This window comes from Tachyglossus aculeatus, chromosome 17 (genome assembly GCF_015852505.1).
Source record: "Tachyglossus aculeatus isolate mTacAcu1 chromosome 17, mTacAcu1.pri, whole genome shotgun sequence".
NCBI lineage: Eukaryota > Metazoa > Chordata > Mammalia > Monotremata > Tachyglossidae > Tachyglossus > Tachyglossus aculeatus.
In genome coordinates this window covers 9456313-9600491 of record NC_052082.1, presented here as the reverse complement: position 1 = coordinate 9600491, position 144179 = coordinate 9456313, and the positions used below count along the sequence as shown (strand labels likewise).

Here is a 144179-nt window from a genome sequence, read left to right as displayed (position 1 = left end):
AGTACAGAGATCTGCGCACAATAATCGCTCAATAAATATGATTGAATGAATCAATGGTGTACACTACCAAGCATTTAGTACGGTGCTCTGCACACAGTAAGTTCTCAACAAATCCATTTGACTGACTGAATTAGAACCCGGGTCCTTCTGACTGTCAGCCCCATGCTCTATCCACTAGGCTTCTCACCACGCCCTTCGTTCAGGACGCTGTTGGAGAATTAGGGAACTTTTGTTCAATAGCCCAAGGCGGTGCTACATTACTGAAAGAAGAGGCTTGTGGCCACGTCCTTCACTTGGTGAATTTTCCTTTCCGTGAGGTTTTCCCGGAACACAGCCCTCAGGTAGGAGCTCAGAGTGTGTAGACGTCCACACACTTGTAACCGTCCACACGCTTCAAAGTAAATAGGTTTGACCTCAGGTTCAGAGAAGTAAGAGATGAGTTAGGGTGAGAAGAACAGAGGTGTGTTAACTCCAAGGAACGGCCATCTGTAAACTGGCCTCTTGCTTAAAGAGGAAATCCTCTCTGCCACATAAACCACTTCCGCCTGCTTGATCTCTTGATGACTCAAAGTGCTGCTTCCACAGGTTATGAAATTAATGGCACGGGGTGAGGACCGGAGAAGAGGGAGAGAGAGATGCACGCAAACTGACTTGAAATTTTTAAAATAGTAATCGCCATAAGAGAAATCTGATGGTCAATAGACGGTCGGGGTTTATTGAGCACCCAGTGAGTACAAAGCATTGTGTGAAGCATTATGCATAGGGCGACGGAAGCAAACACATGCTCCCTGCCTTCAAGAAGCTTGCACTCTTAAGGAAGTTAACTGTCCTAAGGGGTAAAAGGTCTGACTGGCTAGAAGATGACCAAGGAATAGCTTCGATTCCACGGGGGGGGCTCACAATCTGAGATGAGGGGGACAAATATCTAATCCTGATCTTATAGATGAGGAAACTGAGAACCAGAGGACATGAGTGACTCGTGACTACCAGTCACCTGTTCTTTCCATTCATTCACTCATTCATTCAATCAGTTGTATTTATTGAGCACTTACTGTGTGCAGAGCACTGTACTAAGTGCTTGGGAAGTACAAGTTGGCAACATATAGAGACGGTCCCTACCCAACAACAGGCTCACAGTCTAGAAGGGGGAGACAGACAACAAAACAAAACATGTGGACAGGTGTCAAATCAGGCCACACTGTCTGCTGTGTGGCCTTGGGCAAGTCACTTCACTTCTCTGGGCCTCTGTTACCTCATCTGTAAGATGAGGATTGAGACTGTGAGCCCATATGGGACAGGGACTGTGTCCAACCTGATTTGCTTGTATACACCCCAAAGTGCCTGGAACGTAGTAAGTGTGTAACAAATACCACAGTTCTTATTACCATTATCATTACTGCTTCCAGATTATTGGGGTTACTAAGAATACCAGGAATTGCCTTAGCATTTTGTGCTGACCTCAGCCTTAGGTCATCCTTTTAGACTTTTGGTTTTGTAAACTCTGACAGCCACTTCCCTTTGCCCAACTCATTTCCAAGTGGTGTCACCCAGCCAGAGTGGCGGACTGGGAGGGGCAATAATGAAGACTAGGGCAGAGAAGCAAGTTCCCCTTCCTGCACTTCAGGGTGACTAAATCAGAGTGGTTTCTCTGGGCCTAAACTTAGTGGTGGCAAGACTTCCTAAACTAGGGAAAGTTTGGGATGTCTGATCGGGATCCAATTAGCATCCTACGGCCACAAGAGGAACATAATTAATGGTAATAATAATAATAATGATGGTATTTGTTAAGTGCTTACTATTCATTCATTCATTCAATCATATTTAGTGAGCGCTTACTGTGTGCAGAGCACTATACTAAGCGCTTGGGAAGTACAAGTTGGCAACATATAGAGACGGTCCCTACCCAACAGTGGGCTCACAGTCTAGAAATTTACTATAGTATAGTACATATACTATAGAGACTTACTCTTACTATAGTACAAGCACTGTACTAAGCACTGGGGTGGGTACAAGCAAATCAGGTTGGACGCAGTCCCTGTCTCACGTCGGGCTCACAGTCTCAATCCCCATTTTATAGATGAGGGAACTGAGGCCCAGAGAAGTGAAGTGACTTGTGGGGCTCACAGTTTCAATCCCCATTTTATAGATGAGGGAACTGAGGCCCAGAGAAGTGAAGTGACTTGCCCAAGGTCACACAGCAGACAAGAGAAGCAGCTTGGCTCAGTGGAAAGAGCCCGGGTTTTGGAGTCTAAGGTCATGGGTTCTAATCCCGGCTCCGCCACTTGTCAGCTGTGTATAGAGACGGTCCCGACCCGACAATGGGCTCACAGTCTCTAGAAGGGAGAGAAATCAAATGGTTTCACTTTTGTGACTCAGAGCTTGAGTACCTCTGTGCTAACCTCCCATCAGGGCCAACTGGGGGAACTTTGTCCTGATGAGATTTCTGCTCTGTTCACAAGATGCCCCAGGTTCATATCTGTAATTTTATTCATTTCTTTTAGTGTCCATCTCCCCTCTAGACTGTAAACTCACTGTGGGCAGGGAATATGCCTGCTTATTGTCACACTGTACTCTCCCAAAGGCTTAGTACGGGACCCTGCACACAATAATCCCGGCTATTCTAATCCTAGCTCCGCCACTTGTCAGCTGTGTGACTTTGGGCCAGTCGCTTAACTTCTCTGTGCCTCAGTTCCTTCATCTGTAAAAATGGGAACGAAGCCTGTGAGCCCTACGTGGGACACCCTGATCACCTTGTATCCCCCCCCAACGCTTAGAACAGTGCTTTGCACATAGTAAGTGCTTAACAAATGCTATTATTATTATTACTATTATTATTATAAGTGGAGGATCTGGGATTAGAAGTCATGGCCTTTTGGCTTCTAGGTCCATGCGCTACCCACTATGCCATGCTGTCTACCCAAGGTGTAAAGATGATGATAATGACATTTTTTATTAAGCACTTAATAAAGTACAGTCCCAGGCCTGTGCTCTTTCCACTAGGCCATGCTGCTTCCCATTTTATTTTATTTTTTGTGGTATTTGTTAAGCTCTTACTATGTGCCAGGCACCGAACTAAGCGCTGGGGGAGATACAAGACAATCAGCTGGACACAGCCCATGTCCCATGTGGGGCTCACAGCTCTAATACCTGTTTTACAGATGAAGTAACTAAGGCCCAGAGAAGTTAAGTGACTTGCCCAAGATCACCCAGAAGACAAGTGGCAGAGCCAGGATTAGAACGCAGGTCCTCTGACACCCAGACCCCTGCTCTTTCCAGGCAGTGTACTAAACGCGCAGTGTCTGGCTCAGAGTAAGTGTTTTCAAAATCAAAATTATTATTACCAGCAGGGCTCACCAATCTCTTTAGTTCCGAGGGTCAGGAGCAGGGCTAGGCAGTGGCCGCAGGGGCTTTTGGTTAGTCTGGAGAAGGGAGAGAGGGAAAAGAGGACAGAGGTTTGAGGGAGACAAAAGAAAGGTAAAAGGGGAGAATAATAATAATAATTGTGGTATCTGTTCAGCATTTACTATGTGCCAGGAACTGTACTAAGCGCTGGGGTGGAAACAAGCAAATCAGGCTGGACACAGTCCCTGTCCCCTGTGGGGCTCACAGTCTCAATCCCCATTTTCCAGATGTGTGGCCTTTCCCAAGTTTACATATAATAATAATGATAATAATAATAATGGTATTTGTTAAGCACTTACTATGTGCAAAGCACTGTTCTAAGAGCTAGGGGGATACAAGGTGATCAGGTTGTCCCACCCGGGGCTCACAGTCTTCATCCCCATTTTACAGATGAGGGAGCTGAGGCCCAGAGAAATTAAGTGACTTGCCCAAAGTCACACAGCTGACAATTGGCGGAGCCGGGATTTGAACCCATGACCTCTGACTCCCAAGCCCGGGCTCTTTCCACTGAGCCACGCTGCCCAAAGTCACATAGAAGACAAGTGGTGGAGCTGGGATGGGAACTCATGACTTTCTGAGCCCCAGGCCTTTGCTCTGTCCACTATGCAATATAAGAAAATAAAGGAAAAGTCCAGCTGATGGACACAAGCACTTGGGAGAGTACATTATAACAATACACAGACACATTCCCTGCCCACAAGGAGCTTGCAGTCTAGAGGGGGAGATATACATTAATATAAATAAACAAATTACAGATACGCACATAAATGCTGAGGGGCGGGGGGGAATAAAGGAAGCAAGTCAGGGAGATGCAGAAGGGAGTTGGAGAAGAGGAAAGGAGGGCTTAGAGAAGGTCTCTTGGAGGAGATATGTCTAAAATGAGGCTTTGAAGTGGGAGAGAGTCATTGTATGCAGGGTATAAGGAGGGAGGGCGTTCGAGGTCAAAGGAAGGACATGGGTGAGAGGTCAGAAGTGAGGTAGAAGAACTTGAGGTACAGTGAATAATAATGATGATAATAATAATAATGGCATTTATTAAGCGCTTACTATGTGCAAAGCACTGTTCTAAGCGCTGGGGAGGTAACAAGGTAATCAGGTTGTCCCACGGGGGTCTCACAGGCTTCATCCCCATTTTACAGGTGAGGTAACTGAGGCACAGAGAAGTTAAGTGACTTGCCCAAAGTCACACAGCTGACAATTGTCAGAGCCGGGATTTGAACCCACGACCTCTGGCTCCAAAGCCCAGGCTCTTTCCACTGTGCCACACTGCTTCTAATAAGTGAATAGTGAATAGGTTGGCACTAGAAAAGTACCCACGGTTGGGTAGGGACTGTCTCTATAGGTTGCCAACTTGTACTTCCCAAGCGCTTAGTACAGTGCTCTGCACACAGTAAGCGCTCAATAAATACGATTGATGATGATGATGATAGAAAAGTACAGTGTGTGGGCTGGATTGTAGTAGGAAAGTAGCAAGGTGAGGTAGGAGGGGGCAAGATAATTAAGTGTTTTGAAGCCAATGTGTGACGAGTTTTTGTTTGATGTGGAAGTAGATGGGCAACCACTGGAGTTTCTTGAGGAGTGGGGTAACATGTCCTGAATGTTTTCATACAAAAATGATCTGGTGGGCGGTTGTAATTCATGTTTCTACGCCTCTCTCTCTCTCTGACTCAGTTCTTTTTCTCTCCGTCTCCTTGCCTTTCTTTGGCTCCGCCACACTCGCAGTGAAGTCAGAAGTTGCTACTGAACAAATTACATTTGTATAGCTTCTCTTTGAGTCTGATCCCTTTCAAACCCCTACCTATCTTCTCCTCCCGAAGTGGTTGTTTCCGTTCTTCTCTCTGACCTACGCGAGCAGCGGGTTAGTAGCTCCCTCTTGCCTGGATTGTAAAAGCAGGTCTGGAAGGGTGTCAGGATGATCTCACTGAAGAAAGCTTCCAAGCCTCATCCTTGTTTACTTTCATTCCCTGCTAGTCGCGTGGGAACACTGGAAATTCCCAAGGATTTTTTTTTCCCCTGCAAACCCCTTTCCTTGGGCTCTCAGCAACTGGCCACCTGGGGAATAGAACAATAAGCCATTGTGGGACAAATTGTGTCAAAGAGATGGCACCTGCACTGTAAATGCCTTTGGATCACCTCCATTTTGGAGGATGCACCTACAGACACAGAAACAGGGAAAAAACAGGGACTTTTCTAACAGAAGCCCAGGGTCGAGGGGTCAGATTGTGTCTGCTTGATGCCAAACCCATTCTTGTATTGAAAAAATTCGTTTGGCAAGGTTCCCTAAGCGTGCAAATGCGTCCTTCTCTCTTTCCATTTCAGTTAGAAGGGGTCAGGGAAACAGTAAAATGTGCTGTAAGTTCGGATGGTTTCAGAGCTGTTCGTTGCTGAATGTAAACTAACTGTGGGCAGGGAATGTGTCTGTTTATTGTTATAGTGTATTCTCCCAAGCAGTTAGTACAGCCCTCTGCACACAGTAAGTGCTCAATAAGTAAAATTGAATGAATAAATGAATGTTTGAGTCCAGGTAGCCATGGCTGCCCATGAGTTCCTCTTAATTGGTCCAAGAGTCTGTCTGATTGACAGCTGGGGCCTGGGAGTTTTGTGGAGGGTGAATTGATCCCCTCACCCTGCTACCAACCTAGCTGGACATGGGAGATGACTCCTATTCAATCATTCCCTCAATTTAATCGTATTTATTGAGCGCTTACTGTGTGCAGAACACTGTACTAAGCTCTTGGAAGTACAATTCAGGAGGAAATAGAGAAAATCCCTGCCCACAACAGGCTGACAATCTATCCTCCCCAGCCCCTCCCACCCCTCTCCACCTCACCCCCGCCCCCCAACTCTGACTCCTCATCACCACCAGGTGCAAACAGGGAGAGGAGACAGGGAATGGTGGGGAAATTGGAACCCAGGTCCTCGGATTTCCAGACCCGTACTCTTTTCACTAATCATGCCGCTTTGGCCCCGTTTTCAGGATCTGGGCCATCTAGGCTGTGATCAACCTAAGAACTTAGTACAGTGCTCTGCACACAGTAAGTGCTCAATAAATATGATTGAATGAATGAATCAACCCAAAGACGTCACCTCAGTGCCACCTTCTCTGACAGGGAAACTTTTCCTGAAATTCCCTTGTATCTGTGAGTGGCCGGCAGCCATTTTCCCTTTCAAGAGTCTCTCTCTCAGAGATACTCAGCAGGGCCAGAGTCACCTTTCCCTTCAAAGCCCTACTGAGAGCTCACCTCTTCCAGGAGGCCTTCTCAGACTGAGTCCCCTTTTTCCTCTCCTCCTCCCCTTTCCCCCCACCCTACCTCCTTCCCCTCCCCACAGCACCTGTATATATATATTTGTACAGATTTATTACTCTATTTATTTTACTTGTACATATTTACTGTTCTATGTATTGTGTTAATGATGTGCTTCTAGCTTTATTTCTATTTATTCTGATGACTTGACACCTGTCCACATGTTTTGTTTTGTTGTCTGTCTCCCCCCCTAGACTGTAAGCCCATTGTTGGGTAGGGACCGTATCTATATGTTGCCAATGTGTACTTCCCAAACACTTAGTGCAGTGCTCTGCACACAGTAAGTGCTCAATAAATACGATTAACTGAATGAATGAATGAATGAAAGCACAGGCAGTCTCTGATGAGCTGGTCTCCTTTCTCCTGGGGCAGGTTCTGGGGTCTGACTCTTCCCCCCTCACACCACATGTCCAGCAACGACATTAGTCCAGCTCCCAGCTCCGGTCTTCTTCTTTCCTTTTCACTTCCTCCCTCCCATTTCCCACCCTCCCAGCTCCACAGACCCAGGACCTTTCTCTGAAGGGAAACTACAGTGGGAAAACAAGGCGGCCTGGGTATTAGATGAGGCCCAAATTTCCCAAAGCCCCTAAAAGCCCTGAGTTCTGGGCTCTGTGTTTTGTTTTGCTAATCCTTTTAGAGCTGGAGGGCCAGAGTTTTGGTCTATTTGCTTGTATTGTGCTCTTCCAAGTGCTTATTCATTCATTCATTCAGTCAGTCAATCAGTCATATTTCTTGAGTGCTTACTGTGTGCAGAGCACTGTATTAATCCCTTGGGAGAGTATGCTACAACAATAAACAGACACTTTTCCTGCCCCCAACGAACTTACCGTCTAGAGGTGGGGAGATAGACATCAATAAAAATAAGTAAAATTACAGATATGTACAGATATGTACCGATACTCATTGTGCGGCTTGGAGGGGGGAAGAACAAAGGGAGCAAGTTGGGGCAATGCAGAAGGGAGTGGGGGATGAGGAAAGGTGGGACTTAGTCTGGGAAGGCCTCTTGGAGGAGATGGGCCTTCAATAAGGCTTTGGAGTGGGGGAGAGTCATTGTCAGATTTGAGGAGGGAGGGTGTTCCATTCATTCATTCAATTGTATTTATTGAGCACTTACTGTGTGCAAAGCACTGTACACTGTACTGATCCAGGCCAGAAGCAGGATGTGGGCTAGGGGTTGGTGGCAAGAAGGTGAGATGAAGGCACAGTGAGAAGGTTAGTACTAGAGGAGTGAAATGTGAGGGCTGGATTGTAAAGGGAGAGAAGCAAGGTGAGGTAGGAGGTGAGGTAGGCGAAGTGGTGGACTGCTTTAAAGCCAATGTTGAGGAGCTTTTGTCTGATGAGGAGATGGATGGGGAACCCCTGGAATTTTTTGAGGGGTGGGGTGACGTGTCCTGAGCATTTTTGTAGAAAAATGACCCAGGCAATGGAGTGAAGTATAGACTGGACTGGGGAGAGACAGGAGGCTGGGAGGTCAGCAAAGAGGCTGATGCAGTAACCCAGGTGGGATAGGATGAGTGATTTTAATAATAATAATAATAATTGGCATTTGTTAAGCGCTTACTATGTGCAAAGCAGTGCTTTGCATGTAGTAAATGCTTAATAAATGCTATCATTATTATAGTAGTTTGTACAGAGTAAGGACTGAATAAAAACCACTGACTTTGATGATGGCAATATAGGAGAAAATGAGGACTGAAGCCAAACCAGTGGTCTCCGAAGCATTTAGGAGCAATAATAGTAATAATGATAGAGTAATAATAATGGCTTTTTATCAAGGGCCTGCAGTGCTAAGTACTGAGGTAGAGGCAAGATTACCAACTCTTATGCAGTCCATGGGGCTCCAGTCTGGACTGTAAACTCACTGAAGGCAGGAAATGTGTCTGTTGTATTCTCCCAAGCTCTTAGAACAGGGGTTATCAGAGAGACAGGTGAGATCGAGGTTGGCATTAGAGGAACGACGTTTATCGGCAGGGATGAGGTAGGAGATTGGCAGGACTGGAATAGTTACAAGCAGCTGTCTTTCAGCATCAGAATGTGCCTCACCCTGTGGAAGGCACAGAAAAGAGTTGGAGGCAATGCTGAAAAGAATAAAATAAGATACAACACAATCCCTTATTATAGAACACACCTGGAGAGAGATGCTTTTAGATTAAGGAATGCCAACTTGGAACTTAAAATTCAAATGAACTGCAGATGGTTGGAGTCGATTCGGGGCTCTGCACATAATAAGCACTCCAGTAAGTAGCGCTGATTAATCAATTGGGAAGAAGGGGAAGAGGATGGGAGGAATTTAGTTTACTCTCTTCCACGAAACTGGAGCACCCAGGAAAATTCCGTTGTAGTGGAAGGGTGTGTTAATGGAGATCCCCTTTCTTTGAAGAGAAAGAGTTGGAAAAGACAAAGGAGTGAAGTGGGAGTCTGAATTCCCAACAGAGATATTGTTTCTCGATAATTGCTTTGTGGACTCACATTGCTTCTGCAGAAACGATGTTCAGCAAAAACAAAACAAAGCAAAACAAAAAACAATGTGTTTATTATGGATCTTAGCGATGGATCTGTTTATTATGCATTAAAATGTCCATTTTTTATTTCTCCAAGAAAACTGACAATCCAGGGCGTGCTCGGATGCCCATGTGTTCTATTACCCTGGGATTTTACCGGTCAACATTTTGAGAGCTAGGGATGTCAGCACTAAAGAACACGAGTCACATGCATTCAACCTAATAATCTTGTAACTATCCTAGTGCTTGACAAATAGTGCACACAACCAATACCACAATTATCATTAGTAAAGTTGTTATTTTTATTATTATTTTCTATAAGTCCTAAGTTACCACATTGTCAATCAATTATTGGTATTTATTGAGCACTTTCTGGATGCGGAGCACTGTACTAAGTGCTTTGGAGACTACAATACAACAGATATGTCAGTTATGAGAAATTCTTTGTCCCACATGGGACTCAGAAGTTTTGTTATCCCCATTTTAGAGCTGAGGAAATTGAGGCCCAAAGAGGTTAGGTGACTTCCCTCATGGAGGGGGTCACTATCTAAGAGGTAGGAAGAGCAAGCTTCTTTTCCCCTCTTTACAGATGGGGAACTGTAAGCTCTTTGTGACTAGGGAATGTGTCTACCAACTCTGTTAAATTGTAATAATAATGATGGTATTTGTTCATTCATTCATTCATTCATTCTATCGTATTTATTGAGCGCTGTGTGCAGAGCACTGTACTAAGCGTTTGGGAAGTGCAAGTTGGCAACATATAGAGACGGTCCCTACCCAACAGTGAGCTCACAGTTAAGTGCTTATTATGCACAAAGCACTGTTGTCAGTGCTGGGGGATACAGGGTGATCAGGTTGTCCCCCGTGGGGCTCACAGTCTTCATCCCCATTTTACAGATGAGGGAACTGAGACACAGAGAAGTTAAGTGACTTGCCCAAAGTCCTACAGCTGACAATTGGCGGAGGTGGGATTTGAACCCACGACCTCTGACTCCAAAGCCTGTGCTCTTTCCACTGAGCCACGCTGCTTCTCTTGTCTCCAAGACAAGACGCTGCTTGTCAGAAGCAGCGTGGCTCAGTGGAAAGAGCCCAGGCTTTGGAGTCAGAGGTCATGGGTTCAAATCGCGGCTCTGCCACTTTTCAGCTGTGTGACTTTGGGCAAGTCACTTCACTTCTCCGTGCCTCAGTTCCCTCATCTGTAAAATGGGGATTGACTGTGAGCCCCCCGTGGGACAACCTGATCACCTTGTGAACTCCCCAGTGCTTAGAACAGTGCTTTGCACATAGTAAGCACTTAATAAATGCCATTATTATTATTATTCTCTACATTGTACTCTCCCAGGCACTTAGTACAGTCTCCTGCACACAACCGCTGCTCAATAAATACCATGGATTTATTGACTGATTGAGAGAGAATTGTCCTTTGTACTCACAGATGCCCACTGAATACGTGTAGACACACAGAAAACACACACACCAATGTGTTTACAAAGACTGCACACCTGCTGTGAGGAGTAAAACAGAAAGCCAGGCGACAATACCACTGTCCTACTTGGTAAAAGCAGTGACCTACTTTGGAGGCCCCTTTTGGGAAAAGAAACCGAGGCTGAGATAGGCCAAAGAATAGCTCATCTCACAACAGGGTTGTGAGGCTGGAACTCCGGGGCTTGAAAATGCTGACCTTCCTCAGTCTCGACCTGATTCCCGGCTTAGCTCACTCTCAGCTAGCAAAACCCTGACACCATGTCTACCCCAGAGAAGCCGTGTGGGTGAGTGAAAGAAAACATCAGATGAAGGAGATTCCATCTGCCGCTCACCCTGCTCCTCCGCATGTCTGCTGTGTCACCTTGGGCCAGTCACTTAACTTCTCTGTGTCTCAGTAAAATGGAGATTGAGTGTAAACCCCATATGGACCTTGTAGAGACTCAGCACTTGGAATAATGCTGGGCACACAGTAAACGCTTAACAAATACCGTAGTTATTATTATTGAGCCTGTTGGCCTTGAGAAATATGGGTGGGATTTGCGGAGACAAGGGAAGCTAGTCCGTGTAGTCATCATCATCATCAATCGTATTTATTGAGCGCTTACTATGTGCAGAGCACTGTACTAAGCGCTTGGGAAGTACAAATTGGCAACATATAGAGACAGTCCCTACCCAACAGTGGGCTCACAGTCTAAAAGGCAGTCCTTGGGCAGACTCCAAATTCGCCTGGACGTATGTGCTATTATTATTATTTAGTATTTCATTCATTCAATCGTATTTATTGAGCCCTTGCTGTGTGCAGAGCACTGTACCAAGCGCTTGGGAAGTACAAGTACAAGTCAGCAATAGATAGAGATGGTCACTGTGAGCCCGTTGTTGGGTAGGGATTGCCTCTACCTGTTGCCGAATTGTAATAATAATAATGATGATGGCATTTATTGAGTGCTTACTATGTGCAAAGCATTGTTCTAAGCACTTGGGTGGTTACAAGGTGATCAGGTTGTCCCACAGGGGGCTCACAGTATTAATCCCCATTTTACAGTTGAGGTAACTGAGGCATAGAGAAATGAAGTGACTTGCCTAAAGTCACACAGCTGACAATTGGTGGCGTCAGGATTTGAACCCATGATCTCTGACTCCAAAGTCCGGGCTCTTTCCACTGAGCCACGCTGCTTCTCTCCGAGCGCTCTGCACATAGTAAGCGCTCAATAAATACGAAAGAATGAATGAATGGAGCACTGTTTTTAAGCTCTGGGGTAGATACAAGCTAATCATGTCAGACATAATCCCTGTCTCTCATGGGGCTCAAAGTCAAAGTAGGAGAGCAAACAGGAGAACTGAGGTCCAGATGTCATTTGTTTAGCACTTACTATGTGTCAAGCACTGTTCTAAGCATTTGGATAGATACAAGTTAATCAGATTGGACACAGTCCCTGCCCCTCATGGGGCTCCCAGTATAAATATTGACAGCTGAACCCTGGGGCTTGCCTTTTCGCTCCCACCCTGCCCTGCCCTGATCCTGAGGGTTACTCTGTGGTCTCCTTAGTAACAAATAATAACAACAATTGTGGTATTTTTTTAAGTGCAATATGCAACAAACACCACACAAAGCACTTAGGAGAAGCAGCGCGGCTCAGTGGAAAAAACACGGGCTTTGGAGTCAGAGGTCATGGGTTCGAATCCCGGCTCCGTCACCCATCTGCTGTGTGACCTTGGGCAAGTCACTTAACGTCTTTGGGCCTCAGTGACCTCATCTGGAAAATGGGGATGAAGACTGTGAGCCCCACGTGGGACAATCTGATCACCTTGTATCCCCCCCCAGCGCTTAGAACAGTGCTTGGCACATAGTAAGCGCTTAGCAAATACCAACATTATTATTATTATTATCATTATTATTAGGAGGTACCGTACAGAAAGATCAGGGAATATGTCTGGTTATTGTTATATTGTACTCTCCCAAGTGCTTAGTAATCAATCAATCAATCAATCAATCAATCGTATTTATTGAGCGCTTACTATGTGCAGAGCACTGTACTAAGCGCTTGGGAAGTACAAATTGGCATCACATAGAGACAGTCCCTACCCAACAGTGGGCTCACAGTCTAAAAGGGGGAGACAGAGAACAGAACCAAACATACCAACAAAATAAAATAAGTAGGATAGAAATGTACAAGTAAAATAAATAAATAAATAAATAAATAAATAGAGTAATAAATATGTACAACCATATATACATATATACAGGTGCTGTGGGGAAGGGAAGGAGGTAAGACGGGGGGATGGAGAGGGGGATGAGGGGGAGAGGAAAGAAGGGGCTCAGTCTGGGAAGGCCTCCTGGAGGAGGTGAGCTCTCAGCAGGGCCTTGAAGGGAGGAAGAGAGCTAGCTTGGCGGATGGGCAGAGGGAGGGCATTCCAGGCCCGGGGGATGACGTGGGCCGGGGGTCGATGGCGGGACAGGCGAGAGCGAGGTACGGTGAGGAGATTAGCGGTGGAGGAGCGGAGGGTGCGGGCTGGGCAGTAGAAGGAGAGAAGGGAGGTGAGGTAGGAGGGGGCGAGGTGATGGACAGCCTTGAAGCCCAGGGTGAGGAGTTTCTGCCTGATGCGCAGATTGATCGGTACAGTGCTATCCACACAGTTAATGCTCAATAAATGTGATGGGCTGGAATTAGATATCGTCTCTGACCCACAAGGGGCTCTCAGTCTAAGGGGAAGGGAGAACAGGAAGCAGTATGGCTCAGTGGAAAGAGCCCAGGCTTGGGAGTCAGAGGTCATGGGTTCGAATCCCAGTTCCACCACTTGTCTTCTGTGTGATTTTGGGCAAGTCAGTTAACTTTTCTGTGCCTCAGAAACCTCATCTGTAAAATGAGGATTAAGACTGTGAGCCCCACGTGGGACAACCCTGATTACCTTGTATCCCCCCAAGTGCTTAGAACAGTGCTTGGTACATAGTAAGCTCTTAACAAATGCCAACATTATAATAATAATAATAATAATAATTATTATTATTATTATTATTACTATTATTATTAGTGGCCCAGTGGATAGATCACAGCCCTAGCAGTCAGAAGGACCTAGTTTCTAATCCTGACTCTGCCACTTGCCTGCTGTGTGTCTTTGGGCAAGTCACTTCACTTCTCTGGACCTCAGTTCCCTCATCTGTTAAATGGGGTTAGAGACTGTGAGCCCCAAGAGGGACATGGATTGTGTCCAACTTGATTAGCTTGAATCTACGCCAGTGCTTAGTTCAGGGCCTGGCATAGAGTAAGCACTTAACAAATACCATTAAAAAAATTCACATATGAAGAAACTGAGGAACTAATAAGTTAAGTGAAGCGGAGACAGGGATGGAAGACAGCCAAACTTGAATCGTTCTATACAATCAGTCAATCCATCGATTGTATTTATTGAGTGCTTACTGTGGCAGAGCACTGTACTAAGCGCCTGGCACGGTAATTGACTCTATACTCCAGAGTTCCTGAGATAGGCTCTGTGGGTGGGCTGTTCCTGTTTGTCTCCCCCAAACCACTCAGCCATGACCTACCTCATGGGCACTTTGTGGGTTTAGGATGCCCTGAGGGGAATCATGGCCAAATCAGATAAGTCTTTTGAAAAATCCATTCAGGAAAAACCTGTTCACTCACAATGAGGGACGAACCTGAATCTGCCCACGTCGCCATCTCTTCATTTTTGCCAAGTGGAGTTGAGAAAGTGAGTAATCTTGCCCCTAAGGAGGGGGAAATTCCTAATTTGACAGGGGGTATTGTGCCACTGGCCATGGCTGGCCCCACGCTGGGTTCCGTCGTCATGTTTTCAGCCAGCCTCACCCTCTCTCGTGACTTTCTTTACCTCCAGTGGGGCTCTGCCCTCAGATTGAGACTCCCGTCTACATTTCTCAGGAAAACTAGTTTCCTTTCCCACCTCAGGAAGCCCTATTTGAGTAGTTCGATCCCAAAGGGATTTGTACTTTTACGCCTAGATGCCCCCTCCTCCTTTCCCTATGGCTAGCCGTCGGCTTCAGATTCATTACCTCGGGACTTCATTGATTTATAGCGTCTGTTTAAGACTTCTGGCTGGAGGAAGTTCTTGGAACTTTTGACCTGTGAGGTTAATCGATCAGTCAGTCCTTCTGTCAGTGGTGTTTCTTGTGAGCCTCCTGAGTGTAGGAGCTAGAGAAGAAACAAAAGATGCAAGGCTTGCATCACGTTTCCGGCCTTCAAGGAGCTGATATTCTAATGGAGGGAGACAAAAATGATTTACAATTAGCTCTCATCTCCCCTACTCCTTTTCCCGTCTGCATCCCTATGCTTTTGGCTGGGTATCCCCTAAGCACTGTGATAGTCACCCCATCCCCATCGCAGACATGTACATATCTTTATACCCTACTATTTCCCTAGTCTTTCCTTATCCTCTATTAACATATTTCAAAGTTGCTCTCTCCCCTTGTAGATACTATAACTGCCTCTTCGGCAGGGACCACGTCTACCAACTATTATTCTGCACTCTCTCAGATGCATAATACAGTGCTCTGCATGCAGTAAACACCCAATAAATACCACTGACTGATCGAAATGATCAGTGGGTTTAAGAAGGGATTGTAAATCTGTGGATGAGTTAGCTTATGCTGGTTCACCAGAGGGAAAGTTAGGGAGGAAGTTCAGAGTGAAAATTCGGAGTGTTAGACAGCCCATCTCTAATAACAGGGGATTGAACCTCCCAAGCACTTAGTACAGTGCTCTGCACACAGTAGGTGCTCAATAAATCCGATTGAATGAATGAATGGCTGCTGGCTCGTGGGTGGGGGGCGACTGCACACAGTTCTTTCGATCAATTAATAAATGGCATTTATTGAGCACTTACTACGTGCAGGGGACTGTACTAAATGTTTGGGGGAGTGCAATATAATAAAGCTGGCAGACAGGGTCCCTGCCCACAAGGATCTCTCATATATCCTGGTGTTGTTGTTTGGAAGCAGATCCTCCTCTAGAGTATAAGCTTGCTGTGGGCAGGGAATGTCACCGTTTATTGTTGTATTGTACTTTCCCAAATACTTAGTACGGTGCTCTGAACACAAAAAGCTCTCAGTAAATATGATTGAATGAACGAATGAAGAGACTTATGGGCAGGGAACAGGCCTGTTTATTGCTATATTGAACTCTCCCAAGCGCTTAGTAATAATAATAATGACATTTGTTAAGCGTTTACTACATACAAAGCACTGTTCTAAGCACTGGGGAGGTTACAAGGTGATCAGGTTGTCCCACGGGGGGCTCCCAGTCTTAATCCCCATTTTACAGATGAGGTAACTGAGGCTCAGAGAAGTTAAGTGACATGCCCAAGGTCACACAGCAGACATGCGGCAGAGCTGGGATTCAAATCCGTGACCTCTGATTCCAAAGCCCGGGCTCTTGCCACTGAGCCACGCTCTGCATACAGTAAGTACTCAATAAATGATTGATTGATTGATTAACTGGATGCATCAAAGTCTAATGCAGAAACTTCACTGCAGGTGTTCTTCCATTTGTCTCACTTTTAGCAATGCATTTTTCTTTCAAATTTCCCCTCAGCACTTTTCTCTGCACGTGCTCATGTCCATAACTTTATATGCTCTTGCTTCCCCCTGTCTGAAAATTATTTTAATGTCTCTTTCCCCCACTGGAGCTTCTTGAGGATGGGGATCAAGTCTACCTACTGTATCGCACTCTCTCGAGTACTTAGTACAGTGCTCCGCACACAGTAAGCACTCAATAAGTATCACGAACCACTGATCAAATTTGAACTTCCTTCAAGGCTTGCCATGAGAAACTGCTGGTGTCAATGGATTGGAATTTCGAGCTTCAGGGATGAGAAGATCCAGCTCTCAAAGAGACAACCAGGCTCCCTTAAGGAGAAGGATAAGAGGTGGTGGGATCACTGATCCTGGAAAACTGCCCCAAGGTTGAGGTTTGGCTTGCTTGGTCTCTCCCACCTTCAGCTGGAAATAATTACAGATTTCATCAAACCAACAAAGGAACCACGCAGGGATTGAGGGAAGGGGGTAAAAAAAAAAAAGAGAATCAATCACTCAGTCACTCCATGTTATTTATTAAGCACCTACTATGTGCAGAAGACTGTACTAAGTCCTTGGGAGAGTATAGGACAACCTGGATGGGGGACAGGATTCCTCCCCACAAGGAGTTTATAGTCTGGAGGAGGGGTCTTTGTCTCACTTGGGTTGAAATGAACGATAATCCAGTTTCCTGATGCCTCTCTGGGGGCCTCCCAGGATAATTCATTGAATTGTATTTATTGAGTGCTTACTGTGTGCAGAGCACTGTACTAAGCTCTTGTGGTGCCTCAGTCTCCATACCAAGTAATACAAATATTAATAATAATAATAATAATAATAATAATAATAATAATGGCATTTATTAAGCACTTACTATGTGCAAAGCACTGTTCTAAGCGCTGGGGAGGTTACAAGGTGATCAGGTTGTCCCACAGGAGGCTCACAGTCTTAATTCCCATTTTAAAGATAAGGTAACTGAGGCACAGAGAAGTAAAGTGACTTGCCCAAAGTCACACAGCTGACAGTTGGCAGAGCCGGGATTTGAACCCATGACTTCTGACTCCAAAGCCCGGGCTCTTTTCACTGACCTACACTGCTTCTCTCTAGACTGTAAGCTCCTTGTGGGTAGGGATCATGTTTATAATAATAATGGCATTTGTGAAGCACTTACTATGTGCCAAGCTCTGTTCTAAGCACTGCAGGGGGATACAAGGTAATCAGGTTGTCCCACATTGGCTGACAGTCTTAATCCCCATGTGCAGTCTATTGTATTTATGTAATCTATTGTATTGTACTCTTCCAAGCACTCACACAGTGCTCTGCACACGGTAAGCTCTCAATACATACCGCTGATTGATTGATTAATTGAATGAAGAGGAGTATTTCTACCTGCTACAATCTCCCTAGGGCTAATTTTTTCGATCTGAAATAAAATTAGACTTCTCAGAAGACAGATAATAGCAATAATAATTGTGGAATTTGTTAAGCACTTACTGTGTGCCAAGCACTGTACTTAGGGCTGGGGTGGACACAGCTCCTGTCCCACATGGGACTCAAAGACTTACTCCCCATTTTACAGATGAGGTAACCGAGGCACAGAGTAGAGTGACCCACCCAGGGTCACGCAGCAGGCAAGTGGCAGATCTGGGATTAGCACCCTGGTCCTTCTGACGCCCAAGCCCGGGCCAGCTATTACTCGGTTCCCAAAAAGCGGAGAAAATTTCACCACGCTAGCTGGAGGACATGACGTGACAGTAGCTGAAGTCTAACAGGAAGTTGCCAGTGAGGGGGTTATGAGACTTAGGGGCGTCTGCATCATCAAGATACAGCGTTCTGGTCGGAGCGATGACTGATTTGTTGTCCGGGGTCAAGGCGAGGAAAGCCGTTTTGAGACGGTGAAGGTTAGGTCGGTGCCACTGTCCTGAAGCCCGTTCAAAAATAGTAATAATAATGGCATTTATTAAACGCTTACTATGTGCAAAGCACTGTTCAGGTTACAAGGTGATCAGGTTGTCCTACGTGGGGCTCACAATCTTAATCCCCACTTTACAGATGAGGTAACTGAGGCCCAGAGAAGTGAAGTAACTCGCCCAAAGTCACACAGCTGACAAGTAGCGGAGCCAGGATTTGAACCCATGACCTCTGACTCCAAAGCCTGGGCTCTTTCCACTGAGCCACGCTGCTTCTCTAGTAGTAGTAGTAGTAGTTATAGTTGTAGTAGTTAGAGAGGTTAGTTAGAGAAGCAGCGTGGTTCAGTGGAAAGAGCCCGGGCTTTGGAGTCAGAGGTCGTGGGTTCGAATCCCGGCTCTGCCACACGTCTGCTGTGTGACCTTGGGCAAGTCACTTCACTTCTCGGAGCCTCAGTTCCCTCATCTGTAAAATGGGGATGATAACTGTGAGCCCCACGCGGGACAACCTGATCACCTTGTATCCCCCCAGCGCTTAGAACAGTGCTTTGCACATAGTAAGCGCTTAACAAATACTACCACTATTATTAGTAGTAGTAGTTGTTGTAATAGTAATCATAGAGAAGCAGCGTGGCTCAATGGAAAGAGCCCGGACTTTGGAGTCAGAGGTCATGGGTTCAAATCCCAGCTCCGCCAATTGTCAGCTGTGTGACCTTGGGCAAACCATTTCACCTCTCTGAGCCTCAGTTCCCTCATCTGTAAAATGGGGATTAAGACTGTGAGCCCCCTGTGGGACAACCTGATCAACTTGTAACCTCCCCAGCGCTTAAAACAGCACATAGAAAGCACTTAAATGCCATCATTATTAGTAGTAGTAGTTAGAGTAATAGTAGTAGTAGTATTAATAATAGTAGTACTAATGGTTGTATAGAAGGTATAGTCCTTCCCCTCCCCACAGCACCTGTATATATGTTTGTATGTATTTATTACTCTATTCATTTCATTTGTACATATTTATTCTATTTATTTTATTTTGTTTATATGTTTTGTTTTGTTCTCTGTCTCCCCCTTCTAGACTGTGAGCCCACTGTTGGGTAGGGACCGTCTCTATATGTTGCCAACTTGGACTTCCCAAGCCCTTAGTACAGTGCTCTGCACACAGTAAGCACTCAATAAATACAATTGAATCAATGAATGAATGTAATATTTGTTGAGAATCTTCTGATTGCAAAGCACTATACTAGGAGTTTGGTAAGGGCAAAACAGAGAAGCAGAATGGCCTAGTGGTTGGAGCACAGTCCTGGAAGTCAGATGGACCTGGGTTCTAATCCTAGCTCTGCACTTTTTTTTTTTATAATGGTATTTGTTAAGTACTTACTATGTGCCGAACACTGTTCTAAGCGCTGGAGTAGATACAAGGTAATCAGGTTGTCCCAAGTGGGGCTCACAGTCTTAATCCCCATTTTGCAGATGAGGTAACTGAGGCACTGAAAAGTCAAGTGGCTTGCCCAAGGTCACACAGTAGACAAGTGGTGGAGTAGGGATTAGAACTCACAGCCTCTGACTCCCAAGACCATGCTCTTTCACTAAGCCACACTGCTTCTCATGGTATTTGTTAAGTGCTTACTAAATGCCAAGGACTATGTTATCAATTTGTACTTCCCAAGCGCTTAGTACAGTGCTCTGCACACAGTAATCGCTCAGTAAATACAATTGAATGAATGAATGAATTTTCTAAACGCTGGCGTAGAGACAGGGTAATCAGGTTGTCCCACGTGGGGCTCACACTTTTAGTCCTCATTTCCCAGATGAGGTAACTGAGGCACAAGAAGTTAAGTGACGTGCCCAAGGTCACACATCAGATAAGTGGCGGAGTAAGGATTAGAACCCACGTCCTCTGACTCTCAAGCCCATGCCTTCCCACTAAGCCACGCTGCTTCTTGTCTGCTGTGTGATTTTAAAGTCACTTAACTTCTCTGTGCCACAGTTACCTCATCTATAAAATGGGGATTAAGACTGTAAGCCCCATGTGGGATATAATAATAATAATAATGTCATTTGTTAAGCACTTACTTTGTGCAAAGCACTGTTCTAAGCGCTGGGAGGTTTCAAGGTGATCAGGTTGCCCCATGGTGGGCTCACAGTCTTAATCCCCATTTTACAGATGAGGTAACTGAGGCTCAGAGAAGTGAAATGACTTGCCCAAGGTCACACAGCAGACGTGGCAGAGCGGGGATTAGCACCCATGACCTCTGACTCCCAAGCCCGGGCTCTTTCCACTGAGCCAGGCTGCTTCTCTGTGTCCAATCTGATTGGCTCGTATCTATCCAAGCACTTAGTACAGTGCCTGGCATACATAGGTGCTTAACAAATACCACACAAATAAACCCAACAAAAGAAAACAAAAAACCGAGAAGTGACACATTTCCTGCCAAAGGAGCAGGAACTTCATCATGGGTGATAGACATAAAAATATTTCCAATTAGAATAATCAGCTGGGAAGCCACAGCACTATCAATCTTGCTGGCATAGATTCTTTATTTGGGTGGGAGCAGGGGAGAAAATATCTCTGACCCTCTAAATTTATAAGCCCCATATGGGGGAGGGATTCATTTATTCATTCAATCGAATTTATTGAGTGCTTACTGTGTGCAGAGCACTGTACTAAGCGCTTGATTATCCTGAGTGGGCCTCAATGCTTAGCACTGTGCTTGGCACTACTAAGTACTTAGTTAATATTCAGTCAGTCTGTCAGTTAATTATATTTACTGAGCGCTTACTGTATGCAGAGCACTGTACTAAGTAAATGAGAGTGCACACTACAACAGGAAACAGACGCATTCCCTGCCCACAATGAACTTAAAGTCTGGAGGGAGAAATACAATTAGTAATAGCGATTGCAATGGGTTGTCTACTACACCCTTTCGGGGGAGGAGGGCTAATCCACTTCTCCTTTCCTCAGCTTAACCCCAGGGTCCTGCTACCTCAACTCAGGACTCGGGCTGTTTCTTTAAAATCATCACCTGGCCCAGATTTGGCGGAGAGGCAAGGTGAAGTTGGGAGGTGCAGAAAAAGGAAACAGGAGCCTGACAAAGCCCAAATGAGTCTCCAGACTGGTATTAATACGTGCACCAGAAGTTGCGCGAGGAAACGGGCATAAAAAAGTGGCATCTGTCGGGCAGACGGGTGTCCCGATGTCAGGGATCCGGGGGTGAGCTCTGGGGAGAGGAGCCCGGGGTAGATTCCCCCATCCATCCTACCCTAACAGGAGTTTAACTCTAAAAGGATAATTTCCCAATTCTAGTCAACAGTCAATGTGTCCACGGGACGAGTCTTCTCCTGGATGTCCTGCCCATCTGCAGACTGGGCCTCTGTTATGATCCAGAATCCAGTTCAAGCCAAGAGCATGTGGAAGCCCAGTCCAGCAAGAGCCAGGAAGATACGTTTTACAGAATGACCTGTTTTCCCCAGAGACCTGGTTCATTCATTCATTCATTCATTCCATCAGTCAGTCAGTCAGTCATATTTATTGAGCCCTTACTGCACGCACAGCGCTGTACTAAAGTGCTTGGAAAGTAAAATTCAGCAACAGAGACAATCCCTACCCAACAACGGGCTCACGGATTCAATCAATCAATCAATCAATGGTACTTATTGAGCACTTACTGTACTAAGCACTTGGGGAGTGCAATAACAGAGCTGGTAATTCTATTTGTTCTGATGATTTTGACACCTGTCTACATGTTTTGTTTTGTTGTTTGTCTCCCCCTTCTAGACTGTGAGCCCGTTGTTGGGTAGGGACTGTCTCTATATGTTGCTGATTTGGACTTCCCAAGCACGTAGTCCAGTGCTCTGCACACAAGTAAGCGCTGAATAAATACGATTGAATGAATAAATGAATGGTAGACAAGTTCCCTGCCCACATTGAGCTTACGGTCTAGAGGGGGAGAGAGACATTAATATAAATAAAGAATTGGTATTATATAATTTACAGATATGTACCTAAGTGCTTTGGGGCTGAGAGTGGGGTGAATTCCGAATGTCCTAGGGTCAAAAATCTAAAAGCAATGGACGGTTGGGATGAGAGCGGGTGATATTTTCAGTCCTTGTGCGCTGTTCATTTGTAAGCCTCTGGGACATCTCCCTCCTCTATATCTTCCCCTCCTCCCTCTATTAGGCCCCTGGCCAACTGGAATCTTGGAGATCTCCGGTTTCTTCCCTGGCTTTTTCGGGAACTGGTAAAACCCAAAACTTTCACATGCTCTATTTCCAGTTTTCCAGTGAGGAGAAAAATACAGGGGAAGAAAAAAAGGAAGTGCAGATGAGAAGGCACGCCCTGATAGCATTGGCTAAAGAAAATCTGCCGGGAGGAAACTGGCCCAAGTGAAAAGGAGGAGGCCAACTCTGGTGAACCTGAAAGTTGCTTGATAGAACCATGCCTACCAACTGTTTTGTACTGTCCTCTCCCAAGCACTTTGTACAGTTCTCAGCACACAGCAAGTGCTCAACAAATGCCAGTGATTAATTACCCTTTGAAAAGGCCATATTCATTCATTCATTCATCGAGCGATTGTATTTATTGAGCGCTTACTGCGTGTAAAGCACTGTTCTAAGCACTTGGGAGAGTACAAGGTAACAATAAACAATCACATTCCCTGCTCACAAAGAGCATAATTTAGTGTTCCTTGGCTGTGAACAGGAACAAACATATGATCAATTAATCAATCAATCAATCATCGCACCTAGTCAGCCCACCTATGCTATTTGGCTGTTCACTCCTCTCCCCAGGCATCTCCGCTCCCATGACCGCCCTTAACAGTTCCGCCCTACTCCAGAACTGCCCTCCATGGGACTCCATCCTCCACCACCTCAGAGCCATTTTTACCAAGAGCCCCTGGACGCTCCTTGCCATTAACCTCTTTGCTCTGAGTTGAGGGACCTATGGGCAATTCATCCTTCTGCTTTGAGCATCATATGCCTATTTTATGGTCGCTTCTGCATGTTCATTGTTAACTGCTCTCTGTGATGTCATCATCTGCTTATTTTAGTATTCCCATCGAATGTTAATTGTTAACATCTCTCAACGATATCACTGCCTGGTTCCATCCTCTCCTGGTTCTCCTCTTATCTCTCTGGCCATTCATTCTCAGTCTCCTTTGCGGGTTCCTCCTCCCACTCCCATCCCCTTACTGTAGAGTTCCTCAAGGGTCAGTTCTTGGTCCCCTTCTGTTCTCTAGCTACACTCACTCCCTTGGTGAACTCATTTGCTCCCACGGCTTCAACTATCATCTCTACGCTGATGACACCCAAATCTACATCTCTGCCCCTGTTCTCTCTCCCTCCCTCCCTTCAGGCTTGTGTCTCCTCCTGCTTTCAGGACATCTCCATCTGGATGTCTGCCCACCATCTAAAACTCAACATGTCCAAGACTGAACACCTTATCTTCCCTCCCAAACCTTGCCCTCTCCCTGACTTTCCTGTCACTGTAGACGACACTACCATCCTTCCTGTATCACAAGCCCGCAACCGTGGTGTCATCCTCGACTCCGCTCTCTTGTTCACCCCTCATATCTGATCCATCACCAAAACCTGCCGGTCTCACCTCTGCAACATCACCAAGATCCACCCTTTCCTCTCCATCCAAACTGCTACCTTGCTGGTTCAATCTCTCATCCTATCCCGACTGGATTACTGCATGAGCCTCCTCTCTGATCTCCCATCCTCCTGTCTCTCTCCACTTCATTCTATACTTCACGCTGCTGCCCAGATCATCTTTATGCAGAAACACTCTGGGCATGTTACTCCCTTCCTCAAAAATCTCCAGTGGCTGCCAGTCAACCTATGCATCAAGCAAAAACTCCTCACTTTCGTCTTCAAGGCTGTCCATCCCCTCGCTCTCTCCTACCTCACCTCCCTTCTGTCCTTCTCCAGCCCAGCCCGCACCCTCCGCTCTTCTGCCACCACTAACCTCCTCACTGTTCCTCATTCTCACCCATCCCACCATCGACCCCTGGCCCACGTCCTCCCCCTGGCCTGGAATGCCCTCCCTCCGCATATCCACCAAGCTAGCCCTCTTCCTCCCTACTGAAGCCCTACCGAAAGCTCACCTCCTCCAGGAGGCCTTCCCAGACTGAGCCCCCTTTTTCCTCTCCTCCTCCCCATCCCCCCTGCCCTACCTCCTTCCCCTCCCCACAGCACCTGTATATATGTTTGTACAGATTTATTACTCTATTTATTTTACTTGTACATATTTACTATTCTATTTATTTTGTTAATGATGTGCATCTAGCCTTACTTCTATTTATTCTGATGACTTGACACCTGACCACATGTTTTGTTTTGTTGTCTGTCTCCCCCTTCTAGACTGTGAGCCCGTTGTTGGGTAGGGACCATCTCTATATGTTGCCAACTTGTCCTTCCCAAGCGCTTAGTCCAATGCTCTGCACACAATAAGTGCTCAATAAATATGATTAAATGAATGAATTTAATGAGTGCTTACTATGTGTAGAGCACTGTACTAAGCGTTTGGGTGAGTACAGTATAGCAGAGTTAATCGATACATTCCCTGCCCAAAACGAGCTTACAGTCTACCATGACTTAATGAGTTGTTTGTTGTCAGATATAGGCCTGGAGGCCAGACACAGGGAGAAGGGTTACTCTCCTGGAGTAAAGGTTTTGGGAAGATCCAAAATCCCAAGACAGCAGAAATGAAAACAGAGACAGGCCCAATACTGAACAGCAGATCTGAGTTCTAATCCTGCTTCTACCACTTGTCTGTTGTATGACCTTGGGCAGGTGACTTCACTTTTCCGTGTCCCAATTTCATCTGTAAAATGGGGATTAAATATTTTTCTTTTATGGTATTCATTAAGCACTTACTTTGTGCCAGACACTGTACTACATGCTGGGGTAGATATAAGCTAATCAGGTTGGACACGGCCTTAATCCTCATTTTACAGATGAGGTAACTGAGGCATAGAGAATAATATTAATAACTGTGGTATTTGTTAGGTGCTTACTATGTGCCTAGCACTGGGGTAGATACAAGGTAATCAGGTTGGATGCAGTCCCTGTCCCACATGGGGCTCACGCTCTTCACCCCCATTTTACAGATGAGGTAACTGAGGCACAGAGAAGTTAAATGACTTGCCCAAGGTCACATAGCAGAGTGGCTCTGGAGAAAGAGCACAGGATTTGGAGTCAGAGGTCGTGGGTTCAAATTCCATCTCCGCCAATTGTCAGCTGTGTGACTTTGGGCAAGTCACTTAACTTCTCTGTGCCTCTGTGACCTCATCTGTAAAATGGGGATGAAGACTATGAGCCCCCCGTGGGACAACTTGATCACCTTGTAACCTCCCCAGTGCTTAGAACAGTGCTTTGCACATGGTAAGCGCTTAATAAATGCCATCATTATTATTATTATTATGTGGCAGAGTCGGGATAAGAATCCACATCCTCTGACTCTGAGGCCCGTGTTCTTTCCCACTAGGCCACACTGCTTCCCTGGAGACATGCCTTTTCTCTGCCTTATTTAGACTTGGAAATCAATGTGGAGCAGGGGCTGTCTGCCTTCATTCTGCCATATCTATCCCAGCATTTAGTACAGCGTTTAGGACATAATGAGTGCATTACAAATACCGTAAGTATTAATGGAACTGATGTAACAGGGAACGCCGATCCCTCACTGATGTTTTCAGTCACACCCACTCGAATGTCAGCAGTGACATCTGGAAGATGAAGAACAGTCAGATAAATGTCAGTTAAAGCCGAGTGCTGACTTAGCTTACTTTATGGTTTTCATTTGTTTAGGTTCTCTGGTTAGTATAACAGCAAGTTCTCCCTCACTTGCCAAGTAAATTCAGCTGTTGTTGGCTGGCAGAAAATATTGTATTAAATCTCTGTTCTATGGCTAGTTGGCAAATGTTATCATCTATGAATTATTACCTCACCTTCCTCTGGTCCCCATATGTTGCTATCAACTACCTGAGGAAAACCCCTGAAACCATTCTAACTTCCTATTTAAAAAATGTTTTTTTCTACTTTTGTTGGTAATTGTTAAGCACTTATTATGTGTTAAACACTGGGGTAGATTGGTTGGACAAAGTTCTTGTCCCACAAGGGGCTCACAGTCTAAGCAAGAGGGAGAAGGATTTAATCCCCATTTTACAGATAGGACAACTGAGGCACAGAGAAGTGAAGTGACTTATCGAAGGACCTGCAGCACACGTGTGGTAGAGCTGGGATTAGAACCAAGGTCCTCTGGATAATAGCAATAATAATGACATTTATTAAGCTCTTACTATGTGCAAAGCACTGTTCTAAGCGCTGGGGGGATACAAGATGATCAGGTTGTCCCACGTGGGGCTCACAGTCTTCATCCCCGTTTTACAGATGAGGGAACTGAGGCCCAGAGAAGTGAAGTGACTTTCCCAAAGTCACCCAGCTGACAAGTGGCAGAGTCGGAATTAGAACTCATGACTTCTGACTCCCAAGCCCGGGCTCCTTCCACTGAGCCACGCTGCTCCTCAATCAATCTGTCTCACAGTACGAAACAAACTGATAATTGTGGTATTGGTTCAGCGTTTACTGTGTGCTACGCACTGTGCTAAGGGCTCGGATTCAGACTCCCTTCACCCCTGCGGCCCGATGGCAGCGATGCCGGCATCAGCAGCTCCCAGAGGAGCCGTGCGCAGGGGTCGGGCACCAGGTTACCAGTGGAAAGAGCCCGGGCTTGGGAGTCAGCTGTCATGGGTTCGAATCCCAGCTCCGCCACTTGTCAGCTGTGGGACTTTGGGCAAGTCACTTCACTTCTCTGAGCCTCAGTGACCTCATCTGTAAAATGGGATGAAGACTGTGAGCCCCATGTAGGACAACCTGATCACCTTGTAGCCCCCCCAGCGCTTAGGACAGTGCTTCGCACATAATGAGTGCTTAACAAATGCCATCATTATTATCATTATTATCTATGACTGGCCTGGAGAGGTGGAGCCGTGTTGGATCGTAGTTCAACCCGTTCACCTCGGTTTCGGTAGAATTGATACGCTGGCCTGACGACTTTGTAAGATGACCAAACACCTCTTAGGCAAATCACACCCCTGTCGCTAACCTGTGTCAGAGTGTGAAAGTGGAGGGAGGTAGAGGTGGTGCTTAAATAAGGAAGAATCTTCCCCAGTGTTTAGCCCAATGCTTAAAACATGGTTGGCATTCAATTAATACCACCACCAACCTCATCACTCATCCCTCTAGTCGGTAAGCTTATTGTGGACAGAGCATGTGTCTGTTTATACGCATGTTTAGATTACTATTATTATTATGGTATTTGTTACACACATGCCATATTATGATGGTATTTGTTACACCCTTACTATGTGCCGAGCATGTGTCTGTTTATGCACATGTTTAGATTATTATTACTATTATGGTATTTGTTACACACACGCCATATTGTGATGGTATTTGTTACACCCTTACTATGTGCCAAGCACTTTTCTAAGCGCTGGGATAGATACAAAGTAATCAGTTTGTCTCACGTGGGCTCACAGTCTTAATCCCCATTTGACAGATGAGGTAACTGAGGCCCAGAGAAGTTAAGTGATTGCCCAAGGTCACAAAGCAGATGAGTGGTGGAGCCTGGATTAGAACCTGTGTCCTCTGACTCCCAAGCCCGGGCTCTTTCCACTGAGCCATGCTGCTTGTGCTTAGTACAGTGCTCTGTACCCAGTAAGTGCTCAATAAATATGATCGAATGAACCATCATCACTGTTCTTCCTCCTGCTTTCACTCTCTGTAAATAATTTTTTCTGTCTCCTCCATTTAACCGTCAGCCTTTTGAAGGTAGGAATGAATATCTATAGAGTGCCAAAGCCTCCCCAGCACTTAGCACAGTGCCTAGTACTAAGTAGGACCTTAATAAATACTACTTGTTGATTGACTGATTGATAGAATTTAACATTTAAAGGCCAGCCTAATACGAACAGCACAGGAAGCAGGAGAGATTTAGGAGTGAATAGATCTTTAAGAATCCGTCTTCAGAGGAGCAGGGCAATATCGACAGGGAAACTATTTAGTGAAGTTTTGAAGGAAATATTTAATGTTTTCCAGTCTAACCAGCGCTTGATTCTACTGGTTCAGGAGCAAAGGAGGAAGGGTCAGAAGATGCCTTTCTTATAGCGGGAGGAAGCAGGAAGTCAGGATAATCCATCAATGGTATTTTTTTTCATGGTTTTGTTAGGTCTTTACTATGTGCCAGGCACTATTCTAAGCACTGGGGTAGCCATAAGGTAATCAGGTTGGACACTGTCCATGTCCCACATGGGGCTCACAGTCTTACCATTTTACGGATGAGGTAACTGAGGCCTAGGGAATTGTTATTTGTCCAAGTTCATGCACCAGGCTAGGGGCAGAGCTGGGACTGGAATCTAGGTCCTTCAGACTCCCAGGCCCAAGCTCTATCCACTAATAATAATAATGACAGCATTTATTAAGCGCTTACTATGTGCAAAACACTGTTCTAAGCACTAGGGAGACATGCCTGTTCTCTGCCCTGTTTAGATTTGGAAATCAATGTGGAGCAGGGGCTGCCTGCCTTCATTCTGTCATATCTATCCCAGCATTTAGTACAGCGTTTAGGACATAACAAGTGCATTAGAAATACCATAATTATTAATAGAACCGACGTGACAGGGAACACCGATCCCTCACTGATGTTTTCAGTCACACCCACTCGAATGTCAGCAGTGACATCTGGAAGATGAAGAACGGTCAGATCAATGTTAGTTAAAGCTGAGTGCTGACATGGCTTACTTTATGGTTTTCATCATCATCAATCATATTTATTGAGCGCTTACTATGTGCAGAGCACTGTACTAAGTGCTTGGGAAGTACAAATTGGCAACATATAGAGACAGTCCCTACCCAACAGTTTTCATTTGTTTAGGTTCTCTGGTAAGTATAATAGCAAGTTCTCCCTCACTTGCCAAGTAAATTCAGCTGTTGTTGGCTGGCGGCAAACATTGTATCAAATCTCTGTTCTTTGGCTAGTTGGCAAATGTCATCATCTGTGAATTATTACCTCCCCTTCCTCTGGTCCCCATCTGTTGTCTCCCCCTTCTAGACTGTGAGCCCATTGTTGTGTAGAGACCGTCTATATAGAGTTGCCGACTTGTACTTCCCAAGCGCTTAGTAAAGTGCTCCGCACACAGTAAGCGCTCAATAAATACGATTGAAAGAATGAATGAATGAATGTTGTCATCAACTACCTGAGGAAAACTCCCAGAACCGCTCTAACTGCCTATTTAAAAAACGTTTTTTTCTATTTTTGTTGGTAATTGTTAAGCACTTATTAAGACAAGTGGCAGAACTGGGATTAGACCCCATGACCTTCGGACTCCCAAGCCCAGGCTCCATTCACTACTCCTCAGGTGTTGGGAGAATCAGAACGTAAAGGTTACTGGGTTGCTGCTACTGAGACATGATTTTCCAGGGCTGGATAAGGGATGGATCGTGATGGACTGACCAGTGGCTGGTGACCATCAGCCTCCCTAGAAGGGCAGAGTAAATGAAGAGTGAAGGGGGTGTCCTGTCCCTCTAGATTTCTGCCACCCAGAGAGGAAGCACCATGGCTTAGCAGAAAGAGTACAGTCCAGGGAATCAAGGAACCTGGCTTTTAATCCCTGCTCAGCCGCTTACCTATTATGTGACCTTGGGCAAATCACTTAACCTCGCTGGGCCTCGGTTTCCTCAAACGTAAAATGGCGATTCGATACCTGTTCCCCTTCTTACTTAGATTGTGATCCCCACTTGGGACAGGGACTCTGTCTGACCCGATTAACTCGTATCTACCCCCAGTGCATAACAGAACGACTTTATGACAGAGGATGATATGTTCTGAAGAGGATGCGTCCATAGAGTCACTGTGGGTTGGAAACGGCATTTGAAGAAGACCCTAGCACTCAGAATAACACTTGACACATAGCGCTTAACCAATACCATAAAAGTAAATAAATATGAAAAGGTCCCAATTTACCCCTTCCTGTCGCCATGCCAATCGTCCTCTTTTCTCCTCCTCATCCTGGGGGAGTAAATTAATCTGCAGTGAGAAAAATCACGTGCGAATGTGCAAAGGCCCATGTGCTCTGATGAATTCTGGAGCATCATTTATGCAATGTTTTCCTTTATCTGTTCGATCCGCCACGTGCGTTACCCCAGGGCCCTGGAGCGGGGCTGAATGGATCCAGGTCAGCACATGTGTGTGAGAGAGAGAGAGAGAGAAAGAGAGAGAGAAACCACAGCCTAAGGTTAGGGGAGAAAAAAGCTCTGGGATTTTCAGGCTGATTCCGAGTCTTCCCTGCTCGTTCCCTGTTTTCCCCGGGGATGCTGCCAAAGCCAAACTCATCCTTCCTTGAGCATCCACTGAGATCCTCTACTCATGACTCCATCCCCTCACTTCCAGCCAATCAAGGAGTGCCAGTCCCCCCATCCTCCCCACCTCACCCCACCTTCCGCAGGAAGTGGCTATCATTCATTGGCAGCTTCTCAGATAACAGATGGGTGTCTCTTAAGTAACGTGCAAGTTGAGAAATACGTTTCCACTTGATCTAGATTTCCACCGCACTTTGGAACAGGCCAGTTTGCAGAGGAAATTGACTAATTGCTATCTGGCTTGTAAACAACCAAAACCTCGTTAAAGTGGTTATTGTTCATTCATTCATTCATTCATTCATTCAATCGTAGTTATTGAGAGCCCTTGGAAAGTACAACTGAGCAATATAGAGAGACAATACCTGCCCACAATGGGTTTGCAGTCTAGAAGGGGGGAGACAGAGATCAAAACAAGTGAACAGGCGTCAGTAGCATCAATGTAAATAAATAGAATTATAGATATGTATGCACATCAAAACAAGTAAGGAGGCATTAATGTAAATAGATAGAATTATGGAGATGTACATATAGACACAAGTGCTGTGAGGCAGGGAGGGGAGGTAGAGCCAACGGAGCAAATCGGGGCGATGGAGTTTGACCGGTTGGAAATTGGGCCTTCTTCCTACCTGTCTCCAACCTGTTTTGTTTTGTGGGGCGGGGGTAGTTCTTGAGGCAAGACTCTAGCCTTCCTTTTCTTGCAAATGTCCTTGAGGATATGCTGCTCTATCCAGGTATCACTCTGGACTGCAATCCCCACCTCCTAGACTGTAAACTCCTTGTGGGCAGGGAATGTGTCTGTTAATTGTTGTATCGTACTATCACAAGTGTTTAGTACAGTGCTCTGCATACAGTTGGCGCTCAAGAAATAGATTGACTGACTGACCTTAGGCAGTGAGCCATTCCATTGGACTCAGAGAGGAGCAAGTGAAGTGCAATCAGTGGTATTTATTGAGCACTTACTGTGTGCAGAGCAATGGACAATGTCTTTGGGAGAGTATAAATGCAACGTCTACTGGTCCAGTCTATCAATCCATGATTTTTCTAGACTGTGAGCCCGTTGTTCGGTAGGGATTGTCTCTGTTCGCTGCTGAATTGTACTTTCCAGGCACTTAGTACAGTGCTCTGCACACAGTAAGCGCTCGATGAATATGATTGAATGAACTTATTGAGCACTTATTCAATCAATGGTATACACTGAGTAATTACTATAACAATAATAATGGTCTTTGTTAAGCACTTACTATATGTCAAGGACTGTTCTAAGTGCCGGGTTAGATGCAAGGTAATCAGGTTGTCCCACGTGGGGCTCAAAGTCTTCATCCCCATTTTGTAGATGAGGTAACTGGGGGGCAAGAGAAGTGAAGTGGCTTGCCTGAGGTCACACAGCAGACAAGTGGCAGAGCCGGGATTAGAGCCCACGCCCTTTGCTTCCTTAGCAGACACATTCCTTGCCCATAGAGGAGCAGCATGGCTCAGTGGAAAGAGCCCGGGCTTTGGAGTCAGAGGTCATGGGTTCAAATCCCAGCTCCGCCAATTGTCAGCTGTGTGACCTAGGGCAAGTCACTTAACTTCTCTGGGCCTCAGTTACCTCATCTGTAAAATGGGGATGAAGACTGTGAGCCCCCCGTGGGACAACCTGATCACCTTGTAACCTCCCCAGCACTTAGAACAGTGCTTTGCACATAGTAAGCACTTAACAAATGCCATCATTAATTAATTGATTAATAAAAAGTTTACAGTCTAGAGGGACAAGCTTACTGTGTGCAGGGCACTGGACAAATCTCACCACCTGGTCCAACTATTAGAGAAACAGTGTAGCCTAGAGAAGCAGTGGTGCCTAATGGATAGAGCACAGGCCCGAGAGTCAGGAGGACCTGGTTTCTAATCCTGGCTCTGCCACTTGCCGCTGTGTGACCTTGGGCAATTCACTTCACTCTGCCTCAGTTACCTCATCTGTAAAATGGGGATTAGGACTGTGAGCCCCATATGGGATAGGGACTGTACTCAACCTGATTAGCTTGTGTCTATCCCAGTGCTTAGCACAGTGCTTGGCACATATAAGTGGTTAACAAGTACCATAAAAAATCCATCAGTGATATTTATTGAGCATTCACTCTGTGCCCTCACTATGTGAAATGCTTGGGAGAATACAAAATCTACTGGTCCAGCCAATCAGTTGATGGCATTTATTGAGTGCTTACTATGTGCAGAGCCCTGTTCTAAGATCTTGGTGTAGTATAAGAGAAGTGTGGAGTACATGAGAAGCAGCATGGCTCAGTGGAAAGAGCTCGGGCTTTGGAGTCAGAGGTCATGGGTTCAAATCCCAGCTCTGCCAATCGTCAGCTGTATGACTTTGGGAAAGCCACTTAACTTCTCTGTGCCTCAGTTACCTCACCTGTAAAATGGGGATTAAGATTGTGAGCCCCCCGCCCCCCCCCGTGGGACAACCTGATCACCTTGTAACCTCCCCAGTGCTTAGAACAGTGCTTTGCACATAGTAAGCACTTAATAAATGCCATCATTAGCCAGCGCTTACAACAGTTCTTTGCATATAGTAAGTGCTTAACAAATACCATCATTATTATTATTATTATTGTTATTATACAACAAAGTGAATAGACATGTTCCCTAGCCACACAAATTTGCAGCCTAGAAGGGGACAGAGATGTTCATATAAATAAGCAATTTATAGATATGTACATAAGTGCTGTAGGGATGAGGGTGGGGCAGATACCAAATGCCCAGAGTGTATGGATGTGCCAACTTGTACTTCCCAAGTGCTTAGTACAGTGCTCTGCACACAGTAAGCGCTCAATAAATACGATTGATTGATTGATTAGAAACTCCCAGTTCTCCCAGGATGTCCTTGCCACCCACCAAGCCCAATGCTCCTTGGGTACCTGACCCCCTCAGTGATGCTCAATGGGCCAGTAGACAACTAGAGGAGGAAGATGTCTTGGAGGGACAGGGTTTTGACTCGAAAAATCGCTATTCTTCCTTTATTAGAGGGTAGAAAGGTGGAGTGTTTTCATTCCCAAGCTGGAACCTTGTCCCGTTTGTGTTAGGGAAGACCACGTGCTCTATTTATTTTACTTGTACACATTTACTGTTCTATTTATTTTGTTAATAATGTGCATCTAGCTTTACTTCTATTTATTCTGATGACTTGACACTTGTCTAAATGTTTTGTTTTGTTGTCTGTCTCCCCCTTCTAGACTGTGAGCCCGTTGTTGGGTAGGGACCATCTCTATATCTTGCCAACTTGTACTTTCCAAGCGCTTAGTACAGTGCTCTGCACACAGTAAGTGCTCAATAAATATTAGTACTACTGAATGAATGAATGGTGTTTGGGCTAGGCCTTCCTCCTATTCATTCAGGGATAAGAGCGATAATAATTGTGATATTTGTTCAGTGTTTATTATTTGTCAAGCACCATATGCCGGGGCAGATTCAAGATAATCAGGTCACACCCCGTTCCTGTCCCACATGGGGCTCACACTCTAAGTAGGAGGGAGAACAGGTATTTATTCCCATTGCATGGAGAAGGAAACTGAGGCACAGAGAAGTTAAATGATTCGTCCAAGCTTTCACAGTTGGTAAATGGAGGAACCGGGATTAGAACCCCGGCTCTCCGTCTCCCAGGCCCGTGCTCTTCCCAAGAGGCCGCACTGCTTTCCAAGAACAACACTAAAGATAATACCTCACCTGGGAAGGGGTGGGGTGGGGAGTTGAGGAGTGTCAGCCCTAGGAGGGGGTGAAAGGGAGTGGAGACACAAAGGATAAAGAGCCCCTTTATTCTTGAGCTTTACATGTGCATCCAGGGTTCATCTCACTCCTCATGTGGAGAATGGGCTTCCAGAACCACTTGACGCGGTTTCACGTCAAAGCTGGATTCTCATTGCATTCATTAGCATTGAATCGATGTGACTCACAGTCTTGGCTCTCAGCATTGGACGGAAGTGTCAAGAACGATCCTTGTCGGCCTCGTGAGTTTAACCTAGAGACTCCTAAACTTCCGGACCAAAGTCCCTTCTGTTGAGGCTTCTGCTTGAACGGCCTTCCCCAAGAGCCACTTGCTCACCGGCTGTAGTTTCGGTGACCCTGTGACCCATCTGGGGGCCAAGGAAGGTCTGGGCTCTTTCAAGGCCCCAGTTGGATATTGCAGGCCGCAGCCCCAGAAGGAGGGTTTCATGAGCCAGACGCTTTCGGGAAATCACCAGAATCGTAGCACTCGAAAATCTGGATCTCAGTGTTTCAGGCTGGGTCAGTCAGATAGTCAGCCACTAGTATTTATTGAGCCCTGACTGTGTGCAGAACTCTGTACTAAGCACTTGGGAAAATGCACTATAATAATAAAAAGGCTCATTCTCTGCCCAAGAGGTTACAGTCTGGAGTGGGAGGACATTTCCCTGTTCCTCTTCCAACGATTCCCCTCCAGTTACAGCCCACAATCAGAGAGGGCACTGGAAACCCTCCCAGCTTCCCAGATTCACCCCTGAAAACTCTTTCCGTCTCTCCCCGTCAGATAGCTCCATGCCTGAGAATGAGATCGCTTGATGACGGGCACAGATCTTCGCTTTGCAGTCCGTAAATTCAGTCACTCCTCAGTCATAACCACACCCAAATACAATCACACCAGGGGGGCCACCTGAATAACTTGATGCCTCATCCGATGCTTATGCCTGACTGACCCTAATTTACTGACCCTTCCCCAACCTGGACTGAGATTTAAGCAATCCACAAAGGAATGGATTCTAGCAGAAGCTCTGCCCTCACTTTGTTTCAGGTTGACAAAGAGAACCATTGAGCAGGAAGTTGTCGAGGCAGGGAGGCAACCTCATTTGGGAGTCAGAGGACCTGGGTTCTAATTCCTGCCCCGCCATTTGCCTGCTGTGTGACCTTGGTCAAATCACTTCTTTGTGCCTCAGTTTCTTCTTTTTTAAAAAGGGAGCTCAATGCCTCTTTTATGATGTCTTGCTTTGAATTAGTTTACTGATGATTAAACAATGGTTTACTGACATTTATCAGTATGGTATACTTGGATATGTAACCTTTAGACCTTTGATATTCCCCCCACTTTAATCCCACAGCACTGAAGTACATATTAATAGGTGACTCATTATAAATTATTTCTATTAATGTCTATCTCTCCCTCTAGACTGTAAACTCACAATGGGCAGGAAGCATGTCTATCAACTCTGTTGTATTATACTGTCCCAAGTGCTTAGAACAGTGCTCTGCTCACAGTAATCACTCAGTAAATACCATTGACTGATTGATCATATATAACACGTAAATGAATTTCATACTATTTTCCCAGAGGTTCGGGAGCAGAACCTGATTTGTAACATGTAAATCTCCGGGAAAACCTGTCTCATGATGCCACCACATTTCCAAGGAATGTAGGGTGTGCCTTTCTTTCTTCACTTTCTCCTGGTTCTGCCTTCAGGGGCTACATTGGCCTACTAGGTTTTTTTTAATGAAGCCAAGATGGATATCAGTGAAGCAACGAGAGGTGAGGATGCCAAGGACATTCTCATTCCCTGAGGAGTCAGAAAACCATTCTTCATTTGCATAAGCCCAACACATACTTTCCAAGTGCTTAGTACAATGCATTGCACCCAGTAAGCGCTCAATAAATACGATTGAATGAAATGAACGAATAATGAGGATGCTTTAAGACATTAAGCTCTGTCACTGGGTTCTTTTCTACTTTCTGATTTGAATCTTGCTACCTGACTCATTGGCAGGAGCAGCAATTGAGGCAGAAATGCAAATTCCAGGAAAGAGCAAACCCAACCTTTGTCCGGAAGGGGTTCTGCTACACTGGAAGCAGCTGGGTACAACAACCAAGCCTTCAGAGCTGCTTCCTCAACCAGATTTCTTTTCAGTGACCTGCCCAGTTACTGAAATTCAGCCCATCAGTCAATCGTATTTATTGAGCGCTTACTGTATGCAGAGCATTGTATGGAATGCTAGACTGTAAACTCGTTGTGGACAGGTTATGTGTCGGTTTATTGTTAAACTGTTCTCTCCCAAGCACTTGGTACATTGCTGTGCACACAGTAACTGCTCAATAAATACGATTGAAAGAATGAATGAATACAATACAACAATATAACAGAGTTGGTAGACACATTACCTGTCCACAGTGAGCTTACCGTCTAGAGGGGAAGACAGACATTACTATAAATAAATAAATTATGGCTAGTTACAGAAGGGCCGTGGAACTGAGATGCTGAAAGCCCGACTTTTCCTCATCTCACACTCCTTTCTGCATCATCTTGACTTGCTCCCTTTGGTCTTCCCCCCTTTCCAACCCCGCAGCACTGAATTTTATGTATTTATATTGATGTCTATTTGTATTGATGTCTGTCTCCCCCCATCTAGACCGTGAACTCATTGTGGGCAGGGATTGTCACTCTTTATTGCTGTAGTGTACTTTCCCAAGCGTTTAGTACAGTGCTCTGCACACGGCAAGGGCTTAATAAATACGACTGAATGAATGAATAAAACAGGAGTTCAATCCCAGTTGATAGCGAAAAGGAGAAGTCCTGAGAGTGATGAGGAAAACTCCCTCTTGCTGACTGCAAAACTTGCACGTGAGACACCTCTGAAAATGGCGACAAGGCTGGTAATGACACAAACACTCCATTCCATTCTCCACTTTGCTTCCTCTTCCTTGTATCTTGCAGTAAATCAATGTTATTTATTGAGCGCTTACTGTTACCTGCGAGCACACAATTAGCAAGAGGAAGAAAGCACACCCGGTTGTTGTTAAGTTTCAGATTGTTCAGTCAGAGATGAACACGCTGCCCGGTGCTATTACTTGGCAACCTCTCAAGACGCCCAACATAAACTAAACCAAGAAACCTCTGCCTGACCCCATCCCAGACGAACACCCGGGATATTAATTCTGTGGTGGCGTTGGGAAATCACGGTCTGAGCCGAGAGCTGAGCCAACGAGGCACTGTCCTGGTTCAGAAAAGAAAACGGGCTGGGATGGCTTGTTTTCAGAAATGGGACAAGTGCTTGTAGGATTGATGTAAGAGGTGGGGGAGGAGAGTGAAATGATCCAGTCTTCCTCTGCTCAGTGGCATCACCTCGGGACTCTCCTGAGGCCTGGAATTTCCTCACAGCTGTAACTGGGAGCCTTAGGATGCGGGAGGATTTACGATCACAGTGCCACCTTTAATCTGTGGAGGTCTCTGAAACTTTCCCCAAAGCGCTTTCATATGCTATATAAATATATGTTTGTACATATTTATTACTCCATTTATTTATTTTACTTGTACATATCTATTCTATTTATTTTATTCTGTTAGTATGTTTGGTTTTGTTCTCTATCTTCCCCTTTTAGACTGTGAGCCCACTGTTGGGTAGGGACCATCTCTATATGTTGCCAACTTGTACTTCTCAATCGCTTAGTACAGTGCTCTGCACACAGTAAGAGCTCAATAAATACGATTGATTGATTGATATGCCCTAGACTGTAAGCTTTTTATGAGCAGGGAACTTGGCTACTAACTCTGTTATATTGTACTCTCCTGAGCACTTTGTATGGTGCTCTGCATACAGTTAGTGCTCAATAAATATGATTGATTGATATCACTTATCCTCTCAGCATCTTCTGGATGTAGGGAGACGTAGGAGTCCCTGTTCCCGTTTTATATATGAGTACACTGGATTAGCTTGATGTAGTGGAAAGAACAGGAGTCTGGGTATCAAGAGGACCTGGTTTCTAATCCTGTCTGTGCCAGTTGCCTGCTGGGTGACCTTGGGCGAGTCACTTAACTTTTCTGTAAAATAAGGATTCAATGCCTGTTCTCCTCCCTAGTTAGATTTTGCACACCTTGAGGACAGGGACTTTGACTTGATTAACTTAAATCTACCTCAGCTCCTAGAACACTGCTTTTACAAATAGTGTGTACTTAACAAATATGATAATGATAATAATAATTATAATATGAGTCATAATAATCACAGCGAGGATAATAATAACAATGGCATTTATTAAGCACTTACTATGTGCAAAGCACTGTTCTAAGCATTGGGGAGGTTACAAGGTGTTCACGTTGTCCCACGGGGGGCTCACAGTCTTCATCCCCATTTTATAGATGAGGTAACTAAGGCACAGAGAAGTGAAGTGACTTGCCCAAGGTCACACAGCTGGTAATTGTCCGAGCTGGGATTCGAACCCATGACCTTTGACTCCAAAGCCTGGACTCTTTCCACTGAGCCACGCTGCTTCTCTAGACAACTTGCCCAAGATCACATGGCAGGCCATTGGTACAGCTGGACTAAACCCAGGGCCGCTGACCATTCTAATAATAATAATGGCATTTATTAAGCACTTATTATGTGCAAAGCACTGCTGTAAGAGCTGGGGAGGTTACAAGGTGATCAGGTTGTCCCACGTGGGGCTCCCAGTCTTCATCCCCATTTTACAGATGAGGTAACTGAGGCCCAGACAAGTTAAGTGAGAAGTTAAGTGACCCTAGACCACAAACATGTCCTCTAGACTATAAGCTCATTGTACTACTACTACTACTACTACTACTACTACTACTACTGCTACTACTACTACTACTAATCTTATTATTATTATAATAATCCCCCCATCTTACCTCCTTCCCTTCCCCGCAGCACCTGTATATATGTATATATGTTTGTACATATTTATTACTCTATTTATTTATTTATTTATTTTGCTTGTACATATCTATTCTATTTATTTTATTTTGTTAGTATGTTTGGTTTTGTTCTCTGTCTCCCCCTTTTAGACTGTGAGCCCACTGCTGGGTAGGGACTGTCTCTATATGTTATCAACTTGTACTTCCCAAGCGCTTAGTACAGTGCTCTGCACACAGTAAGCGCTCAATAAATACAATTGATGATGATGATAATGACGATAATAACGGTGGTATTTGTTCAGTGCTTACTACGTGCCAGGCACTATACTTAGCCCTAGGGTAGATATATGTTAATCGGGTGAGACACAGTCCCTGGCCCACATGGAGCTTACCGTCTTAATCATTATTTTACAGTTGAGGTAACTGAGACATGGAGAAGCAAAGTGACTTGCCCAAGGTCACACAGCAGACAAGTGGCAGAGCCAGGATTAGGAGCCTTGTCCTTCTGACTCCTAGGGCCGGGTCTACCCATTAAGCTTCCTGCTCCCTTTGATTGAGATTCCTATGATGTGCCTATAAGTACCCAAGCTCATTGATGTCTCTTCCTTAGTCTGGGATGTCTCTTAGTCTTGCTTAATCTAGAAGGAGAGACTGATATTAATATACAATGAATAAATTACAGATATGCACATGTGAGGCTGAGAGTGGGATGAATAAGGGGAGTAAGTCAGGGTGATGCATTCACCCCAGAGGCTTTGGTTGAGTTTTGCGGGTTCCCTTTGCATCTCTCAAATTCAGGTCATGAGACAAATTAATCTCTAGAAAAATCTGCTCCCCAAATGATAATAATAATAATAATAATAATAGTATTTGTTAAGTGCTTACTATGTGCAAAGCACTGTTCTAAGCCCTGGGGGATACAAGGTAATCAGGTTGTCCCACATGAGGCTCCCAATCTCAATTCCCATTTCATAGATGAGGTAACTGAGGCCCAGAGAAGTTAAGTTACTTGCCTAAAGTCACACAGCTGACAAGTGGTGGAGCCGGGATTAGAACCCATGACCTCCCCTGGCTCCATGAAGGTAAGGACAGAGAAGCAGAGAAGCAGTGTGGCTCAGTGGAAAGAGCGTGGGCTTTGGAGTCAGAGGTCATGGGTTCAAGTCCCGGCTCTGCCAATTGTCAGGTGTGTGGCTTTGGGCAAGTCACTTCACTTCTCTGGGCCTCAGTTCCCTTATCTGTAAAATGAGCCCACTGTGGGACAACCTGGTCACCTTGTAACCTTCTCAGCACTTAGAACAGTGCTCTGCACTTAGTAAGTGCTTAATAAATGCTATTATTATTATTATTATCATTATTATTATTATTATTATTATTATTAGTGGATAGAGCATGTGCCTGAGAGTCAGAAGGATCTGGGTTCTAATTCCGACTCCACCACATGTCTGCTGTGTGAACTTGGGTGAGTCACTTCATTTCCCTGGGCCTCAGTTACCTCTCCTGTAAAATAGGGATTAAGAATGTGATCCCTATGTGGGATGTGGGACAGGGACTGTGTCCAACTTGATTACCTTGTATCTACCTCAGTGCTTAGAACAGGGCTTGGCACATAGTAAGTTCTTAAAAGGTACCATAATCATCAGCAGAACCCCAGTAGCGGCTCTTTTGAGGTTGGTTTACACACTTAAATTCAAACTTCTCCCATGCCGAGCTTGGCGAAAAATTCCCAAAAGAAGATGCTTGCCAAGAAACATCCTTCTCCAGTTTACTTCAAAATTCAAATTCAAAAGGCCCTATGGGTGAATGAAAGGCAAATCCATTCATTGTATATTTGCATTTGTATATGTGTTTGTACAGATTTATTACTCTATTTATTTTACTTGTACATATTTACTATTCTATTTATTTTGTTAATGATGTGCATATAGCTTTACTTCTATTTATTCTGATGACTTGACACCTGTCCACATGTTTTGTTTTGTTGTCTGTCTCCCCCTTCTAGACTGTGAACCCGTTGTTGGGTAGGGACCGTCTCTATATGTTGCCAACTTGTACTTCCCAAGCGCTTAGTACAGTGCTCTGCACACAGTATGTACTCAGTAAACACGATTGAGTGAATGAATGAATGAATGAAATCCTGGCTCTGCCACTTGCCTGCTGTGTGGCCTTGGACAAGTCACCTAACTTCTCTATGCCTCAGGTTCCTCATCTGTAAAATGGGGATTCAATACCTGTTCTCCCTCCTATTTAGATTGTGAGCCCCATGTGGGACAGGGACTGTGTTCAAATTTGGTTATCTTGTATATTCCCCAGCGCTTAATACAGTGGTTGGCACAAAGCAGTTGATAGAACAGATTTTTTTTTAATGATTAATGCAGAACTGAAGAAGCCCTGACTCCCAGATAAGATCAGTCTTCAGGAAGAATGTTCCTTAAATCCTTTGAGTAAAAGCAGTCTCGTGAATAAATCACAACATTATCTATTTGCATCAGACCGAAGAAGAGATGAAAGAGCTTCATTGTGTGTTATGCTCAGTATGTGACTCAGGAATTTTCACACTGTTTTCTTGGGTACAGACTGCCTAAACTACATCTGGTTGGATTACGGCCATCCTCTGTGCCCTAGGGCATCTTCCTTCACTCGGTCAAATCGGATCGGTTAATTCTTTTTATTGGGTACTGCCAACTTCAGCCATGTTTATTTATTGGTTTCTCCCAACAGGAGCTGAAACCAACCAAGCGATCAATCAACTGAATTTGCTGAGTGCTTACCCTATGCAGAGCACTGTAGTAGCACCTGGGAGAATACGCTATCACAGAGTTGGTAGACACGTTCCTTGTCCACCCTGAGTTTGCTTTAGAATTACTTTATTAGAGATAGAGAGATGAAGAAAACGTTTTTGAAAAATCAAAATCAGTGTCCTTTCCCATTCCCAGTCCCACTGTCCTTCCAAGGACAATATTATTATTATTGTTATATGACAAGTGCTTGGATAAGTGCAGTAGCAATTTGAATGAAGAGCGCTTAGCCCAGTGCTCTGCATACAGTAAGCGCTCAATCAATATGATCGAATGAATAATAATAATAATAATAATGATGGCATTTGTTAAGCGCTTCCTATGTGCAAAGCACTGTTCTTAGCGCTGGGGAGGATATAAGGTGATCAGATTGTCCCACGGGGGACTCACAGTCTTAATCCCCATTTTACAGATGAGGTCACTGAGGTCCAGAGAAATGAAGTGACTTGCCCAAAGTCACACAGCTGACAAGTGGGGGAGCCAGGATTTGAACTCATGACCTCGGACTCCCAAGCCCGGACTCTTTCCACTGAGTCACGCAGGCTGAATGAGAGGGGAGGGTGTGGCTCAGTGGAAAGAGCCCGGGCTTGGGAGTCAGAAGTCATAGGTTCAAATCCCGGCTCTGCCAATTGTCAGCTGTGAGATTTTGGGCAAGTCTTTTAATTTCTCTGAGCCTCAGTTCCCTCATCTGGAAAATGAGGATGAAGACTGTGAGCCCCCATGGGACAACCTGATTATCCATCCATCCATCCATCCATCCAATCTTATTTATTGAGCGCTTACTTTGTGCGGAGCATACATGCTGTGGAGATAGAGGAGAACTAAATTCTGTCATGCCTAACTTGACGACAGCACTAAAATAATAATAATAATAATAATGATAATAATGACATTTATTAAGCACTTACTATGTGCAAAGAACTGTTCTAAGTGCTTGGGGAATTTACAAGGGAGGTGAGGTAGGAGGGGGCGAGGGGATGGAGAGCCTTGAAGCCAAGAGTGAGGAGTTTTTGCTTGATGTGTAGGTTGACTGGCAGCCACTGGAGATTTCTGAGGAGGGGAGTAACATGCCCAGAGCGTTTCTGCACAGAGATGATCCGGGCAGCAGCATGAAGTATAGACTGAAGTGGGGAGAGACAGGAGGATGGGAGATCAGAGAGGAGGCTGATGCAGTAATCCAGTTGGGATAGGATGAGAGATTGAACCAGCAAGGTAGCGGTTTGGATGGAGAGGAAAGGGCAGATCTTGGCGATGTTGCGGAGGTGAGACCGGCAGGTTTTGGTGATGGATCGGATGTGAAGGGTGAATGAGAGAGAGGAGTCGAGGATGACACCAAGGTTGCGGGCTTGTGAGACGGGAAGGATGGTAGTGCCGTCTCCATCCCTCTCCCTGAACTGCCAGGCCCTAGGAAGCAGAGGAGGAGGAGGGGGCCATTGACTCTGGGGAGGAAGGAGGGAGTTTGGAGTGTTCAGGGCAAAACTGACACCATCTTGTGCAAAGCAAGACCAACTCCATCTTGTGCAAGGCCACACTGCCGCTCAGTGCCAAGAGACCGGGCTGGGGAGTCTGAGGTCGTGGGTTCTAATCCCACTTCCGCCACTTGTTGGCTGGATGACTTTGGGCAAGTCTCTTCACTTCTCTGGGCCTCAGTTACCTCATCTGTCAAATGGGGATGAAGACCGTGAGCCCCACATGGGCCAACTTGATCACCTTGTATTCCCCCCCCAGCACTTAGAACAGTGCTTTGCACATAGTAAGTGCTTAACAAATACCATTATTATTAATATTATCCACCTCATGCACAGGCCCTGGCCTCTTGTGCTAGGTCACACAAGCGGAAAATGGCCGTCTAGCCGATCCCGTTGTTGGGTAGGGACCATCTCTATATGTTGCCGACTTGTATTTCCCAAGCTCTTAGTCCAGTGCTCTGCACATAGTAAGCATTCAATAAATACGATTGAATTTCATTCAATCATTCAATTGTATTTATTGAGCGTTTACTGTGTGCAGAGAACTGGACTAAGCTCTGAGTCAGTTTTCCTACCTGCGTCACCACCTTGGGTTCTCGAACCCTGCGGCCGATTTACACCGGTTAACCTATTTTGCACCCTACTTTTCAATAACAGGAAGTACAAGTTGGTAACATCTAGAGACGGTCCCTACCCAACAACAGGCTCACAGTCTAGAAGGGGGAGACATACAACAAAAAAACATGTAGACAGGTGTCAAAATCGTCAGAACAAATGGAATTAAAGCTATATGCAGATCATCAACAAAATAAATAGAATAGTAAATATGTACAAGTAAAATAAATAGAGTAATAAAGCTGTACAAATATATATGCAAGTGCTGTGGGGAGGGGAAGGAGGTAGGATGGGGGGATGGGGAGGAGGAGAGGAAAGGGGGGCTCAGTCTGGAAGGCCTCCTGGGGGAGGTGAGCTCTCAGTAGGGCTTTGAAGGGAGGAAGAGAGCTAGCTTGTCGGATGTATGGAGGGAGGGCATTCCAGGCCAAGGGGAGGACGTGGGCCGGGGGTCGACGGCGGGACAGGTGAGAACGAGGCCCAGTGAGGAGGTTAGCGGCAGCAGAGGAGCGGAGGGTGTGGGCTGGGCTGGAGAAGGACAGAAGGCAGGTGAGCTAGAAGGGGGCGAGGTGATGGACAGTCTTGAAGCCGGGAGTGAGGAGTTTTTGCTTGATTCATTCATTGATTGAATGAATGAATGATGGAAAATGACTGTCCACTCGATGACAAAAGACAGGAGTTTGTACCCCCCCAACACACACCTGTGTTGCTAATTGGCTGTGTAACCCAATAAAAACCAGGCAGTGGAGGTGGGACAGGGCTGTTTTTGTCACTTGTACCCCACCAGAGGGGACGGGCAGACAGCCACTTTCCTTCCTTCTCTGCTCTTCGGCTTGCTTTTCCAGAGTCCGTTCTTTCTTGACAATAATAATAATGTTGGTATGTGCCAAGCATTCATTCATTCATTCATTCATTCATTCAATAGCATTTATCTAGTACTGTGTTCAAAGTACTGTACTAAGCACTTGGGAAGCACCAGTTGGCAACATATAGAGACGGTCCCTACCCAACAGCAGGCTCACAGTCTAGAAGGGGGGAGACAGACAACAAAACAAAACACATGAACAGATGTCAAGTCATCAGAACAAATAGAATTAAAGCTAAATGCACATCATTAACAAAATAAATAGAATAGTAAATATGTGCAAGTGAAATAGAGTAATAAATCTGTATAAACATATATACAGGTGTTGTGGGGAGGGGAAAGAGGTAGGGCACTGTTCTAAGTGCTGGGGCAGATACAGGGTAATCAGGTTGTCCCACATGGGGCTCACAGTTTTAATCCCCATTTTACAGATGAGGGAACTGAGGCCCAGAGAATTTAAGTGACTTGCCCAAAGTCACCCAGCTGACAAGTGGCGGAGCCGGCATTAGAACCCACGACCTCTGACTCCCAAGCCCGGGCTCTTTCCACTGAGCCACGCTGCTTCTCCCTACCAGGGTACTACGACCCCTGTGCCTCCCCTCCTCAAGCGATCGGGTGATGGTTGGTGGGACAAGATATCCACAACAGGAGAAAGAGGGAGGAAGGATTAGAGAAATGAGAGGAACAAGAGACAATCAAGGTGGTGGGAGAAAGGGGGAGAACAGATGAGAGGGGATACCCAGGGAAGAGAGAGGAAGAACCGGAGAATGGGAAAATAATAATTACGGTATTTGTTAAGGGCTTACTACGTGCCAGGCACTGTACTAAGCAATGGGGTGGACACATCACCTCTCCTACGTGGGGCTCGCAATCTCATTTTACAGATGAGGTCACCGAGGCAAGGGGAAGTGAAGCCAAGGTCACACAGGGGGCAAGTGGCGGAACTGGGATTAGAACCCATGACCTTCTGATTCCTAGGCTTGTGCTCTACCCACTGGGCCATGCTGCTTCTCTATGCAAGCACTCCATGGGTCCCGCCATTCATGACCTTATGCAAATCTATTTGGATGACTGCATCACCCGGGCAGCATTTTCCATGGCAAATTTGCCCAGTCACGCTTCTTCCTTTCATAACCACGACCACATTTCCTCCCCGTGGAGGTAACGTTTTGTATTTCATCAGGATACAGTAGGGGGGAGGCCCAAAGAATTAATCATTTTCTGTTACTCCTGCTCAACAGCTCTTCTCCCTTCCGCCTTTCCGCACGCTCCCAAACTCTGGGATTCCAAGAGTGTTCGTGGCTTGTCGGGCCAAGAGGGAAGGAGCACTTAGCAACCACTCCAGACCACGAGCTTTAAGGCACTCTACCAACTCTCTCCTCTCTACTTCTCTTCACTCCTAAGAAGCAGTGTGGCTCAATGGAAAGAGCCGGGCTTGGGAGTCAGAGGTCATGGGATCAAATCCCGGCTTCACCAATTTTCAGCTGTGTGACCTTGGGCAAGTCACTTAACCTCTCTGTATCTCAGTTCCCTCGTCTGTAAAATGGGGATGAAGACTGTGAGCCCCACATGGGACAACCTGATCACTTTGTATGCTCCCCAGTGCTTAGAACAGTGCTTTGCACATAGTAAGCACTTAACAAATGCCATCATAATGATTAGTATTACTCCTATCTCACTAACCCTCGGTTCGCACACTTTGGTCCTCTCAAGCCAACCCATTCACTTTGTTCTCATCTCTGCCGCCTCCAACCCTTTTGGTCTGGAAGCCTTTCTCCCTTCATAACCGGCCGACTGTGGCTCTTCCCATCTTCAAAAACCCCTCTGAAATCACATCTCCTCCAGGAAGTCTTCCTGGATTAATCTCACATTTCCCCACTGTATCTCACCCCCAACCCTTCTATGTCACCTGTCCACTCGGGTATTCACATCTGTGAGCCCGTTGTTGGGTAGGGATTGTCTCTGTTGCCAAATTGTACTTTCCAAGCACTTAGTACAGTGCTCTGCACACAGTAAGCGCTCAATAAATACGATTGAATGAATGAATGAATGAATGAATGAATGAATGAATGAATGAACTTCTCAATCTGTCATCAACCAATCGATTGATGTTTTCTTACTGGGTGCAGAGCATTGTACTAAGCTCTTGGGAGAGTACAATACAAGAGTGTTACAAGACACATTCCCTGCTCACAACGAGCTCACAGTTTAGAGGGGAGATGGACATTAATATGAATAAACAGTAGAACTTAGAACTATCTTTATACTTCATTGCTTCCTCCTACCTGTAATTTATTTTAGTGACTCTCTTTCCTGCTTGATTAGTAACTCCTTGAGAACAGGGATCTTGTCTACAAAATTGTATTCTCCCAAATACAATCTACACACTATGACTATGAAGAAGGGGTGAGGGTTTGGGGACTCAGCTGGGGAGAATAATTGTACTTTTTGCCCTTGGGGTAACCATTTGTTTGCCTTCTTCTCACCTTCACCTTGACCACTTTGACTGCAAATATTTTTATGTCTGTCTCCATTGTTAGATTGTAAGATTCCAGTGAGCAGGAAATGTGTTACTTCTTAACTCTCTTCTTTCCCAAGAACCTAGTGGAGTCGCCACACTGCTGACGCTCAATAATTTCTGCTACCATTAGACTACAGTGTCTTGCCAACATTAGGAGCTCAACAAACACTATGAGATCAGGCCACATCAAGCTTAAAAGTTTGGTTTCTGGCAAAGACCGTGATTTAGTCGGAGAACAGGACTTGCTTCCCATGCATGGGAAACTCACAAATCGGGGATTTTCTACCAGGTTTTCTACCTGGTCCTTCTGGGTAACATTTTTATTCAAATAGATGAGTCAATTTGGTAATGGGAATAGTTTCTATTGTTGAATTCATCTTTAAATAAACAGGAAGCTCATTGGAAAGGATGAATAGAGGGATTGTTGAAGACTTAGTTAAAGCCACATAACAGGCCTCTTAAATGGGACTGAAGCCAAAGAGTGGAGAGGAAACCTTTTCCAAAACAGCTACATTGCCGTTGCTCAATACAGAGAGCTGAGATGGGGCCTCCTTGAATACAGAAGCAGCATGGCTCGGTGGAAAGAGCACGGGCTTGGGAGTCAGAGGTCATGGGTTCAAATTCCGGCTCCACTGCTTGTCAGCTGTGTGACTTTGGACAAGTCACTTCACTTCTCTGTGCCTCATTTATGTCGTCTGTAAAATGTGGATTATGACTGTGAGCCCCATGTGGGACAACCTGATCCCCCTTGTAACCTCCCGAGGGCTTTGAACAGTGCTTTGCACATAGTAAGAGCTTAACAAATGCCATTATTATTATTATTATTATTATAACACTAAGCTCTGGAATAATTGTAGTATTTGTCAAGTGTTTACTATGTGCCAGTAAGGCCACACAGCGGACAAATGGCAGAGCCAGAATTAGAACCCATGACCTCTGACTCCCAAGCCCAGGTTCTATCCACTATTCCATGCTGTTTCCCCGTGGCAAGACTTTCTATTTGATTAGTGCTTTTTATTTTTACAAAGCACTTCCATAACAACGCGTGTATTTTATCCCCACAAGATCTCTGTAGTAGTAGTAGTAACTAAGCGCTTACTGTGTGCAGAACACTGAACTAAGCATTGAGAGAGTACAACGGCGGGATTTAGTCATGGTCTCTGTCCCTAAAGACACTCACAGAACAATAATGGGCAAGCAGCATGGCATAGGGGATAGAGCCCAGGCTTGGGAGTCTGAAGGTCATGGGTTCTAATCCCGGCTCTGCCACTTGTCTGCTGTGTGACTTTGGGCAAGTTGCTTCACTTCTCTGGGCCTCAGTTACCTCATCTGTAAAATGGGGATGAAGACTGTGAGCCCCCCGTGGGACAGGGACCGTGTTCAACTCGATTTGCTTGTATCCACCCCAACGCTTAGTACAGTGTCTGGCACATAGTAAGTACTTAACAAATGCCATCATTATTAATAATAGAAGGTGGAAGAAGGGACTGGAGACAGACACATCAGAAGTGAAGAAACAATAAAACACTAAACATAAAAGACAAGGATGAATACACAAAATAAAAGTAAAAATCAGTTGGGCGCTGTGACGAAAGGAGAAAAATTTCAGGCCTTTTATGGCATAGAGTCCAAGGCATATCCATAGCCATAGCAAACACTGCAGCAGCCACAAATCATCCCAAGGTTTTGAGGAGACCTCCTGTTATGAGAGTCAGGCATTATTAACCCCATTTTACAGATAGGGAAGTTAAGGCTCAGAGAGGTGAAGCGGCAAGGTGAAGCAAAGCCCGGACTCAGGACTCCTAGCCTTGGGCTCATTCCACTAGACCATCCTCCCTCTTGTGATTTTCCCAAGTTGGGCTCTCATGCCATGGATCGTCCAAAGCCATTTTGACCGCCTGTATCGGACATTTGTCGAAGTAAGTGGTCACTTCTCTCCAGTCATAGAAATGCAGTTTGCCTCAGTGAAATGAAACAAATCTCCACAAACACTAGGGCTCAGTCTTCCTAGGAAGGCCAGAGTCACCTGTCATGTTCATAGCTTGGGTGACATCAATTTTCCCAGGGGAGGAGAAACTCGGAATGTCTGTGAGGGATGGTAGATTTCCCTGTTGAACTCCTAAACTTCATTTCTGTTCCTGTTGTGCTGTAGTGTTCCTATTAGGTTCATTTTTCCTGAACTGGGATTTTCAAATCTTCCCCAATCGGATCTCTCCCTTCTATTTATCCTCACTCCTCTCCCACTGCAACTCAACCCACACACATTTTTCTGTCTCCAGTCTATTCACCATGTCTTGCTCTTGCCTTGCTCATCTCTTCCTCTACTCTGCCCTTTCCCCATCAGTCGATCAATCAGTGGTATTTACTGTGTGCTTACTATATGCAGAGTACTGTATTAAGCACTTGGGGGAGTACAATACAATAAGAATAATAATAATAATGGCATTTATTAAGCACTTACTATGTGCAAAGCACTGTTCCAAGTGCTGGGGAGGTGACAAAGTGATACGGTTGTCCCACGGTGGGGTCACAGTCTTAATCCCCATTTTACAGATGAGGGAACTGAGGCCCAGAGAAGTTAAGTGACTTGCCCAGAGCCACACAGCTGACAATTGGCAGGGCCGGGATTTGAACCCATGACCTCTGACTCCAAAGCCCGCACTCTTTCCACTGAGCCACGCTGCTTCTCATAATACAACAGAATTAGCAGACAGGTTCCCAGCCCATAACGAGGTTATCTATAATGTACTTTAATGACTGTCTCTGAGGCAGAGATAGGAATTACTTACATTGTTGTACTCTCATGAGTGCTTAGAGCAAGGCACACAGTAAGCGCTCAATAAATATCATTGATTGATAGTTTCTGCCCATTTTCTTCTGTGAATGGACACTGCTTCCCACGGCAAGGCAAACGTCAGTCAGTCAGTCAGTCAGTCAATCATTTATTGAGCGATTACTGTGTGCAGAGCACTGAACTAAGCACTTGGGAGAGTATGATATAACAAAGTAACAGACACATTCCCTGCTCACAACTATCTTATAGTGTAGAGGGCACTCCTCTGACCATGAAATCAATTGCTCTCTGTCGGGGGATTCCCCTCCTGTTCTAACCATTGCAGGTGGAGGTGGGGAGTTCTGGGAGAGATGTATCCATGGAGTCGCTACGGGTCGGAGATTTCTCGGGAGCATAAGACAAGATTTGTATCATGACTACACAGAGAAGCATCATGGTCTAGTGGGTAGAACACAGCCTTGGGAGTCAGAAGGACCTGAGTTCTAATCCTGACAGCAACTTATCTTCTGTGTGACCTGAGGCAAGTCACTTCACTTCTCTGTCCCTCAGTCACCTCATCTGTACAATGGGGATTAAGACTGTGAGCCCCATGTGGGACAGGGACTGTGTCCAACTGATTTGCTTGCATTCATCACGGTGCTTAGTATAGTGCCTGGCACATAGTAAGTGCTTAACAAATACCGCAACTATTATTATAATTTATTATTATAATTAGATGCTCAAAGAGCCATGAAATGGTTGTACTAAGGAAAACTCTGTAATGTCAAACTAGGGGCCTTGGGGAGTTTCACAAGCGGCATTTGATGAAAGGAGTGTCTTGGCTACAGAACAGATGTAAAGAAAACAGTGCAGCAGCAGAGAAGTTATCACAACAATAAATATTTCTCAATGAAGTGGTTTATTCCATTTCACAAGTACATTTTAGTCCTTCAGCAGTGGAAGTGGAAGGGCTGGGATTAGCGTCATGTCCTCTGATTCCCAGGCCCATGTGTTTTTCACTACGCCATGCTGCTACTCTTCATCTATCTTTAACAAGTTCCTTCAGGCCACCCTGCTTATACGTGACCTAGAACAGCTGTTATCCATTCTCTTTGCAAGCAACACGATGGGGTGTGCATGATGTAAATGTTGGTGACCAGACTGTGGCCATCACAAATTGTGATCCCCTTTTTCCACAGTGTTTAATATGACACGTAACTGATATCAGCAGACTTGCCCTAGAACTTGGTTGTGGCTTCTGTGGTAAACCCAAATGTCACAGAAGTAAAGAAATTTGGATAATTCTTACATACTTTAACTGAATTTTAAAGCCACCATAGCAGTGCATTTTGCCTGCCATTTTCCCAAAATAAACTCCAGCCTTCTAATGGGAAGAAATTTCTCCCGTAACTTCACAAGCTTAATAAATGCCATTGATTGATGTAAGAACTGAGTGGGATTACTTTTGCCATCACTTATACACGTAAGCTGAAAGCCATTTGTCTGTGATGACACGAACAAGGTTTTTCAGTCATGTAAACACCCCTCCTCCCAACCCATATGCACCTTCTGTACTTGTGTACCCATAGTCTGACTGCAATCATATTTAATGAGCGTATTTATGGAGACAGTACAATATAACAGACATTTTCCCTGCCCACGTCGAGCATCCGGACTAGAGATGAGCGTACAGTCTAGAGGGCTTCAGGAAGTGACTGTATTGGAAAGCCAACCAAGTCTGTTGGCTATACAAGCAAAGACAGCTCATAGGCTTGTAAGGAGAACCAGTTCAACAGGCCAGCTTAATCCTCCACAACTGTCACCAAGAGGCTTTGTGTAAAGAGAGCTTTTCTCTCGGCCTGACTTATCGATCGGTAACATCCTTCTTGGAATGTATTCCCTGTGCCAGAGGGAGAGCAAAGAATAGGTCTGTGGTAAAGGAGGGGATGGTGGGAGTCATAAAATAGGCTCCTTGCCTCAGAACTAATGGGAATCTACTGAGATCTCACCTAGAAGACATGCCCACAAAATGGAGAAAATCCATTAATAATGAGTACGGCCTTGGCCATCTCCCTAGGGAGAATCTGCCCAGCTGAGTTTTCCACTCTACCAGCGTGGCCCAGGTGATTACAGGAGTATAAAAGGAGGAGGCGTTGCCCAGAGGAGAAGACTACATGCAGGTGTAGAGGAAAGCTGAGGAAAGCAGGGGAAGCTGAAGCAAGAAGCTGAAGGCCAAAAAGTAGAAAAGATGTAGAGGGAAAGGAAGAGAAGCTAGAGAAAAAGGAAAAGTGGAAATGAGATGTATCTGGAAGCAAGAGAGCTGTAGTATATATGTAAGTGAACCAGATGAAGGGGAAAGACAGCAGAATAATAATAATAATAATGGCATTTATTAAGCACTTACTATGTGCAAAGCACTGTTCTAAGCACTGGGGAGGTTACAAGGTGATCAGGTTGTTCCAAGGGGGCTCACAGTCTTAATCCCCATTTTACAGATGAGGTAACTGAGACACAGAGAAGTGAAGTGACTTGCCCAAAGTCACACAGCTGACAATTGGTGGAACTGGGATTTGAACCCATGACTTCTGACTCCAAAGCCCGGGCTCTTTCCACTGAGCCATGCTGCTTCTCGAACAGTGGTAGTCTCAAAAGTGGTGACTGGCAGAGTGAAGAGAAATGAAAGTAAGAAAAATCTAGACAGAGGAAGACAAGAGGAGCAGAAAGAGAAGAACAATTGCATTTATTGAGTACTTTGTGGAGCACTGTACTAAGTGCATGGGAAAGAACAATATAATAGACCCATTTTCTGCCCACGATGAGCTTACAGTATAGTTATAAATGTACCTATATAGCTTGGACAAAATATCAATACTCATTATTATGGTACTTGTTAACTGTGCTGGAGTAGATGCAAGAAAATCAGGTTGGACCCAGTCCCTGTCCTATTTGGGGCTCTCAGTCTATGTAGGAGGGAGTAATGAGGTTTTTTTAGCTTGAGTTAGATGTGGGAATAAGTCATGACAAAGCCATTTGCAGGAGGTCAAAATCCGTATCAACAGATTTAAGCTCTAATGATCTCCCGGAGTGAAGGAGGCTGTATAAACCATACCTGGGTACACCTTTCCCTCTCCAACTCTGCCACAGGGGAGGCATCTTGGGGAGAAGAAATGAGGTGCTATTGGTACAGTGGCTGGGATTCCTTGATTCTAACATTCCTGGGGATCTCCCCCTCAAGCCCACCAGAGAGAATGATCCAGATCAACTAATTCTGAGTGAAGACGATCCACAGAAACACATCTTGGGGACCATTCAGTCATCCTGACAGCTGAATAGTGACCCTGTGAAGTTTCCCTGGATATGTGTAATCTCACCACTCTGGGAATGTCTCAAGGAAAGACTCGCTGGCCTAGTTTCTTATTGAACATACCCCACGTTGCTTCAGAGAGCCAGGGAGACTGCAGCTTGCTGAGCATTTTGTGTATGGGGGTACATGCGTGTAGAGATGCTAACTTTACATTTTATTCCCAGAGGTGGGAAGGGAGTAGGAATTGCAGTGGGTTTGAGGACGAGGGAGGGGACGGGATAAGAAGGGCTGTGAGGAAAGCTGCCATTTGGGGGATTTTTCTGCCATGAGGGGAAATTCCAAGGGATTTAGGATGAGTAAGGCTGAAAGTCAAGCTCCGTCAGCTGAGGACCCCCTTGCCTCCATGGAGCGCCTGTGGGTACATTTAGTAGATGCGGTTACTATGGTGATCGGAGGAAGGACAGAAATGTTGCAGCAGGTTGCATGATGTTCAATAGGTGTTTGCCCCAAAAAGTGATATTTAATGAGCTGGGCTGTGTGAGATGACCAGATTTTCCCCAATGTTACTGACTCCTATATTGCACAAACTCATTGCCCACATTGCATTTCACAAAATTGTTAGAGATAATGATCAGCAACTCTTACAATGCGAGAAGGTAAAGCAAATCTGATCTCTCTGTGAGTCTTCTAATCCTTCAGAATTTGACCTCTGTCAGACTGTGTCATGTTTCCACAGGGTAAATTCTCCATTTGGCTGGGAAATGAAGCAACGTGGATTAGTGGAAAGAGCGCAGGCCTGGAGTCAGAGGACCTGGGTTCCGATCCCGGCTCTGCCACTTGTCTGCTGTGTGACCTTGGACAAATCGCTTACCTTCTCTGGGCTTGTTTTCTAATCTAGAAAATGGAGATTAAATCCTATTCCCTGAGGCCCATATGGGACATAGCACCTGTTCCTTTAATGGTATTTGTTATGCCTTAACTATGTGCCAGGCATTGTACTAAACACTGAGATAGATACAAGCTAATCAGGTTGGACACAGTCCATGCTCCACATGGGGCCCACAGTATTAATCTCCATTTTATAGATGAGGAAACTGAGGTACAGAGAAGTTAAGTGACTTGTCCAAGGTCACAAAGCAGACTAGTGGCAGAGCCAGGATTACCACCAAGGTCCTTCTGAATCCCAGGCCTGTGCTCTTTCCACTAGACCACACTCCTTCTTAGTATCAGCTATTAAAGAAAAGAGGAGCAAGGCAAGAAGAAAACTCAACCACAAAAGCTATATCATCATCATCATCATCAATGCAATCAATTGTATTTATTGAGCATCTACTATGCATGTTTAAGAGCATTATAGTGAGCATTTAGGAGAGTACAGTGGAGTGAACTGATATGATCCCTGCCCTCAAGAAGCTTACAATCTATCTAGTCAAAGATGATCTACAATAATAATAATAATGATAATAATTGTGGTATTTGTTAAGTGCTTCTGGTGTGCCAGGCACTGTACTGGTTGGATATGAACAAATCTTGTTGGATATAGTCCCATAATAGTAATAATAATCATCATCATAATAATAATTGTGGTATTTGTTAAGTGTTTCTGGTGTGTCAGGAACTGTACTGGTTGGATACAAACAAATCTGGTTGGATACAGTCCTTGTCCCACATGGGACTCAGTCTCAATTCTTATTCTGCAGAGGAGGTAACTGAGGCACAAATAAGTGAAGTGACTTGCCCAAGGTCACACAGCGGACAAGTGGCAGAACCAGGATTAGAACCATGACCTTCTGACTCGCAGACCCGGGCTCTGTCCATATAATAATAATAATAATAATGACATTTAATAAGTGTTTACTAAGTGCAAAGCACTGTTCTAAATGCTGGGGAGATTACAAGGTGATCAAGTTGTCCCACGGCGGGGCCTTACAGTCTTCACCCCCATTTTACAGATGAGTTAACTGAGGCACAGAGAAGTTAAGTGACTTGCCCAAAGTCACACAGCTGACAGTTGGCGGACCTGGGATTTCAACCCATGACCTCTGACTCCAAAGCCCGGCCTCTTTCCACTGAGTCACGCTGCTTCTCCATATGCTGCTGAGCTAGTTCCTGCCGTCGAGGAGTTGTCCCTCTAAAGCACAGATTGACTTCCTTCTCCCCCAATCTTCCTCGAATCTAGTTTTTCAGGAAGTTCATAGCTTTGGTCGAAAGGAAGTGCCTCATCAGACAACAGTCACTCTCTTCCTGGGGGCAACCAGATGCAACAGATTGTGGTGTATCTTTCGCGGTCTGTGTTCCGCTGCGATCCGGACAGGGCAAGTCACGGAATTGTTCTCGGAAGGGAGCCGGTTGACCCCCCCCGGTGTGACCTGTCAAGCGGATATTCTGCTGGGTGCTGCACAGGGCTGACCTTGGATGGTTCTGCTTCTGCAATCAATCAATCAATCAATCGTATTTATTGAGCACTTACTGGGTGCAGAGCACTGTATTAAGCGCTTGGGAAATACAAGTTGGCAACATATAGAGACGGTTCCTACCCAACAGTGGGCTCACAGTCTAGGAGGGGGGGGACAGAGAACAAAACAAAACATATTAACAAAATAAAATGAATAGAATAGAATGTACAAATGTTCTCTGTCGAATGTTCTGCAGCATCGCTTTCCCCCCTCCCGGGGTGCCTAGGATAATAATTGCCTGGGGAATTGGCACCACCAAGTGGCATGGCCCCTTTGCTTCATTGGCAAGGCCAGTCGGGAATGAAAAATGAAATTTGCTCACTTTTCCAAGGACTCACCTCTTCCGGGGCTGAAAGAACAGGCGGCCCTTTTCTGAGAATGGCCACAAGCCAGCGCAGAACGGGAATCATTTTCCCCAAAAGCAAACGTGGGGCTGACTGGTTCTGAATGACTAGAGCAGAGCATCGCCCCATTTTGAAAGGACCCAGGATTTGCCAGAGGGGAGGAGGAGCGGAGGAAAAGGGGGGCTCAGTCTGGGAAGGCCTCCTGGAGGAGGTGGAGCTCTCAGTAGGGCTTTGAAGGAGGGAAGAGAGCTAGTTTGGCAGATGTGAGGAGGAAGGGCATTCCAGGCCAGATGTAGGAGTAAGTGCTCATGATAAATTCACATAAATTCCCTGTGTTTTCTCCCACTGCTTAGTACAGTACTCTCCACACAATGAGCCAGTGAGTGCTAAATAAAGATGATTAATACTACTACATTGCCCTGGGAGTCACAGGACCTGAGTTCTAATCCCAGCTCTACCGCTTACCTGCACTGGGACCTTGGGCAACTAACTTTATTTCACTGTGCCTCAGTTTCCTCAGGAAAAAAATGGAGATTCAAAACCTGCTCTCCCTCTTAGATTGTGAGCCCCATTTGAGATCTGATTATTTTGTACTGTGCTTAGTACAGTGCTTGGCATGTAGTAAGTGCATAACAAATGCTATTATTATTATTATTGCTACTACTACGGGGATATGAAATCTGAGCAGACTACTGCCCAATGAAACCTAGCTTCTAAAAGATAAAGAGCGCTCTTTCAGTAGACTTTCTCTTTCTTAGCGGTTCTCTTAATTAATTAATAATGGAATTTATTAAGCGCTTACTATGTGCAAAGCACTGTTCTAAGTGCTGGGGAGGGTACAAGGTGATCAGGTTGTCCCACAGGGGGCTCACAGTCTTCATCCCCACTTTACAGTAGAGGTAACTGAGGCACAGAGAAGTGAAGTGACTTGCCCAAAGTCACACAGCTGACAATTGGCGGAGCCGGGATTTGAACCCATGACATCCGACTCTAAAGCCCATGCTCTTTCCACTGAGCCATGCTCCTTCTGCTCTTCTTCTTTACTCCTCCTAGCCACTGAAGCCTCAAGGGCTAACTCTCCCAACAATGGCTTTTCTCCTAAACTTCCTTCAAACATGGCCCATTCCACCTTCAAATCCTGCCTGAAAAATCACCTCCTCCAGGAGGACTTCATGGATTAACCCTACCTCCTTAGTCACACTTCAGCCCATCTCCACAAACTCATCGCTGTTTTAGGCTTAGCTGAGCTTTGCCAATGTTACTGATTTCTTTTCCATTTGGGGTCTTTAGTTTCACTTCTTGAGGCTCTTTTAATTATTGTATATAGTATTCACCAATTTCTCTTCTAAGCTTTCCCAATAATCTGAAAGCCTCTTGTGGGTAGGAACTAGTCAATCAATCAATCAATCATATTTACTGAACTTCTAATGTGAGCAGAGCACTGCACTAAGCACTTTAGACAATATACTAGAATTAATAGACATGACTCCTGCCTTCAGGGAGTTTACAATCTAGCAGGGGTGATAAAATAAATTAATAAAGTAATTAAAATATTTATTAAATTAAATCAATTATTTTAATAAATAAATTAAAATAAATGAAAGGCAGAAATAAGAAAGTGTGAATAGACTGTAAGCTTACTGTGGGCAGGGAACCCGTCTATCAACTCTGTTGTATGGCACTCTCCCAACCGCTTAGTTCAGTGCTCTGCATTCATTCGTTCAATCATATTTATTGAGCGCTTACTGTGTGCACAGCACTGTACTAAGTGCTTGGAAAGTACAATTCGGCAACAGATAGAGACAATCCCTACCCAACAATGGTCTCACAGTCTAGAAGGGGGAGACAGACAACAAAACAAGTAGACGGGCATCAATAGCCTCAAAATAGATAAATAGAATTATAGATCTGTACACATCAGTAATAAAATAAATAGAATCATACATATGTACAAAGATAAACAAGTGCTGTGGGACGGGGAAGAGGGTAGAGCAGAGGGAGGGAGTGGGGGTGATGGGGAGGGGAGGAGGAGCAGAGAAAAAGGGGGCTCAGTCTGGGAAGGCCTCCTGGAGGAGGTGAGCTCACAGTAGGGCTTTAAAGGAGGGAAGAGAGCTAGTTTGGCGGACGTGAAGAGGGAGGGCATTCCAGGCCGGGTGGAGAAGTAAGTGCTCATGATAAATTTCCAAATACAGCACAGTGTTTTGCCCTCAGTCAGTGATAAGCACTTAGTACAGTGCTCTGCACACAGTAAGTGCTCAATAAATATGATTGAATGAATGATAAAACAATACTGCTACTACTGCTTGGAGTCAGAGGTCATGGGCTCAAATCCCGGCTCTGCCAGCTGTCAGCTGTGTGACTTTGGGCAAGTCACTTAACTTCTCTGCGCCTCAGTTCCCTCATCTGTAAAATGAGGATTAAAACTGTGAGCCCCCCGTGAGACAACCTGATCACCTTGTAACCTCCCCAGCGCTTAGAACAGTGCTTTGCACATAGTAAGCACTTAACAGATACCATCATTATATTATTATTATTATTTACCATGTGCAAAGCACTGTCCTAAACCTTGAAAGAGTACAACAATAGAGTAAGCATGACCCCTGCCCTTCAAAATCTTGCAGTCATGATGATGAGGCCGACAATGACAGTGGTGAGGAGTCCTTCGGCGACCGGAAGGAGGCAATTTTGAATTTTCAAGAAGAGGAAACAGAGGCACTGAAATGTAAGGAAATTGTTGGGAAATACGCGGATGGCTGTCTGCCCTTTGGAATGCCCCAGTTTACACCACTGTGGTGCGTGTCACTGTGGAAGACAGCGGGCAAACCTCTTAGTTTGAGATTCTTGGGCTCTCCCCCAGGGGTCTGGGGGAAAGGGTGATTGTACCAGCCTGAGGTATTTATTCTGCTCTACCCCCTCCACTCTCACCCTCAGAAAGAGCTCATCATCATCAATCGTATTTATTGAGTGCTTACTGTGTGCAGAGCACTGTACGAAGCGCTTGGGAAGTACAAGTTGGCAACATATAGAGACAGTCCCTACCCAACAGTGGGCTCACAGTCTAAAAGTCATGGGCTCAAAAAGCTCCATGGCAGCTAACCCACCATCAGATCAATTAAGGATCTTTAATGAGGACATTTTGTCTTTATGGCTTTAAACAAAAGAAATACTTAGAAAGTAATAAGCAGAGACAGTCCCTACCCAACAGTGGGCTCACAGTCTAAAAGTCACGGGCTCAAAAAGCTCCGTGGCAGCTAACCCACCATCAGATCAATTAAGGATCTTTAATGAGGACATTTTGTCTTTATGGCTTTAAACAAAAGAAATACTTAGAAAGTAATAAGCAGTGTGGCTTAGTGGATAAAGCATGCGCCTTCCCAGGGTGGCTCCACCACCTGCCAGCTGTGTGACCTTGGGCAAGTCACAGCTTTTCTGTGCCTCAGGTTCCTCAGTCTAAAATGGGGGATTCAATACCTGTTTTAACCTTCCACATAGAGTGTGAGCCCCATGTGGCAGAGGGTCCGTGTCTGACCTGATTAACATATTTATTCTATTTATTTTATTTTGTTAATATGTTTTGTTTTGTTCTCTGTCTCCCCCTTCTAGACTGTGAGCCCGCTGTTGCGTAGGTACCGTCTCTATATGTTGCCAACTTGGACTTCCCAAGCTCTTAGTGCAGTGCTCTGCACACAGTAAGCGCTCAATAAATACGATTGAATGAATGAGTGAATGAACTCGTTTATTCAATCGTATTTTTTTGAGCGCTTACTTTTTGCAGAGCACTGTACTAAGCGCTTGGAAAGTACAATTCGGCAACAAAGAGAGACAATCCCTGCCCACAACAGGCTCACGGTCTAGAAGGGGGGGAGACAGGCATCAAAACAAGTAAGCAGCATCAATATAATTAAATAGAATTATAGCTGTGCATATACACATCTAAATAAGTGAACAGGCGTTAATATAAATAAATGGAATTATTGATATGTACATATATACACAAGTGCTTTGGGGTCATGGCGATGGGGGGGACGGGGAGGTGAGGAAAAGGGGGGCTTAGTCTGGGGAGGCCTCCTGGAGGAGGTGAGCCTTCGGTAGGGCTTTGAAGGAAGGAAGGGAAGCACTTGGAAAAGTACACTACAATAGAGTTGGTAAAAAGTGATGATGTTTTAGTGGCTAGAGCACAGGCCTGAGAGTCAGAAGGTCATGGGTTCTAATCCCAGCTTTGCCACTTTGCTGTGGGACCTTAGGCAAGTCACTTCACTTCTCTGTGCCTCAGTTACCTCTTCTGGAAAATGGGGATTGTCAGTGAGCCCCACATGGAACAGGGACTGTGTCTGATTCAGTTTGCTTGAAGCAGCGTGGCTCAGTGGAAAGAGCCCGGGCTTTGGAGTGAGAGGTCATGGGTTCAAATCCCGGCTCCGCCAACTGTCACCTGTGTGACTTTGGGCAAGTCACTTCACTTCTCTGGGCCTCAGTTACCTCATCTGTAGAATGGGGATTAAGACTGTGAGCCCCCGTGGGACAACCTGATCACCTTGTAACCTCCCCAGCGCTTAGAACAGTGCTTTGCACATAGTAAGTGCTTAATAAATGCCATCATTATTGTTATCTACCCCAGTGCTTAGTACAGTGCCTGGCACATAATAAATGCTTAGCAAGCACCATCATTATTAATGTCATTATTAAGAAGCTTACAGAGTAGTGAGGAGCTGACAACTTATTGAACACCTGGACCAGTCCAAGGCCAACTGGGAAGGGAGGAGAGAGGGGGTATCTAGGACAGGTGGCCACTCTTATTGCCTGAAGCCGAGCCGAGCCCGTGGCGTCTAGCACCCAGGCCTCGCAAAAACCAGGGCCTGAGGTGGGAAGTGAGCAGCTTGAAGACGCCACAAGGTCCTGGTGACTTCTGAGGGATTTTTCCAAGAAGACAACCTCCACGAAGAGGAGTCAGAAGAAATCCAGGTTGGTCATGTGGGTACTTCCTCGCCCTTCTCCCATGAAGCTCCATGCCACCAGATTGGTGAAACACCCTTCCTCGATTACATTAAGCAGCGTGGCTCAGAGGAAAGAGCACGGGCTTGGGAGCCAGAGGTCATGGGTTCTAATTCCAGCTCTGCCACTTGTCAGCTGTGTGACTTTGGGCAAGTCACTTAACTTCTCTCTGCCTCAGTTGCCTCATCTGTAAAATGAGGATTAAGACTGTGAGCCCCATGTGGGACAACCTGATCACCTTGTAACTTCCCAGCGCTTAGAACAGTGCTTTGCACATAGTAAGCGCTTAATAAATGCCATCATTATTATTATCAAGGAGCTAAAACCAGATTCATTTTTGTCCTAGTGGGGGCCCTCAGTCAATAATAATAATAATAATGATAATAATGGTATTTGTTAAGCGTTTACTGTGTGCCGAGCACTATTCTAAGCACTGGGGTAGATACGAAGTCATCAGGTTGATCCACAAAGGCTCACTGTCTCAATCCCCATTTTACAGATGAGGTAACTGAGGCACAAAGAAGTGAAGTGGCTTGCCCAAGGTCATGAAGCAGTCAAGGGGCAGAGTCGGGATTAGAACCCAGATCCTTCTGACTCTCAAGCCTGGGCTCTTACCACTGAGAGCCATGCTGCTTCTCCAGTCAAGCCTCCAGTAGCACCTCAAAGCTTGCATCCCTGCTTTCCACGACATACAATCAATCAACTCATATATGAGCATATATGAGCATATACCTTGCGCAGAACTCTGTACTAAACACGTGGGACAGTACAGGTTGACCTGTTCCCCAGCACACGAAGAGCTTACAGTCCAGAGGGAGAGACGGATGTTAAAATATATTACGGACGTGGACCCAAGTGCAGTGGGGCTGAGAGTGGGGTGAATGAAGAGTACATATTTATTACTCTATTTATTTATTTATTAATTAATTTTACTTGTACATATTTATTCTATTTATTTTATTTTGTTAATATGTTTTGTTTTGTTGTCTGTCTCCCCCTTCTAGATTGTGAGCCCGCTGTTGGGTAGGGACCGTCTCTATATGTTGCCAACTTGTACTTCCCAAGCACTTAGTACAGTGCTCTGCACACAGTAAACACTCAATAAATACGAATGAATGAATGAATGACTTAATGCTCTGTGCCTCAGTTTCCTCATCTGTAAAATGGAATTTCAATACCTGTTCTCCCTCCTATTTAGACAGTGAGCCATGTGTGGGACAGGAACTTTGACCCGACTAACTTTTCTCTACCCCACAGCTTAGGACAGTGCTGGCCCATAGCGCTTTACAAAAACTACAAAATAATAAAAATAGATCAGAGAAGCAGCGTGACTCAGTGGTGCTCTTTCCACTGAGTCACGCTGCTTCTCTGATCTATTTTTATTATTTTGTAGTTTTTGTAAAGCGCTATGGGCTTTGGAGTCAGAGGTAATGGGTTCAAATCCCGGCTCCACCAATTGTCAGCTGTGTGACTTTGGGCAAGTCATTTCACTTCTTAGAACAGTGCCTCAGTGCTTAGAAAAGAGCCTCAGCACTTAGAACGGTGCCTCAGCGCTTAGAACAGTGCCTTGCACATAGTAAGCGCTTAATAAATGCCATTATTATTATTATTCTCTGAGCCTCAGTTCCCTCATCTGTAAAATGGGGATGAAGACTGTGAGGCCCCCGTGGGACAACCTGATCAGCTTGTAACCTCCCCAGCGCTTAGAACAGTGCTTTGCACATAGTAGGTGCTTAATAAATGTCATTATTATGATTATTATTATCCCCAGTTATCAGAGTATTATATGGATATATCCAAGTGCCCTGTACTTTGGAGTTGATGTTCCATATTGTGACATACTATCAGTGTCTGAGAAAACTAATATAATAATGATGGCATTTGTTAAGTGCTGACTGTGTGCCAAGCACTGTTGTAAGCTCTGAGGTAGATACAAGGTAATCAGGTTGTCCCATGGGGGGCTCACACTCTTAACCCCCGTTTTACAGATGAGGTAACTGAGGCACAGAGAAGTTAAGTGACTTTCCCAAAGTCACACAGCTGACAAGTGGCAGAGCCGAGATTAGAACCCACAACCCCTGACTCCCAAGTCCGGGCTCTTTCCACTGAGCCACGCTGCTTCTCATAATATATGACTGAAGGGTAAAGACTTTAAGCTCCCTGAGGACAGGGATCGTGGCTATTATATCTGTTGTACTGTAGTTTCCCAAGTGTTTAGCACCAGTGATACTTTCAGGGATCATTTCTATAGTATGTAACTAGAGACGTGAGATATAAAATAGACCTGTATATATGTATATACCTGTATATATGTATATATATTTGTACATATTTATTACTCTATTTATTTTACTTGTACATATCTATTCTATTTATTTTATTTTGTTAGTATGTTTGGTTTTGCTCTCTGTCTCCCCCTTTTAGACTGTAAGCCCACTGTTGGGTAGGGACTGTCTCTATAGGTTGCCAACTTGTACTTCCCAAGCGCTTAGTACAGTGCTCTGCACACAGTAAACCCTCAATAAATACGATTGATGATGATGATGATGATGCTGTGCACACAGTAAGCACACAATAAATACTTTTGATTGACTGACAGATCTTTGTTGGACTGATGGGTCTGTTCCATTTAGGACCAGACTGTGGTGGATTCTGCACCTTGGACTCAGACATTCCTTTCCTGGCATTTACACTATTGTCTGTTCTTCCTCCTCTTCCCGTCATTTGTAAATAATACATGTCTGCTGTCTCCCCCCAATATCTGCTAGCGCTTTGCATGCAAGGACTTTTCGCTTCTGGTGTGCTCTCCCAAACGTTTAATGCAGGGTCCTATAAATACCCTTCCTTTTGAGTCCCTCTCTAGGCTGTAATCTCATTGTGGGCAGGGAATATGTCTGTTTATTGTAATAATAATAATAATAATGATGGCATTTGTTAAGCACTTACTGTGTACGAAGCACGGTTCTAAGAGTTGGAGGGGGGTACAAGGTGATCAGGTTGTCCCACGTGGGGCTCACAGTCTTAATCCCCATTATACAGATGAGGTCACTGAGGCATAGAGAGGTTGAGTGACTTGCCCAAAGTCACACAGCTGACAAGCGGTGGAGCCGGGATTAGAACCCATGACCTCTGACTCCCAAGCCCGGGCTCTTTCCACTGAGCCTCTCCCAAGCTCTTAGTCAGTGCTCTGCACACAGTTAGCGCTCAATAAACACGATTGACTGACTTGAGTTTTATTTTTTCCCTTGATTTTTGTTTTGTGATCGTCACAGCTACAGTGGGCACTCCTTAGTTTCCTCTCTTTCCCAGTTAGAGGAAGTTCCCTTCAGGCAGGGAATGTGCTTTGTGCTCCTATTGCAAGATTAAGTTCCTTCTAGGCAGGGAATGCGCTTTGTGCTTCTATTGTACTTTCTCAGTCAATCAATCAATCTTTCTCAGTTTCTTTTGCAGTCTCCTCTGCCTCCTGAGCTCCGGTGTTCAGTTTACATCTCCCCCCTCCTCAAAAACCTCCAGTGGTTGCCTATCTAGTTCTGCCTCAAAAAGAAATTCCTTATCGTTGGCTTCAAAGCCCTCAATCTGCTCGCCCCCTCCTCTCTTATCTCGCTGATTTCCCACTGAAACCCAGCCCACATGCTTTGCTCCTTCATCATCAACCTTCTCACTGTACCTCAAACTCTTCCATCTCACCAGATAATAATAATAATCATATCCTATCTCTTTTATCTTGCCACCTGCCCCTTGCCCACGTCCTCCCTCCGGCCTGGCAGCCCGGTTTAATGGGCAAAGCGCAGTCATGGGTTCTAATCCCACTCTGCCACTTGTCTGCTGGGCGACCTTGGGCGAATCACTTCATTTCTCTGATCCTGAGTTCCCTGATCTGTAAAATCGGGACTGTGGGACAGGAACTGTGTGTAACCCGATTTGCTTGGATCCACCCCAGAGTTTAGTGCACTTTGAACAGATACCGCAGTTGTTATTATTATTATCTGGCAGACAATCACTCTCCCCACCTTTAAAGCCTTATTAAAATCACATCTTCTCCAAGAGGCCTTCTCCACGTAAGATTAATTTCCCCTCCTCCCTCTCTCTTCTGTGTCACCTATGTTCTTGAACTGTCCTCTTTAAGCACTTGATATAAGATAATAATAATAATAATAATAATAATGGCATTTTTAAGCGCTTACTATGTGCAAGGCACTGTTCTAAGTGCTGGGGAGGTTACAAGGTGATCAGGTTGTCCCATGTTGGGCTCACAGTCTTAATCCCCATTTTACAGATGAGGGAACTGAGGCCCAGAGAAGCAAAGTGACTTGCCCAAAGTCACACAGCTGACAATTGACAGAGCTGGGATTTGAACCCCTGACATCTGACTCCAAAGCCCTGGCTCTTTCCACAGAGCCACGCTGCTTCTCCCCACCCTCAATCCCACAGCATGAATATACAGATCCATAATTTATTTTAATGTCCGTCTCCTCCTCTAGACTCTAAGTGCTTGGTGGTTAGGGAATCTATCTCCCAACTCTGTTGTATTGTACTCTCCCAAGCGCTTTGTACTGTGCTCCGCACAAAGTGAGCACTCAATAAATACCACTGATGGAATAACTGATCGATAGATCAATGGTATTTTTTATGTTATTTGTTAAAGCGCTTACTGCGTGCCAGGCATTGTACTAAACACTAAGGTAGATACAAGGTAATTGGGTTGGACACAGTCCCTGTCCCATCTAGGGCTCACCGTCTGAATCCTCATTTTCCAGCTGAGGTAACTGAGGCCCAGGTGACTTGCCCAAGGTCACCCAGCAGGCATGGGGCAGAGTCAGGATTAGAACCCAGGTCCTTCTGACTCCCAAGCCCGTGCTCTATCCACTGGGCTGCTTCTCCAGTATGTATTATGTGTTACATAGTATCAAAAGGCAACTCACTGGACTCTTCCATTGTTGCTAAATCTCTTTTCGTAATCAAAATGCATCTTCTTACCGTTTGAGAGGGAATTAAGGACGGATATGTTGCCTAACATAAACAAATGAGTATCACAATGTAATCCCCCCCTGAGATGGGATTTAAATCAACTTTCCTAGAGGCTCTACAGTATGTGAATAGGCAGTAAGCATCTCTTGGGAGACTATAATGAGGAAAAGAGTTTGGCCTCCAAAATACGATTTGGCAGTGGTTCCAGCATCAGTCTCTTTCTGGGAAAGCGTATTGGAGCCTCCAGTGAGCAAGTAAATAGTCAGACTTCTGTTTCTACTTCAGCAGAGAAACCTGATGACTCACTGGTTTACAATGCCATCAGTTTTGGCATATTTTCCTTGGGTCGACCTGCTTTCCAGTAATGTCTGACTTTCCTCTAACCAGGTCACCAACGCTCTTAGTCAAGTCACTTAGGTTAGATGTGTTTGCTGCTTTCCTTTGGGGAACGATCTACCCATCTAGAGTCCGAAAGCACCGTTTTCGCTCTCGAAAAATCTCTACCGAGGGGCTAAAATGAGGCAGGAGGTCGAGTGAGTCATCCCCCTTACTGAACGTTACGTTAGATAACAATGCAAGGCGGGCAGTCATACCAAACATGATTGAACCAGATCTGGAAATTTAGAGGAAATGATGTCTCTCCCAAAGGGTCGTGACAAACAAAAAGAATCATGGTAAAGGATCGCGCTAGAGCCGTTACCCTAAAAGACTCTGGAGTCATTGTCTGAGGTAGTGATCGATCAGTCCATCAATCAGTCGTATTTATTGAGTTCTTACTGTGTTGAGAGCACTGTACTTTGGAGAGTACAATACAGCGGAGTTGGTAGACAACGTTAGGCACTGCTGGTCGTTATTCTGAGATCAGTGTATGGTAATGAAAAGAGAAAAAAAGAGTTAAGGCCATTTCCAAAACCTCCAACACTAATCTTGGCTCCCATCTCCTTTCCTTCCTTCTTCTCCTCCTCTTCCAGCTTCCTTTTCTCTCTCAGGCTCTTTCTCTCTCCTTCAGAGTCTAGAGTTTTCACATTCCATTTCATTCTGCTTTTAATAATAATAATAATAATAATAATAATAATAATGATGGCATTTATTAAGCGCTTACTATGTGCAAAGCACTGTTCTAAGCGCTGGGGAGGTGACAAGGTGATCAGGTTGTCCCCCGGTGGGGGGGGGGGGGTGGTCACTGTTTTAATCCCCATTTTCCAGATGAGGGAACTGAGGCCCAGAGAAGTGAAGTGGCTTGCCCAAAGTCATACAGCTGACAGTTGGCGGAGCCGGGATTTGAACCCATGACCTCTGACTCCAAAGCCCGGGCTCTTTCCACTGAGCCATGCCGCTTCTCTAAGCTGAGCCAAGCCGCTTCTTTTCCTCAAAACTCACCTTCAACCGATCGGAGTTTCCTCCCACCCCACTCCCTCCAGACACATTTCACCCAGGTGATGTAGCTGTGTATACAACATGTACTCCTGGGTTTGGACTGATGTATTCACAGCTATAATAACAATAATAATAATAATGGCATTTATTAAGCGCTTACTATGTGCAAAGCACTGTTCTAAGCGCTGGGGAGGTTACAAGGTGATCAGGTTGTCCCACAGGGGGGCTCACAGTTTTAATCCCCATTTTACAGATGAGGGAACTGAGGCACAGAGAAGTTAAGTGACTTGCCCAAAGTCACCCAGCTGCCAAGTGGCGGAGCTGGGATAAAAGCTCCCTTGTAACTGATACCAAAGGAAAGTTTATCAAAGCCCCAGGCGGCACCCTTACTTTCGATTATATTTTATATTCCATGAAAATTCCTTGGGAAGTGATGTGGTGCAGTGGGAAGAACTCGGATTTAGTCAGAGTACCTGAGTCCTAATCTTGGCTTTGCCACTTTCCTGCTTCGCTGCTGTGGGAAATAATTTCTCTGGGGCTCAGTTTTTTCATCTGTAAAATGGGGATTCAATATCACATCACGCTTCTACTTAGACTGCAAGACCCGGGTGGGACAAAGGCTTGTGACTAACCTGATTAACTTGTATCTAACCCAGGGTTTAGAACAGTGCTTTACATGTAGTAAACACTTAACAAATATTATTGTTATCATTATTATTATCAATGCTAGCAGAGAAGAAACGTGGTTTAGTGGAAAGAGCATGGGTTCTAGACTGTGAGCCCACTGTTGGGTAGGGACTGTCTCTATATGTTGCCAACTTGTACTTCCCAAGCGCTTAGTCCAGTGCTCTGCACACAGTAAGCACTCAATAAATACGATTGATTGATTGATTTGGAGTCAGAGGTCATGGGTTCGAATCCCAGCTCCACCACATGTCTGCTGTGTGACCTTGAGCAAGTCACTTAACTTCTCGGAACCTCAGTTATCTCATCTGTAAAATGGGGATGATGACTATGAGCCCTATGTGGGACAACCTGATCACCTTGTATCCCCCCAGTGCTTAGAAAAGTGCTTTGCACATAGTAAGCACTTAACAAATGCCATTATTATTATTATTATATTTTAAGCATTATCATACCACGCACTATGCAAAGCCCTGACATGGATACAAGCTAATCAGGTGGTTGTTATTATTATTCTGCCCCCTTTTTTAAAAATCACATTTATTAAGTGCTTACTATGTGCACAGCACTGTTCTAAGCACCGGGGAGGTTACAAGGGGATCAGGTTGTCCCATGGGGGGCTCACAGTCTTAATCCCCATTTTACAGATGAGGGAACCTGAGGCCCAGAGAAGTTAAGCGACTTGCCCGGAGTCACACAGCTGACAATTGGCAGAGTCGGGATTTGAACCCATGACTTCTGACTCCAAAGCCCGCGGTCTTTCCACTGAGCCACACTGCTTCTCCTTTTCCATGCTAACCCTAATCCTAGTGTTTAGAACAGAGCTGGACGCATAGTAAGTGCTTAACAAATACTTCACAACAGCGACAAAACAAACTGGGAAAGTTATTTGTATTAATAATAATAATAATAATAATAGTTTTTGTTAAGCACTTACTATGTTTCAAGCACTAAGTAGCAGGTACAAGCTAATAAGGTTGGACACAACTGTATGCCACACGGGGCTCAAAGTATTATTGTTGCGCACTTACAGATGCGGTAACTGGGGCACAGAAAAGCTAAGTGACTTGCCCAAGGTCACACAGCAGACAAGTGGCGGGATTAGAACCCAGAGGCTTGCAGTAGGTTTCGGGAACACAATGTATCATTTGAACCCCACACCCTGCCTCCACCGCTGCTCTGGGGCGGGGTACAGAATCACAGCCATACGTGGGAAAATGGAATCCAGGCCAAGATATGAGACCAAAATAAGTTCTTTTTTCTTTTCTTTTATCATATTTGAAAAAGCGCTTATTACGTGTCAAACTCTGTTCTAAAGTCTGGGGCAGATACAAGTTAATTGTTAGACACAATCTTAGGGAAGCAGCGTGGCTCAGTGGAAAGAGCCCGGGCTTTGGAGTCAGAGGTCAGGGGTTCAAATCCCGGCTCCACCAATTGTCAGCTGTGTGACTTTGGGCAAGTTGCTTCACTTCTCTGGGCCTCAGTTCCCTCATCTGTAAAATGGGAATTAAGACTGGGAGCCCCCCGTGGGACAACATGATCACCTTGTAACCTCCCCAGTGCTTAGAACAGTGCACATAGTAAGCGCTTAATAAACGCCACCAAACAAACACAGTCCCTTTCCCACTTGGAGCTCAGAGTCTAAGCAGGAAGGAGAACGGATATCGAATCCCCACTTTACAGTTGAAGAAACTGAGGCACAGAGAAGTTAAGTGGTTTTCCCAAGGTTATACAGCAAGCATTTGGCAGAGCTGGGATTAGAACTCAGGTCCTCTGACTCCGAGGCCCAGGCTAATTTTAGTAAGCCACGCTACTTCTTGAGCTGTGGTTAAGAAAACCACTGGGCAGCTGAATATTGTCAACAAACTCATCTGAAAAGCATCATGACCTAATGGAAAGAGCCCGGGCTTTGGAGTCAGAGGTTATGGGTTCAAATCCTGACTCTGCCAATTTTTTAATGGCATTTATTAAGTGCTTACTGTGTGCAAAGCACTGTTCTAAGCACTGGGAAGGATACAAAGTGATCAGGTTGGCCCCTCGTGGGGCTCACAGTCATAATCCCCATTTTACAGATGAGGTAACTGAGGCACAGAGAAACGAAGTGACTTGCCCAAAGTCACACAGCTGACAATTGGCGGAGCCGGGATTTGAACCCACGACCTCTGACTCCAAAGCCCGGGCTCTTTCCTACTGAGCCACGCTGCTTCTCATTGTCAATTGTCAGCTGTGTCAATTGTCAGCTGTGTGACCTTGGGCAAGTCACTTAACTTCTCTGGCCCTCAGTTTCGTCACCTGTAAAATGGGGATTCAATACCCATTTTTCCTCCTACTTAGACCCGAGGTCCTTCATCTCCCCGGCCTGAGTTCTTCCCACTGGGCCACACTGCTTCTCTAGCCCCTACTGAGCCCACCTGCTTCACAAATCTTTGCTGAAGCTGGGAATCAACCCTACTGGGGGGAAGAGGTTCTCTGAGACCAATCAATCAATCAGTCAATCGTATTTATTGAGCGCTTACTGTGTGCAGAGCACTGTACTAAGCGCTTGGGAAGGCCAAGTTGGCAACATATAGAGACAGTCCCTACCCAACAGTGGGCTCACAATCTAGAAGGGGGAGACAGAGAACAAAACCAAATGTATTAACAAAATAAAATAAATAGAATAGATATGTACAAGTGAAATAAATAAATGGAGTAATAAATATGTACAAACATATATACCTGTATATATGTATATATACCTGTATGTATATATATACCTGTATATATGTTTGTACACAGCCCCTTCCTTCCTCTCCCCCTCATCCCCCTCTCCATCCTCCCCATCTTACCTCCTTCCCTTCCGCACAGCACCTGGATATATGTATATATGTTTGTACATATTTTTTACTCTATTTATTTATTTATTTATTTATTTATTTATTTATCTTGTACATATCTATTCTATTTATTTTATTTTGTTAGTATGTTTGGTTTTGTTCTCTGTCTCCCCCTTCTAGACTGTGAGCCCGCTGTTGGGTAGGGACCGTCTCTATGTGTTGCCGACTTGTACTTCCCAAGCGCTTAGTACAGTGCTCAATAAATACGATGGATTGATTGATATATATATATATGTATATCATACATATATATATGTATCGTATGTATATATGTATATCATATATATATCATACATATATATGATATATATACATGTATATATATATATACATATATACAGAGATTCACTTAATACGTGCTCATTTACAAATCCACGGTTCACCTGCCACGAAATAAGATTGTGACATGGTTGAATAGAGGAAGTTGGGAAACTATGGGGAGAAAAGCAGGGATTTGCCCATTCTCGACTTGCGAGGCTCACAAACCAACCTCCCTTCGGCCTCTAACCACGTCCTCATGTAGACTCAGCTACGGGAGAGAAATAGGAAGGAAAGAAAATATGAGGACAGACTAAGGGACAGTGAGTGAGATAGTTGTCAACTCATCTGACCGGCTTAGTCATTCCAGTGAGATGGACAAGATGACCTTTTCAAGTCATTCATTCATTCAATCGTATTTATTGAGCGCTTACTGTGTGCAGAGCACTGGACTAAGCGCTTGGGAAGTCCAAGTTGGCAACATCTAGAGACAGTCCCTACCCAACAGCGGGCTCACAGTCTAGAAGGGGGAGACAGAGAACAAAACATCTTAACAAATAAAATCATCATCATCATCATCACCATCATCAATCGTATTTATTGAGCGCTTACTGTGTGCAGAGCACTGGACTAAGCGCTTGGGAAGTACAAATTGGCAACGTATAGATACAGTCAGTCAGTCAGTCAATCGTATTTATTGAGCACTTACTGTGTGCAGAGCACTGTACTAAGCGCTTGGGAAGTACAAGTTGGCAACATATAGAGACGGTCCCTACCCAACAGCGGGCTCACAGTCTAAAAGGGGGAGACAGAGAACAAAACCAAACATACTAACAAAATAAAATAAATAGAATAGATATGTACAAGTAAAATAAATAGAGTAATAAATCTGTACAAACATATATACATATATACAGGTGCTGTGGGGAATGGAAGGAGGTAAGATGGGGGGGATGGAGAGGGGGACAAGGGGGAGAGGAAGGAAGGGGCTCAGTGTGGGAAGGCCTCCTGGAGGAGGTGAGCTCTCAGTAGGGCCTTGAAGGGAGGAAGAGAGCTCAGTAGGATAAATATGTACAAGTAAAATAAATAGAGTAATAAATACGTACAAACATGTATACATATATACAGGTGCTGTGGGGAAGGGAACGAGGTAAGTCCCTTCCAACCAAGTGCCTGTAATAATAATAATAATAACAATGGTATTTGTTAAGTGTGCCAAGTGTGATCTTGGGTAAATCACTTAACTTCTCTGGGCCTCATCTCATCAGATTCTCATCTATGAAATGAGAATTAATAATAATAACAATAATGGTATTTATTAAGCACTTACTATGTGCCAAGCACTGTTCTAAGCACTGGGGGAGATGCAAGGTAAGCAGGTTGTCCCACATGGGGCTCACAGAAGCAGCGTGACTCTGTGGAAAGAGCCCAGGCTTTGGAGTCAGAGGTCATGGGTTCAAATCCCGGCTCCGCCACTTGTCAGCTGTGTGACTTTGGGCAAGTCACTTCACTTCTCTGTGCCTCAGTTACCTCATCTGTAAAAGGGGGATGAAGACTGTGAGCCCCCTCTGGGACAACCTGATCACCTTGTAAACTCCCCAGAGCTTAGAACAGTGCTTTGCACATAGTAAGCGCTTAATAAATACCATTATTGTTATTATTATTAATTCTCATTTCATAGATGAGAATCTGATGAGATGAGGCCCGGAGAAGTTAAGTGGCTTACCCAAGGTCACACAGCAGACAAGTGGCAGAGCCGGGATTAGAACCCATGACCTCTGATTCCCAAGCCCGGGCTCTTTCCACTGAGCCATGCCGCTTCTCAAAGATGGCAAGGGTGTCCCTGGGCAATTGATCAATCAGTGATATTTACTGAGCGCTTACTGGGTGCACAGCACTGGACTAAGCACTTGGGAAGTGCAATACAACAGAGCTGGTAGATATGATCCATTCATTCAGTCAGTCGTATTTATTGAGCACTTATTGGGTGCAGAGCACTGTACTAAGCGCTTGGGAAAGTGCAATACAACAGACTTGGTAGATGTGATCCATTCATTCACTCAATTCATTCAATTCAATTCTAGATCCATTCATTCATTCAATTCATTCTTCTAGACTGTGAGCCCACTGTTGGGTAGGGACCGTCTCTATATGTTGCCAACTTGGACTTCCCAAGCGCTTAGTACAGTGCTCTGCACACAGTAAGCGCTCAATAAATACAATTGAATGAATGAATTCAATTGTATTTATTGACTGCTTACTACTACTACTACTGCAACTACTACTACTACTACTACTACTACTACTACTAATAATAATAATAATAATAATAATGGCATTTGTTAGGTGCTTACTATGTGCCAAGCACTGTTCTAAATGCTGCGGGAATACAAGGTAATCAGATTGTCCCGCATGGGGCTCACAGTCTTTATCCCCATTTTACAGATGAGGGAACTGAGGCCCAGAGAAGTGAAGTGACTTGCCCAGAGTCACACAGCAGACAAGTGGTGGAGCCAGGATTGGAACCCACGACCTCTGACTCCCAAACCCGGGCCCTTTCCACTGAGCTATGCTGCTCTCTTACTGTGTGCAGAGCACTGGACTAAGCGCTTGGGAGAGCTTCATTCATTCATTCATTCATTTATTCAATCGTATTTATTGAGCGCTTACTGTGTACTGAGTGCTTGGGAAGTCCAAGTCAGCAACATATAGAGATGGAGATGGTCGCTACCCAACAACGGGCTCACAGTCCAGTGCCAGCGCTTAGAATGGTGCTTGGCACATAGTAAGTGCTTAACAAATACCATCAGTATTATTATTATTATTATTATTATTATTATTATTATTATTATTATTATTATTAACAGGATTTCAGAGAAGAGGTAACAAGGATTCAAATCCCGGCTCCTCTGCTTATCAGCTGTGTGACTTTGGACAAGTCACTTAACTTCACTGGGCCTCAGTTCCCTCCCTCATCTGGAAAATGGGGATGGACTGTGAGCCCCCCGTGGGACAACCTGATCACCTTGTATCCTCCCCAGCGCTTAGAACTGTGCTTTGCACATAGTAAGTGCTTAATAAATGCTATTATTATTATTATTATTATTATTATTATTATTAACTTCTCTGTTCCTCAGTTACCTCATCTGGAAAATGGGGATTGACTGTGAGCCCTCCGTGGGACAATCTGATCACCCCATATCCTCCCCAGTGCTTAGAACAGTGCTTTTCACATAGTAAGTGCTTTATTATTATTATTATTATTATTATTATTATTATTATTATTATTATCTTCTCTGTGCCTCGGTTACCTCATCTGGAAAATGGGGATTGACTGTGAGACCCCGTGGGACAATCTGATCACCCCGTATCCTTTCCAGCGCTTAGTAAGCGCTTAATAAATGTCATCTATTATTACTATTATTATTATTATCTTATCTGTGCCTTGATTACCTCATCTGGAAAATGGGGATTGACTGTGAGATCCCCGTGGGACAACCTGATCCCCTTTTAACCTCCCCAGCGCTTAGAACAGTACTTTGTGTATAGTAAGTGCTTAACAAATGCCACCATCATCATCATTATTATTATTATTCTCTGTGCTTCAGTTCCCTCCTCTGTAAAATGGGGATTAAGATTGTGAGCCCGCCATGGGACCACCTGATCACCTTGTAACCTCCCTAGCGCTTAGAACAGTGCTTTGCGCATAGTAAGCGCTTAACAAATGCCATCAACATCATTATTATTATTATTAACATTATGATGATGATGATGATGATGATGTTCAGCTCCGTTGTCTCTGCCCGCGCATGCCCGGGATGGCCACTAGAGGGCGGCAGAGCCCAGCAGTCGGGCGAGCGCCTCCCTCCCCACCAGCGCCGTTTGCGCCTCCTGGTGGAGACCCTCCGCACCTGCAATGGCCTGGTTTTTTTTTTAACGGCATTTATTAAGCGCTTACTATGTGCAAAGCACTGTTCTAAGCGCTGGGGAGTTACAAGGTGATCAGGTTGTCTCACGGGGGGGCTCACAGTCTTCATCCCCATTTTACAGCTGAGGGAACTGAGGCACAGAGAAGTTATTCATTCATTTCATTCGTTCAGTGGTATTTATTGAGCGCTCACTGTGTGCAGAGCACTGGACTAAGCGCTTGGGAAGTCCAAGTTGGCAACATATAGAGACGGTCCCTACCCAACAGTGGGCTCACAGTCTAGAAGGGGGAGACAGAGAACCAAACAAAACATATTAACAGCATGAAATAAATAGAATGAATATGTACAAATCAAATAGAGTAATAAAATAAATAAATAGAGTGATAAAAGTTAAGTGACTTGCCCAAAGTCACACAGCTGACAACTGGCAGAGGTGGGATTTGAAACCCTGACCTCTGACTCCAAAGCACAGGCTCTTTCCACTGAGCCACGCAGCCTTCTAACACCATGCCCCCAAAATACCCCCCCAGTTTGGACTCTTTAATAATAATAAGATGGGAAAATGGGGAATCCTCTTTGGGACACCTAAATAGAAATGTCCTAAAGGCAGGAGGAAATATGAGATTGCCGAGAAGGAGAGAGATGAGGGCTGGGGAGATAATAATAACAGTGATGGTATTTGTTAATCAATCAATCAATCGTATTTATTGAGTGCTTCCCAAGCACTAAGCGCTTGGGAAGTACAAGTTGGCAGCATATAGAGATGATCCCTACCCAACAGTGAGCTCACAGTCTAGAAGGGGGAGACAGAGAACAAAACAAAACATATTAACAAAATAAAATAAATAGAAAAGATATGTACAAGTAAAGCGTTTACTATGTGCAAAGCACAAAGGAGGGAAGAGCAGAGCAGGTGTGACTCCCTCAGACACCCAGTCAGTCAAGCAATCATATTAATTATAACAATAATAATAATAATGGCATTTATTAAGCACTTACTATGTGCAAAGCACTGTTCTAAGCACTGAGGAGGTTACAAGGTGATCAGGTTGTCCCATGGGGTCTCACAGTCTTCATCCCCATTTTAGAGATGACATCACTGAGGCCCAGAGAAGTGAAGTGACTTGCCCAAAGTCACACAGCTGAAAAGTGGCGGAGCCAGCATTAGAACCTACCACTTCAGACTCCCAAGCCCGGCCTCTTTCCATTGAGCCACGCTGCTTCTCCACGTAAATTAGGGAAATGACTCAGATCACCATTACTTTTAGGCACATCAAGTTTACTTTCTCTATCTCCAGAATCCCAGTTCTATGCTTTTTCCACTAGGCCTCACTGCCTCCTGAAACACAATTGATGTGACACGGTTTTTGGGGGGGAAGGGGAGGGGGAACGTCTCCCCCCCAGGCCATTAGGCAGTCAGCTGAATCCCCAAGATCATTTTAAAGAGGCCCGGATATAACGCCAAACCTTTCCAACCCTTAGAGTTTTTCCAGATCTGGGACAAGGTGAATTTTAGTAGTCTTCCTAAAATTATGTCCCTGAGACCTTAAATCAGAGACTTATTTAAATCCCACCTCCTCCAAGAGGCCTTCTCTGATTAAGCCCCCATTTCCCCTAGTCCCTCTCCCTTCTGCCTCTCCGATGTGTAAGCTCTACATATTCAACCCACCCTCAGCCTCACAGCACTCCTGAACCCATCCATAATTTACCTCACTGTCTGTCTTTCCCTTTAGATTGTACTCTCATTATGTCCAGGGATCATGTTCATTCATTCCTTCATTCATCCAATCGTATTTATTGAGCGCTTACTGTGTGCAGGGCACTGTACTAAGCGCTCGGGAAGTACAAGTTGGCAACATATAGAGACGGTCCCTACCCAGCAGCGGGCTCACGGTCTAGAAGGGGGAGGCAGACAACGAAACAAAACATATTAACAAAATAAAACAAATAGAATAAATATGTAGAAGTAAAATAAATAAACATCTGTTAGTTCCATTGTATTGTACTCACCCAAGTGCTTAGTACAGTGCTCTGCACACAATAAGCACTCAATAAATACCATGGATGGATTAACAGATAATAATAATAATAATAATAATAATAATAATGATGGTATTTGTTAAGCACTTACTATGTGCAAAGCACTGTTCTAAGCACTGGGGTGATACAAGGTGATCAGGTTGTCCCATGTGGGGCTCACAGTCTTCATCCCCATTTTACAGATGAGGTAAATGAGGCACAAAGAAGTTAAGTGGCTTGCCCAAGGTCACCCAGCTGACAAGTGGTGGAGCCGGGATTCGAACCCATGACCTCTGACTCCCGAGCCCGGGCTCTTTCCACTGAGCCACGTTGCTTCCCAGTCTTGTCTTGTCTCTCTGGGATGTCAGAATCAGAGCTTACTGGAGTATCAAACTCAGAAAGAGCCAGAGAATAAGCCCCCAGGTGCTAGTCTAATAATAATCATTCATTCAATCAATCAATCAATCAATTGTACTTATTGAGCGCTTACTGTGTGCAGAGCACTGTACTAAGCGCTCGGGAAGTCCAAGTTGGCAACATATAGAGACGGTCCCTACCCAACAGCGGGCTCACAGTCTAGAAGGGGGAGACAGACAACAAAACAAAACATATAAACGAAATAAAATAAATAGAATAAATATGTACAAGTAAAATAAATAAATAGAGTAATAAATATGTACAAGCATATCAACATATATACAGGTGCTGTGGGGAAGGAGGTAAGGTGGGGGGGATGGGGAGGGGAGTTATTAAGCATTTACTATGTGCAAAGCACTGTTCTAAGCATCATTTGATGGTATTTATGGAGCATCTACTGTGTGGGCAGAGCAAGGTACTAAGCACTTGGGTGGGAATAAAGTATAACTCTCGTATAGGGTATTGAGTGCTTACTGTGTGCAGAGCACTGTACTAAGCGCTTGGGATGTACAAATCAGCCACATATAGACTTTTAGACTGTGAGCCCACTCTTTTAGACTGTGAGCCCACTGTTGGGTAGGGACCGTCTCTAGATGTTGCCAACTTGTACTTCCCAAGCGCTTAGTCCAGTGCTCTGCACACAGTAAGCGCTCAATAAATACGATTGAATGAATGTTTGTACATATTTATTACTCTATTTTATTTGTGCCTATTTATTCTATTTATTTTATTTTGTTAATATGTTTTGTTCTCTGTCTCCCCCTTCTAGACTGTGAGCCCACTGTTGGGTAGGGACCGTCTCTAGATGTTGCCAACTTGTACTTCCCAAGCGCTTAGTCCAGTGCTCTGCACACAGTAAGCGCTCAATAAATACGATTGAATGAATGTTTGTACATATTTATTACTCTATTTTATTTGTGCCTATTTATTCTATTTATTTTATTTTGTTAATATGTTTTGTTCTCTGTCTCCCCCTTCTAGACTGTGAGCCCACTGTTGGGTAGGGACCGTCTCTAGATGTTGCCAACTTGTACTTCCCAAGCGCTTAGTCCAGTGCTCTGCACACAGTAAGCGCTCAATAAATACGATTGAATGAATGAATGAATGAATGTGATGTCTGTCTCCCCCCTTCTAGACTGTGAGCCCACTGTGGGCAGGGACTGTCTCTAATTGTTGCTGAATTGTACTTTTCAAGTGTTTAGTACAGTTCTCTGCACATAGTAAACGCTCAATAAATATGAATGAATGAATGAATGAATGAATGAATGAATGAATGAATGAATGAATGAATGAATGAACTCTATTGTATTGTGCTATCCCAAGAAGTAGCACAGACTAGTGGATAGAGCACGGGCCTGGGATTCAGAAGGACCTGGTTTCTTGTCCCTGCTCTGCCACTTGTCTAGCCGTGTGACCTCGGGCAATTCACTTCACTTCTCTGTGCCTCATTAACCTCATTTAGAAAATGGAGATTCAGACTGTGAGCCCCATGTGGGACACAGGCTGTGTCCAACCTGATTTACTTGAATCTCTCCTAGTGCTTAGGAAAGTGCCTGGAACATAGTAAGTTCTTAACAATTATCATGCACAAAAAAACTACGTTTGGTGTTCTGTAACCAAGAAGTGTTCGGTGGCTCAGTGGAAAGAGCCGGGGCTTTGGAGTCAGAGGTCATGGGTTCAAATCCCGGCTCTGCCAATTGTCAGCTGTGTGACTTTGGACAAGTCACTTTACTTCTCTGTGCCTCAGTTACCTCGTCTGTAAAATGGGGAGGAAGACTGTGAGCACCCTGTGGGACAACCTGATCACTTTGTAACCTCCCCAGTGCTTAGAACAGTGCTTTGCACATAGTAAACACTTAATAAATGCCATTATTATTATTATTATTATTATTATTATTATTATTATTATTGTTATAAATACTAACTGATTGATCCTGGGATACACCTGGATCAGAGCTCACCTCCCCAGAAGGCCTTCCCAGACTGAGCCCCCTCTTTCCTCTTCTCCTCCCTATCCCCCCTGCCCTACCTCCTTCCCCTCCCCACAGCACCTGCACATATGTTTGTACAGATTTATTACTCTATTTGACACGTAAATATGTACTATTCTATTTATTTTGTTAATGATGTGCATCTAGCTTTACTTCTATTTATTCTGATAACTTGACACCTGTCCACATGTTTTGTTTTGTTGTTTGTCTCCCCCTTCTAGTCTGTGAGCCCTTTGTTGCGTGGGGACCGTCTCTATATGTTGCCAACTTGTACTTCCCAAGCGCTTAGTACAGTGCTCTGCACACAGTAAGCACTCAAAAAATACGATTGAATGAATGAAAGAATGAATGATCTTGCAGTTCCCCATCTGGCTTTTGGAGGATCTTAGTGAGATATTTCCGAGTTACCTAGGGCTCTGACAAGGCACAAACCCAAGGCTCATCGGAAGCCCTACTAAGCGGGACCATTTTGCCCTCATTATAGCCAGCAAATTTATTCATTCATTCATTCAATGGAATTTATTGAGCGCTTACTGTGTGCAGAGCACTGTACTAAGTGCTTGGTAAGTACAAGTTGTTAACATACAGAGACGGTCCCTACCCAACAGCAGGTTCACAGTCTAGAAGGGGGAGACAGACAACGGAACAAGACATATCAACAAAATAAAATAAATAGACTAAATACGTACAAGTAAAATAAATAGATAAATGGAATGGAGGTGTCTGTAAGTCAGAAAGGAATCGGCCTTTTGCGGAAACCTCCCTTCAGTCAGCGGTTAAAGCGTTAACCGGAGAGCGGGTCCCGAAGGTGTGTCCCCATCAGCTGCTGGGAGGAAAGAAGCAAATACTCCCAACTTGTACCAGGAGAGTCTCAGGTTTCCAAGCTGCCCTGCTCAGGCAGGAAGGAAAGTAATTATTAACAGTGTTTTGGACTTTATCATCCCACCGACTGGTCAGGCCCAGACTGCCCGGTTGTGCCAGACAGAGAGATGCGGTGAAATGCTCAGCTTCCAAGTCTCTCGGCTCCTCCGCACCGGTGAGTGAAACTAAAGCCTGCCAGGGCCCGTCTGTCCATCTATCAGGAAACCCGTGGCGACTTCGTCCCCTTCCCCACTGGGGTGAAAAGTCATGACCCTTTTAGACTGTGAGCCCACTGTTGGGTAGGGATCGTCTCTATATGTTGCCAACTTGTACTGCCCAAGAGCTTAGTACAGTGCTCTGCACACAGTAAGCGCCCAATAAATATGATTGATGATGATGATGACCCCAAGAAAAGTGGAGTCAAAAGGGACTAGACTTTTCAGAAAGCTTGCTTCCCTTCAGAGGAAGCCTGGGGGTGTTGGTTCGCAGGGAGCCCTCCACCATCCCAACTGGGAAGTAGGGGAGGGTCAGTACGTTTGTTGCGGACAGGGGATGTCTGCGTTAATTGTAATATTGTACTCTCCCAAACGCTCTCCGCACACAGGCCCTGAAACTTGGATTCTTCTTTGTAGCCCCGGTGCTCTCCACACAGTAAGTGCTCAGTCGAGAAGCAGCGTGGCTCAGTGGAAAGAGCCCGGGCTTTGGAGTCAGGGGTCAGGGGTTCAAATCTCGGCTCCGCCAACTGTCAGCTGTGTGACTTTGGGCAAGTCACATCACTTCTCTGGGCTCAGTTACCTCACCTGTAAAATGGGGATTTAAGACAGTGAGCCCCCCGTGGGACAACCTGATCACCTTGTAACCTCCCCAGCGCTTAGAACAGTGCTTTGCAATAGTAAGTGCTTAATAAATGCCATCATTATTATTATTATAATTAAAATGATTGCTTGACTGACTGATTGGGTGTCTGAGGGAGTCACACCTGCTCTGCTCTCCCTTCCTTTGTTTCTCTCTCTAGGAGTGGGTCTTCTCCTGAGCTAAGACAATAGGAGGGACTATAGGTGGGATGGGTAAACTTCCTCCAACTGGCCTTCTGACTTGGGAGTGGCTCCCCTAAGCCCTGGGCCTGCCCACCCTTCTGGCTGCCCCCGAAATGATTTTCTGCAGGTTTCTTCTCCTTTCCATCTCATGTCCCCCTGAGGGAGGGGACAGAGGACTGGAAATGGATGGAGGATTTCAGGAAGTAGCTCTTTGAGCCCTCAGGAACTACGTGAAGATGGGTAGGTGAAAAGCAGAGTTACAGAGTTGACCATTGGCCTCCTTCACTCAAGCGGCAAGCAAGCATTTCTGAGTCAGAAGGATCTGGGTTCTTAACCTGACTCCTCCCCTTGTCTGCTGTTTGACCTCGGGCAAGACACTTCACTTCTCTGGGCTTCAGTTAACACAATTGTATTTATTCTGTAGAATGGGGATTAAGAGTTTGAGCCTCATTTGGTACGTGGACTGTGCCCAACCTTATTAGCTTGTATCTACTCCAGCTGTTAGTACTATGCCTGGTGCATAGTAAATGCTTAACAAATACCATGAAGGAAAAAAAAAAGCAGCCCCAAACCTGTTTACCAAAGCACAGGGAAGAGGATAAAAGAGGCCCTGAAACTTGGATTCTTGTTTGTAGCCCCAGGACATAATAAAGCTCCAGAGGAGGCAGGGGAGGCAAGGTGAGACTGTTCAGATAGTGATATTCAGGAAACTGGATCCTGGATTGATTTTCTGTCCGGTCCCTAGGGCTTCAGGATAACTGAAAAAACCACTTAAAACCCAGGAGACGTCTCAAGGGAGAAAGGATTCAAGGCAGGGAAACTGGGGAGGGGTGTTGAAAAAAACATCAAGGGATAGGTAATACTACTGACACTGTTGTTCATGTTCTAGTTTGGGTTTTTTTGGTATTTGTTAAGAACTTTTCTAAGCGCTGGGGGATACAAAGTGATCAAGTTGTCCCACGTGGGGCTCACAGTCTTAATCCCCATTTTACAGATGAGGGAACTGAGTCCCAGAGAAGTGAAGTGACTGGCCCAAAGTCACACAGCTGACAAGTGGTGGAGCAGGATTAGAACCCATGACTTGTGACTCCCAAGGGCTCTTTCCACCGAGCCACAGTACTTCTCTGTGACTGGATGGGTGGGAGACCCAAACCTCTTTCTATAGACCCGCTTGCTTTCTTTGCTCATTTGGGCCCTCTGATGCTTTTCTGTGAGACTGAAACCAGAAAACGTTTCTTCTATTTTTGACCCTCATTCCTCCACAAACTCTAATGCTGGTAATGCACTCTGTTGCAACAAGTTCATAGCTGTGATCCCTTGGTTTTATTTGTTTTTTCCATCAGGCTGGTGGTACCACCTCTCCCAGTGTACCCAGTTTCAGCGGTGGCAGCCCCCCACTGCCAACTCCCGGATGTCTGATAATAATAATAATAATAATGACATTTATTAAGCGCTTACTATGTGCCAAGCACTGTTCTAAGCACTGGGGAGGTTACAAGGTGATCAGGTTGTCCCACGGGGGCACAGTCTTCATCCCCATTTTACAGGTGAGGGGACTGAGGCCCAGAGAAGTTACATGACTTGCCCAAAGTCACACAGCCGACAATTGATGGAGCCGGGATTTGAACCCATGACCTCTGACTCCCAAGCCTGTGCTCTTTCCACTGAGCCACACTGTCTGCTCCCCTCCCACAGGCCGGGAGGAGCAAGGCGGATCGGTCACTTACGTTAGAATGGGCAGAAGCTCCTTGAAGATGAGGGCAAGAACCACCGCGGCCTAGTGGATATACCACAGGCCCGGGAGTCAGAAGGGCCAGGGTTCTAATCCCTCCTCCACCACTTGTCTGCTGTGTGGCCTTGGGCAAATCACTTCACTTCTCAGGGCCTCAGTTACCTCACCTCTAAAATGGGGATTAACACGGTGAACCCCATGTGGGACAGGGGACTGTGAACAATCTGATTAGCTGTGGCAGTGTGGCTCAATGGAAAGAGCACAAGCTTTGGAGTCAGAGGTCATGGGTTCAAATTCTGGCTCTGCCAAATGTCAGCTGTGTGACCTTGGGCAAGTCACTTAACTTCTCTGTGCCTCAGTTACCTCATCTGTGAAATGGGGATTAAAACTGTGAGTCCAACATGGGACAACCTGATCACCTTGTATCCTGCCCAACGCTTAGAACAGTGCTTTACATATAGTAAGTACTTAACAAGTGTCATCATCATTATTATTATTATTGCCACAGCTCTTAGGACAGTGCCTGGCACATAGTCAACGCTTAACAAATGCCATTAGAAAAGTCAATCAGTTAATCAAGAAATTCTATTTACTTAGTGTTTACTGTCCTGTTAAAGTAGCTACTGGTTCCCATTTATTCATTCATTCAATTGTATTCATTGAGGGCTTACAGTGTGCAGAGCACTGTACTAAATACTTGGGAGAGCACAGTACAACAACAAACAGATATATTCCCTGCCCACAAGGAGCTCACAGTCTACAGTGGGAGGTAGACATTAATGTATATAAATAAATAAATTTACAGCTTTATACATCTGTGCTGTGGGATGGGAGGGAGGAAGAATGAAGGGAAAAAGGGTGACACAGAAGAGAGTGGGAGAAGAGGAGAGGAGGGATTAGTCAGGGAAGACTTCTTGGCTCAGTGGAAAGAGCCCGGGCTTTGGAATCAGAGATCATGGGTTCGAATCCCGGCTCCGCCACATGTCTGCTGTGTGACCTTGGGCAAGTCACTTCACTTCTCTGAGCCTCAGTTACCTCATCTGTCAAATGGGGATTAAGACTGTGAGCCCTCCGTGGGACTACCTGATCACCTTGTATCCCCCCCCAGTGCTTAGAACAGTGCTTTGCACAGAGTAAGTGCTTAATAAATGCTATCATTATTATTATTATTATTATTATTATTATTATGTGAGAAGGTAGAGCCTTCCAGGCTAGAGGTAGGATGTGAGCTAGAGGTCGGCAAGATGGGCGAGATAGAGGTACAGTGAGATGGATACTTCCCTATCTGGCTCAGGGCACTGGGTAGATTATGCCTTCCTCACCTCCCCCTATCCTGACTTCCCAACCTGGGATTTTCCACACTGTGAAACATTCTCCAGGCTTAGTGTAAAAGGCCTCTTTGAGGTCCTCACCACCTTGGGAGGAGCGAATGTTCTCAAGTTAAAAAATAACCTTGGCCTCCTGCTTCCCAGCTGACTTCCCACCGGGTCAAGACGCCAAGTCCTGCAGCAAAGGACCTTTGACCAAGTCAAAAACTGTGACGTGACAGTCAATAAACTGTCTCTTGATGCTCTTCTAATGGGCTTTCATTGTGTGCTGACCCTCCTTAAGCTGCTTAACCTCAGATCATGCTAAGTAAGCTCAGCTTGCCTTTCCCATCCTTCCAACACACTCTTGTGGCATCACCCCAAAGCCTTAGAGCATAAATGTTAGAGAGGAAAAGGGATGGGAGGGAATGGAAATCAGAGCCCCACAGCCCAGATTCAATCATTCATTCATTCATTCATTCATTCAATCATATTTATTGAGCGCTTACTACAACTAATAATAATAATAATGGTATTTGTTAAGCGCTTATTATGTGCCAGGCACTGTTCTAAGCACTGGGGTGGACACAAGCAAATCGGGTTGGACACAGTCCCTGTCCCACGTGAGGCTCACAGTCTCAATCCCCATTTTACAAACGAGGGAACTGAGACACAGAGAAGTGAAGTGACTTGCCCAAAGTCACACAGCTGATAAGTGGCAGAGCTGGGATTAGAACCCACGACCTCTGACTCCCAAGCCCGGGCTCTTTCCACTAAGCCACGCTGCTTCTTAGTGTGCGCAGAGCACTGTACTAAGCGCTTGGGAGAATACAGTATTAGAATAAAAAAACACATTCTCAGCCCACAATGAGTCTACAGTCTAGAATCAATCAATCAATCAATGATATGGGGCACTTATTGTGTGCAGAGCACTGTACTAAGCACTTGGGCGAGTACAATATTAGAATAAACGGACACATTCCCTGCCTACAACTAGCTTACAATCTAGAATCAATCAGTCTAGAATCAATGGTATTTATTGAGAGCTTACTGTGTGCAGAGTACTGTAGTAAAGCTTGGGAGGATACAATGTAATAATAATGATGATGGCATTTGTTAAGCGCTTACTATGTACAAAGCACTGTTCTAAGCGCTGGGAAGGATACAAGGTGATCAGGTTGTCCCACGTGGGGCTCACAGTCTTAATCCCCATTTTACAGATGAGGTAACCGAGGCACAGAGAGGTTAAGTGACTCGCCCAAAGTCACACAGCTGACAAGTGGTGGAGCCAGGATTAGAACCCACGACCTCTGACTCTTTCCACTGAGCCAAGCTGCTTCTCTTGAAGCAGAAGTGGTAGATACGTTCCTTGTTGCCAATTTGTACTTCCCAAGCACTTTGTACAGTGCTCTGCGCACAGTAAGCACTCAATAAATATGATTGAATGAATTGATCTTATAATCTAGAGGTTGAGCTTCCAGAGTTTGGTAAATTTGGTAATACTGTGTGCAGAGCACTGTACTAACTGTTTGCATGGGTGGAGTTGATAGGCACCTTCCCTGCCCTCAGAGAGCTTATTTACTCTTTCAATTTTATTTCTGGAGAGCTTACTGTGTGCAAAGTGCTGTAGCATGGTTCAGTGGAAAGAGCCTGGGCTTTGGAGTCAGAGGTCATGGGTTCAAATTCCTGCTCCGCCAACTGTCAGCTGTGTGACTGAGCAAGTCACTTCACTTCTCTGGGCCTCAGTTACCTCATCTGTAAAATGGGGATTAAAATTGAGCAAGTCACTTCGCTTCTCTGGGCCTCAGTTACCTCATCTGTAAAATGGGGATTAAAATTGTGTGAGCCCCCCGGGGGACAACCTGATCACCTTGTAACCACCCCAGCGCTTAGAACAGTGCTTGGCACAGAGTAAGCGCTTAACAAATACCAACATTATTATTATTATTATTACTAAATGCTTGGGAAAGTACGCTATAACAACAAACACATTCCCTGCCCACAACGAGCTCACAGTCTAGAGGGGGAGGCAGACATTAATATACACAAATAAAATAAATTACAGATATATAGTAGAAGATGAGCTTACAGAGTTCAGTGACACTTCCCCAGGAGACATATCACTGACACCCATATTTTTTCAGGGTCGTTTCTGCCAGTGTCTACGAGGGGAGAGAAATGATCATGGATGCTCACCACTCTTCATCTGAGATCTACGTCAGCCGGAAGAGAACCATTTCCAGGTCATACCCACTCTGTTATTCAATAATAATTGCAGTTTTTTTGAAGTGCTTACTAGGTGCCAAGTGCTGTACTAAGCGCTGGGGTAGACTCAAGATAATCAGGTGGGATTCAGTCCCTGTCCTCCATGGGGCTCACAAGGGAAGGGAGAACAGGTATTGAATCCCCATTTTACAGACGAGGGATGTCTCCAACTCACTCAACAGGCATAGAGCAGAGTTAGGATTAGAACCCAGGACTTCTGACTCTCAGGCCTGTTCTCTCCCCAGCCTAGCAACCAAGCTAGAGAAGCAGCGTGGCTCAGTGGAAAGAGCACAGGCTTTGGAGTCGGGTCATGGGTTCAAATCCCGACTCCGCCAGTTGTCAGCTGTGTGACTTTGGGCAAGTCACTTCACTTCTCTGGCACTCAGTGACCTCATCTGTAAAATGGGGATTAAGACTGTGAGCCCCTGTGGGACAACCTGATCACTTTGTAACCTCCCCAGCGCTTAGAACAGTGCTTTGCACATAATAAGTGCTTAATAAATGCCATCATTATTATTATTATTATTATTATTATTATTACATGGCCAGCTGACTGCGTGCAAAGCATTCATTCAATCAGTCCTATTTATTGAGCGCTTACTGTGTGCAGAGTACTGTACTAAGCACTTGGAAAGTACAGTTTGGCAACAAATAGAGACAATCCCTACCCAACAACAGGCTCTGCCACTTGTCTGCTGCGTGACCTAGGGCAAGTCACTTCACTCCTCTGAGCATCCGTTCCTTGATCTGTAAAATGGGAATTATAATAATAACACTAATGGCATTTATTAAGCACTTACTATGTGCAAAGCACCGTTCTAAGCTCTGTGACTTATGTGAATTACGACTATGAACCCTATGTGGGACAAGGACTGTGTCCGACCCAATTACCTCATATCTTACCTCATATCCCAGTGCGTAGAATGGTGCCTGGCACATAGTAGGTACTTAACAAATACCACAGTTATTGTTATTATCATTATTATTGCCATCACCCTAAGAGGGAAGGCCAGGAGGAGATGAGGTTTAGTGAGGAAGGGCCCACCAGAGTCTTGTGCTGGCCTTAATTATTAGTCAAAGGGAAAACTGCTCGTTCAGCTTACATCCTGACCCCTCTTACTATCCCAGTAATCTAGAAGTCTCAGGGCAAACAACAACTATTCAGTGAGCCCCTGGCAGGGGTGGTGGAGTGAGGTCAGGGGGAAGGGAAACATCCAGCTCCAGGAATAAAACCCATTCAACCTGACAGAACATAATGGGTTTCTGTTTTGCCCCAGCCTGGGCAGGTAACCAGTTGGGGAAAAAGCAGAGACTTTTTACTACAACAAACAGTACGTTGGCTCCAAGGAGGTTTCTGTTTTGCCTCTCAGGTCTGCTTTAGCCCCTGTTTGTGCACAGTATCAATAATTTCCTTATCTTGAGGGCTTGGAGGTAGGGAGAGAGTGTTGTCCCATCCGGGAGAGAGGAGAGTGAAAAGAAGGAAGTTTAGAAGGGGGTTATGCAGTGGCTTGCCGCTTAGCTACAGTGTTTTGTATGGCAAATGAGATAATCGTGGGCTCCGGCCTGGAATTTCCTCCCTTTCCTGGTAATCCAGACCTCACCTGCAACGCCTTAATAGGGTCACAATTCCTCCAGGAGGCCATCCCCCATTAAGCCCACTTTTCCTCAGCTCTCTCTCCCTTCTGCACCCCAATACTTATGTAAATATCTATAAATTATTCATTTATATTAATGTCTGTCATCTCCTCTAGACTCTGAGCTTGTTGTGGGCAGGAAATACGCTTACTGACTCTGTTGTATCGTACCCTTCCAAGTTCTTAGTACAGTGCTCTGCACACAGTAAGTCCTCATTAAATACCATTGATTAAATACACCCCATTCTGCTCTTATAATAATAATAATGATAGAATTTATTAAGCGCTTACTATGTGCAAAGCACTGTTCTAAGCGCTGGGTAGGTTACAAGGTGATCAGGTTGTCCCACAGAGGGCTCACAGTCTTAAAGCTCATCCTTTGCTGTGAGGATGGGTATCCAGGAGAGTGGGCATCTCTTGGTTTCTCCAAGGATCTTATAATTCATTCATTCAATTGTATTTATTGAGCACTTACTGTGTGCAGAGCAGTGTATTAAGCGCTTGGGAAGTACAAGTTGGCAACATATAGAGATGGTCCCTATCCAACAGCAGGCTCACAGTCTAAATTATGAGAAGCAGAGTTGCCTAGTGGTTAGACCATGGGCCTGGGAGACAGGAGGACCTAGGTTCTAATCCTGTCTCTGCTACTTGTATTCTGTGTGACCTTGGGCAAGTCACTTCACTTCTCTGTGCCTCAGTTACCTCATCTGTAAAATGAGGATTAAGGCAGTGAGCCCCATGTGGGCTCAACCTGGGCTCAACCAACTGTGTTCAACCTGATTTGCTTGTATCCACCCAGAGCTTAATACAGTGCCTGATCAATCAATCAATCAATCATATTTATTGAGCACTTACTTTGTGCAGAACACTGTACTAAGCGCTTGGGAAGTACAAGTTGGAAACATATAGAGACAGTCCCTACCCAACAGTGGGCTCACAGTCTAAAAGGGGGAGACAGAGAACAAAACCAAACATACTAACAAAATAAAATAAATAGAATAGATATGTACAAGTAAAATAAATAAATTAATTAATACATAGTAAGCACTTAACAAACATGATTTTTAAAAATTGTGTTTATAATATGCCAAATGTTGGGCTAAGAACGGAGATAGGATCGAGAAAAATCAGATCAGGCAATCTGAAACAGAATCCAGGTTTTGATTGACTACCGGCCTGATCCCATAGTGGCATTGCGCCATATCTCTTCGGCTTTTAAACAAGAGTAGATGCTGTCAGCCAACGTATAAGGTGTAAAGTCCATGGAATATTTTATTATGAGTTGTAAATCATCTATTACTCATTAAAACTGCCTTGCCGATCCCTCCCAGAAACATACTGTCTTGGAGGGAAAGGAGTAGCCAAGGGAAGCAGCGTGGGAAGCAGTGTTGCCTAGTGGATAAAGCACGGTCTTGAGAGCCAGAGAACCTGGTTTCTAATCCTCCCTCCACCACTTGCCTGCTGTGTGACCTCGGGCAAGGCACTTAACTTCTCTGTGCCTCAGTTACCTCAGCTGCAAAATGGTTTTGATTTAGTAGTTCTCCCTCCTACTTTGTGAGCCTCTTGTGGGTTAGGGACAATGTCTTCTCTGATTAACTTAATGATAATAATAATAATAATGGCATTTATTAAGCGATTACTATGTGCAAAGCACTGTTCAGGTTGCAAGGTGATCAGGTTGTCCCCCGAGGGGCTCACAGTCTTCATCCCCATTTTACAAATGAGGGAACTGAGGCACAGAGAAGTGAAGTGACTTGCCCAAAGTCACACAATTGACAATTTGAGGAGTCGGGATTTGAACCCATGACCTCTGACTCCAAAGCCCGGGCTCTTTCCACTGAGCCATGCTGCTGCTCTTAACTTTTATCTATCCCAGCACTTAAAACAATGCTTGACGCACAGTAAGCGCTTAACAAATACCATTAATACAGAAGAGAGATTCTTTAAATATCCCTTTCCCATCTGGTCTAGGCCATACTCTCATGCTTTGATGTTTCGAAATCTCATAAGAGGAATGAAGCATTTAGGGAAGGAGCATAGTGTAGTGGATAGAGAGTGGTCCAGAGCTTAGAACAGTGCTTTGCACATAGTAAGCGCTTAAAAATGCCGTATTATTATTATTATTATTATTATTAGAGTCAGAAGGTGAATGGGTTCTAATCCTGACTCTGCCACTTGTCTGCTGTGTGTCCTTGGGTGAGTCACTTCACTTCTCTGCCTCAGTTACCTCATCTGGAAAATGGGGATTCAGGCTGTGAGCCCCATGTGGGGCAGGGACTGTGTTCAACATGATTTGCTTATATCCATCCCGGAGCTTAGTACAGTGTCTGGCACAGAGTAAGCGCTTAACAAATGCCAATAATTATGAATACAGCTCCACATAAAGACTTACCCAAAGAGATCCGGAGCCCACTGTTGGGTAGGGACCATCTCTATATGTTGCCAACTTGTACTTCCCAAGCGCTTAGTACAGTGCTCTGCACACAGTAAGTGCTCAATAAATATGATTGAATGAATGAATGAATGAGATCCTGAAATTCTCTTTCTCATACCTCCAGCCCCCTCCAGCTTTAGGGTGAGTGGTATTCAGAGACCCTCACTTCCCACTGAACTTGGCAAACCAGTGTCATCTTGGGAAGCAGCATGGCCTAATGGAAAAGACTGTGAGCCTGGGAGTCAGAAGGACCTGCTGTGTGACCTTGGGCAAGTCATTTAACTTCTCTATGCCTCAGTTACCTCACCTGTAAAACGGGGCTCAAGACTGGGAGTCCCTTGTGGAACAGGGACTGGATCCAACCTGATTAGCTTGTATCTGCCCCATTGCTTAATCCAGTGTCTGGTACATAGTAAGCGTTTAACAAGTATGACAATTATAGTTATTATTTGGTTCCAGAGACCTTATCCAGTCTAAACTGGGCCAGCCTTCAAGAGGGAGGGGGAGATTGGCCCCCAGCATACATTTTGGTTAGAAATGGAAATTTAACACCAAGAAAATCATTTCCAAATCCTTGCCAAATCCAAGCATACAAATCCAGCTAAACTGAACAGCACAGTTCTAGCTATCACCCTCCGAGGGATCAGGTTTCCTGAAGCTACGGTTCATTTAACAACAACCACTGGCAAGCCCAAGTTTGCCCAAACAGAAGGTGTTTCAGTCTTCCAAAATAATGACCGTATCTGTTAAGCACTTACCACATGGGGCTCACAGTTTTAATCCCCACTGTACAGATGAGGGAACTGAGGCCCAGAGAAGTGTAGTGACTTGCCCAAGGTCACACAGCATTCATTCATTCATTCACTGAATCGTATTTATTGAGCGCTTACTGTGCGCAGAGCACAGTACTAAGCGCTTGGGAAGTACAAGTCGGCAACATATAGAGACGGTCCCCACCCTACAACGGGCTCGCAGTCTAGAAGGGGGAGACAGACAACCAAACAAAGCATGTAGACAGGTGTCAAAAGCGTCAGAACAAATAGAATTAAAGCTATATGCACATCATTAACAAAATAAATAGAATAGTAAGTGGTGGAGCTGGAATTAGAACCCATGACCAAAATTCAGGGGGATGTTTGACCAGTAAAATGGCAGTTTGGAACAGCTGGCTAGTCCACTGCATTCTGCAGTACCACAGTGCTAGGAAACATAGCCTGCCCACTCTGATCTGGTGAGGCTAGAGTCTCTCATCTCACAGCAGCGTGGCTCAGTGGAAAGAGCCCGGGCTTTGGAGTCAGAGGTCATGGGTTCGAATCCCAGCTCCACCACAAGTCTGCTGTGTGACCTTGGGCAAGTCACTTAACCTCTCTGAGCCTCAGTTACCTCATCTGTAAAAATGGGGATTAAGACTGTGAGCCCCGTGTGGGACAACTTGATCACATTGTAACCCCCCCAGCGCTTAGAACAGTGCTTTTCACATAGTAAGCACTGAACAAATGCCATTATTATTATTATTATTATTATTTACTCTCTTCTCCCTCCCCTCGCTATCACCCTTGCACTTGAATCTGTAACCTTAAAGGACTTATCAATCAATCATTTATTGAGCGCTTACTATGCACAGAGCACCGTACTAAGTGCTTGGGAGAGGACAATACGACAATATTAGCAGACATTTACGCCTTCCCCATAACTCTTAAATAGGTAACCTTATCCACTGTTGCTTTCCCCATCTGGAATTGATTTAATTGTCTGTCTCCTCCACTAGATTGTAAGCTTCTCAAGGGCAGGGACCAAGCCTACCAATGCTTTTGTACTCTACTAAGTGTTTAGTACAGTGCTCTGCACACAGTAAGTTCATTCATTCATTCAGTTAATCGCATTTAGCGCTTACTCTGGGCAGAGCACTGTACTAAGAGCTTGGGAAGTACAAGTTGGCAACATATAGAGACAGTCCCTACCCAACAACGGTCTCACAGTCTAGAAGGGGGAGACAGACAACAAAACAAAGCAAGTGGTCAGGTGTCAAGTCATCAGAATAAATAGAAGTAAAGCTAGATGCACATCATTGACAAAATAAATGGAGTAGTAAGTGCTCAATAAATACCATTCATTGATGGATTGTGCCTTTGCTAAGCTTGGTTTATGTTTGTGACATCACTTGGGTAAAACAGAGTGATGCATCTTTCTTCCTGAACCTATGTCTCCTAAATTTCCCATCTCTGTCAATCCCAACACCTTCCTCCCTGTGCCAGAAATCCCTAACCTGTGTCCTCTGCATCTCCTCACTGTCTTTTTACTCTCTCGTTCAGTCTACTACCAAATCCTTCCCATTCTTCATAGACAACTTCTCCCAGATCCATTCCTTCCTCTCCTACCTACTACAAGCTGGTCTTGTCTTTTCTTACGCCGTCAAGTCACGATACCACAGACACATCTCTCCCACAAGGCCCCGCTCTCCACCTGCAATCATTCTGGTAGTGGAGCCGTAGAGTTTTCTTGGTAAAAATCCTGAAGTGGTTTACCATTGCCGTCTTCCGCTCAGTAAACTCGTCTCCGCCCTCGACTCTGTCCCATGCCACTGCTGTCCAGCACAGGAGAGTTTTGACTTGTAGCAGATTGCCTGCCACTCGCTAGCCACTGCCCAAACTAGGAATTGAAAGGATAGACCTCTGCTTGCCTCTCCCTCCCGTAGCTGAGACTAGTAGAGGATTGGAAACTCCCGAGATGCAAACCTGAGAGGGGAGTACCAGCCAGTAGCACCCTGGTATAACTTCTGATCGTGTCATGGCTAAACTATTATCAGTCGCCTCACTGGTCCCCCTGCACGCTGCTGCATGGATCATCTTACTCAAGCATCACTCTCCCCATCTCCTCTCCTTAAAACCCTCCTTCCATTCCTTGTGTCTCTACCTCAAAAACTCCTCACAGTGGTCTCCAAGGCTCTCCACCATCCGACCCCATCTTACCTATCTGCTCTCTTCACCTGCTATTCCCTAATTTACTCTCTTCATTCCTCCAAGCCAAACTTGCAGCCATGCTCTCAACTCTTCCATTAAGAATAATAATAATAATTACAATAAATAATTATTGTATTTGTTAAGCACTTACTATGTGCCAGGCACCATACTAAGTAAGCACTGAGGTGGATACAAGCAAACGGGGATGGACACGTGGGACTCACAGTCTCAATCCCCATTTTCCAGATGAGGTATCTGAGGCCAGAGAAGTGAAGTGACTTACCCAAAGTCACACAGCAGGCAATTGGTGGAGGCAGGATTAGAACAAATGACCTCTTGACTCTCGGGTCCGTGCTCTATCCAGTATGCTGTTCCTGTCTCTTCATTCATACTGTTCCCCTAGCTTGGAACTCCCCCTTTAAGCCCTCAACACCAGACAGATCACAAATTTCCCCACTGTCATAACCCTCCTAAAATTCCATCTTCTTCCACCAACCTTTCTGATTAATTCCCGATGCTCTGAGTTGTAAAACCCATCAGCCATGTCTGACTTATTTATATCTGTCCTGAGCACTTTCGTTTATAAGTTTATTCCGTTGTAAATTCAATTATTTATTTTAACTATTTGTCAGTATTTTATATCCGTCTCCCCCATTAGATGGTAAACTGCTTGTGGGAGGGCAGATGTTACATCTTTGTCTTGTTCGTCCCCAGGGCGGGGCATCACACCTAGTGTATGTTCTACAAATACTAAAATGACGACTAACGGTTCTCCAAATGTTATGCCTGAAAGGGCTTATTATTCTGCCATTTTAAACAATCATTTTCTGGCTATATTGCAGCTGTGCAATTAGCAATTAGCAATGCAACTAGCAATTAGGATATGCCAGTGAGTCCACGACCTAAAACAATCAGATGTAGGGCTTCAACTAGTCTCATTATCTTTGCCTTTCTAACCCACTCCCAGCATCCATCAACAACTCACTTTCCCATCATTAGTCAATACAGGAGTTTTGTTTTGTCTTGTTTTTACTGTGTGTCAGACACTGTTCTAAGGGCTGGGGCAGGTACAAGTTAATTATGTCGGAAACACTCCCTGTCCCACGCAGGGCTCACAGTCTGAGTAGGAGGTAAAACAGGTTTTTTTAATCCCCAGTTACAGTTGAGGAAACTGAGGCACAGAAAAGTTAAGGGACTTACCCAAGGTCACAAAGAAGGTGATTTTCAGAGCCCAAATTAGAACCCAAGTCCTCCGGCTTCCAGACACGTGCTCTTTCCACCAGGCCGTGCTGCTTCTCAACTTCTTCCTACCAATTCCTTCCTATACTTCCCTCCAAGCCCTTTCTTTCCTTCCCTTCCTTCTCTAAGTGCTATGTGACTTTCTAGGTTTGTTTGGCTATAGGATGTCAGACTCCTAGTGCTATGTATTAGGCATGGGACGATTGAATGAATGAATGACTGATTTGATTGACTGCTGCTGCCTGAGTGCTTTGTCTCCGAGTTGCTCCCTTTACCTAGGGGAAATAATATGGCCTAGTGGATAGAACACAGGCCTGGGAGTCCAAATGACCTGGGTTCTAATCTCAACGCCACTACTCGTCTGCTGGGTGACCTTGGGCAACTCACTTAACGTCTCTGTTCCTCAGTTACCTCATGTGTAAAATGGGGATTAAGACTGCAAGCCCTAACCTGATCATCTTGCGTCTACCCCAGTGTTTAGTACAGTGCCTGTCACAGAGTAAAGACTTAACAAATGCTATTAAAAAAATACCTGTTCTTCCTCCCAATTAGATTATGAGCCCTGTTTGGAACAAGGATTATGTTTGTTCTGATTATCTTCTCCCCTCTGCCCTTTTCTACCCTCGAGCCCAGCCCTTAGTACTAGGCCTGGCACATAATAAGTGCTTAAAATTATTATTAGTAATAATAGCAATATCCTGCCATCTCTGATGCCTTGCAGAACGATTGCTCTGTTCCTGAATGCTGTTTGCAACCTGATTCTGAGATTAATGATATGTCAATATATGCTCCTTTAGGGATCAACTTCATGAATTACTGAAGAGATACAATAGTTTTTATGGGGACCAGAAGAACTTGCACATTTTATATGCCCAGGTAAGGCTTCAGTTTAATTCTCAGAATAATTTAGTTTCTCATCTCTCAAAAATGATGTTGTTGACAGTGAGATTTTCATCAGTGTGTGGCTGGCAATCCCTTCCCCATCATGAGCCAGAAGGCTGGCATTCCCTTCCCCATCGTGAGCCAGAAGTGGTTGTCCTCAACAGCACTGCTGCACTTGTTGCCCATGATGCCCCTCTTAGTGTCATGATTTTTCTGATGTCTCCTCTCCTGGATGGTCACCCATTTCTGATGGCTTCCTAGCTTCTTTAACTCATTCATTCATTCATTCAATCATATTTATTGAGCTCTTACTGTGTGCAGAGCGCTATACTAAGTGCTTGGAAAGTACAATTCAGCAACAAATAGGGACAATCCCTGCCCACAGCGGGCTCACAGTATAGAACTCGTTTTGAGGTGTGTCTTCATTGAAGCTTTCCACGGTTTCTTCCCTTCCGTCCTTTCCACAGTTTCCCCACTTCACCACAGAACAGCTGTTTAGAAATCCCACTATCATTCATTCTCCTCATGTATGCTGCTCAGCTAAGGTTTTAGGAGAGTAAAATACAACAATAAATGGACATGTTTCCTGCCCACAAGGAGCTCACAGTCTAAAGGGACAGATCACCTTGTCTGTCCTTGCGTCACTGAACAATGTGTCTGCCATGTGGCAGAATTCAGGTGCAAGATTCAACTCTGGGATGTTGGTCCTTGGCTGTAGGTAGGGCTTGCCAGGAACGGGGCTGGAAAATGACCTTGGTTTTCCTTAAACTAATTGTCAGTCCATTCTGAAACTTGGTTCACAATCTTCTACTTTTCTTCTTTGTAATGTGTGTGTGTTTGCATGTGTTACTGCAGCCTACCCTCTCCTTTTTTGTTCTTGAAGAAGGGGCTAATAGAGACATCCTTTAAATCCGTGACATCCCGCAGTTTCCATTTGTTGAAGAGCTTCTGCAGGTAGTAATAGCAGTCAGTCAGTGACTTGTATTTATTGAGCACTTACTGTGTGCAGAGCACTTGGGAGAGTACAATAGAACACTAAACAGACACATTCCCTGCCCACAGTGAGCTTACAGTTTAGAGGGACTGTGCCGGTAGTACAGTCTACTGCTAGTGCAGTCTAAAGACTACTACTAGTAATAATAAATAAAAAATGATGGCATTTGTTAAGTGCTTACTATGTGCTAAGCACTGTTCTAAGTGCTGGGGGGGATACAAGGTGATCAGGTTGTCCCATGTGGGGCTCACAGTCATCATCCCCATTTTACAGATGAGGTAACTGAGGCTCAGAGAAGTTAAGTGACTTGCCCAAAGTCACACAACGAACACGTGGCGGAGTCGGCATTTGAACCCATGACCTCTGACTCCCAAGCCCGGGCTCTTTCCACTGAGCCAAGCTGCTTCTCTTAAAGGCTTGGATTTGTTGGCTTAAAGGAAGCCAACAAACAGGAATAGGATACTGAAAGGGCTTATGGGAATTTCTGTCCCTAGAATTATTTTAAAATGAGAGAGAGAGCCATGTGTTTTACATGTTTTAGAGCTGGTCTAGCTTAGAAACAAAGGGTGGACCAAATGACCCCTGGTTGACTTAGAGCCCCAGGACTCTAGAATTATTAGGTTATTTCACGGATGAGCTGGTTAGTCAGCATGCCCCATCCTGGAGTAACAAAATGATCATCTCATTTAATTCCTAGCATTTCACACATAATAAAATCTCTAAGCTGATTATAGCCCAAGTGTGGAGAAATGATGACATTCAATTTATCTATAAAGAGGAAAAAATAAGTAAATAATTATAGCAAACTCCCTAGAGGTTCATAGTCCACACATTCATTGCACTGAAGATTCTATGGAAATTTTGCCTTCAGATTTCAAATGAGCCAATATTTTGAAAGAGATTTTTTTTTTTCCACCCTGCAGTTCAGTAAAGTGGTATGTCTGGCTCAGTAGTGCATGGGGTCAAATTCAATCTCTTTAATAATAATAATAATGGCATTTTTTAAGCACTTACTATGTGCAAAGCACTGTTCTAAGCGCTGGAGAGGTTACAAGGGGAAGCAGCATGGCTCAGTGGAAAGAGCGTGGGCTTGGGAGTCAGAGGTCAGGGGTTCGATTCCCAGCTCTGCCACTTGTCAGCTGTGTGACCTTGGGCAAGCCACTTAACTTCTCTGTGCCTCAGTTACCTCATCTGTAAAATGGGGATTAAGACTGTGAGCCCCAAGTGGGACAACCTGATCTCCTTGTAGCCCCTCCCCAGCACTTAGAACAGTGCTTTGCACATAGTAAGCGCTTAACAAATACCACCATTATTATTATCAGGTTGTCCCACGGGGGGCTCACAGTCTTAATCCCCATTTTCCGGATGAGGGAACTGAGGCACAGGGAAGTTAAGTGGCTTGCCCAAAGTCCCACGGCTGACAATCGGCAGACCGGAATTTGAACTCATGACCCCTGACCCCAAAGCCCGTGATCTTTCCACTGAGCCATGCCGCTTCTCAAGAGATAATAATCCAGTTGCCTTAGATAGCAATCATCTTAGAAATGGGAAAGAGATTATTATCTCTTCTCTACTCAATAGATCTGAGTTGGATCTGAATTCCCTTTCCAGTTCCTATAATAATAATAATAATAATAATAATAATAATAACTGTGGTGTTTGGTAAGCACTTACTATGTGCTAAGCACTATACTAAAAGTTGGGATAGATACAAGATAATAAGGCTGAGTCCAGTCCTTGTACCACATGAGGGTCATATTTTAAGTAGGAGGGAGAATAGGTAATCTCCATTGTACAGATGAGGAAACTAAACCACTGAAGGTTTAGTGATTTGTGCAAGTCTACACAGCCAGCAAATGAAGAAACAGGGATTGAAATCCAGGTCTCCTGACCCCTAGGCCCATACTCTTTCCACTAGGCCAAGCTGCTTCTCTAACACAAGGTCCCTCTGACATTTGTATCCAAAACATAAATTGAAAGCTAGGAGGAACAAGCCAGCCTTTCAGCAGGCATCCTGCAGCACACAAAATCAACAAAGCTTTCAAAAATGAGCCTTTCTGTAAATGAATCCTACCTCTTAGGATTGGAGAAGCAGCGTGGTTCAGTGGAAAGAGCATGGGCATGGGTCATGGGTTCAAATCCTGGCACCACCACATGTCAGCTGTGTGACTTTGGGCAAGTCACTTCACTTCTCTATGCCTGCTACCTCATCTGTAAAATGGAGATTAAGACTGTGAGCCCCACGTGGAACAACCTGATCACCTTATACCCTCCCCAGTGCTTAGAACAGTGCTTTGCACATAGTAAACACTTAACAAATGCCATCATTATTATTATTAGGATTACCCTGGATTTTGAAACTCACTTTAAGGAGTGGAATAACTTATCCACCTGATTTCCCTAATTTGGAGTATTATCCTCCACGGTTTCCGGCTCCGAATGCCACCTCCAAGCAAGCACTCTCTAATGATAATAATACAATTTTATTCCTTGAAGAAAACCAACCCTTTCTTTTAACTGAAAACATCCTACCTTAGTAAAGCATGAACCACCTCCACTCTCTGGTGGTTATTTGAAAACATTGCAAGTGTTCAGTTGAATTTACCCTTCACTTCAATAATGGTATTTGAGTATTTACTATATGCAGAGCACTACAAAGCTCGCAAAATACAACAGAAATCGTATACGTGTTCCATGCCCACAAAAATCTTCATAAAACAAAATAAATCTCAAACAGTAAAATTGTTCCGGACTGGAGATAGTTATGGGCAGGGAATGTGTCTACCAACTCTTCTCATATTCTCCCAAGTGCTTAGTGAGGTGCTGTACGCACAGTAAGCACTCAGTAAATTTGCTGGATTGATTGGTTGCAGGTAAGTATAAAAGCCAACTAAATTTCTCTCCCAATTTGTCTGCCTGTTGTAGTTTTTTCTGAGTTACTTGATCTCCGATCTGAGTATTAGACCAGCAGTCACTATATAAACAACAGTGCGTTTGTTTTCCAGACAGAAGCTTGCCAGCCAGTCGTTGAGGGAATTTTGGACATTGTCTGGGGAGTGCATCAATTAATCCAGTTCAAAATCCAAGATGAGTATCCCATTCCTCGTACTGCAATCAACAAGTCCCCAGTTGGATTTCTCCGGAAAGGGTAATTAAAGTACCTCCAAGATTTCTAGGCCCCACCTAGGGAATGTGCTTCCTAAATGCCAAAGATTCTTAGCATTCCATGTGACCTTCCGGGATACAGGACAATAAGGCACACGTGATGTTGCATGCATGGGAAGCAGCATGTTTGAGTGGAAAGAGCACAGGCCCCGGAGTCAGAGGACCTGGGTTCTAATCTTGGCTCCTCCATTTATCTGCTGGGTGACCATGGGCAAGTCATTTCACTTCTCAGTGCCTCAATTCCCTCACCTGCAAAATGGGAATTCAATACCTGTTCTCCCTCCTATTTAGAATATGTACCCCATGTGGGACCTGATTATAATAAAAAATAATAATGTTGGCATTTATTAAGCGCTTACTATGTGCAAAGCACTGGTCTAAGCACTGGGGAGGTTACAAGGTGATCAGGTTGCCCCACGGAAGGCTCACAGTCTTAATCCCCATTTTACAGATGAGGCCACTAAGGCAAAGAGTAGTAAAGTGACTTGCCCAAAGTCACACAGCTGACAATCGGCGTAGTCTGGATTTGAACCCATGACCTCTGACTCCAAAACCTGTGCTCTTTCCACTGAGCCATGCTGATCTTGTGTCTACCCCAGTGTTCAGTACGATTGGCCCCGTAAGCGCTTAAATTCCATAAAATAAAAAATGGGGGGTGAGGGGAATAGCCAGTCCTAGGCCTGATGGTTCCAGTTTCCTCACCTGGTTGGTGGGGTTGAAGTAATCAATCAATCGTATTTATTGAGTGCTTACTGTGTGCAGAGCACTGTACTAAGTGCTTGGGAAGTACAAGTTGGCAACATACAGAGACAGTCCCTACCCAACAGTGGGCTCACAGTCTAAAAGGACTGTCTCTTCCTCCCTTCCCGGGGGCCTGGAGCTCTTGACTCATGGAGAATTTATGGGTCAATCCCAGGGCCACTAATATCCTGGATTATAAACTCCTTGAGGTCAGGGATCATGTTGGTAGACATGAGGGTTGATTCCCCACTCCCTTCTCTATGCCCTCCCTGTGGATTCTCCCTCCACCACCCCCTCTCCACAGGACATCCTCACCCTGGATCCTCCCTCCTCCCCATGGGACTCTCATGATGGATTCTCCTTACCCCTCACAATGCCCACTGCAAATGAGGCATTCATTCAATCGTATTTAGGACTTACTGTGTGCAGAGCACTGTACTAAGAGCTTGGGAAAGGATAATACAACAATAAAGAGTGACAGTCCCTGCCCACAAGGAGCTCAAGATCTAGAAGGAGGGAGTCAGACATCAATACAAATAAATAAAACGACAGATATGGACATAAGTGCTGTGGGTCTGGGAGACGGGGGGAAAGCAAAGAGAGCAAGGCAGGGGGATGCAGAAGGGAGTGGGAGATGAGAAAAAGTGGGGCTTAATCTGGGAAGGCCTCTTGGAAGAGATGAGGCCTTCAGTAAGGCTCTGAAGACGGAGGGAGTAATCGTCTGGCAGATTTGAGAAGGGAGGACGTTCCAGGCCACTGGTAGGATGTGGGCCAGTGGTCGGCAGCGGGACAGGAGAGATTGAGATACTGTACTCTCCCAAGTGCTCAGTCCAGTGGTCTGTGCCCCAGAGGATCGCAAAAAATACTACTGGTGGATTGATGTCTTGGCTGTGTGTTTCAGGAGGATGACCCGCTGGGGGGAGTTTGATGACCTTTACCACATTAGTGAGCCAGAGAAGAGGAGGAGCATTGGAGAGGAAGAACTGTACTATGGGGAAGGTCAGAGGTCAGGGTTGGAGGGTCGGGGGCTTGGTCAGTCTGCATACACTTGGCCTGCCAACCGTGAAGAAGCCCATCTTCCGATCAGCCTCCTGATGCGCAGATGACTGGCCATAGGGCTCCCTCTCCATAACTATTCGCCCATGGTGGATTTTCCCTCCACCTGACAATGCCTTTACTGTGGATTCTCCTTCTCCACCAAAATGCCTTCACTGCGGACCCTCCCTTCCCCCCAAAACTGCCCTGATTCTCCCTCTGTCCCATGATGCCCTCACTGAGGATTCTCTGTCCCCCCCTGAAGATGTCCCCATATTGAATCTCCCTCCTCCCCCAGGACCCTCATGATGGATCCTCCCTCCCCCCATGATGTCCTTTCTTACTATGAATCCTTTCCAAGTCCCAGAGGGAGGAATGAAAAGTCTTCCATTTCTGGGGCAGAGGGGTCAGCAGTGTGTATCAGAGCCCAGGAACCTGGGTTCTAGTCTTGGCTCTACCACTTACCAGCTATGTGACCTTGGGCAATTCACTTAACTTCTCTGTGCTTCAGTTTCATCATTGGGAAAATTGGGGTGAAATATCTATTTTCACTCCCTCTTATAGCCCTAGATGGGACAGGGATGGTGTCCCAGCTGATGACTTGTGTCTACTCCAGTGCTTAGCACATAGTAAGCACCTGACCAATACCATCATCAGCATCATCCTTCAGCTCTGTCTTCTCATTCATTCATTCATTCATTCAATCGTGTGTGCAGAGTACTGTACTAAGCGCTTGGGAAGTACAAGTTGGCAACATATAGAGACGGTCCCTACCCAACAACAGGCTCACAGTCTAGAAGGGGGAGACAGACAACAAAACAAAACATGTGGACAGGTGTCGTCACCAGAATAAATAAAAATGAAGCTAGGTGCACATCATTAACAAAATAAATAGAATAGTAAATATGTACAAGTAAAATAAATAGAGTAATAAACCTGTACAAATATAGGTGCTGTGGGGAGGGGAAGGAGGTAAGGCGGGGGGATAGGGAAGAGGAGAGGAAAAAGGGGACTCAGTCATGATAATAATAATAATATTTAAGCACTTACTATGTGCCAGGCACTGTTCTAAGTGCTGGGGTAGGTATAAGCTAATCAGGTTGGACACAGCTCCTGTCCCACACGCAGTTCACAGTCTTAGAGTCCGTTTTACAGATGAGATAACTGAGGCCCAGAGAAGTGAAGTGACTCATCCAAGGTCACACAGCAGAAAAGTGGTAGAGCTGGAATTAAAACCCAGTCTGCAAGGCCTGTAGCTTTGACAATGCGCAAAAAGAGGGATGAGTTTCTCTTCAGTGCCCCGATTTCCTCAGTGAAACCTGCCCTCCCAGTATGTCCCTCTCTCTCAGCGGTGTTCCAGTGGCCCAGGAGAAAGGGCACGGCAGGTATGGGCAGCTGAGGAACAGTCACTAACCATGCTGGGTCCTTGCAGACGGCCTTCCTTACGACAGCAATACCCTGTGGCGCCCGCCCTGCCAGCCACCCACCTCGCCAATGCTGTACCGGACCATGAGCGAAGCGGCCCTGGTGAGGGGGAGTGCGAGGCCTGCCTTGGACAAGCGAGACAAGCAGAGGCACGGGGTCTCCATCAACGGCCATTTCTACAACCACGAGGTGGGCGGCGGGAGACCGCGTGGTGGAAACCACTCCAAACTTGGGGGGCACGGTGCCTGAGAACCGGTGCCACGTCATCCCCCGGGCCTGGAATGCCCTCCCTCTGCTCCTCCGCCAAGCTAGCTCTCTTCCTCCCTTCAAGGCCCTGCTGAGAGCTCACCTCCTCCAGGAGGCCTTCCCAGACTGAGCCCCTTCCTTCCTCTCCCCCTCGTCCCCCTCTCCATCCCCCCATCTTACCTCCTTCCCTTCCCCACAGCACCTGTATATATGTATATATGGTTGTACTTATTTATTACTCTATTTATTTATTTTACTTGTACATTTCTATCCTATTTATTTTATTTTGTTGGTATGTTTGGTTCTGTTCTCTGTCTCCCCCTTTTAGACTGTGAGCCCACTGTTGGGTAGGGACTGTCTCTATGTGTTGCCAATTTGTACTTCCCAAGCGCTTAGTACAGTGCTCTGCACATAGTAAGCGCTCAATAAATACGATTGATTGATTGAGAACCTCATGGCTTTAGTGCATCACAAGTGCACGGGCTTGGGAGTCCACTTTCCAACAGTGTGACTTTGGGCGAGTCACTTCACTTCTCCGTAGCTCAGTTTCCTCATCTGTAAAATGGGGATGAAGACTGTGAGCCCTACATGGAACAACCTGTTTACCTTGTATCTACCCCAGCACTTAGAACAGTGCTTGGCACATAATAAGCACTTAACAAATACCATAGGGACTTCGTTCTTTAATCTTTAAACTTTAATCAATCGATCAATCAGTGGTATTTGTTGAGAGCTTACTGTGAGCAGAGCACTGTGCTAAGCTCTTGGGAAAGCACAGTAATCCAGCCATCTAAGGGCTTCCTCTCTCCAGGGGAAAACGAGGGGTGCGGGCCCTTCCCCAGGGTCCACAGCCCCCTAGGGTGAGAACCTCAAGACTTGAGCTGGTAGGGAAACTCCAGTTCTGGCTGTGGCCATTTGGGATATCACTATATAGGTGCAGTGAGCTCCTGAGCTTAGTAGCACCCAGGGAAGAGGAAATCAAAGATGGTGGCATGTGATACTTCATAATAGTAATAATAATAATGGTATTTATTAAGCACTTACTATGTGCAAATCACTGTTCTAAGCGCTGGGGAGGTTACAAGATGATCAAGTTGTCCCACGGGGTGGGGGTCACAGTCTTCAACCCCATTTTACAGATGAGGTAACTGAGGCCCAGAGAAGTTAAGTAACTTGCCCAAAGTCACACAGCTGACAATTGGCGGAGCCGGGATTTGAACCCATGACCTCTGACTCCAAAGCCCGTGCTCTTTCCAGTGAGCCACGCTGCTTCTCATGGCCCTAACTTCATGGACTCTCCTTCATGGCCCTCACTTCCTTGGGGCATCCATGGATTGTGGCACCTGCAAGTGCCTTCAATCAATCAATCAATCAATCATATTTATTGAGCGCTTACTGTGTGCAGAGCACTGTACGAAGCGCTTGGGAAGTACAAGCTGGCAACATATAGAGACAGTTCCTACCCAACAGTGGGCTCACAGTCTAGAAAGGGGAGACAGAGAACAAAACCTCCTCCTCTTCCTCTCTGAAGGCTTCGCTTCCTCCTATGGTTCACATCTCAGTCAACACCGAGCTGCCTCCATCATGATCTATCAAGGATGGAGACTCGGGCATGTCGGGTGCCCGGCCCCCGCAGTCATGAATTCAAGAGAACGAGGGCTGTGCCAGGGCAGATGTGTAGGAACGTGCTTTGGGCCAGGGTCCGGCAGAAGAAGAATCAGGTGCAGAAGCTGCATCTCTGCTCAACAAACTACCTCTTCATGGAGCTGCTTTGGTTGACATTACTCCGAGTTTCACCGGTCTGGTTGGGTGGCTCCTAAGAGCCTGACTGGAAGAAGGGGACCTGGGAGAGAAAGCCACCTTAGAAATGTCCAGGGACCCCTGAAGGAAACACCCACCAAAGAGGGTCGCCCCAGGGTGGACTCAGGCAGTGGGATTCATTCATTCAATCGTATTTATTGAGTGCTATTTGAGGAGCACTGTACTAAGTGCTTGGGAGAGTACAATACAACAGTAAACGGACACATTCCCTGTCCAAAATGAGCTTAGTTTAGATGGAGACAGACATCAACACAGATAAATGACTGGTATTCATTTAATCATATTTATTGAGCACTTACTGTGTGCAGAGCACTGTACTAAGTGCTTGGGGAGATATGTACATAAGTACTGTGGGGCTGGGAGAGGGAAAAACCAAGGGATCAAGTCAGGGTGATGCAGAAGGGAGTGAGAGAGGAGGAGAGGAGGGCTTAGTCTGGGGAGGCCTCTTGGAGGAAACGTGCCCTCAATAAGGCTTTGAACAGGGGGACAGTACTTGACTGCCGGATTTGATGTACCCAGAGCCCAGAGAGGGTGTAGGCCATGGGAAAGCAAGCAGCATTCTTGAAGGGGGTGACTCGTGCTTAGAGATCAGCAAGAAGGAGGTCACTGACACAGATGTCCTTGTGCAGAGGGGCGAGGAAGGAAAAGGGAGAAGGACCTCCATGTGGGTTTGAAACTTCCCCCCAGCTTCTTCGAGTGCGGGTCCAATCACCCTCTTCCTAGCCGAGCAAGGAACTGAAGTCAGCAGCCCAGTCTGTACACAGACTCACAGGGAGGGAGGCAGTGTGACCCGATGGGAAGGGCGCAGGTTATCAAACGGGAGCCTGGGGTTTGAGTTCCACCGGCCTTCTGAGAGATCTCAGAAAAGTTGTCTAACCTCTCTGGGCCTCCCTTTCCTCATCTGGAAACTGAGGGCCATTGTGGGGACTGAGACGGTGGACATGAGTGTCCCTTGGAGGGGAAAAGCGCTCTCCACATTCTAGGTTGTGGTATAATGGCACAGGCTGTGTCTGTTCGGTAACCGCACCGCCCGCGGACGATCCCTCACACGAAGCCCAACAAAGGTTTGAGTCCTGTGGCCCAGGGCTGCCTCCACTGTGCCATTATCTTGCTACTTCAAGGGGGAGAGGGCCTAGTTCGCTCTTCCTATCCCCACTGGGGCTCTGAGCTTCTCCTCTCCCTGAACGCTCTCTTGTCCCTCTCTCCTTCAGACGTCAGTTTTCACCCCGACGTTCGGGTCAAAAACCAAAGTGCGAGTCAGCAGTGTCATGAGGACTGGTGAAGTCATCCAGCAGCTTCTCCAGAAGTTTAAGGTAGCAGCATCTGCTGTTCCTCTGGCCTGAGAGGCAGACACACACATGCACACCTTCTGTCTCTCCCTGCCTCTCTGTTACCCTCACTTTTTCTCTTGCACACTCTCTCTCTTTTACGCTCTCTCTCTCTTGCTCTCCCTCTTTTTCTCTCTCTTTCTTCCCCCTCCCTGAACCCCTCCACTGTCCCTCTTTCTGCTTCCCTAACTCTTTCTCTGTCACTTTCTATTCCAGGGTCTGGATTTTAATCCCAGCTCCAAACTTGACTTGACCTAGTCACTCGGCTTCTCTGCGTCTGAGTTTCCTGTGAGCTCCATATGGGACAGGGACTATATCTGATCTCATTATCTTGAATCTACCCCAGTACTTAGTACAGTGCCTGGCACATAGAGCTTAACAAGTGTCACAACCATTATTATTGTTATTATTACACCTCTTGATCTCTCTGTCTCCCTGTCTTTGTCTTTCTGCCTTCTTTCTGCCTCTCCCCCTCGTCTCCCCCTCCTCCCCCTCGTCCCTATCTCCATCCCCCCCATCTTACCTCCTTCCCTTCCCCACAGCACCTGTATATATGTATATATGTTTGTACATATTTATTACTCTATGTATTTATTTTACTTACACATATTCTATTTTATTTTGTTAATATGTTTGGTTTTGTTCTCTGTCTCCCCCTTTTAGACTGTGAGCCCACTGTTGGGTAGGGACTGTATATGTTGCCAACTTGTACTTCCCAAGCACTTAGTACAGTGCTCTGCACAAAGCGCTCAATAAATACAATTGATTGATTCTTGTTTCTATCCTCTCCCCATTTTTCTGCTTTCTCCTTGTCTCTCTGTCCCTCTCCCCATCTCTCTGCCTTCTCTTTGTCTCTCTGTTCCTCTTTAGCTCTTTATTCCTCTACCTGGCTCTCTGTCCCACGCCCAGCTCACTGCCTCTATGGCCCCAGAAAGCTCAGGGTAGACATAAGGCCTTCTTCTCCCTGCACTGTATCTCCAGTTGCCCCTCAGAGTAGGTGACATTTCTTAAAAGGGAAATGGAAAAATCAGGTTTTCCCCTCCTGCCCACCTGGTACGTTTCCAAGTTGGGATGGGGAGAGGGAAGGTTGGGCTGGGTGGGGGGTCTTTATGCTCAGTGGGGAGACACTGTTGTGTAGAGGGAGGGATGGGAATTAGACAGACCTCGGAGGGAGGAGGTGGGAGGGAATTGAAGGCAGAAGCTGCCACATCACTGGCAAATGATTTCTTCCTTTGGCAGATTGAAAATGAGCCGCGGAATTTTGCCCTCTACCTTGTGCATGCCACTGGAGGTGAGGAGGTTCTGGTCATTGGGTCCGGTGGTATAGAGCATGGAGAAATAAATAACGTGGGTGGGAGGGGAGATGACACTTGAACAGAATGAACACCAGCACGGAGGTGCCCAGATGTTTGGGTAGGGGCCAAAGGTGTGGTCCACAGTGGAGTTGGGGCAGGGGCAAGGCTAGTTGAGGGCAGTCCACTGTGCACGCAGAGCTGTTACTGTCTCCCCCTTCTAGACTGTGAGCCCACTGTTGGGTAGGGATCGTCTCTATGTGTTGCCAACTTGTACTTCCCAAGCGCTTAGTACAGTGCTCTGCACACAGTAAACGCTCAATAAATATGATTGATTGATTGATTACTTAAGGTCCCTCACCTGGCTGGCGGGGTAATAATAATAATTTTGGTATTTGTTAAGCACTTACTAGGTGCCAAGCACTGTTCTAAGCAGTGGGGAGGTTACAAGGTGATCAGGTTGTCCCACGGGGGGCTCACAGTCTTCATCCCCATTTTACAGATGAGGTAACTGAGACACAGAGAAGTGAAATGATTTTCCCAAAGTCACACAGCTGATAAGTGGCAGGGGTGGAATTAGAAGCCACGACCTCTGACTCCCAAGCCCTCACTCTTTCCACTGAGCCATGCTGCTTCTCTGGGTAGGCCCAGACCCTTCAGTCAAAGGAGACCCCGGCTGTAAATCTTACAGGCCCACTTGCCATTTGTTCCATGTCCAGAGAAGCAACGACTGGCCGAGTCGGACATTCCTCTGCTCCAGAGGCTCCTGCAGGGCCCCTCCGATAGGATCACCAAGATTTTCCTCATGGACCGAGAAGAAGAAGAAATCAGCAGTGACGTATGGGCTTCCCTGCTCCCTCTGCCCCCTCGGCTCTCGGTTTTCACCCCCATTCGGGGAACTGTATCAACCCCCTTACCCCCTTTTTTCCTCTCCCAGGTGGCGTGCTATATTAACCTGCACCTTTCCTTCTTGGAATCGATTCTTCAAAGGCTGAAGGAAGAAGAAGAATGGGAGGTCCAAGAAACAATGAGAAAGTAGGTAGAGGGCAGTGGAATGGATACCTAGAGAGTTGCGCTCGATTCCACCTGATTCTGCCATGAGTTTGGAGCGGGAGGGGGGCGGAATGCCATCCTGAGGGACAGGGAATGGGGTCTACCCAGAGCCTTGTCTGACGATGGGGAAGGGAAATATCTGTTGGTATCAGAGGACGCTGTGTGCTTTCTCAGCCTCTTACACAGCAAGGCCAATCTCAGGATGTTTCTCCTTCTGCTTTGATGGAGCAGTTAATGAGGGGGCCTTTGAGGCCCAGAAGCTGGGGAGAAGACCTAGAAGAAGGAGTTAGATTCAGTCCCTGACCGCAGAGAGCTTACAGTCTAGGGCGCATGACAATCTAGGATGCATTTGGTTTTACAACCTTTATTCACCCCACCCTCAGCCCCACGGCACTTTTGTGCATATCCATAGTTTATTTTAATATCTCACTCCCCTTTTGGGCAGGGAACGTATTTACCAACTCTGTGCCAGGCAGTGTACTAAGTGCTGGGGTGGATACAAGCAAGTTGAGTGGGACACAGTCCTTGTCCCATGTGGGGCTCAGAGTCTCAAAACCCAATTTACAGGTGAGCTAAGTTAGGCACAGAGAAGTAAAGTGACTTGCCCAGGGTCACACAGCAGACAAGTGACAGAGCCAGGATTAGGACCCACAACCTCTGATTCCCAGACCATGGTCTATCCACTATGCCAAGCTGTCCAAGGGCTTAGTGTGGTGCTTGGCACACAGTAAATGCTCAATAAAAACCACTGGTTTGATAGAATGATCAATAGGTTGGGTAATCAAAGTTAGACACACAAGTATGTGTGTAATGTCCCCCCCAACACACACACACACACACACACACACACACACACACGGAGGTCCCATCCCAACTCTTTCTGTTTTTCCTTTCCCATTCCTCCCTCCCTTTCCTCCCTGGGGACTTGAACAATCAAATATTCAGGACACCTTCAGACCCGGGCTGGAGCTCACTCTTTCCCTGCCTGAAGTTTAATAATGATGGCATTTATTAAGCACATACTATGTGCCAAATACTGTGCTAAGACCTGGGATTGATACAAGGAAATCATACCAGACACAGTCTCTACTCCACTCAGGTCTCAGAGGGAGGGAGACCAGGTACTTCATCCCCATTTTACAGATGAGGAAATGCAGGGATTGTTTCCATTTGTTGACGAATTGTACTTTCCAAGTACTTAGTACAGTAAGTACTGCACTGTACCAAGCACCACTCTGCACACAATAAGTGCTCAATAGATATGATTGAATGAATGAATGAAATCGAGACATAGAGAAATAAGTTAAATGACTCGCTTAAGTTCATGGAGCAGGTAAGAGATGGAGCCAGGACTATTCTCCTTTAGTTTTTAAGCCCATTTCTGAATTCTTTAAGATATTTAATTCTATTTGGGGCAATCTGGACTACTCTTCTGAAGTGCCTTTATGAAACTTAACTCTTTTTAGCACCTCTATTTCCATTTAGACCCATCATATATTAGGAATCCAACTGTACCTCTTTTATTTTCAGATACAAGTTGGAGAAGGTGATTATAGAACGTTGTCTTCTAAGTAAAAAACTTGAGACAACGGTATAGATCCCGTGGATTACGCATTTCACCTGCCTTAAAGGAGAGGCGTTTGCATCGGTGCCGTGTGCCAGAGTCACATGTACACGTCGTACATACGAAGAGATATACACATAACTCCGGCGCCTTGCCGAACAGCACTCTGACGTCAACGCTCGTCTCTCTGGGAAGATTGGAATTGGGTGATCCTACTGTGGGTTGCAGCTGTCTCCAGCTCAATTGTGTGAGACTTAAAGACACGGGGACCCAACATGTTCTGAATATTGCTTTTCTGCCACCATTTTCACTGAGCTGGATCCGGAGGCAAGACGAAGGGTAATGGATATCTAACTGGCTGGCTCCTCAGCCCGATCCAGCTCAGGACTGAAACATCCTCCGTTCACACCCACCATGACGAAGGAAATGACAAATGAGGCATTTGGGTCTTGTCAATGCACGGTCCCCAGTGGTACGGGAGCTGGAAATCGTGAATATCTGCAGCCTTCATGGAGCTCACAGTCTAGGTGGGAGGAATTAAGCCTCATTTTCAGATGAGGAAACAGAAGCACAGAGAAGTGAAGCTACTTGCCCAAGGTCACACAGCAGAAAGCGGTAGAGCCGGCATACAAATCCCGGTCTCTGATTCCCGGGACCGTGTTCTTTCCACTAGATCATGCTGCTTCTCTAGAAGAGAATTCTAGGCCTTTCAAGACTCAGAGGTCGGGGAACACACACTGTCACAGGGACAACTCCAGCAGCCACGGATCTTCCTGAGATTTTGAGGGGGGAGCCTCCTTCTGTGGGTGCTTTTCTTCTTCCTACCATGGTGGTGGAAGGCAGAATGGGATAGAGGCTTCTCGCTGATGCAGAGGAGAGCCGAGGCCAGGCAGTGTGGCTGGATGTCTGGTGTTGGGGGATACCGAGAGCCCACAACAGTAGCTTTTATCCCCAGCCCAGAGCATTTGGGATCTGGGGCCATGGATGTTGGGAGAGATGGCGGCAGTTACCTTGGATGCTTTTCCTGGTTGCACGGGACCCTCATTTATCCCCAGCCCAGCCCAGCACATGCAGAACATCTGTAAAATGGGAATAAAATGCCTCCCTATGAGGGACAGGGGTTCAGATTGATCTGATTATATTGTACCCGTCCCAGTGCTTGGCACCTAAATGGTTTGTAAATGCCACATTTATTTTTATTAGAACACTGCAGCTAGCCTGAACGACCTGTTAGTCAATCGTATTTATTGAGCACTTACTGTGTGCAGAGCACTTTACTAAGCGCTTTGAGGAGTACAATATAACAATAAACAGACACATCCCCTGTCCACAACGAGCTTACAGTCTAGAATCTCCCTGAGTTCATAGGAGGAACCCAGAGAACTGTGAAAGGAAGAGAAAGAGAGCACTGTCCATCCTTTGAGGGTCACTGAACAAAGTTTTATTGTTCACTCTCAATTCTGAACATCAGCGATGGGTTTGGCTCCATCTTCAGCCAGAGTCTTTCAGTCTCAGTCTCAAAATGGAGTTTGCTGGAATGGATTAGGACGCCTGGAGTTTGGCAATCAGCTTGGGACCCTAGGAAAAAGCCAGGACATGTGTCAGAGAGGGAGAGAATGTCACAGTCCTGGATTAGACCCTGTCAGCCCCAGCCCTGACCTGGCCATGCTTCCAACTGGACTAAGTACTTAGTAAGTGCAAAGAAGCAGTGTGGTCTAGTGGACTGCATATGGGACTGAGAGTCAGAAGTTCCTGGATTTTAAGCTCTCAGTAAATACGATAGATTGACTGTCCTAGGTTTCCAAGGCCCAATGCAATCAGTGCTTAATAAATACTGTGCATGAAAAGGGTTCTGATGATGATGGTATAGTTTGACATTTCTGTCCTTCCCCCCAACATTACCTCTGTCCCCTATGGGGACCACGTATCCCTCCCGGTCCTTTTTTGAGAGTCATCCCGTCCCCCCTGGTCCTCCTGAGGGGCTCTTTCCCTGAATCATCTGCCTAGAGAGGAGACCAGGGCAGGGTGAGCTTGGCAACCTGTCCTGGGGCCTGCTAGGATGAAGCTACTGAGGTCGCCAGGTGAATCCTCCAGGCAGCCTGGCTGGAGGCCTAACACCAGTTTCCTGCCCCTTTTCTGGGGAGAGAGGACAGGGGTGAGCTCCCGAGAAGAAAAGCACGACTCAAATACCTCTGCCCCAAAGCAGGCCCCAGGTCCAGGTGCCTGACAGCATTTTTCCACCACGTCACTGAAATCAGTCATGGCCGCCTGCAGCTGGTCATCTGAGCTCTGTGGCTTGTTCTTCACGAGGTTGATCAGGAGCCTGGGGGCCGAGCGGACGGGAGGTTGGAACCGGCACAAACCAGAAGGCCCAGCCACCTTGCCTTCCCCCCACAGGATTTCAGCTGGAGCGGTTCATGCCAGTCCTACACCCTGGGCTGGTGTAAGGGAGGATGGGAGGGGCAGAATGCTGTCCCAGGATGGCATCTGAAAAGGGACGTTATGCCACTTCCTCTTGGTCAGGAAAGACCAGGCTTTCAAAGAGGGGAAGGTCAGTCACTGACAAGGGACGGGACCGCTCGGATGGGAAACGTGGTCCTCGGAAAAAGCCCCGGTAGACGATACCGAGAGATCTGGAATGTGCGAACTGAACTTGTGAAGGACCTCATGTTGTGGAAAAATCATACTGTGAACAATCACCTCTTCACTGGAGATGAACAGGTTAGAAGGTATGTGGTTCAAATATCCCAACACAACTGAGGTTTGGATTTACAAGCCCGCACTATCACAACTACCGCTAGCAGAATCCTGTTCTCTCTTGCCACCATTTGTTATTTTATGTCATTCGATACTGTGAAGTTGCAAAACCACAAAGTACTGCACAGCATAGTAGGATAAATCTGAGGCACAGACATCCCCCCTGCCATCCCGGACCATTGGTTGATGGGGTCTTCCTATAATAAATCTGGTTGCACCAAATTGTGGTTTGTAGTATACCAGAACAGACTTAATTCTATGGGAAAAACATAGTTCTAGTTCTTCCATCGTGTTATATGTCAGCTGTGTAATGAAAACACATGCTTTAGCAGAAATGTATGCAAAGAGCTAAGTGACCTTCCTGATCTTTAAGAATAAGTTTCTGGTAGGATTATCCAGAGAACTGCCACCGTTTCTCTGAATGTATGCGGACCGAGTAGCAATTAACCCTGACTGACATCTTCTACCGATTGACTCCTAATGTGAGTGATGACCATTAGAACCCAGAAAGAAAGGTGCAGAAAGAATTATATCTTGGGTCAGACTCATGGTCCAATCTTATTCTGCCTCCAAAAATGGTGCCACAGGAAGCTTGGGAAGCATGTCCCATCTGGACAGAAACTGCATGAGTAACAATGGATTTTTGTGATTAATCTGGGCCACGTTTCCTGGGATTCTATCCTGGCATCTATGGATTTAGCAACCCAAAGCCTGGCACCTCTCTGTTTTGGGGTTCTTTTAATAGTATTCGGTAAGTACTATGCCAGGCACTAAATTCAAGCTAATCGGGTTGGGCCCAATCCTTGCCCCACGTGGGGCTCACAGTCTTAATCCCCATTTTACAGATGAGGTAACTGAGGCCCAGAGAAGTGAAATAATAATAATAATAATGGTGGTATTTGTTAAGCACTTGCTAAGTGCAAAGCACTGTTCTATGAGCTGGGGGAGGGGGATACAAGCTGATCGGGTTGTCCAACGTGGGGCTCACAGTCTTAATCCCTATTGTACAGATGAGGTCACTGAGGCCCAGGAGAAGTTAAGTGACCTGCCCAAGATCCCACAGCAGACAAGGGGCAGAGCCGGGATTAGAACCCAGGTCCTTAGCGCTTAGTACAGTGCCCTGCACACAGTAAGTGCTCAATAAATACAATTAATTGATTGATTGACCCATGTTCTATTCAATAAACCGTGCTGCTTCTTGGGTTCTCTTTGCCCTGGCACATCTGCGATGCAGTATGGCCTAGTGGATAGAGAGTCAAAAGGACCTGGGTTCTAATCCCTGCTCTGACATTTGTCTGCTCTGTGACCTTGGGCAAGTCACTTCACTTCTCTGTGCTTCAGTTACCTCAGCTGTAAAATGGGGATTACGATTGTGAGACCCACAAGGGATAGGGATTGTGTCCAACCCTAGACATAATCTAGACTGTAAACCCGTCGTTGGGTAGGGACCACCTCTATTTGTTACCAACTTGTACTTCCCAAGCGCTTAGCACAGTGCTCTGCACATAGTAAGCACTCAAAAAATATGATTGAATGAATGAATGAATGAACCTGATTTGCTTGTATCCACCTCAGTGATTCCTACAGTGCCTGGCACATAGTAAGTGCTTAACAAATGCCGCAGTTATAATTATTAATGCCATCTCTGGGTTTGGCAGCTCATAGGTCTGGCATCTTCGGTTTCAGGAGAAACTAGCCCCCGTGGTATTCTAGTCAGTGACAAAGAAAAATAATAATAATAATAATAATAATGTTGGCATTTGTTAAGCGCTTATTATGTGCAAAGCACTGTTCTAAGCGCTTGGGGGGATACAAAGTGATCAGGTTGTCCCACGTGGGGCTCACAGTCTTCATCCCCATTTTACAGATGAGGGAACTGAGGCTCAGAGAAGTGAAGTGACTTGCCCAAGGTCACACAGCAGACATGTGGCAGAGCCGGGATTCGAACCCATGACCTCTGACTCCAAAGCCCGGGCTCTTTCCACTGAGCCACGCTGCTTCCCCTGCTGCACATTCAGAGTCCTAAATTTTGGATGTAAAATTACATCACCGTTTGAGCTCTGGCATCTCTTTCAGTCCAGACTAAGCTCTAAGGGCCACCCTACGTCCCTACCTTTACTTTCCAGCCGTGGTCCCTGCATCTTTATTAAATTCCACTACTTCTCATGCAAGTCTGGGCTCAGAGGCTACCGGCTCCCTCCTTTTCTTCCATTTCCCTCCCCCAAGTCGTGATTAAGAAGTTTGAAGGGCAAAGAGAAAACCTAAGGATGAATGGAGGATCATTTCTTACTCCAGTTTCTTTCTCTGGAGCTCCTCATCTGATAGCTGGCACCAGTCTTCATGCAGGGTGAACGGTTCAGGGGAGAATGCTGGAGGAGCATATGTCTCATCAGCTTTCAAGTCGTCAAAGCACAGCTTTTTTGAGGGAAACATTTTACAGCAATTGTTCACTCCTGCGTTGATGCTTCGATTGGCAAAAAATCCACATATTTCTCCATAAAGAATGTTTGCCTGGGTGGAGGGAGGAGGAGGGGGATAAAGTTAGGACTCAGAAAGGGATTGGGGTATGGGAATGAGGGGCCGGGGAGCTCAAAACACTCTCAGATATGCATGGCTCAGTTGGAAAGAGCATGGGCTTTGGAGTCGGAGGTCGTGGGTTCAAATTCTGGTTATGCCACTCTTCGGCTCTGTGACTTTGGGCAAGTCGCTTAACTTCTCTGTGCCTCAGTTACCTCATCTGTAAAATGGGGATTAAGACTGTGAGCCCCACGTGGGACAACCCGATCACCTTGTATCCCCCCCAGTGCTTAGAACAGTGCTCGGCACATAGTAAGCTCTTAACAAATGCCATCATCATCCTCATCATCACAATGAGCTCACAGTCTAGAGGGGGAGACAGACATTAATATAAATAATAATAAAGATAATGATAAATAATAAATACCTGCAATCTATTTTAATGTCTGTCATCCCCAGAGGGCAGAGATTGTGTCTTCTGACTCTATTATATTGTCCTCTCCCAAGTGCTTTGTACAGGGCTCTGCGCACAGTTAACGCTCAATAAATTACCGCAGACTGACTGTTAAACCATGTCTACTTATTCTATTGTACTCTCAATCAATCAGGGTGTTTATTGAGCTCTTACTAGATGCAGAGCACTCTTCTCAGCTTTAGTCCAGTGCTGTGCATACAGTTAGTGCCCAATAAATACCACTGACTGTAGACTGTAAGCTTGCTGTGGGCAGGGAATGTGTCTGTTTATTCTGGCACTCTTCCAAGCACCTAGTACAGTGCTCTGCACAGAGTAAGCACTCAATAAATATGAATGAATAAATGAATGTCCTGACCGAATGCTCAGCACAGGTAGTCCATTCCTCCTCAGGCCGCATACAGCAGCGGGCTGTGTCATCGGTCTTGTGGTCGATGTGAGCAGCCAGCTCCCTCAGGGACAGCTCGGGTGCTTTCTTGGTGAAAGAGACTGCGTACCTGAAAGAAGCATTGCCTCATCACTTTCCAAAAGCAGGCCCGGACCAGATTCCCTCGCCTCCCCGGCTGGACCCCATCTCTCCAGCCCCCACCCAGCTGGTCGGTGGGGGGGAATCCAGGGACCCCGACATGGTGGGATAGATCCCCCTCCACCAGCAGCAGCCTCTTGGAGGTGACAGAACAGTACTGCATGAGAGAGAGAGAGGGAGAGAGGGAGAGAGAGAGAAGAAAGAAAGAAAGGAAGAAGAAAGAAAGAAAGAAAGAAAGAAAGAAAGAAAGAAAGAAAGAAAGGAAGGAAGAAAAGAAGAAAGAAAGAAAGGAAGGAAGGAAGAAAGAAAAAGGAAAGAAAGAAAGAAAGAAAGAAAGAAAGAAAGAAAGAAAGAAAGAAAGAAAGAAAGAAAGAAAGAAAGAGGAGGGAGGGAGGGAGGAAGGAAGGAAGGAAGGAAGGAAGGAAGGAAGGAAGGAAGGAAGGAAGGAAGGAAGGAAGGAAGGAAGGAAGGAAAGAAAGAAGGGAGGGAGGAAGAGAAAGAAAGAAAGAGATAGAGAGAAAGAGAGAGAAAAAGAAAGAAAGAAAGAAAGAAAGAAAGAAAGAAAGAAAGAAAGAAAGAGAAAATAATAATGATGGCTAAGTGCTTACTATGTGCAAAGCACTAAGAAAGAAAGAAAGAAAAGAAAAAAGAGAAAGAAAAGAAAGAGAGGAAGGAAAGGCAAAATAAAAGAAAAAAGAAAAGGAAAGAAAAAGAAAGAAAAGAGAAAAGAGAGAAAGAAAAAAGGAAAAGAAAGAAAGAAAATATTCCCCCCAAAGGCCATGTCTTCTGATTTTATAGAATGCTCCTGAGAGTCTAGGACAGTGCTCCTCTATTTATTTCAATAAAAATGATCGGCTGTCACTGTTTATTGTCATATTGCACTTTCCCATGCGCTTGGTATGTATGGTGTTCTGCACACAGTGGGTGCTTAATAAAAGCAACTGACCGAATGAATGACCAATGATGGTGGTTGTGGTGATGGGGGTGGGGCTGATGGAGGGGATCACGATGGTGAGGGGGATCATGGTGATGGTGATCATGGTGCTGATCATGGGGATGATGGTCACTGTGATCATCACCAGAGAATCAGCATGGCACAGTGGAAAGAGCACCGGTTTGGGAGTCAGAGGTCAGAGGTTCTAATCCCGGCTCAGCCACTTGTCAGCTGTGTGACTTTGGGCAAGTCACTTGACTTCTCTGGACCTCATTTACCTCATCTGTAAAATGGGGATGAAGACTATGAGCCCCACGTGGGAAAACATGATTACCTTGTATCTTCCCCAGTGCTTAGAACAGTGCTCGGCACAGAGTAAGCGCTTAACAAATACCATCATCATCATCATCATCATGACTGGGATGGTGATCACTGTGCAGCCTGGCTTAATGGCAAGAGCCCGGGCTTGGGAATCAGATGTCATGGGTTCTAATCCTGAATCTGCCACTTACCAGCTGTGCGACTTTGGGCAAGTCACTTAAGTTCTCTGGACCTCAGTTACCTCATCTGTAAAATGGGGTTTAAGACTGTGAGCCCCACCGGGGACAACCTGATGACCTTCTATCTACCCCAGTGCTTAGAACAGTGCTTGGCACATAGTAAGCGCTTAACAAATACCATCGTCATTATTACTGTTGTGATGATGGTGATGATGACTGTGATGATGGTGTTTGTGATGTTGGAGGTGATGATTATGATAATTGTGACTGAAAACTCTCCGTGGGCTGGGAACATGTTTATTGTCATAGTCTATTCTCCCAAGCACTTAGTGCAGTGCTTTGCCCATAGTAAGTGCTCAATAAATACAAGTGAATGAATGATGATGGTCTTCACTCTCCCATTGAGATCCATCGTGGATCTCTGAGGGAGATTCAAGAGAGGTCCCTATGGGATGGGGAGTCTGTTTATGGGGGTCTGAATGAAGATCATCAGGAGGACAGGGTCTCCCTGGCGATGAGAGATGAACTCCGATCGGACCCAGAGCTGATGTTGCTCCTGAACTAGTCAACTTTGAATTTGAATTGAACTTTGAAATGAAAGTCTTCCTTAGTTCTTGACACATCACCCTTAGTTTTCACTGCAATATTCGAAAGGAAAGGACCGAGAGAGAGCAATCGCTTCCTTCTGAACAAAGCACTCCTGATGCAGAGTGGCTCGGCTTTTTTCAGATGTTTAAAATTTTCACAAGAGTTTCTTCACTCTTCAACCGGTCAAGAGATCCAGAAAACCTACTTCTGTTGGTAGCGATTTTCTCCCAAATTCCGGAAATGGGTGCAGTCCTCTTGAACGCGTGCCTGGCTTTCCTGTAAAACCTTTTGGAATTCTTCTTCCTGGAAAGAAGTATAATTGGTCTTATGGACTTCTACAGGGAAGTTTCAGGCAGCTTGTCACTTCCTCCCCAAGCTTCCTCCTAGTCTAATAATAATAATAATAATGATAATAATAATGATAATGGAATTTATTAAGCATTTACTATGTGTGAAGCACTGTTCTAAGCGCTGGGGAGGTTACAAGGTGATCAGGTTGTCTCACGGGGGTTCACAGTCTTAGTCCCCATTTTACAGATGAGGTAACAGGCACAGAGAAGTTAAGTGACTTGCTCAAAGTCACACAGCTGAGAATTGGCAGAGCCGGAATTTGAACCCACAACCTCTGACTCCAAAGCCCGGACTCTTTCCACTGAGCCACGCTGCTTCTCTAAACCCCAGCCATTCTGTAGCAGAATGAGGGAGACGTTGACAACTTATGAAAGCTCAAATTTTCCAAGGCAAATGAGTTTTTCATGGAGAAATTTGGGGTTCAAGGGAAAAAGGAGACTCACACAATGAGGTCAAGTGAGAATTTCTATTCAGCCCTGATGCCCTTTAGTCTCACCCAGGGCAATCTGTAGCCCAGGTTCTGGAGGACCAATGGACTATGGGCAAGGAATGTGTCTGTTTATTGTTATATTGTACTCTCCCAAGCACTTAGTACAGTCCTCTGCACACAGTAAGTGCTCAATAAATATGAATGGCTGACCGACTGAGGCTGGCCCTTGTTTTGTTGCCTTGCCTTGTTCTCCCAGAATGGTCTGGATGCTCCATGATAGAGGTCAGGAGAAGCTGGACTCTGGCCAGCTGTCCTTAGTTTCCAGAATGAAGCGTGGCTACCCAACAATGCCTGGAATTAATGAGGGAGACTGTGTGGCCTAGCTGAAAAAGCCCCAAACTGGGAGTCGGGAGACCTGGTTTCTAATCCCGCCATAGCCACTTATCTGTTGTATGGCCAAGTCACTTATGCTCTTTGGGCCTCAGTTTTCTCACATGTAAAATGGTGATGAACTATCTGTTCTCATTCCTTCCCAGACTTTGAACCCCGTGTGGAACAGGGAACGTGTTCAATCAAAGGAACTTCTGTCGACACCAATGGTTTGAATGCATTAAGTGAGTTTTTTTGCTTTTTTTATGGTACTGATTAAGCACCTACTACATGCCAGGCAATGGACTATGTGCTGGGCTGGACACGAGCTAATCAGGTTGGACACAGTCCATGTCCTACATGGAGCTCACGGTTTTCATCCCCATTTGACAGATGAGGGAACTGAGGCACAGAGAAGTGATGTGGCTTGCCCAAGGTCATACAGCAGACAAGTGGTGGATCCCAGGATTAGAACTCAAAAACTCAAGAGAAGCAGCGTGGCTCAGTGGAAAGAGCCCAGGCTTTGGAGTCAGAGGTCATGGGTTCAAATCCTGGCTCCACCAATTGCCAGCTGTGTGACTTTGGGCAAATCACTTCACTTCTCTGAGCCTCAGTTACCTCATCTGTAAAATGGGGATGAAGATTGTGAGCCCCCCGTGGGAAAGCCTGATCACCTTGTAACCTCCCCAGTGCTTAGAACAGTGCTTTGCACATAGTAAGTGCTTAATAAATGCCATTAAAAAAAGCCCTTCTGACTCCATAGCCCATTGCTTCTCTTGATTAATAGTAATAATAAGTAATTATAAATTAATAATAAGTAATACAAGTAATTCTTATTACATATAATAATAAGCGATTATTAATAATTATTCGTAATTATTAATAATAAGTCATTATTATTGCTATTGTTATTATTATTGCTGTTATTATTATTGGATTATAATGGGGACTAAGACTGCGAGCCCCCCCATGGGACAACCTGATCACCTTGTAACCTCCCCAGCACTTAGTACCGTGCTTTGCACATAGTAAGCGCTTAATAAATGCCATCATTATTATAATTATATTATTATTGGAAGCTATAGGAGTGGTAAAATGAAAAGACAAAAATGTGTTTTTCAGCCTTTAAAACTTGGAGGTTTCCACTTCCCGTCAAGTCACATAATGAAATAAAGAAGGCGTTAGATTTTTCTCTGTGTCACGCTATTTCTGGTGCCCCAGATGAGGTCAGGCTCGTCCATGGACTCGGGCGGATGATGTGGGACTGGATTATCTGCTTCTCTTTATGGTATCCAGTCCCCTCCCCAGCCCTGGGCAGCATGGTGGACAGTCTCCAGAGCCCTCCCCGCAAGTGGTCACCAGGTAAGTCCAACGCCGCCGACCCCTACCCCTTGACTGTAGCACTGGTGCGGGTTTTCAGTCTGGCAGCACCTCCCCAGCAGGTCTTGGTACTTCTCGACAACTCTGAGGACCAAAGGCACTGTCAGGTTCTGGTGTCTTCTTGAATATTCGTAAGCAAACCTTGGGAGGAAGAAAGGAAGGAAAGAAGGAAGGGGGTTTGTGAACCGGACGGGCCTCAGAAGTAAAACGGCCGCGGAGCACAACGGCCAGCGGCGGGGAGACCTCTTGTCCAAGCCGCGTTGAAGTTCAGGAGAGGATGGAGGGGAGGGGACAACCGTGACTTTCCAGGACTCTCAAAGAAATTTGAAGTTGCTTTGGGGGATTGTAACTAGGGATTTTTTTTAATGGTATCTGTTAAGGATTTACTACATGCCAGGCACTATATTAATTGCTGGGGTAGATACAAGCTTATCAGGTGGGACTCACCCGTCCTAACCTTCATTTTATGGGTGAGGGAATTGGGGCACAAAAATGTGAAGTGACTTGCCCAAGATCACACAGCACACAATTGGCAGAGCTGGGATTAAAATCCAGGGGCTTTGATTTCCAGACCCTTGTTCTTTCCACTGGGCCAAGCTGCTTCTAATAATAATAATAATGATGATGATGATGGCATTTAGTAAGCGCTTACTATGTGCAAAGTACTGTTCAGTCTACAAAATGATCGGGTTGTCCCACGGGAGGCTCACAGTCTTTAGTCCCCATTTTACAGATGAGGTAACTGAGACCCAGAGAAGTGAAGTGACTTGCCCAAAGTCACACAGCTGACAGTTGGCGGAGCCGGGATTTGAACCCGTGACCTCTGACTCCGAAGCCCGTGTTCTTTCCACTGAACCACGCTGCTTCTCCACCAGATGGTGGGTCTCTGGCTAAAAGCTCTAAGAAGCAGCTTTCGATTTACCCCCAAAGTCTTGGCGAGTCACGGTGACCCCTGGAGCTGCCCACCTCATGAGGTTCCAATGATCTGGTCATAGTCCAAGATGAATGGGGTCCAAGACACCCCAGGTTGGCAGGAGCTCCAGCAACGGGCTGGCCAACATCTCCTCAGTGATCGAGGGACAACTCCCAAGATATCCTTTCCATTCTCACATTTGGAAAGGATAAGCTCCTCGTGGGCAGGGAATGTGTCTTTAGACTATCTTATTGTAATCTCTCAAGCACTTAATCAATCAATCAATCAATTGTATTTATTGAGCGCTTACTGTGTGCAGAACACTGTACTAAACGCTTGGGAAGTACAAGTTGGCAACATATAGAGACAGTCCCTACCCAACAGTGGGCTCATACACAGTAAGTGCTCGATAAATATCACTGGCTGATGAGCGGCTACTTACTCATCTAAGAAGTCATCTTTCTTTTCGGCGAATTGTTGGCACACATCTTGGCCTTTGATGAATTTTTCCTCTGTGGGAGGTAGGTCCTGGGGTGAAGCTTCCCTTTCAGAATGGAAAATGCACTCGCCCCATTCTAAGACTGGCTTCTCGCAGCAGTCACAGATCTGGCTGGAGATGGCCTTTTGTTTTGAACACATGGAGAACCTGAGCTCTGCCTGCATGAGGTAAGACAGAGAAACCGTTCTGGCTCCTTTTTCCCTCTGTGAAACTACAGCACATCAATCCCTCACCCCTTCGCCTTCAACCACAAATAGACCTCTTAGGGAATATAGAGGCAGTTAAACAATCCAGCTTTAGAATTGGAAAGAATAGGGAATTGGAACTGGTAGGGTCACTGCCTGAATAGAATAATTTCCTGAAGTCCCCCAGACCAGACTGACACCACAGAAGGTCTCTAGACCATAAGCGCCTCTAAACTGGAAGCTCACTGTGGACAGGGAATGCATCTCTTTACTGTTGCATTGTAATAATAATAATAATAATTGTGGCATTTTTAAGCACTTACTACGTGCCATTCATTCATTCATTCAATCGTATTTATTGAGCGCTTACTGTGTGCAGAGCTTCATTCATTCAATCGTATTTATTGAGCGCTTACTGTGTGCAGAGCACTGTACTAAGTGCTTGGGAAGTACAAGTTGGCAACACATAGAGGCAGTCCCTACCCAACAGTGGGCTCACAGTCTAGAAGGGGGAAAAAGAGAACAAAACAAAACATATTAACAAAATAAAATAAATAGAATATGTACAAGTAAAATAAATAAATACATAGCATAATAAATACATGCAAATATATATACATGTATCCAGGTGCTGTGGGGAAGGGAAGGAGGCAAAGCGGGGGGCGGGGGGATGGAGAGGGGGAGGAGGGGGAGAGGAAGGAGGGGGCTCAGTCTGGGAAAGCCTCCTGGAGGAGGTGAGCTCTCAGCAGGGCCTTGAAGGGAGGAAGAGAGCTAGCTTGGCGGATGTGCAGAGGGAGGGCATTCCAGGCCAGGGGGATGACGTGGGCCAGGGGTCAATGGCGGGACAGGCAAGAACAAGGCACGGTGAGGAGATTAGTGGCAGAGGAGCGGAGGGTGCGGGCTGGGCTGGAGAAGGAGAGAAGGGAGGTGAGATAGGAGGGGGAGAGGGGATGGACAGCCTTGAAGCCCAGGGTGAGGAGTTTCTGCCTGATGCATAGGTTGATTGGTAGCCACTGGAGATTTTTGAGGAGGGGACTAACATGTCCAGAGCGTTTCTGGACAAAGATAATCCGGGAAGTGGCGTGAAGTATGGATTGAAGTGGGGAGAGACAAGAGGATGAGAGATCAGAGAGGAGGCTGATACAGTAGTCCAGATGGGATAGGATGAGAGCTTGAACGAGCAGGGTAGCAGTTTGGATGGAGAGGAAAGGGCGGATCTTGGCAATGTTGCGGAGCTGAGACCGGCAGGTTTTGGTGACGGCTTGGACGTGAGGGGTGAACGAGAGAGCGGAGTCGAGGATGACACCAAGGTTGCAGGCTTGTGAGACGGGAAGATTGGTAGTGCCGTCAACAGTGATGGGAAAGTCAGGGAGAGGGCAGGGTTTGGGAGGGAAGGCAAGGAGTTCAGTCTTGGACATGTTGAGTTTTAGGTGGCGGGCAGACATCCATATGGAGATGTCCTGAAGGCAGAAGGAAATGTGAGCCTGGAGGGAGGGGGAAAGAGCAGGGGCAGAGATGTAGATTTGGGTGTCATCAGCATAGAGATGATAGTTGAAGCCGTGGGAGCGAATTAATTCACCAAGGGAGTGAGGGTAGATCGAGAACAGAAGGGGACCAAGAACTGAACCTTGAGGAACCCCTACAGCAAGGGGATGGGAGAGGGAGGAGGAGCCCGCAAAAGAGACTGAGAATGAACTACCAGAGAGATAAGAGGAGAACCAGGAGAGGATGGAGGCTGTGAAGCCAAGGTCGGATAACGTGTTGAGGAGAAGGGGGTGGTCCACAGTGTCGAAGGCAGCTGAGAGGTCGAGGAGGTTTAGGATAGAGTATGAGCTGTTGGATTTGGCAAGCAGGACGTCATTGGTGACCTTTGAGAGGGCAGTTTCCGTGGAATGTAGGGGACGGAAGCCAGATTGGACGGGGTCGAAGAGAGAGCTCGTGTTGAGAAATTCGAGGCAGCGCACGTAGACGACTTGTTCAAGCAGTTTGGAAAGGAATGGTAGGAGGAAGATGGGGTGATAACTAGAAGGTGAGGTGGGGTCAAGAGAGGGTGCCAGCCACTCTACTAAACTCTGGGGTGGATATGGTTAAATTGGGTTGGATATAGTCCCCGTCCCATGTGGTGCTCACAGTCTTGATCCCCAATTTACAGATGAAGCACCTGAGGCCCAGGGAAGTGAAGTGATTAGTCCAAGGGCACACTGTAGACAAGTGGCAGAGCCAGGATTAGAATCCAAGCATTCCATATTTCTCTGTAATTGTATTTATCCCTTTTCTCTTACCCCTCCCAAATCCCAATGCACTTATGTATATATCTGTAATTTGATTTACTTGTTTTGATGACTGTCTCCCCTTCTCTAGACTGTGAGTTCGTTGTGGACGGGCAATGCCACTGGGTATTGTTGTAGTCTACTTTCCCAAGTGCTTAGTACAGTGCTCTGCATACAATAAGCACTCAATAATTGCGACTGAATGAATGAATGAGTCCATTCCTTTCTCAATCCCAGGCCCTTGCTCTGTCCACTACACCCTGCTGCTTCTCTACTCTCCCAAGTGCTTAGTAAGGTGCTCAGCACACAGTAAGCACTCAATGAATACAATTGACTGACTGACTGGCTGAAGACTAGCATCCTAGAAGGCCTTTGGGAGTCTGGATACTGACTCCAGTCCCGTCTGGAATGAATAAATGAAAATCGGGTCCATCATGCTTCCTGCCCCTTTGTGGATGGATCCTTACCCTACTCCGCAAACACTCTATCGCATCTCCTTCACAACATCCATTTTGTTCCCAGAGCAGGTCTGGCATGATGTTTAGCAGTGTGGCTAATTCCATCCTGGGAAACTGCTGGCTGAAGTAGATCATTTTTCTGGAAAGAGAGGGAGCAAAGTGTTACGCTTTTCAATGTTTTCAGATTTCAAGTCCCCTACACACACTGATGATTTTATATGTAGATATGCATAAATATGGGCCTGGCTGCCACCCCCAGAGGGTACAGGGAACCAGGGTAGTGGCCAGTCTCACCCCAGACATTCATTCATTCAATCGTATTTATTGAGCGTTTACTGTGTGCAGAGCACTGTACTAAGAGCTTGGAAAGTACAATTCAGCAACAAATAGAGAAAATCCCTACCCAACAGCAGGCTCACAGTCTAGAAGATGTCATTGTAAGACCAGTGAGTTTCCAGTTAGGATTGAAAAGGCCCGAATGTGGAGAATTTCTGGCCTGTTACCTTTTTTTTTTTAATGGCATTTATTAAGCAGTTTCTATGTGCTGGGCACTGTTCTAACCGTTGGGGCGGACACATTCCCTGTCCCACGTGGGGCTCACAGTCTTAATCCCCATTTTACAGATGAGATAACTGAGGCCCAGAGAAGTGAAGTGACTTGCCCGAGGTCACACAGCAGGCAAGTGGCGGAGCTGCGACTAGAACTCAGGTCCTTCTGAATCCCAGGCCCAGGCCCTAACCATTAGGCCACGCTGCTTCTCAGACAGCTTTTTGAAATCAGCCTCCTTCCTAGTCCCTATCACCTTTGAATTCCCGTCCTTAATTTACCTCCACATTCACAGTGAAAAGTTGGCATGAATATACATTGGAGCGGAGGGGGGGTTTATGTGTGTGTATAACTAGGAATCAAAAAAAAAAACTCCCCATCTCCCTCCCACCAAGAAAAATTCCTAGAAAATAGCAACATGAGGACCAAGTCAATCAACCGAAGGCCAAAAACACGTCAATAAAAGCCGGGAGCAAAAGTGTAGGAAACTTACTCAGCTTTTAGGGCTTTTTTCCCAAAGCTCATGACAAGTCTACATAAGTGTTTGTGTATCACCTGGCTCTGCTTCAGGTCCTCTGTGATGGGGGCTACCTGCCGACAAAATTAACCGATCGATCAATGGTATTTATTGAGCACTTACTGTGTGCAGAGCACTGTACGTAAAACTTGGGAGAGTACAATACAGCAGAGTTACTAGACGTGTTCCCCACCCACAGAGAACTCAAGGACGTGGACAAAACCCAAACCAAAGACACACTGGATTCTCCTCTCTGGCTGGGGGAAGAGGGTTAGAGAGAGGAGGAGGAAGAGTGGAAAGGAAAAGGAGGAGGGACAGTGGGAAGGAGGAGGAGGAGGAAGAGTGGAAAGGAAGGGGAGGGAGAATGGGAAGGAAGAGGAAGAGGGCTGGAGAGCAACCCATATTGAATTAACCTGCCCTAAATCCCGAGGAACCCTCCACTGATCCTCAACCACCACTCGGCCGTGGATCGTGACTTAGCGAGAAGAGCCCGGGCTTGGGAGACAGAGGACATGGGTTCTAATCTGGGCTTTGCCACTTGCCAGCTGTGTGACTTTGAGCAAGCCACTTCACTTCTCTGTGCCTCAGTTCCCTCATCTGGAAAATGGGGATTGAGACCGTGAGCCCCACGTGGGACAACCTGATTACCTTGTATCTACCCCAGCGATTAGAACAGTGCTTGGCACACAATATAATAATAATGATGGCATTTATTAAGTGCTTACGAAGTGCAAAGCACTGTTCTAAACGCTGGGGAGGTTACAAGGTGATCAGGTTGTCCCAAGTGGGGCTCACAGTCTTAATCCCCATTTTACAGATGAGGTAACTGAGGCCCAGAGAAGTGAAGTGACTTGCCCAAAGTCACACAGCTGACAATTGGTGGAGCCGGGCTTTGAACCCCTGACCTCTGACTCCAAAGCCCGGGCTCTTTCCACTGAGCCACGCTGCTTCTCATAGTAAGGGCTTCACATAGTCAAGGCTAAACAAAAATTATTATCATCATTATTATCATTATTATTATTATTATTATTATTATTATTATTATTATTATCCCCCTCCTCCCCCCCTCCCAACACTGGTAGGGAAAGGTTCTCAGTAGTCTCAAGAGCTGAGGGGGGAGAGTCCTCATCTCTAGACTGTCCAGACAAAAACCCTACCTTGGTCTGGAAACACCGGAGCTTGTTTTCCTTTGAGCAGCAGGCCAGCATGACCTTCTCGTACTGCTGGGCAACGGCCAGGATGGTGGGGGCATAGAGAAAAGGTTGCCTTCTGGCCATTTCATAGATGTAACTGTAAGCAAGGGAGGACACGGGTTACCAGGAGATTGAGACCCCGGCTGAGATCCGAGCTGGGCCTCGGCTTATTCTCAGTTGGGAATCGCCAATCATAATAATAATAACTGCGGTATTTGTTAAGCTCTTCCTATGTGCCCGGCCCTGTACTGAGTGCTGGGGTAGATACAAGCTGATGTGGTTGGACACAGTCCCTGTCCCACATGGGGCTCACAGTCTTAGTTACCATTTTGCAAATGAGGTAATAATAATAATAATGATGGCATTTATTAAGCACTTACTATGTGCAAAGCACTGTTCTAAGCGCTGGGGAGATTACAAGGTGATCAGGTTGTCCTACTTGGGGCTCACAGCCTTAATCCTCATTTTACAGATGAGGGAACTGAGGCCCGGAGAAGTGAAGTGACTTGCCCAAAGTCACCCAGCTGAGAAGTGGCGGAGCCGGGATTTGAACCCATGACCTCCGACTCCAAAGCCCGGGCTCTTGCCACTGAGCCACGCTGCTCCCAGAGAAGTGAAGTGACTTGCCCAAGGTTACACAGCAAGCAGTTGGCAGAGCTGGGATTAGAACCCAGGTCCTCTGATTCCCAGGCCTGCACTCTTTCCACTAGGCCACGCTGCTTCTCACTTAACAGATACCAAAAGGAAATAAAAAAGATCATCAGGCCCGACACAGTACTTGGACCACCCGGAGCTCCAGTCTATAATAATAATAATAATGATGGCATTTATTAAGTGCTTACTATGTGCATAGCACTGTTCTAAGCACTGGGGAGGTTACACTAATAATAATGATAGTATTTATTAAGCACTTACTATGTGCAAAGCACTGTTCTAAGCACTGGAGAGGTTACAAGGTGATTAGGTTGTCCCATGGGGGGCTCACAGTCTTAATCCCCATTTTACAGATGAGGGAACTGAGGCCCAGAGAAGTGAAGTGACTTGCCAAAGTCACACAGCTGACACTTGGTGGAGCCAGGATTTGAACCCAGGCCTCTGACTCCAAGGCCTGTGCTCTTTCCACTGAGCCACACTATAGAGAAGGAAACAGACGTCCTGAGAAATGAAGCAACTTACCCAAGGTCACCCAGCAGGCAAGCAGGGTCCTGGGATTTAGAAAGTCATGGGTTCTAATCCCAGCTCAACCATTTGTCTGCTGTGAGACCTTGGGTTTATCGCTTCACTTCTCTGGGCCTCAGTTCCCTCCTCTGTGAAATGGGGATTGAGACCATGAGCCCCAGGTGGGACAGGGACTGTGTCCAACCCGATCAGCTTGTATCCTCCCCAACGCTTAGTACAGTGCCTGGCACAGAGTAAACGCTTAGCAAATACGACAGTTACTATTATTATTTGGATCAAATCCCAGGTCTTCTGAGTCCCAGACCCTCCCCAACAGCCCTGAGGACAGGACCAGCTACGAGGACAGGGGAAAGCGAGACTCACTGATTCCGGAAAGCTTCCGGGTCGTTTCTGTAAGCCTGGCAGTCCTCCTCGGGGTTCGGATCATAGCGGAGAGGGACAAAGCCCACGTCCTCCCGCTTGCGAAGGAAGAAACACTTGCGCCTGCTCTCCTTGTCTCGACTGCAGCAGTCGGCAAACCCGTATTTTTCTGGGAGTTCCTTCCCGGCACACATCTCGTCCTCTAGAATGTAGATCTGTACCACCACCGAGGCAAGGGGGAAGAGGTTTTCACCACCGGGCTCCAGTCAGATGTCCTTCTCCAACTCATCCTTACCATCTCTAGACTGTGTGTTCATTGTGGGCAGGGAATGTGTCTGTTTATTGCTATTTTGCACTCTCCCAAGCACTTAGTACAGTGCCCTACACACAGTAAGTTCTCAATAAATGCTACGGAACAAATTTCTCAATCACCCGCCAGTTCCTACTTCACCTCTCTGCTCTCTCACTACAATCCAGCCCGCCCACTTCACTCCTCTAATGCCATCCTGCTCACCGTTTCTCGATCTCGTCTTTCTCTCCCTGACCTCCCGCCCACAACCTGCCTCTGGCCTGGATCGCCCTCCCTCTTCTCCTCCGACAGACAGTGACTCTCCCCACCTTTAAAGCCTTATTGAAGGCCCATCTCTTCCAAGACGGCTTCCCAGACTAAGCCCTCCTTTCTTCTTCTCCTACTCCCTTCTGCATCACCCTGACTTGTTCTCTTTGTTCATTCTCCCTCCCAGCCCCACAGCACTTATGTGTATATCTGTAATCTATTTATATTAATGTCTCGTTCCCCATTTAGACTGTAAACTCACTGTGGGCAGGGAACGTGTCTACCATTCATTCAATCGTATTTATTGAGCACTTACTGTGTGCAGAGCACTTTACTAAGCGCTTGGGAAGTCCAAGTTGGCAACATATAGAGATGGTCCTACCCAACAACAGGCTCACAGTCTATACCAACTCTGTTATATCATACTCCATTAGATCTGAGCTCCCTATAGTTACCCCTCCCTCTTCTCCATCTCCCCCTCTCTCAACTCTCTCCTCTACTTTCCCATCCTTCCCAGAAGTATCTTCAGATGAGATCTCCTCCCTCCTCTCAAGTGCTTCAGACCCCATTCCCTCTCATCTTATGAAAACTCTCACCCCTTCCCTCCTCCCCTCCTTAACTTCCATCTACAACTGCTCACTCTCCACTGGTTCCTTCTCCTCTGCCTTTAAACATGCCCACGTCTCCCCCAGCCTAAAAAAACCCTCTCTCGACCCCACTGCCCCTTCTAGTTATCACCCTATCTCCCTTCTACCCCCTTCCTTTAGTTTGGAACTAAACTCCTAGAACGGGTCTACACTCGCTGCCTCGAATTCCTCAGCTCCAACTCTCTCCTAGACCCCCTCCTATATGGCTTCTGTCCCCCTCACTCCACTGAAACTGCCCTCTCAAAGGTCACCAATGACCTCCTTCTTGTCAAATCCAATGGCTCCTACTCTATTCTAATCCTCCTCAACCTCTCAGCTGCCTTTGACACTGTGGACCACCCCCTTCTCCTCGACATATTAGCCAAACCTGGCTTCACAGACTCTGTCTTCTCCTGTTTCTCCTCTTATCTCTCTGGCCTGTACATTCTCAGTCTCCTTCAAGGGCTCCTCCTCCCACTCTCATCCCCTTACTGTAGGGGTTCCTCAAGGGTCAGTTCTTGATCCCCTTCTGTTCTCCATCTATACTCACTCCCTTGGTGAACTCATTCACTCCCACGGCTTCAATTATCATCTCTACGCTGATGACACCCAAATCTACATCTCTGCCCCTGCTCTCTCTCCCTCCCTCCAGGCTCGTATCTCCTCCTGCCTTCAGGACATCTCCATCTAGACGTCTGCCCTCCGTCTAAAACTAAACATGTCCAAGACCGAGCTCTTATCTTCCCTCCCAAACCCTGCCCTCTCCCTGACATTCCTGTCACTGTAGACGGCACTACCATCCTTCCAGTCTCACAAGCCCACAACCTTTGTGTCATCCTCGACTCCACTCTCTCGTTTGCCCCTCACATCCAATCCATCACCAAAACCTGCCGGTCTCACCTCCACAAAATCACCAAGACCCACCCTTTGCTCTCCATCCAAACCGCTACCTTGCCGGTTCAATCTCTCATCCAATCCCGACTGGATTACTGCATCAGCCTCCTCTCTGATCTCCCATCCTCCTGCCTCTCCCCACTTCAGTCTATACTTCACTCTGCTGCCTGGATCATCTCTGTGCAGAAACGCTCTGGGCATGTCCTCCCCTCCTCAAAAATCTCCAGTGGTTGCCTATCAACCTTTGCATGAACCAAAAACTCCTCACTCTTGGCTTCAAAGGTCTCCATCACCTCACCCCCTCCTACCTCAACTCCCTTATCTCCTTCTGCAGCCCAGCCCGCACCCTCCGCTCCTCTGCCACTAACCTCCTCACTGGGCCTCATTCTCGCCGGTCCCACCATTGACCCCGACCCACGTCCTACCTCTGGCCTGGAAAGCCCTCCCTCCACACATCTGCCAAACTAGCTCTCTTCCTCCCTTCAAAGCCCTACTGAGAGCTCACCTCCTCCAGGAGGCCTTCCCAGACTGAGCTCCCCTTTTCCTCTCCTCCTCCTCCCCTCCCCTCCCCATCACACCTCCTCCCTCCCTCTGCCCTACTCCCTTCCCCTCCCCACAGCACTTGTGTAAATTTGTACATATTTATTTTATTAATTTATTTTATTAATTTATTTTATTAATGATGTGTATGTAGCTATAATTCTATTTATTCTGATGGTATTGTCACCTGACCACTTGTTTTGTTTTGCCATCTGTCTCCCCCTTCTAGACTGTGAGCCCACTGTTGGGTAGGGACCGTCTCTATATGTTGCCGATTTGTACTTCCCAAATGCTTAGTACAGTGCTCTGCACACAGTAAGCGCTCAATAAATACGAATGAATGAATAAATGAATACTCTTCCAAGTGCTTAGTTCAGTGCTCTGGACACAGTAAGCACTCAGGAAATACAATTGATTAATTAATTGATCATCCATCCCACAGGAGGGCAGTCCCTCAGACTAATATCTAAGTCATTTATTGAGTGTTTACCATTCAGGCTAAGCATTCGTTCATTCAGTCATATTTATTGAGCACTTACTGTGTGCAGAGCACTGTACTAAGCTCTTGGGAAGTACAAATCGGCAACATATAGAGACGGTCCCTACCCAACAATGGGCTCACAGTCTAGATTAATAACGAAGGATCCTCCTCAGACCTCCCTGGGCCCAGGGAGGTGAGGAGGGGTCAGGACAGGTTCACCCCAACAGTGTCTCTGGGCGGTGACCCCCCTACCCTACTCGACAACCAGCCAACCCCACCTTACCCACCCACTCCCTCCTGCCAGAAAAGAGCCCACGGGGTTGACCCCAAGGCTGGCAACCCCTCTGCTCACGAGCCTCCCAAGCTGACCACGCCAAGCAGACACTTATCTCTCCCTCTCTGAATGTTGGGAGAGGCAGCCAACAGATCCCCCTCAGCTGCCCAGAACACACGTTAGAACGAGGCAGCGGATGGGATGAAATACAACGTTTTTATTGTCACATCCAACTGCTTTGTCCGGTTACAGTGCAGATTTTTTGTGCAGCTCTTTTCCTGTCCACGAGAAAACGAAGAGCTGGCAACAGTCTTTTTCTCTTTGTCCCCCAAAGAGCAAAGCTACTGGTCCAAAGCTGCCACCCAGGAGGCCAGAATAAATCTAGGCCTGAGATGGAACAGGGCGGCCTCCCTCCTGGGGCTCCCCAGAGCCCCGCTGACCGGCAGAGTGCCGATGGTGACCGGATCGCCGGCGGACGGGAAGGGAGCCGATTCGAGGCCTTTCCTCGGCCACCCGGCCTGCCTGGCGGAGGGCTGAACGAGACCCCCGGGTTCCCGCTGACACGTGTGCTCCCCTAGGGTTGGGGCAGCTGGCTGCTTTTAAGGCGCTCCAATCCCACAGGGGCCGGCCCCAAAGAACCCGGCAGGTCTCCCGGGGCACAAGCTGGCCGGGGAGGGCCGTCTGGCCTTTCCTGGGGGGCAGTTTCCCCATCTTCTGGGCCCCATTGGCATCTGAGCGGGAATGAAACAAAACCATAAGGTACTTCCCAACAGACACCACACTTCATCTCCCTAAAATGGCAACGTTTTCCTTTCGGACCCGATTTCCAACAGATCAGAGCCTTCCCTGGCCCGTTTTCATCTGGAAAACGGGGATTAAAACTGTGAGCCCCATGTGGGACAACCTGATCACCTTGTACCCCCCCCCCCCCCAGTGCTTAGAACAGTGCTTGGCACATAGTAAGCGCTTAACAAATGCCATCATTATTATTATTATTCCCAGACTGAGCCCCCTCCTTCCTCTCCCCCTCCCTATCCCCCCCTGCCTTACCTCCTTCCCCTCCCCACAGCACCTGTATATATGTATATATGTTTGTACGGATTTATTACTCTATTTATTTATTTTATTTGTACATATTTATTCTATTCATTTTATTTTGTTAATATGTTTTGTTTTGTTCTCTGTCTCCCCCTTCTAGACTGTGAGCCCGCTGTTGGGTAGGGACCATCTCTATATGCTGCCAACTTGTACTTCCCAAGTGCTTAGTACAGTGCTCTGCACACAGTAAGCGCTCAATAAATACGATTGAATGAATGAATGAATGCTGAAGTGGCAGTAGTGGGGGGAATAGAGTGGGAAGATGAAAGGTGAATCAGAGAAGGTCTCCTGAAGGAGATGGATTAAAGAAGGGCCTTGGAGATGGGGATTGCTGGAGCCTGTCTGATCTGAAGCAGGAGGGAATTCCAGGTGGGAAGGAGGGTTTGAGCAAGAGGTTGACGGCATCCTACAATCTAAGAGGGAGGGAGGGCAGGTACCTTCTGTCCATTTTACAGGTGAGGAAACTGAGGCTCAGAGAGGTTACCTAAGATGACCCAGCAGGCCCATGACAGAAAAGAGACAGAGTACATCCCTAAGGGTCCGGGCTTGGGTCAGAGGACCTGTATTCTAATTCTGGCTCTAACACTTGTCTGCTGTGTGACTTTGAGCAAGTCACTTCACAACTCTGTGCCTCAGTGACCTCATCTGGAAAATGGGGATGAAGACTGTGAGCCCCATGTGGGATAGGGACTGTGTCCAGCCTGATTAACTTGAAGCTGAGTGGCTTAGTGGTTAAAGCACACGCCTGGGAGTCAGAAGGTCATGGGTTCTAATCCAGCCTCTGCCATATGCCTGCTGTGTGACCTTGGGCAAGTCACTTCCCTTCTCTGGGCCTCAGTTACCTTGTCTGTAAAATGGGGATTAAGAGAGTGAGCCCTGTAGGGGACAGGAATGTGTCCAACCAGACTGACTAGCTTGTATCTACTCCAGCAGTGTTTGGTATGTAGCAAATATTTAGCAAGTACTATATTTATTATCTTTGTATTATTATTATTATCTACCCCCACGCTTAGTATGAAGTCTGGCACACAGCAAGCACTTAACTAATGTTTTGTTTTGTTGTTGGCCTCCCCCTTCTAGACTGTGAGCCTGTTGTTGGGTAGGGACCGTCTCTATATGTTGCCAACTTGGGCTTCCCAAGTGCTTAGTGCAGTGCTCTGCACACAGTAAGTGCTCAATAAATACAATTGAATGAATGAATAAGAGGAAAAAAAGAGCCAGGATGAAGATTCAGGCCTCCCAAATTCAGGGTCCCACGCTCTTCCCAGGAGGCCTCTTAAAAGCCAAAGGCAAGCAGAGAGGGGAGGGCGAGACCGGAGAGAGAGAGGCGGGGGGGGATCCGCCTTGTCAGCACTTGCCACTATCGGATGCTTCGGGTGGGAAGCGGGCTTGAACGCTCCCTGATTCCCCTACCGTAAGTCTGGAACATTCCTGGAGTGACTGGTGGGCTAAACACCGATTCTGCAGGCCCCTGAGATTCTGGACCATCTTGCTTATATCTTCATAGGAGGCTTCCTGGACCCACTGGGCTAACGCGACGGTGGCCCTGAAACCCAACCATCATGAGACCTGTTAAAGCATCCCATTGCCTCTGCTCCCCGCCAGTTCCCTCCGTGCAGCCGAGGGGTCAGGGCATGGCTCTATTTATAGTTGTATTGTCCTCGCCCAAGTGCTTAGAACAGTGCTGCGCACACTGATCGATTGATTGATTGATTCTCCCCCTTCTGCCCCAGCTGGAGAGAGCAGAATCCATCTGGCTCCCTGGGGATCTTTGGATGTTGGTGGAGGAAGGCCTGGCTGGGGAGGGATTGAATTACTGTTAGGATTATGGTTGCATTGTCCTCTCCCAAGTGCTTAGAACAGTGCTGCGCACATTGATCGATTGATTGATTGATTCTCCTCCTTCTGCCCCAGCTGGAGAGGGCAGAATCCATCCGGCTCCCTGGGGATCTTTGGATTTTGGTGGAGGAAGGCCTCGCAGGGGAGGGATTGAATTACTGTTAGGATTATGCTTGCATTGTCCTCTCCCAAGTGCTTAGAACAGTGCTGTGCACACTGATCGATTGATTGATTGATTCTCCCCCTTCTGCCCCAGCTGGAGAGAGCAGAATCCATCTGGCTCCCTGGGAATCTTTGGATTTTGGTGGAGGAAGGCCTGGCAGGGGAGGGATTGAATTACTGTTAGGATTATGGTTGCATTGTCCTCTCCCAAGTGCTTAGAACAGTGCTGCGCACATTGATTGATTGATTGATTGATTCTCCCCCTCTGCCTCAGCTGGAGAGGGCAGAATCCGTCCGGCTCCCTGGGGATCTTTGGATTTTGGTGGAGGAAGGCCTCGCAGGGGAGGGATTGAATTACTGTTAGGATTATGGTTGTATTGTCCTCTCCAAAGTGCTTAGAACAGTGCTGCGCACATTGATCGATTGATTGATTGATTCTCCCCCTTCTGCCCCAGCTGGAGAGGGCAGAATCCATCTGGCTCCCTGGGAATCTTTGGATTTTGGTGGAGGAAGGCCTGGCAGGGGAGGGATTGAATTACTGTTAGGATTATGGTTGCATTGTCCTCTCCCAAGTGCTTAGAACAGTGCTGCGCACATTGATCGATTGACTGATTGATTCTCCCCCTTCTGCCTCAGCTGGAGAGGGCAGAATCCGTCCGGCTCCCTGGGGATCTTTGGATTTTGGTGGAGGAAGGCCTCGCAGGGGAGGGATTGAATTACTGTTAGGATTATGGTTGTATTGTCCTCTCCAAAGTGCTTAGAACAGTGCTGCGCACATTGATCGATTGATTGATTGATTCTCCCCCTTCTGCCCCAGCTGGAGAGGGCAGAATCCATCCGGCTCCCTGGGGATCTTTGGATTTTGGTGGAGGAAGGCCCGGCAGGGGAGGGATCGAATTACTGTTAGGATTATGGTTGTATTGTCCTCTCCCAAGTGCTTAGAACAGCGCTGCGCACATTGATCGATTGATTGATTGATTCTCCCCCTGCTGCCCCAGCTGGAGAGGGCAGAATCCGTCTGGTCCCTGGGGATCTTTGGATGTTGGTGGAGTAAGGCCCGTCAGGGGAGGGATTGAATTACTGTTGGGATGCGGGGACCCGACCCATTCACTCATTCATTCATTCGTATTTACTGAGTGCTTACTGTGTGCGGAGCACTGTTCTAAGCACTTGGAAGAGTATAATACAAGAGAAATTAGCAGACACATTCCCTGCACATATCATAGGCCACCTCTTGGCCCAATAACATGGTATGCCAGATATCTGGCCCACAGCCGGTCGTTGCGAGTTCCAATTCTAACCAGCTAAGCAGCGTGGCTTAGTGGCAGGAGCCCGGGCTTGGGAGTCAATGGTTGTGGGTCCTAATCCCGGCTCTTATCAGCTGTGTGGCTTTGGTCAAGTCACTCAGCTTTTCTGTGCCTCAGTTCCCTCATCTGCAAAATGGGGATGAAGACTGTGAGCCCCACGTGGGACAACCTGATCACCTTGTATCTACTCCAGTGCTTAGAACTGTGCTTGGCACATAGTAAGCGCTTAACAAATAGCATCATTATTACCTTTAATATGACTCTGGATAGTGGCCCCTTTTCCCTTCCCACCTCCCTTCTTCCCTCCCTCCTTCCCTCCCTCTCTCCCTCCCCTCCCTCCCTCCAGTGAGCTCAGTCAGGGCTCCTTCCTCCTGGCCAGCTCTGCTGCGGCATCCAGGAGATGTGCGGGAACACATGAACACATGTGCACACTGGAGGACACATGTAGGCACATGCACAGAGAGGATATCTTCACATGTGCGTGCAAGGATGCTGGCATCTAAAGGGCACGTGCATAGTCATGCACACAAAGGATTCGTGCAAACATCTGGAGAAGCAGCGTGGCTCAGTGGAAAGAGCCCGGGCTTTAGAGTCAGAGGTCATGGGTTCAAAATCAGGCTCCGCCAATTGTCTGCTGTGTGACTTTGGGCAAGTCACTTAACTTCTCTGGGCCTCAGTTCCCTCATCTGTAAAATGGGGATGAAGACTGTGAGCCCCACGTGGGACAACCTGATCACCTTGTAACCTCCGCAGCACTTAGAACAGTGCTTTGTACATAGTAAGCACTTAATAAATGCCATCATTATTATTATCTGCGCAGAAGAGTACATGCACATAAAGAGCACATTCACACACACACATATGATCCGGGGAGAAGGAACTGACCAGTGCAAACCTCTTCTCCAATATCGCATGGGAAAGAAATGTGAAAACAGTGATTAGCCCCAGTTAAATAAATAGAAACAAGACTCACACGCTTCTAAAATTCTTCTGTATGTACTCGTTGGTAACATTGAGATCATCTACAAAACATGAGTTTGAGGCTTTATATAAAATGCTGCATTAGACATTTCCCAATACATATTTTTGCTATACAGTTTCCAGGTTTTCTTTAGAGTTATTGAGTTACTAGTGAAAATACCCCTTCTTAGCCCACTAGAGAAATTCAGAATTATAAATGGTTTAACCATGTCATGAGTGGTTTCAACTTATTCCATGTTACTCTTTTATTGATGTTATTTATTTGCATTAATCATTTCAGCTAAGAAAGTCACTTATTGCCTTTTTCTGTTACCGCCAACCCCTTCCCCCTCTCTCCGACTTGCTCTTGACTTTCATGCCCCAGCTGAAATAAGTCTGCAGAGGAAGTGAGAGTGTGTGTGACTATACGACAGTAAGCTAGTTGTGGGTAGGGAAACTGTCTACCAACTCTGCAATGTACTCTCCCGAACGCTTAGTACAGTGGTCTGCACACAGTAAGAGCTCAATAAATACCACTGATTGATTGATTGGTATAGGGCAAGCCAGTAGCACTAGGATCAAATCCTCTGCCCAAGTTCTGAGTCCTGATGTCTCAGGACGGGGGCGTAGCCATTGTTTCTGATATCACCCATTTGTGTGTGTGTGTATGTGTGTGTGTGTGTTTGTGTGTGTGTGTGTGCGTGCTTTGGGATGTGACGTTTTTTACGTGTGGCCATACCTCACTGTATGTGGGACCACATGTTGTGCGTCCACATGCGTCTGTGCTAACGTGAACGAATATCCCAACATTTTGGGGTCAGAGTTGCCTCCCCCATTAGGTTTTCTGGGACATATTTGTGATTCCCAAAAAGCTAAAGAAAAAGCCACAATCTTTGAGGTTTGTTTGCTTCCCGGTGGGTGGGAAGGGTCACTGATGAAGGGAGATGCACACTACCTTAATAACAATAATAATAATAATAATAATCATGATAACATTTATTAAGCGCTTACTACATGCAAAGCACTGTTCTAAGCGCTGGGGAAGGTACAGGGTGATCAGGTTGTCCCACGGGGGGCTCACATTCTGAATCCCCATTTTACAGATGAGTTAACTGAGGCACAGAGAAGTTAAGTGACTTGCCCAAGGTCACACAGCTGACAATTGGTGGAGCTGGGATTTGAACCCATGGCCTCTGACTCCAAAGCCCATGCTCTTTCCACTGAGCCACGCTGCTTCTCTAACCTTAACTGTGATCCCCCCTGGCTTAGGGTAGGAGGAGGCAGAGGGGGAGAGAAATAGAGTCTCCCTCGTCCTGAGAAATCTTGGAAAGTTAAAATTCAGCTGCAGAAACAGAATATTGAGACACTGTGCAGGTGGGACTGAAAAACACCCAAGCTTTTTTCGTGTTTTATGGCATTTGTCAAGTGCCGGGCGCCGTACAAAGCACTGGGGTAGATACAAGCTTGTCAGGTTGGACACAGTCCCTGTCCCACATGGGGCTCACAGTCTTATTTCCCACTTTACAGATGAGGTAACTGAGACCCAGAGAGGTTAAGTGGCTTACCCAAGGTCACCCAGCAGACAAGGGGGCAGAACTAGGATTAGAACCCAGATCCTTCTGACTCCAGGTCTATGCTCTGTCCACTAGGCCATATGACTCCCTAGGCACTGTAGTGTAGTGGACACTTAATTCAGTGCTCTCAGCACAGTAAGTGCTCAATAAATACCACTGATTGATGGATGAAATGAAAAGGAGCCAACCAGAAGTCAACAACAAAGAGCGGTAGTTTAAAGAGCAAACATTTGGATGTGATATCAGGGAGATTTCCATCAGTTATCATAGGACTAGTAATTGTGGCATTTGTTAAGTACTTATTGTTTTTTAAGGCATTTGTTTAGCACTTACTATGTGGCAGGCACTGTACTAAGCACTAGGGTAGACACAAGCTAAGCACTCCTTGTCCCACAGTCTTAATCCAGATTTTACAGATAAGGTAACTGAGGCACAGAGAAGTGAAGTGACTTGCCCCAGGTCACACAGCAGATGAGTGGCAGAGCCTAGTGACCCTCTAGGCCAACACTCTGCTAAACTCTGGGATAAAGACAAGATAATCAGGATGGACACGGCTCCTATCTCACATGGGGCTCACAGTCTCAAGGAAAGGAGAACAGGTTTTGAATCCCCATTTTACAGATGACGAACCAGGATTAGAACCCAGGCTTTCTGCCTCTCGGGCCTCTTTAGTTCCACTTGGTCACACCGTTTCAATCAATCGATAGTGGGTTTTTTTTATTTCATTCAATTGTATGTATTGAGTGCTTACTGTGTGCAGAGCACTGTACCACGCACTAGGAAAGTACAGTTTGGCAGAGTAAAGGACAAAGCATTTGAGAGAGTACAATCGAGCCAATAGTCGTGATCCCTGGCTTCAAGGAGCTTACTATCTAGCAGGGAAGGCAGACTATAAAATCAATTATAGGTTGGGGGAAGTAATAGAGGGTTAAAAATATGTACATACATGCAGGAGGGATGGGGAGAGGGAATGTGAGCCCCCAAATGTCTATGTAGCCCAGGTGTGTAAAGGGGGCAGTTTAGGGGCAAAGCCATAGATATAAGAGATAAGTTAGGGATGGCATCTTTTTTTTTTATAAGTATTCGTCAAGTGCTTCTGATGTACCATCATCATCATCATCATCAATCGTATTTATTGAGCGCTTACTATGTGCAGAGCACTGTACTAAGCGCTTGGGAAGTACAAATTGGCAACATATAGAGACAGTCCCTACCCAACAGTGGGCTCACAGTCTAAAAGGGGGAGACAGAGAACAAAAGCAAACATACTAACAAAATAAAATAAATAGGATAGATAGGTACAAGTAAAATAAATAAATAAATAAATAAATAGAGTAATAAATATGTACAAACATATATACATATATACAGGTGCTGTGGGGAAGGGAAGGAGGTAAGATGGGGGATGGAGAGGGGGACGAGGGGGAGAGGAAGGAAGGGGCTCAGTCTGGGAAGGCCTCCTGGAGGAGGTGAGCTCTCAGCAGGGCCTTGAAGGGAGGAAGAGAGCTAGCTTGGCGGATGGGCAGAGGGAGGGCATTGTACCAGGCTCTGTACTAAACACTGGGATAGATACAAGCTAGTCAGGTTGGAAATAGTCTGTGTCCCACATGGAGCTCAGCCTGAATCTCATTTTACTGATGAGGTAACTGAGGCCCAGAGACTAATAATAATAATAATAATGGCATTTATTAAGCACTTACTAAGTAAGCGCTTAATAAATGCCATCATTATTACTTACTATGCCATTGTTATTACTTACTATGTGCAAAGCACTGTTCTAAGCACTGGAAGTGAAGTGACTCCCCCAGGGTCACATAGCAGACAAGTGGCAGGGCAAGAATTAGAACCCAGGTCCTTCTGATTCCCAGGCCAGTGCTTTATCCACTCACTAGACCACGTTGCTGCTTCATCTGCTTCCTGGAGGAGATGTGATTTCAAGGGGACTAGGAAGCTGAGGGAGAGTAGCGGTTTGGCAGATTGCAAAGGAGAGAGCCTTTCAGCCAGGAGGGAGGCCTGGAGGAGGCCTTCCCAGACTGAGCCCCTTCCTTCCTCTCCCCCTCGTCCCCCTCTCCACCCCCACCATCTTACCTCCTTCCCTTCCCCACAGCACCTGTATATATGTATATATGTTTGTACATATTTGTTACTCTATTTATTTATTTATTTTACTTGTACATATCTATTCTATTTATTTTATTTTGTTAGTACGTTTGGTTTTGTTCTCTGTCTCCCCCTGTTAGACTGTGAGCCCACTGTTGGGTAGGGACTGTCTCTATATGTTGCCAACTTGTACTTCCCAAGCGCTTAGTCCAGTGCTCTGAACATAGTAAGCGCTCAATAAATATGATTGATTGATTTTAGACTGTGAGCCCACTGTTGGGTAGGGACTGTCTCTATATGTTGCCAATTTGTACTTCCCAAGCGCTTAGTCCAGTGCTCTGCACATAGTAAGCGCTCAATAAATATGATTGATTGATTTTAGACTGTGAGCCCACTGTTGGGTAGGGACTGTCTCTATATGTTGCCAACTTGTACTTCCCAAGCGCTTAGTCCAGTGCTCTGCACCCAGTAAGCGCTCAATAAATACGATCAATGATGATGATGGAGCAAGAGGACAGCCTGGTGGAGATGAGGAAGCCTGGGGAGTTGATGGGTTTGCTAGGAATAAATTGTGTGAGCTGGGTTCAGGGAAGAATACTAGGAAGGATTAGGGGATGGGAAATGAGCTCTCCAAGGGAAAGTGGACAGGAATGGGGATTTTACCACGTGGAGAAGAAAAGGCTGAGAGAGCATTTACTAAGGGTCGATTGACTGACATCATCATCATCATCAATCGTATTTATTGAGCGCTTACTATGTGCAGAGCACTGTACTAGGCGCTTGGGAAGTACAAATTGGCAACATATACTGACACTGATCGATGAGGAGAAGCAGGAAGGATTCCCCTGACAGGGAGTTGCCCCTGCGGGCCTCACACCCTCAGAGCCCTGCCCTTCCCTCTGGGACCATGTGCTCTGGAGTTTTGGGGTTCCGATCAGCCTGTCCCCCCAGGCGACCCCCCGTCCCAGCCCAAACACACCCCACTACTCCAGCTGCTGCTCTGCTTCCCTTCCCACAGCGGGTGGGAGACAGGCCAGCGGGAGGCTCAGCGGCCGCACCTGAAGAGGCTGGCTGAGCCCCCTTTTCCTGACCTGAGAGGTTGTTCGCCGGCAAGGATTGAGTGACCCCGAGAAGGCAGACCACCGCCACGAAAACCGGTCTCATCCACTTCATGGTGCTCCAATCTGGGCGAGGGGGGGAGGGAAAAGAGTTTATATTTACCCCCGTCTCGCGGTTAAATAATAACCTTATACCAATATTTATTTTGTTTTGATTTGATCCGGTGAAACCAATTCCCCGGGGGAATCACCTACCAAAAATTAACCAGCGGAGAACTCTCTCTCCGCCAACCTGAAGAAATATAAATCACGTGTCCTAGAATTATGTACAAAGGTTTAGACAAATAGACAGCTGTGACCACTAGATGATCGGAGGACAAGGACAAGTTTTACCAACTCCATCCCCTTTACATAAACAAAGGACAAAGGACAAACACTCCACCATTTGGTGGCCTATCGTGACACTTACACTTGATATGTTTCCAGAAAGCGGATTGCAAATCTCTGTAAACACCAGCTCTGTCCTTGAGCCAACCAGGTGCCTAGAGAAGCAGTGTGGCCTAGTGGTTAAAGCCCAGGTTTGGGAGTCAGAAGGACCTAGGTACTAATCATTCATTCATTCATTCAGTCGTATTTATTGAGCGCTTCCTGTGTGCAGAGCACTGGACTAAGCGCTTGAGAAGTACAAGTCGGCAACATGTAGAGACGGTCCCTACCCCACAACGGGCTCACGGTCTAGAAGGGGGAGACAGACGACAAAACAAAACACGTAGACGGGTGTCAAAATCGTCAGAACAAATAGAATTATAGCTATATGCACATCATTAACAAAATAAATAGAATAGTAAATATGGACAACTAAAATAGAGTAATAAATCTGAACAAATATAGATGAGTGCTGTGGGG

General features: G+C 45.9%; 2 protein-coding genes across 5 annotated transcripts; one reads left to right on the top strand and one right to left on the bottom strand.

The window, feature by feature from the left end:
• The first annotated feature begins 80805 nt into the window (after positions 1 to 80805).
• Positions 80806 to 111973, top strand: RASSF6 (Ras association domain family member 6). 3 transcript variants are annotated; one of them, XM_038759361.1, is made up of 11 exons: positions 80806 to 80881; positions 86927 to 87025; positions 96112 to 96190; positions 100196 to 100338; positions 101998 to 102095; positions 103564 to 103745; positions 106835 to 106936; positions 108191 to 108242; positions 108963 to 109081; positions 109181 to 109278; positions 110827 to 111973. In XM_038759361.1, the coding sequence occupies exons 2-11, from the start codon at positions 86961 to 86963 to the stop codon at positions 110891 to 110893; spliced, it is 1005 nt and encodes a 334-aa protein (XP_038615289.1). In that variant the 5' UTR covers positions 80806 to 80881; positions 86927 to 86960; the 3' UTR covers positions 110894 to 111973. The 3 variants fall into 3 exon arrangements, with proteins under 3 accessions (XP_038615289.1, XP_038615291.1, XP_038615290.1); XM_038759362.1 differs by lacking the exon at positions 80806 to 80881 and adding an exon at positions 81343 to 81357; XM_038759363.1 differs by lacking the exon at positions 86927 to 87025 and having other exon boundaries at positions 80825 to 80881; positions 100180 to 100338.
• A 302-nt stretch (positions 111974 to 112275) lies between these two features.
• Positions 112276 to 143388, bottom strand: LOC119939368 (afamin-like). 2 transcript variants are annotated; one of them, XM_038759358.1, is made up of 14 exons: positions 143307 to 143388; positions 138555 to 138603; positions 135687 to 135819; positions 129808 to 130019; positions 128230 to 128362; positions 127049 to 127146; positions 126019 to 126148; positions 123040 to 123254; positions 121693 to 121825; positions 119360 to 119457; positions 116965 to 117103; positions 115908 to 116128; positions 113051 to 113183; positions 112276 to 112438 (listed from the first exon to the last, which is right to left on the bottom strand). In XM_038759358.1, the coding sequence occupies exons 1-14, from the start codon at positions 143386 to 143388 to the stop codon at positions 112403 to 112405; spliced, it is 1812 nt and encodes a 603-aa protein (XP_038615286.1). In that variant the 3' UTR covers positions 112276 to 112402. The 2 variants fall into 2 exon arrangements, with proteins under 2 accessions (XP_038615286.1, XP_038615287.1); XM_038759359.1 differs by lacking the exons at positions 129808 to 130019; positions 135687 to 135819 and having other exon boundaries at positions 143307 to 143384.
• Positions 143389 to 144179: the final 791 nt, after the last annotated feature.

Coding starts and splice junctions, on each gene's coding strand:
- LOC119939368 (XM_038759358.1), bottom strand. CDS start 143,388: ATGAAGTGGATGAGACCGGTTTTCGTGGCGGTGGTCTGCCTTCTCGGG. Junction 135,820..138,554: donor CAGAAGAATTTTAGAAGCGT/GTGAGTCTTGTT, acceptor GTTGGGTTTCAG/GGCCACCGTCGCGTTAGCCC. Junction 123,255..126,018: donor TAGAGTGTTTGCGGAGTAGG/GTAAGGATCCAT, acceptor TACCTCATGCAG/GCAGAGCTCAGGTTCTCCAT.
- RASSF6 (XM_038759361.1), top strand. CDS start 86,961: ATGATCATGGATGCTCACCACTCTTCATCTGAGATCTACGTCAGCCGG. Junction 106,937..108,190: donor AGCTTCTCCAGAAGTTTAAG/GTAGCAGCATCT, acceptor TTCCTTTGGCAG/ATTGAAAATGAGCCGCGGAA. Junction 109,082..109,180: donor AAGAAGAAATCAGCAGTGAC/GTATGGGCTTCC, acceptor TTCCTCTCCCAG/GTGGCGTGCTATATTAACCT.